The following is a 144,179-nucleotide window of genomic DNA, read 5'->3' as shown; positions in this document are numbered from 1 at the left end:
GAAAATAAGTTATGCCTGGACTTTATATTTTCCACATGACAGCTTGTAGACAAACTTAAAAATACATTCATCTGTTTCATCTGTCTCCAGCCACTAAAATGAATTGCAGGTGCTTGTGCCACTTTGTACATCTGGCTTTACATGGATACTTGGGAATCAAATCCGGGTGTTAGGCTTTATAGGAAAGTGCCTTAATGACTGATCCATCATATTTCTTTAATTTAATTTAACTTAATTTAATTTACTGGAAATGACAAATATTGTAAATGAATAATTTTCTCACTGCCAACATAATGCAGAATTATATATAATGTTATATTATTATTTAGATTTAAAAATATTTATTTTACATACAACTTTAGATTTTGTTATAAAAACTAAATGTTTCATCATTTCATATTTTCCATAAATAGCATTTATTTACCCATTGGCCTATACTTTATGATCCATCTGTACTTAAATTATAAAACTTTTTTCACTTAAAGGTTGTCAAGTTTTCCATTAAAGATAATTTCATTAGAGACTCTTGGTGAAATTTTAAATACTTTTTAATACAAGAAAATTATCCTTGATAAAACTGATAATGATTGACAAACAGATTGATTTTCTTTCTTAGTTATTTGAAAATGAAGATAGTTAGAGACATATATAAAAATTTGCATAAGAATATTTAAAATAAATTATGGATAGGGAGGTAATATGATGGAGAATGTAATTTCAAAGGGGAAAGTGGTGGGGGGAGGGAATTACCATGGGATATTTTTTATAATCATGGAAAATGCTAATAAAAATTTAAAAAAAGAAATTAAAAAAAGAAAAAAATATTTAAAAAAACATAAATCCATGAAAATAAATAAAATAAATTATGGTACTTATGGTACAATATAAATATAAATATTTCACTATATCATTAAATAAAGAAAATTGAAATATGATACAAACACAGTATTTTAAGTAACCTATCAAACAAAATTTTGTAGATATTATGCCATCAGATTTACTCTTAAGTCAGCAAAGTATGTGGCCCAATATTTATTGCTGTTTTGAAAGCAACCTCTGTTCTTTTGTGTGTGTGACTATGTGTGAGGTTTTTTTTTTGAGGTAAGGTCTCACACTACCCAGGCTGTCCTGGAATTCACTATGTGGTCTCAGGGTGGCCTCAAACTCATGGCAATTCTCCTACCACTGACTCCCAAGTGCTGAAATTAAAGGTGTGTAGCACCATTCCCTTCCTTGCCATTTAAAGTTAATATTCATCTCCTCCAAGATAAAACTTACTTAACTGAGTTTACAGTTATATATATGTATATTAGTGATGATGATATAATAATATTTATTATTTAATCAATACTATTTATTATTATGTTATTTTATATATTATAAATAATATATAATATATTATTTATATTTATATTTATTACATGTATTTATATTATATAAATAATATAAAAATTATATATATTATATATAATTGTATATAAATATAATTAAACTATTTATTTTCACATATTCACCTTACGATCTTCCATATGAGTTGAGTCCATTGTTTGAGCCACATGTTACATTAAATTCAAGACTTATTTCTTCAAAAATAAACAAGCATATCCAGAATTTTCAGCATCAATTAGAATTAATCTGAAGCAATTAAGAAACTTTATTAATAAATTTAGGGAAATACCTAAACATTGTTAGGAAAACATGAATTAATATTCAGTTGACACGGTTTGCTTTCTTGCTTCATTCAGTGCTCCTTTCACAGCCTCTCCTGAAAGATCCTGCCTGATACATATAATATCATTCTAGGGCTAGAGATATGGCTCAGCACTTAAGACACTTGCTGGCAAAATCTAGTGACCCTGGCTCAATTTCTGAGTTCCTATGTAAAAGCAAATGCACAAAATGGTACATGCATCTGTAGTTTGTTTGCAGCCACTGTAGGCCCTGACAGGCCCATTATCTCTATAAATTAATAAATAAAAATATTTTAAATATCACTTTATTCCCTGTCACTGTTTGGAATTATGTTCTCTACTTACTTACTGCTAGGTATGTTTTCTTCTTCTTTATGAGAATGTGTTCCCCAGGATATCAGGAGTTTGGATACTTTTAAAATTTATATGCATATATACATAATTCTCAGGCATATAAGCAAATGAATTACTTCAGAAAACAATGTATAGGTTTCCTCATAAAATCCTCTTCAGATGGCTTTACCAGTGGAAACTAAAGAGCTGATTGTTAGGTGTATAAGAATTTATTTTATAGAAAGGCATGTAGCTAATTGAATGTATAATTGTTTAAATGTATGAGTGTGAGTATAAATTGTGTAACCTATACTAGTTGAGTGCTAACGTAATAAAGAGGCTAATCAATTTGTTTAAAGTTTTGTTTTTTTTTTTTATGATTGTCAGTGTGATTATTCAAAGTAGAAGAAAATAGTGGACACTGGCCCATTGACTAATACTAACATGCACAATAAAATCAAAGAGAATGGGGAAATTGTGCCAGATGATTCACATCAGCTTGGAAACCTATGGTACTTCACTGGGAGGAAGCCAAAAATGTGAGGTTCCCAAACTGTTTCTACTGTCAAAGTCACAGTTCTTTTTCTCCTTTGAGAAGAAATCACAAAGGGAAGGAATCAGTTGTTTATGGACAGAAGGAGCAAACACTCTTTCAAGAAGTGATAATGGGACTGGAGAGCTCAGCAGTTAACACATTTGTTTGCAAAGCTGAAGGACCCATGCTTAATTTTCCAGGACCCATGTAAGCCAGATGCAAAAGGTGGTATATGCATTTGGAATTTGTTTTCAGTGGCTGGAGGCCCTAGTACAACTATTCATTCTCTCTCTCCCTCCCTCCCTCTCTCTCTCTCTCTCTCTCTCCTTTTCTTTCTCTCTCAAATAAATGAATAAATAAAATACTGTATGACAGGAAATATTTTCCATTTAATTTCTGTAGATCTGGCTCTATTTTGTCTACTTTATGTCTTTTTTCAGTTTTATCTTTATCAACTCACTCTTTACAAAGAGATTACTGGTACCTGTATTGCTTCCAGTCAGTCCTAAGTATGATAACTTCTTAATATCTAAACTTTTGCAGCAATTTATTTAATTATGCATTTGGGCTTTTAACACTTTATAAAATTTTTGAAGGATACAATACAAAGTATCTCTAAGTTCCTAGTTTTGACATTTACTACAATTTCTTGATTCTTCCTTTTTTTTGTTCTTGTACTTAGGAATTAATTAAGAATAAAATGTTCTTTTTCAATTTAATGTGCTTTATTATTGAATACAGAATGCACAAGTTTCCACACTCTTATGTTCCTACACCAAAATCTGTTAAAAAATGAGACTGTTTCAATTGTTAGATATTCTCTAATGTTTGTTGATAATGACTGGTGTCATGTTTTTTGATGGGCATTGTGTAAATCTGACAGTGAAGACGGAATTCATACCATCATCTGAGTACAGGGGCATTGCATAAATGTTTACCAGATCTTCAATGATTACTGTATTCTTTCAAACTGATGGCACAATTTCAGTATGGAAAGCATGTATATATTTTATAGCAAATTTGCCTTTCATATACCTAAATAAAAACATGGTATTTGTCAGGTTTCACTTTTCCCCATCTCCACTTTATCTGTCCCTTCAATCAGGAGTTTTCTGTTTATTTGATATAACTGAGCAGCAATATATAAATAGAAAAAAAAAAATGAAAGAGCAATATAAAAAAGAATGCCACTGTGTTCTTGATTGAATGGTCCCCAACTCCTGGATTCCCTGCTCCCCAGGGTGCATGCGGAGTGCATAGGCCAGATCTCCCTTTTCCCCACCAACCACATCCAGTTTCCTGGTCTGGGTTTCACTCCTGCTAGCTTAGGGCTGCCTGGACCCTGTGAGCTTGCTGTGGAAGCAGGGCCATGGATCTCCAATTTCCATATTCACTGTTCTAGAAGATATGCACACAGAGTGAGTTGGCCATAATTCCAGTTTCCTTCCTCACCTCCCTGTTTCCTAGGCCTAATGCCCCTGCTGCTAGCTTGGGGCTGACTGGATCCTGCAAGCTTGCTGCATATGCAGGTCCCTTCCTTTGCCATTCTGAATGTATGGACCCTGGATCTCCACTCTTAGATCCCCATCAGAGCTACCAGTTCAGTACCCACCTCCCAGTATCTTGGTCTCAGGACCCCTGCTGCTGCCTTGGGGTGGCCTGTTTCCTGTCTGTGGGCTGTGGGAGCAGGCCTTTTGCTCTGATTTTCTGATTGATCCCCACCCTCCCATACCCAAAAAAGTATTTCTTTGAGAGACAATGTGCATAGTCCACTATAGGGGCTGGCTTCTTGCCCCTGGCTCTACAGCTTACCTGCTCCTGGTTCACCAAACCCTGTTCCCCATGTGCTGAAGAGTGTATGGAAGTGAAGTGAAGTGAATAGACCAGAGCTCCCAGTTACCCATCTAGTAGCTCCCCAGGTACCTTTCCTGTACTTGCTATCTTCAAAACCTGTGCATCTATGTTTATAACCCCATAGTACACCAATTCAGTTCACATTTAAAACAGAACACTTACTGAAGTTCCTACAAGAACAAATACTTGCTTCTCTACCAATGAAATAAAACTTTCCCCCATGATGGCTAGACCACAACACATGCCATGCACACACACACAAGGAAACGACAGTCAGAAACCTGAGAGATCTCCACCAAGGATGCCTAGTTCCATAATGGAAGCCTCCAATGGAATTATAGAGAAATCATTAGAAATTGAATACCAAAATGAAAACACAACAAGCAAAATGACTTCAATCAAGAGAATTGCAGAACTGGAAGCAAGCTGTAAGAAACTAACAATTGTATAAATGAAATTGAGCAGAATTGTCTCTTAAAGCACTCAGCTTTTGACACCAAGTTTAACTTAATTGAAGAAAACCAGAAAATCCTCAAAAGAGATATAAATCAATTGAAAGTGATGAAACAAATATAAGATCTCAATAACCAGCAGATTAAGCTTAAAGAAAGCATGCTCAAATGCAAGAATGAATTTCAGGAAGTATCAAGAAAATCAAGCCTCAAACTGAAATAATATCTTGAAAAAGAGATAGACATGCTACAGTAATACCTCAAAAAACAGTGCCAGAAATGGTAGTGCACACCTTTAATCCTAGCACTTGGGAGGCAGAGGTAGGAGGATCGCTGAGAGTTAGAGGCCACCCTGAGACTACAGAGTGAATTCCAGGTCAGCCTGGGCTAGAGTGAGACCATATCTCTAAAACATGAAGAAGAAAAAAAAAGAGAGATAGGCACTATGCAAACTAACAGAACAGAAAACAAAAAAATCAAATAGAGATTTTAAAAGCCTCTCTAGAACCCCTCACTAACAGTCTTACTCAGGTAGAAGACAGATCTCTGAGCTGGAAGACAAGATAGAAGAAATTGATCAGGAGGTCACAACTTTGCTAAGTTCAAAAAGTCATAGGAAAATAGTACAAGGGAATTTCTGGATAAAAAATACAACAACAACAAAAACATAGGGATCATGAGTATACTAAAAGATGAGAAATTCTAGACCAGAGGCAAAGAGAACATATTCAACAAAAATATGAAAGAGCCTACAAGAAGAAGATCAAAATAACAAACTATAGCAGGCTCAAAGAAGCACAAAACACGAGAAAGCACCAAATCCCATAAAGCAACCCTAATGGTAAGGATTAAATCAGACCTCACAGATAAAATTGTAAATATTAATGGTTTTAACTCACCCATCAAAGTTCACTGAGTGGATCAGAAAAAAATGGACCCTTCAATGTGATGTCTTCAAGAAACCTACATCACCACTAAAGACAGTGCATCAGGGCAAAAGGATGAAAAATGATATTTCAAGCAAATGTAAAAAAGGAAACAAACAGGTGTCACAATATTAGTATCCGATAAAAGAGACTTCAAGCCCAAAGTAATCAAAACTGACAACGAAGGCTACTTCTTACTCATCAAGGGAAGGATCCAACATGAATACATCACAACCATAAATCTATATGTGTCAAATACATGTGCACCACAGTTTATAAAGCAAAACCAACCTGTCAACAAAACAGAAATAAATACCAACACCATCATAGTCAGGGATTCAATATTCCACTGTCATCAAAAGAAAGATCACCAAAGCAGAAAATCAACAAGGAAATAATAGAGCTCAACAACACTATACATCAATTAGACCTAACAAATAGCTACAGAACTTTCCACCACCCCAACTGTAGATAGATATTCATCTCATCAGCCCACAGAATGTTCTGCAGTTAGGTTATATATTAGAACATAAAGCATGACTGCATAGCTTCAGGAACATTGAAGTGACTTCTTGCATCTTATCAGATCACAATGTTTAAAGCTAGAAATGAACAACAGACACATCAGGAGCTCCACCAGTTCTTGGAGACTTGAACAACACATTTTTAAACAATAAATGTGTTATAGAAGAAATGAAAAATGAAATTGTAAAGGTCCTAAAATTGAATGATAATGAAAACACAAATTACCAAAAATAGGACACAATGAAGGCAGTTCTAAGGGGAAAGTTTATAGTGCTAAATGCCTTCATAACAAACACAGAGAGATACAAAATTAATAACCTAGCCAGGCATGGTGGTGCACGCCTTTAATCCCAGCACTCAGGAGGCAGAGGTAGGAGGATTGCCATGAGTTCAAGGCCACCCTGAGATGACAGAGTTAATTCCAGGTCAGCCTGGACCAGAGTGAGACCCTACCTCAAAAAACCAAAAAAAAAAAAAAAAAAAAAAATTAATAACCTAACTGTTCACCTCAAGGTGTTAGGAAAGCAAGAAAAATTTAACCCTCAGAGAGCTCCAGACAGAAAGAAATAATCAAGATCAGAGCAGAAATTAATGAATTCTAGCATACCTTCATTGAAGAACTCTACCTATTTTTCTCAAACTTTTTCACATAATCAAAGAGTAAGGAATCCTTTCCAAGTCCATTTCTGAAGCTAGTATTACCCTAATACCAAAACCAGACAGAGAAGCAACAAGAAAACTATTTTACGTGTCAAATGAATATGCTGTCTTCAGCAGTGGGGTCTTACCACTAGCCTTTGCATCAAGTACTCTAGCAGAAATCTGACTTTCTTTTAGGAAACCTTGTAGGTCTCTCTGATCAAAAGCTCATTGTGGATGAGAGCCACATGCTGGTACTGGGAGTTACAGGTCAGTGCCCTCTAAGAAAAGGAGGAAAAACATAACTAATATAAAAGAGTTAGAGAGAAGAGAGAGGGAGAGAGAGAAGCTGTAGAAGATTAAGGTCAGTCTTCACCGTATACTCTCCATTGTCTTGTGGCTCAGGTGTTCCCTTTAAGGGCCTGGTGAAGATTCAGCCATTTGGTCTGCCTTTTAGGATGTAGAATTTTATGGTACCATTGCCATTTGAGTCTAGATTTGTGGTTTCCCATCCCCTTCATTGCCCTCCCTTCCCTCCCCACCCATCCTATTGTCTAGCTTGATGACCCACCAAAGGTTAGTGGTAAAACCCTACTGCTGAAGACACCATATGTGGTTGACATGTAAAATGGAATGGCATGGCTGGAAGCTAGAAGAGAGTCAGTCCCCACAAAGTCATAACATCTAGTGCCAGAAGGTGCTACATTGGCAACTGGGGAAAAATGACCAATATCCAAGCACAGGTCTAGCCTACTTAGCAGCAAATAACCTGTTGTGATGCTCACACAAGTGCAATAGTGGTGCACAGCCATGGTGGGAACCCAACTGCTCTTGATTTGGCTAACTGATACCCTCAGTGGTATGGGACCCATAGCTGGAAGTGGAAACAAGTCAGAACCATATCTAAATATAAGCCTGCTCTCCATTAAAAAGCTGCCACTAATCATGGGCTACAAGAAGGCCTACAACTATTAAATTATCTATAAAAAAGTAAGGGCTATCTCATTTGTTGGGTGCTAACTTTACTGTAAGTTGGAGAATCTGCTTCTCTTTTTCAGATAGACATAGATCCTAAGGAGAGAGCCACCCCATCATACCTCAAAAGGACCCTGGCAGAAACTAAGAACAATTGGCAAAACAAGCAAGGGTGCTGTTTACTTGGTGAACCAGGTACCAGCACAAGGAGGAAGGAGATCAACACACAGAGAAAAATCAGCTCCTATCAAATCAGATTTCCAGAGACCCAGAGGCCCCAATACTTCATCATTGAAGCAGACCAAAAATGAAGCCAACATGACTCAGGGAAATTTTGCAGAAGAGGGGATGGAAAGAATGTCAGAGCCACACATTGGCTCATGATATAAAGAGATATTTATCCTACCCATAACTATGGGCTAACTCCACAATGCATGACCCATATACCTCAACATGGAGGGGCCAGAGGTAGGGGGTAGGACATGGATAAGCCTAACAATGGTACCAAACTGACTGTATTCATTGAGCCCAAAACTAATCAATATTAAAAAAAAAGAAAAGAAAACTAAAGGCTTATATCCCCAATGGATTTACATGCAAATATTCTCAATAAAATCCTCACAAACTGAATTCAACAACATACAAAAAGCATTGTCCACCTTTTGATCAAGTAGGCTTTATCCCAGGGATTCAGGGATGTTTCAGCATAAGGAAATCAGTGAACATAATGTACCACATAAATAAATTTATTCATAAGAACAACATTATCTTCTCAATTGATGCAGAGAAGGCCTTTGACAAAACACAACATCACTTCATGAGTGAAAAAAAAAAGTAAAAAAGAAAACTGGAGAGTATAGGCATGGAAGCTTTATATATCAACACAATGAAGGGTATATATAAAGCACCCAAAGCCCAAATAATATTTAATGAGGAAAGACTCAAGGATAAATCTGTAAATGGTGTCAAAATTTACATGGAATGTCAGCAGGCCTCAGATATCCAAATATATCCTCCAGAAAAAAAAATATTCCACTGGAAGTATCACCATAGCTGGTATAAAGCTCTATTACAAAGCCAGAGAAACAAAACTAGTATGCTAGTGGCATAAAAACAGAAGCTTAGACCAATGGAATGGAATTGAAGACCCAGTCGTTAGGTCAAATAATTACAGCTACTTGATCTTTGAAAAAGGTGCCAATAAAATAGATTGAAGAAAAGTCAGCATGGTCAACATATGGTGCTGGATAAATTGGATAAGCATGTGAAGAAAAATGAAACTAGACCCACTTATCTCCCAGGCAGACATCAAGGCCAAGTGCATTAAAGACTTCAAAATAAGACCTGAAACTCTTCTCCCACTGTAATGAAATATAGGAGGAACCCACCATGATGTAGGAGTGGGGAAAGACTTCCTGAACAAAACCCCAGTACCCCAGGAAATTAAAAAAAAAATCACTCAACCAATTGGATCTCATGAAGATAAAAAAATGTTTTGCACTAACCAATATACCATAAGCAGAGCCAATAGATTACTCATTGAATGGGCGATAATCTTTGCCAACTATATGACAGACAGAAGTTTAATATCTAGAATCTATAAAGAACTCAAAAAATTAAACAAATATAAAACAAACAACCCACTTGTAAAATGGGGCAGAGAGCTGTATAGGGAGTTCTCAGAGTAATAAATACAAATGGCTAGCACACACTTAAGAAAGTTTTCAATATCCTTAACCATTAGGGAAATGCAAATTAAAACTATGAGATTTCACCTTACTCCAGGAAGAATGACAATCATTTAAAAAATCAAACAGCACGAAGGAGGCAGAAGTAGAAGTATCACTGTGAGTTCAAGGCAACTGTGAGAGTCCAGAGTGAATTCCAAGTCAGACTGGGTAGAGCAAGACCCTATCTCAAAAAATTAAAAAAAAAAAAACAAACTAAACAAAAACAAATGCTGGTGAAGATATGTAAACTTGTACAAGAACTATGGAAATTAATGTGAATATTCCTGAAAAGAATGAATCTCGAGCTACCAAGCTACCAACAGATCCAGTTATTCCCTTACTGGGAATTTTTCCTAGGTACTCCATGGTTTACAACAGAGATATTTGCTCAACAATTTTTTATACCTATTCTATTCATTATAGCTAAGAACTTGAATCAACCCAGGTGCCCATCATTGCATAAATGGATAACTAAGTTGTGGTACCTTTACATAATGGAAATCTACTCAGCAATAAGAAAAAATGATGCAATGAAATTTATAGAAAATTGGACACACTTGAAACACATCATACTTAGCCAACTGACACAATCATAGAAAGACAAATACTGCATAGTCTCCCTAATCTGCAGTTCCTAACCTGGACCTTCTTTAGTTGCTAACATACCTGATAAGCAACTTGAGGCCCAGACAACAGGGATGGAATGGTTTGGTGGAACAGGGAGTAAAGACTAGAGAAAAACAGACACAAAACTAAATACAAAGTCCATAAAAACCTTTATCCTTGGAAATAGAATAAAAGAATAAAAGATATAACCTTCAACAGGAGTAAGGGGTTACCTCCTTTAAAGTAGGGCCCTGGAGAGGGTTTGGATGAAGCCTAAACTTATTTTTTTCTCTTGCCTGTAAATCCTAGTACCAGAAATCAGTTGCTACCCACAATGAGATGTTGATTGGAGAGACATACAAGGATGCCCAAATAAGACATATTTCTGTCAAAGCACTTGCTTATCCACCTAAAGCAAAAGGTAAATCTCTGTTGCTGAAGACACCATAATCTGACTACACTGAGCATGGAGAAACCTGACTGGAATCTAGAAGAGAGCAAGACTCCAGACATTTAGCCCATCTTAGGCTGAAAATTGCTACATGACCTAAAGGAAAAAAAGTAGCCAACAACAGTCTGAACAACTAGAGGGCTAAGCTACTCATAAGAAAACAGTCTGACAGGATACACATGCCAGGACAATAGTGGCACAGAACCCTGGTGAGTAGCCAATAGCTTTCTGAATGGCTCACAGATCTGCTCATTGTAAAGGATCCCATGTCTGAAATTCAGAAATACATCAGAATCATATAGAGACAAAGATTATGTTCTCCAGTGTCAAGCTCTTGCTAATCTTTGGCTGAAAGAGGAGTTGTATACAAGAAATTCTCCCTAAATTAATAATTCTTATCCCATTTAAACTGTGCTGATGTCACTCTCCAATAGAGAATCTATAGAGATTCTGTAATTCTCCTTGTTGAGGTACATGGATCATGCATAGTGGAGTTAGCCCACAGTTATTGGTATGAAAAATGTCTCTGCATATCTTGACCCAACATGTGGCTCTGTCATTCTTTCTGCCCTCTCTTCCACAAAATTTCCCTGAGACATGTTGGGTTCATTTTTTGGTCTGCTTCATTGATGAGGTCTTGGGGGACTCTGAGGCTCTGGGTCTCTGATATGGTAGGAGTTGATTTTTCTCTGTGTTGGTCTCCTTACCCTTTGTGCTGGTATCTGGTTCATCAGAAAAACAGCACCCTTGTTTGTTTTGCCACTTTTCTTTAGTTTCATTCGGGCCCCTTTTGAGGTATGTTGGGGCAGCTCTCTCCTTAGGATCTTCATCTATCTGAAAAAGAGAAGCAGATTCTCCAACAGAGAGTAAGTTAGCACCAGAACAAATGAGATAACCCTTACTTATTTTTTTAATAGAGAGTTTAATAGGTGTAGGCCCTCTTGTACCCCATGATTGATAGTAGCTTGATATTGGAGTGTGGGCTTATGTTTGGATATGGTTCTGACTCGTTTCCCAACTCCAGCTATGGGTCCTGTACCACTGAGGGGATCAGTTAGCCAAATCAAGAGCAGTTGGTTCCCCACCATGGCTGTGTTCCACTATTGAACTTCTGTGGGCATCACAACAGGTTATTTGTTGCTAAGTAGGTAGACCATGAGTTGCTTGGACAGATATTGGTCATTTCCCCCAGGCGCCTATGTAGCACCTTCTGGCACTACACATGCTGACTCTCTGGGGACTGACTCTCTCCTGGCTTCCAGCCATGCCATTCCATTTTACACGTCAGCTGCATATGTAGTCTTCAGAAATAGGGTCTTACCACTTACCTTTGGTGGGTCATCAAGTCCTCTGACAGAAATCTGTCATTCTTTTAGGAAAACCTATAGGTTTCTCTGATCAAAAGCTCATTGTGGATTATAGCCCCATGCTAGTACTGGGAGTTACAGGTCAGTGCCCACTAAGAAAATGAGGAAAAAGATAACTAATATACAACAGTTAGGGGGGAGGGAGGGAAGGAAGATGTAGAAGATTTAGGTTAGACTTGATCCTACCCTCTCCAGTGTCTTGTGGTTCAGGTGTTTCCTGTAAGGGCCTGGTGAAGGTTCAGCCATTTGGTCTGCCTTTTAGGAAGTAGAATTTTATGGTACTATTGCCGTTTGGGTCTAGATTAGTGTTTCCTACCCCTTCAAAGACATCCCTTCCCTCCCCATCCATTGTAGTATCTAGTCCATGAGGTGCTTGCTGGGTATGTAAGGTATCTGGTAGATTCAGGTTAGGTGCTGTAGATGAGTGAGACTATGTGGTGATTTTCTTTTCTGTGATTGCATAAGTTCGCTGAGAATGATCTGTTCTAGGCACAACCATTTTTCCTTAAATATCTTTGTGTCATTTTTTTCTTACTGCTGTATAGAATTCCATTGTGTAGATATACCACATCTTAGTTATCCATTCTTCTAGTGATGGACATCTGTATTGAATCCAGTTCTTAGCTATTACGAATTGAGCCATTACAAACATGGTTGAGCAAATCTCTCTGGCCTGTGGTTTGAAGGTTTTAGGGTAGATGCCCAGTAAGGGAATAACTGGGTCGTTTGGTATTTCTATAGTCAGCTTTTTCAGGAGTCTCCATATTGCTTTCCAATGTGGTTGTACCATCCTACATTCCCACCAACAGTGGATTAGTGTTCCTGCTTCTCCACATCCTGGTCAGCATTTATTTTCATTTGATTTTTTGATGTTTGCTATTCTTATTGGGGTAAGATGGAATCTCATAGTTGTTTTAGATTGCATTTCTCTGATGATTAGGGATGATGAACATTTTCTTAAGTGTGTGTTTTGCAATTTGTGTTTCTTCCTCTGTGAACTGCCTGTTCATCTCTTTGCCCCATTTTGTAAGTGGGGTGTTTGACTTCTTACTGTTTAGATTTTTGAGTTCTTTATAGATTCTAGAGATTAAGCCTCTATCAGTTGGATAACCTGCAAATATTTTCTCCCATTCTGTGGGTAATTTATTGGTTTTCCTTATTGTATGCTTGTCTGTAAAGAATCTCTTCAGCTTCATGTGATCCCATTGGTTGAGTGACGGTTTAACCAAATCTTATGGGACACAATGAAGGCAGTCCTCAGAAGAAAGTTCATTGTACAAATATCTTCATAACAAATACTGAGAGATCACAAATCAGTAACCTAACAATCCACCTAAAGGCATTGGAAAAACAAGAAGCATTCCATCTGCAAAGCTCCAGATGGAAAGAAATAATTAAGATCAGAGCATATTTGAAGAATTTATTTTAACTTCATCCATTTGGCGAGGGGTTTACCAATCTTGTTATTATTTTTTTTTCAAAGAAGCAGCTCTTTGTTTTATCAACTTTCTTAGTTGTTTCCTTAGTTTCCAATTCAAGGACAATATGAGACTACATAGTGAATTCCAGGTCAGCCTGAACTAGAGCAAGAACTTACTTCTGAAAAACAAAACAAAACAATACAAAACAAAAAATACTTAGGTTTAGAAATATTATTTTTTCATTTTTTTATATTAAAGAATATGAAATGTTTAAAGGATTACTTGTTTTGTCTCATATATGAAGAACTCAGAACAGGCATGACTGGAGTGAAAAATAGTGGCTATGAAATCTTCTTACTATTTATTATTCATGGATTTTTAACATTCATATAGCATAAGTTTTATGTGTAACACATGGTAAATGGGGCTTCTATGCTCTACTGATAGAGACACATATTTAACAACCTCTACACCATCTGTGAATATATAATGGAAAATATGGGTATCAATAATGTACTGCAATTAACATAATTTAGGAGTTAAGGGCTTCTTGACCAGTGTAATTAACATCTGCTTTGATCATAAAATGTGTATCACAATGATCCAGGTGACAATGGGGTGAGGTTAGAGAGGCTATGATATCATAGGAAAAAAAAATGAACATAAGAGAGAAAAAATTAGTGGACTCTAGGCAACACTGTGGAAACCACAATTTGGTGTGTTTTCATAGCAACAAAAGTAACAGTGGCACATACCATTTAGGTATACATGCAATTTGCAGTTTGGAAAAGTGGGAGCTATTTCTGGGAACCTATGGCTCTGTCATCTATAATCTATGGATTCATTTATTATTTATTTTTCTTTCTTATGCAATGACTCAATATCTTTGCATATGATAGGCAAGAGTTCTGTCACTGAGCTCCATCCTGAGGCCTATTTTTATTTTTATTTGCTTATTTAGCTTTCATACAGCATCTCTAAGTTGTCCAGGCTTGTCCTGACATAGTTATGAAGGTCAGGCTGACTTGTCAACTCTGATACCTCTGCCTTCCTCTCCTGACAGCTGGGTTGACTCACATGTGCCTCTCTTGTAATAAAAGCAGCACATGTAAATGTGCAGCAGAGAAATATGCAGTTGCTCCAGATCTGATACTTTCTGGGAGTGTTTGATTCATCTTCTCTACTGATTAAAAATTAAAAGGCAGGAAATGTATTAAAGAATGATGTTTAGTTCAAAGTAAGGTGTGGAGGGCAAAAAGAGCAGACTCATCTGGGATGAGATGTCCAGAGCTGCAAAAATGCATATTCCCAATGGGAATTGAACTTTTATTGAATGAGAGGAGCCTGTCCATCCTGGGTCCATGACTGTTGAGCATAAATAAAGGTGAAGGCAGTGTTTGGTCCGTGGTGCAACCAGTACTGTGCTTGTCACAGAAAGCTGGCCAAGCCTTCCCACAGGCAGGAAAACTCACCCAGGGCAGATAGAAGGAGGAAGTGGGGTAAGCCCCATTGATATCTTAGGTTATGTTTATGTACCAAGGACCCCTTTTCCCTACATACTGCCTTGCCAAAGACGCTGAGCACCTCCTGTAGTGTTTCTGATTAGGACTGTAAAAAACGGGCAGCGGTTTGCTCCAGGGCAGTAGGAAAGATTATTTTAGGCTGTCTTAAGTATTAGCACTATTCACAATAGGATCAAATCGTAAGAAAGCAACAAACTTCAAACTTTGTAGGATAAAGTCTTTTGAGAGGAAAACTTCAGAGTACCCCAGTTCCTCCATATGCCTCTGACAATTATCCTGCATGCAGTCTACTAGACTCCCAGACAGCTTTACAGGGATGGTGATCAGTGGATCCCAGCTGCAGCTCCTGTGCAGGCCAAACCTCTGCATGGGTGACCGCATGACGGTTCTGCAGAATGAATGCTAAGTCCGGTCAAGGAGGACCATGGCGGGCAGAATGTGAGAGTTATCCAGTTCTAAAGACTCCTGCTGAGATTTCCAAGGAAACCACAGCCTGTTAGTTGGTGTGTGTCAGGCTCATGCTTCAAGCAAGACGTCCCTGACAGGGCAATGCAAAGAGATGTGAGCATGGGGTAACAAGGTGACTCACATTGCTTTGGCTTGGTCTCTTTGTTCTAATTCTTCGTATATCTTTTTTTTTTTAAATTCTTATTAACGTTTTCCATGATTATACAATATATACCATGGTAATTCCCTCCCTCCCCATCCCCACACTTTCCCATTTGAAATTCCATTCTCCATCATATTACCTCCCCATTACAATCATTGAAATTACATATATACAATATCAACCTCTTAAGTATCCTCCTCCCTTACTTTCTCTACCCTTTATGTCTCCTTTTTAACTTACTGGCCTCTGCTACTAAGTATTTTCATTCTCACGCAGAAGCCCAATCATCTGTAGCTAGGAACCACATATGAGGGAGAACATGTGGTGCTTGGCTTTCTGGGCCTGGGTTACCTCACTTAGTATAATACTTTCCAAGTCCATCCATTTTCTGCAAATTTCATAACTTCATTTTTCTTTACTGCTGAGTAGAACTCCATTGTATAAATGTGCCACATCTTCATTATCCACTCATCAGTTGAGGGACATCAAGGCTGGTTCCATTTCCCAGCTATTATAAATTGAGCAGCAATAAACATGGTTGAGCATGTACTTCTAAGGAAATGAGATGAGTTCTTAGGATATATGCCTAGGAGTGCTACAGCTGGGTCATATGGTAGATCAATCTGTAGCTGTTTTAGGAACCTCCACACTGATTTCCACAATGGCTAGACCAGATTGCATTCCCACCAGCAGTACAGAAGGGTTCCTTTTTTTCCACATCCCCGCCAACATTTATGATCATTTGTTTTCATGATGGTGGCCAATCTGATAGGAGTGAGATAGAATCTCAATATAGTTGTAATCTGCATTACCCTGATGACTAGTGACATAGAACATTTTTTTAGATGCTTATATGACATTTGTATTTCTTCCTTTGAGAACTCTCTATTTAGCTCCATAGCCCATTTTTTGATTGGCTTGTTTGATTCCTTATTATTTAATTGTTTCAGTTCTTTGTATATCCTAGATATTAATCCTCTATCAGATATATATCTGGCGAAGATTTTTTCCCATTCTGTAGGTTGCCTCATTGCTTTTTTCACTGTGTCCTTTGCAGTGCAAAATCTTTGTAATTTCATGAGGTCCCAGTGATTAATCTGTGGTTTTATTGCCTGAGCAATTGGGGTTGTATTCAGAAAGTCTTTGCCAAGACCGATATGTTGAAAGGTTTCCCCTACTTTTTCCTCTAGCAGTTTCAGAGTTTTAGGTCTGATGTTAAGGTCTTTAATCCACTTGGACTTAATTCTTGTGCATGGCGAGAGAGAAGAACCAATTTTCATCCTTCTGCAGATATATATCCAGTTTTCAAAACACCATTTGCTGAAGAGGTTGTCTCTTCTCCAATGAGTATTTTTAGCATTTTTATCAAATATCAGGTGGCTATAGCTATTTGGGCTTACATCTGGTCCTCTATTCTGCTCCACTGATCCACATGTCTGCTTTTGTGCCAGTACCATGCTGTTTTTGTTAGTATGGCTCTGTAGTATAGGTTAAAATCAGGTATGGTGATACCACCCGCCTCATTTTTGTTGCTCAGTATTATTTTAGATATTCGAGGTTTTTTTGTGATTCCAAATGAATTTTTGGATTGTTTTTTCTATTTCCATGAAGAAAGCCTTTGGAATTTTGATAGGGATTGCATTAAATGTGTAGATTGCTTTAGGTAAGATTGCCATTAACACAATATTGATTCTTCCAATCCAGGACCAAGTGATGTTTCTCCACTTTCTAGTGTCTTCTGCAATTTCTCGCTTGAGTGTTTTAAAGTTCTCATTATAGAGATTATTTACTTCCTTGGTTAGGTTTATTCCAAGGTACTTAATTTTTTTTTTTTTTTGATGCAATTGTGAATGGGAGCGATTCTCTGATTTCATCCTCTGTGTGTTTGTTGTTAGCATATATGAAGGCTACTGATTTCTGTGTATTTATTTTGTATCCTGCTACATTGCTGTAGGTTTTGATCAGCTATAACAGTTTGCTAGTAGAGTCTTTAGGGTCCTTTATGTATAGAATCATGTCATCTGCAAATAATGATAACTTGATCTCTTCCTTTCCAATTTGTATCCCTTTTATGTGTGTCTCTTGCCTTATAGCTATGGCTAAGACTTCCAAAACTATATTAAATAAAAGTGGGGACAGTGGACACCCTTGTCTTGTTCCTGATTTTAGTGGAAAAGCTTCCAGTTTTTCCCCATTTAGTAATATGTTGGCTGTAGGCTTGTCATAAATAGCCTTTATTATATTGAGATATGTTCCTTCTATTCCCAGTCTCTATAGGACTTTTATCATGAAGGGATGTTGGATTTTGTCAAATGCTTTCTTTGCGTCCAATGAGATGATCATGTGATTTTTGTCCTTCAACCCGTTTATGTAATGTACTGCATTTATAGATTTGCGTATGTTGAACCAACCCTGCATCTCTGGGATAAAGCCTACTTGGTCAGGGTGAATGATATTTTTGATGTACTCTTGTATTCTGTTTGCCAATATTTTGTTGAGAATTTTTGCATCTATGTTCATGAGGGAGATTGATCTGTAATTTTCTTTTTTTGTTCTATCTTTGCCTGGTTTTGGTATCAGGGTGATGCTGGCTTCATAGAAGGAGTTTGGTAGAATTCCTTCTTTTTCTATTTCCTGGAAAAGCTTAAGAAGCAATGGTGTTAGCTCTTCCTTAAAAGTCTGGTAAAATTCAGCAGTGAATCCATCCGGGCCTGGGCTTTTTTTAGTTGGGAGATTATTGATAACTGTTTGGATCTCCATGCTTGTTATAGGTCTATTTAAGTGATTAATCTCATTTTGATTTAATTTAGGTAGGTCATATAGATCAAGAAAATCATCCATTTCTTTCAGATTTTCATACTTTTTGGAGTATATGCTTTTATAGTATGTCCCTATGATTTTTGGAATTTCTCTAGAATCTGTTGTGATGTTACCTTGTTCATCTCTGATTTTATTAATTTGTTTCTCTTCTCCCTTTCTTTTGTTCAGATTTGCTAAGGGTTCATCAATCTTGTTTATCCTTTCAAAGAACCAACTCTTTGTTTCATTAATTCTTTGGAGTGTTCTTTTTGTTTCTATTTCATTAATTTCTACCCTAAGCTTTATTATTTCTTCCCGTCTACTGATTTTTGGTTTGCCTTGTTCTTCTTTTTCCAAGGCTTTAAGGTGAAGCATTAGGTCTTTTACTTGTGACCGTTCTAATTTCTTAATATGGGCACTTAAGGCTATAAATTTACCTCTTAGAACTGCCTTCATTGTGTCCCAGAGATTTTGGTATGTTGTGTTCTCATTATCATTTGACTCTATAAATTTTTTGATTTCCTTCTTGATTTCTTCATTGACTCTTTCATCATTTAGTAGTGTATTGTTTAGTTTCCATGATTTTGTGTCTGCCTTTCTTGCTAGTGATTTGTAGTTTAATTCCATTGTGGTCAGATAGAATGCAAGGAATTATTTCAATTTTCCTGAATTTGTTAAGATTTGCTTTGTGTCCTAATATATGGTCTATTTTAGAGAATGTTCCATGTGCTGCTGAAAAGAATGTATATTCTGAAGCCTTTGGATTGAATGTCCTGTATATATCTGTTAAGTCCATTCCTTCTATGACCTCATTTAGTCCAGATGCCTCTCTGTTTATTTTTTCCCAGGATGACCTGTGAATTGATGAGAGTGGGGTGTTAAAGTCACCCACCACCACTGTGTTTGGTGTTATCTGTGACCTTAGTTCTAAAAGTGTTTGTTTGACGAATTTGGGAGCCCCCATGTTAGGTGCATATATGTTTAGGATTGTAATTTCCTCCTGTTGGAGTGTGCCCTTAATCAATATAAAGTGACCTTCCTTATCTTTCTTGACTAATGTTAGACTAATGTCTACCCTGTCTGATATTAGGATAGCAACCCCTGCTTGTTTTCTAGGCCCATTTGCTTGAAACACCGTCTTCCAACCTTTCACCCTAAGATAATGTCTATCCTTTGTAGAAAGGTGAGTTTGTTGGAGAAAACAAATTGTAGGATCCTGCTTTTTAACCCATCTGCAAATCAATGTCTTTTCGTTGGGGCATTGAGGCCATTGATATTAAGAGATATTATTGAAAGGTGTGTATTTATGTTTGCCATTTTTTTTTTTTTTTTTTTTTTTTGTGATTCTGGTTCTACCTGTGCTCTCTTCTGTTAACTAGTATTTGAGTATTGCTTGTTTTTTCTAGGTTCCTTATATGTGTCCTTTTCCTTTTCTTCAGCATGGAGGATTCTATCAAGTATTTTCTGTAGAGCTGGTTTTGTCTTCAAATACTCCTTTAACCTGCTTTTGTCATGGAATGTCCTTATTTCTCTGTCTATTTGAATGGATAACTTTGCAGGATAAAGTAACCTTGGTTGACAGTTGTTATCTTTCAGAACATGGAATATATCACTCCAAGCCTTTCTGGCTTTAAAAGTTTGTGTTGAAAAATCTGCTATAATCCTGATGGGCTTGCTTTTGTAGGTAACTTGATTTTTCTCTCTAACTGCTTTCAATATTTTTTCTTTGGTGTGTGTGTTTGGAAGTTTGATATAATATGGCAAGGAGAGGTTCTTTCTGTGTTTTGTCTGGCTGTGGTTCTAAAGGCTTCCTGTATCTGCATTGGCAGCTCTTTCCAAATTTGGGGGAAATTTTCCTCTATGATTTTGTTGAAGATGCCTACTATGCCTTTGGAGTGGAGTTCTTCTCCTTCTACTATGCCCTGAATTCTTATATTGGATCTTTTCATAGTGTCCCAAATATCTTGAAATTCCCACTCATACTTTTCTATAAGTTTGTCTTTCTCTTTGTTGGTCTGTATTAGGTCTGCCACCTGGTCTTCTAGCTTAGATATTCTGTCCTCTCCCTCATCCATCCTACTGGTGAGATTTTCTACAGAGTTTTTTATTTCATTAACTGTGTTCTTCATTGCTAGTAATTCTGACTGGTTTTTCTTTATTATTTCTATTTTCTTATTTATGCCTTGTATTGCCTTCTTTATTTCATTAAATTGGTGTCTTGCATCTTCTTTGATTCCTTTGATTTCCTCTTTGATTTCTTCTTTGATTATTTTGATGTATTCTTTGACCTCTTTGAACGTATTTATAATCATTCTTTTGAACCCTTTCTCAGGCATTTCCTCTAACTCTTTCTCACTGGAGGACATTTCTGATGCATTAATACTTTTAGGTGGATTTATATTGTCTTGCTTTTTAGTGTTTCTTGTGTTATAATGTATATATTTTTGCATCTTGGATTAAGTTAATGCTTGGATTTTCTAGCTAGCTGGGTATTCTTAGCTGTATCAATTGATTTGATGTAATATATTTTCAGGGTAGGAGCTTAAGGTGTTAGGTGTGGCTCTTAAGACTCACAGAGTATCTACAAAGATGTTCTTAGGGGTTGAGTTTCCCTTCTATAGGAGTATTCAAGCAGGCTGAGTGGAATAAAATACAGGTAGTTTCTTAAATTTAACTAAACACTGTACACATTCAGTCAAAAACAGCCCCGAGTATGTATGCAAGAGTAGTTATTATAACGACCAGATCCTCTATCAACAAAGAGGTTAAGGTTTCTGGTCTTTTGAGGGATCCAAGTCAGCTTGTGACCAAGTGAGACCCTTCCCTGGTGCCATCCCATTTACCTTGGATGATTTTGGTCTCAGTCAAGTTGCTGCCTGTGTCGTCGGGCTGCTGTTCTGATTTCTGGAGCTGGGCACTTGCTTTTCCTGTGGGGCAAACTGAGCCTGGCAAGTGTGGCCCTGCAGATCAGCACCCCTGCTGCTGGAACTGCTGCTACTCAAGCTGCCACTGCTGAGTCTGTAGCCGCTGCTGCTGAAGGTGCTGCTGCTGGACCCACCACTGCTGCTGCCTCTGTTGCTGCTGTAGCTGCCACTCCTGGAGCCACCACTGCTGCTGAAGCTGCTGCTGCTGTGTCCACTGCCGCTGCTCCCACTGAAGCTGCTGCTGCTGAGTCTGCCGCTGCTGCTGCTCCCGGGTCTGCTCTTGCTGGGTCTGCTGTTGCTGCTGTGACTGGAGCTGCTACTGCTGGGGCCGCTGTTACCGGTGCCGGAGCCACTGATGTTGCTTCTGAACTCTGCTCCTGCTTGGGTCCTGCTGTTGGCTCCAGTTGGCATGGCCGGGTCCCGGGACCGCTGCTCTGTTCACTGGAGCTGGGCTCAGGCAGTGGGGGAGGGGAGGGAGCCACAGCTGCTCTGGTTCTCTCACTGTTCCATGTGTTCTTCTACCTCGCCGTCTGCTCCTCCGTTGCTCACTGCTGCTCTCCCTTCATGTTTCCTGAGTTGCGGAGAGTGCCGGTGTGAGGGGAAGCTATCACTCCTGGCTTTTCCTGCAGCTGAAGCCGAGCTTGGCGGCTTTCTGGTGCACCGCCACTGCGGCGGTTGGCCAAGCTGCCGGAGCCACTTTTGCCGGTCTGTGTGGGCTCTGAATGCTCTGGATCTCTTCTACTTCTCCACTGCTGCTTCAATTTCCTATACACCTCACTTTTTTATAAAAGTTTGTATTTTGCTGAGTGTTTTTGGTCTTTCCCCCCCAGTCTGCTTTGCCATGGTACCTATGCCGCCATCTTCTCATTTATCATTTTTGAGATGGTAATGTTTACCCAGTGCTATTGCATTCTATCTTTCTAGTATGGAACTGGAACATGTGTTTTTGATATCTTTAAAGGAATCATAGCCAAGAATTTCCCTTAAGTCTTAGAGATTATTAGATTTTTGAAAACTGCATATAGACAAACTCATAATATTGTAAATCAATAAAATGAACCTAGAAAATATTCAGCTAAGTATAGTAAAACATGAAACTTAAAATGAAGTAGTAAAACTATATGCATAGGCCAGAAACTTCAATAAAACACATGAAATGTAAGTTTTCTTAATGCACTAATTAAAACTGAAAGTTTGGGACAGTGAATTTAGTCACACCTGACCAGCCCACTTCCCCAAATTTAAAATATTATAAATAAATTTGGTTGAAAATAAGATGATTGTAAAGATTTATTTCACAAATATTAACTTCAAGACATGTGTATCTAAAATACCATCATATAAAATGTCCATTAGGAAAGAGAAAATTGCCATCGATTTTATGGAATGCTCTATTATGGTATGAAAGGTAATTCTTCATGAAGACATAGCTATCTATCTATCTTAAGTGCATTTTTCAGAAAACAATAAATCTGTTAAATGCAAAACATTTTGATACAATTAGCTACTTTATATATGTATAGAAGCATATATAAATATATATTTAAAAGTGATTATTGCTTATATCATGAGTAGTCAAGTATTCATATACTTTTCATTATGCAGGCAGAGTGGAATAGTGTTATCTTCTTCTGGATCCTCAAATGTTTTTGTTTGTTTTTTGAGGTAGGGTCTCATTGTAGCCCAGGCTGACCTGGAATTCAATATGTAGCCTCACAGTTGCCTAAAACCACAGCAATCTTCCTACCTCTGCCTTTTGAGTGCTGAGATTAAAAGTGTGCACCACCATACCTGCTCCCCACCCCCTTTTTTTAGTACATACAAAAGCAAGGTAACATTTTCAAAGATCTCCACTGTTAAATTTTCACATAATTTACAGTAGTTGTAAAATCCTGGACAGTGAGAAAGCCTTTTCAGTAAAAGCATCAACTTCAGAGAATGAGGGGAACTAAGTGCTTTTAAGAGCTGAAAGCAGTGTCTGCTTGGAACAAAGAAACGCATGGCATTGGTTCTGTCTGATGTCCACATTGAAGTCGCATTCTTTTATAGCTCAGCAGATGACATGTGATGAGCCACTTGTTACACCACTTAAATGGAAGAATATGCAGCTTTCACTTTCACAAGTCAAAGAATCAAAATGCTCATTTTTTACAAGTACCTTAGGCCCTAAAGATGCTGGTCTTTTTAAGAAGGCTGTTTAGCAACATCCAATCTACTGCCATCAGTTATAAATTGTTCAGAATTAGTTTCCTAGGTAGAACAGACTTATTTCCAATCACCTTAAGTTGTAGCTATTTCAGTCAGACATTACAAATTCCAAAGGACAAAACTCCCTTAGGTAAAATGTGATTCAGAACATGTGAATTTTGCACATCAGTGTTCATTTTGAATTTATCAACAGTACGAGTAGAATTTGTCAAATTTCATTGCTGTTCCTGTGATACTGGTTGAACTAACCCTGACTTCAGATGTCAATTCTTAGGGTTCATGTACTCCATGTGTGATTATTTATGAACTGCGTAATGATATCACTACATATGGAACACAGTGATAAGATGCCAGCAAGGTCTGCATCCTCTACCACTCTGTCTCTCCCTCTCCTCTGAGTATTCTCAATGGTCTTCTTGCTGATCACTGAACTTAACAGTCTTTCTTCCTTTTATTGACTTGGCACAGGATTTCCATTTGCTAAAAATGCTGCCACCTAGAAAATCATGTGGCCACCTTCACTTCAATATTCTCTAAAATTACTTTCTTTTTAATAAAGTATTATTCTACTTCAGGAATCCCAGCTATAATTCTAAATTACACCTTCTCCAGTATTTTGGAACTTTTTTCATACTTCCTTTTGTTGTTGTTGTCTTTCAAAGTAGGGTCCTGCTCTAGCCTAGACTGACCTGGAAGTCAATATGTAGTCTCAGGATGGTCTCAACTTCACAGTGATCCATCTCTTTCTTTCAAATGATGGGACTAAAGGCATGCACAATGCTTCCTTTTTCCCAAGGCATGTCCATGCTCCCTCAGTATGATGAATGTATCTATTTCTCTCATGGATGATTAGTTACCTCTCCCTTCTAAAAGGTATTTTTCTCTGAGGGCAAAGTGTTGCTTTGTTTTTGTTCACTGATAGAATCCAAGTCCCTTCAACAATTACAGGCATATGTTGAGCATATAAAACATTTGTTAAGTATATGCTGATTTACATTTTTCATTGATGGAACAAAATAAAGGAAAGAGGCAACTTATGATCTGAGACAGCCAAGTTTCACATGGCAGGGAGTGTAAGAAGTGTTCAAGACAGCCTGAGCCTGTGGCCAGAGCTCCTCACATACTGGTACATCAAGAAGCACTGAAGTCAAGGGAGGCTATGTCACCTCAATGGCCCACCTCCTCCAACTATGCCCCACCTACTTAATATTGCAGAACTTCTGAAAACAGCACCACTATCTGAACACCAAGCGTTTAACAAATGAGTTCATGCAGGGATATTTCACATTCAAACTCTAACAAATACTGTGGGATAGCATAATACTTCTATGTATATATATTATAAGAAAATGTTTCCATTTGCACAATTATATCTATGTTTAATTTTCATGTATCAAACATCTTTTTACATAAAAGAATAATGTATCATTGCATTTTTGCTGTTTATGACTTAAAACCTTCAACAAAAAGAAATCTAACATTGTTTTCTCAAAAACAAATCATGTATGAACAGTGCCAGGGTGAAGGAGGCAGACGCTGAGGATACTCACCACTTACCAAAGCAGAAATCCAGTGGCTCCTGAGAACTTATAGAAGTAGACTTAAAATGCACCTATCATGGCTCAGGGAAAATTGCAGTAGAGGGGGCAGATTGGAAGAGTTACAAGTATTGCCTCCCCAATAACTGACTGCTGTTTTCACAAAACATAACCCACAGGCCCCTGGGAAATACCAGAAAACTCACTGAGGAGGTTCCCCCATGTATATGTAGAAAGGAGGGAAAAATGGTACTAACATATCATGTAACCATACAAAAAGTATGTTCTAAATAAATAAATAAATAAATCAAAGTCACAATCTCTATTGTATTTCAAAAAAATATTATGCTATAAAATATCCAGAGCTGGGCTGGAGAGATGGCTTAGCGGTTAAGCGCTTGCCTGTGAAGCCTAAGGACCCCGGTTTGAGGCTCGGTCCCCCAGGTCCCACGTTAGCCAGATGCACAAGGGGGCGCACGCGTCTGGAGTTCGTTTGCAGAGGCTGGAAGCCCTGGCGCGCCCATTCTCTCTCTCTCCCTCTATCTGTCTTTCTCTCTGTGTCTGTCGCTCTTAAATAAATAAATAAATAAAAATTTTTAAAAAAATTAAAAAAAAATATCCAGGGCTGGGGAGATGGCTTAGTAGTTATGGTGTTTACCTGCAAAGCTTAAGGACCCAGGTTTGATTCCCCAAACCCATATATCAGATGAATATGGTGGTGCATATGTCTGGAGTTCATTTGCAGTGGCTAGATACCACGGCATGCCTATTGTCCCCCTTTCTGACTCTCTATCTCTAATAAATAAAAACATGCATACATATGTATAGTTTGATTAATGTGTTTATTAAAATAACTATATATAAAACTGAATCACAGGATGAACTGTATATTCATCTAAGTAATAATTACCAACCACATACCTATTTAATGAAAATGTGTATATAGATAGTACCTAAAATGTCAGTATTGGGCTATAATATAGGGCTATGTAAGAATATAAGGGCTGGAGAGATGGTTTAGCGGTTAAGCGCTTGCCTGTGAAGCCTAAGGACCCCGGTTCGAGGCTCGGTTCCCCAGGTCCCACGTTAGCCAGATACACAAGGGGGCGCACGCGTCTGGAGTTCGTTTGCAGAGGCTGGAAGCCCTGGCGTGCCCATTCTCTCTCTCTCCCTCTATCTGTCTTTCTCTCTGTGTCTGTCACTCTCAAATAAATAAATTAAAAAAAAATTAAAAAAAAAAGAATATAAGACTTTCATATTACTAAACACATAGACCATTTACTTAAAGACATGCATTAATCAACATTTAAATATGGGATTTTTCCAATAAATAAAAATAAATTAATAATAAATTAGTATAAAATTTCCTTTCATGCTACAAACTAGGTTATCTTGTATTTTATATACAAGGAGAAATACTATTTATATAAAGTCCAAAATTCAATATAAATATGCAGACATATTTTGTTAAACAATAGTTTTCTTATGTTTGTACAAATATTCCTGCAGCTCTTCCTTCCCACTGTTGGAGTGTAAATCATTGGTCTGCTTACTGTTCAATGCTCATGATCTGTCAACACACAATATTTTTGAGTTTCATATTTGCTTATGCATGGAGGATTATTCTAGTCAAATACTTTATTATATACACAGAGGACACAGTAGATCTGTATTTTTTATATATTAAAATTTTGTGCACTGTTGTTATAGAATAAAAATAGCAGTATCAAGTAGATACGTGGAAACTGAAGTCATATAAAGTATGTAGTTGCATAGGAAGGTCTTCTGGGAAAGAAGACTCCAAGTAATGGAAATCCTTTGAAAATCTGCTGGAGGTTCATAAGAAAGCACTGGTGAAGGCATGAAATAGAACAGTAGCCAGAGGAGTGGAAAAAAATAAGGTGTTCAATATTGTAATATGGAAATGTAATATGATTTGTCATTTCCATTATTTTTCATCATTTCCAATGTATGAAATTATAGTGCCATTAAGATGCCTAAAGCAGGTACAGTGTTGTCACAAGATTGTTTATTTTAATCTAGATCATCATATTCTTAAACACAACTCAACACATTGATGGTTTAAATTCCTCTTGGGTGCCAAAACTTTTAAAAATGTTTCTCCTGTTCTGATACTATTCCATGAATCTATATATTGCAAGTTACTTTTACAGGCTAATTAGAAAAGTAAGATTTACAAAGGCCCAGAAGTCAGATCGATGTTGTAAGAACACTCTAATTTGTTTCACTGGGTCTTATGAATGAGTCATGATCAAGAGCAAGGAAATTATGGCTAGACCTATTTCCACTGACAGTCTATACCCAGAGGGGTGAAACTTTGGCTAAGCAACTTCACTGAAAGAACATGGAGCAGTTCAATGAATGGCAGACACATAATTAAGGGTAGAAACTGTAGGTATTGGCAAATGAAGACATGATCCTACTGCTTTATGAAAAATTATAGAGCTGTGTTTGTTCTGCCCTCCAGATAACATCATGGCACTAGAAATATAATTTAATATGCAATATGATGTTGCTAACCTCTTCTATACAAAAGCAGATAAGTGAGGGGCATACACTGTGAGAAAATAAAAATTCCTCACCTTTTCTAATTTGTCAGTCACTAACCAGATACTCATCAAACAAGTAGTAAGTCAGAATATATTTAGGTTCACTGAGAAGTTTTCTTTTCACTATTTACCAACCATCCCTATTCATAGTTATCTCTCCTACAAAGAAGGTATGTCTGTTAGATGCACAGACCCTTTCTAGCAATGTCAAAGCCTGGAAATTTAATTTTTTGGGGGGGGGAGTGATCTTTATTATTATTATTTTTTAATTTTAATGTTTTTTTTTATTTTTATTGACAAGTTCCATTATTGTAAACCATAGCCCATGATAATTCCCTCTCACTCCCTTACTTTCCTCTTTGAAACACACTCTCCATAATATCCCCTCCCCCCTCAGTCAGTCTCTATTATTACTATTATTATTATTATTATTATTATTATTATTATTATTAGGGGGAATTACAAGGCAGGGTCTCACTCTAAGCCCAGGCTGACCTGAAATTCACTATATAGTCTCCAGGTGGCCTCAACCTCTTGGTGATCCTTCTACCTCTGCCTCCCGAGTGCCGGGATTAAAGGCATGTGCCAGTATACCCAGCACAGTCTCTCTTTTATTTTGATGTCATCATTTCTTGATGGTGTGGCATGCTACAAGTGAATCCGTGATTGCAGGCTCATTTCTGTATATTATTAAATACAAATAGTTCTGTTGTATTTATGTATTTGTATATAGTGTATGTATATGTATTTAGTGAAATCTGAAGGCAATACATTAAAATTAAATCTTTCCTTCTATAAATTGTTCCTGGCAGGTATTCAATCATAGTAATAATGGAATTTATTACCTTGCCTACCCCATTTTCCCTTATTCATTAATGTACCTATGGATTTGAAGAAGATATATATATATATATATATATATATATATATATATATATATATATATATATATATATGTATGTATGTATGTATGTATTCTGCATTGTTTATTTGTTTGGATATGCTTTTGTTCAATTCTAAAGTGTGAGTTTATTCAGTATAATGGATTTAGCTGACACAGCTTTTCCTCCTCTCCAAAGTACTGTAAAATTATTGTGTCACTCTCTCCAGAAGTGGAAAGTCTATGCTGAGAAGTGTTCTGAATGGATTCAGGATACCTTTTTATGTTGTTTTGTTCTTTTCTTCTGCAGGGTTGAGTATATTCTTATCTTTTATCATTGAGAGAGACTTTCATGTGTCCTAGAGGAAACTTGGCTTCGTATGTGGATAGTAGTTTAATAGTGTTAATAAAAACAAAACAAAACAAAAACAATGAATTTTGTCAAATTCTTTTCGTTTTTATTTAGACTATCATTTGCTTTCCCCACTCATTTGCTTATCATGTGAGATTTTCTTATATTGAAACACATATGCTTCCTAGAGGAAGTTTCAATTTTTTCCTACTATATGATTCTTAAGATGTGATATTGGAGACTTCTTGCCAAGATGGCAACCACCTAACTGCCCTGCAAACCTCGGGGGTTTTCTGGGTCTTGTTGTCAGTGGGGGGCTCAGAAGGGGAGAAATCAAGGAATCTCACGGGCAAGTAGACCAACCATTTCACCAAATAGCTGTTACACCCTGCCGCTGTTTCGCATCCTATCCTCGGAGCTGTCACTGTCCCGCGACCCATCCCATGGCACCCCACCACCATCGCACACCCCTTCCCATGCTCCACCACCTTTGTCCTGTCCTGCACCCCGTCACCCTCCTGCACACAGTACTGTGCTCCATCCCACGTCCTGTGCACCGTCCTGTGCCCCACCACTGTCTCGCACCCTGTCCTGTGCCCCACCACCATCGTGCGCATGGTCCTGCACCCCTTATGGCACCCCCCCCCCCGCAGCCCCTTGCACCACTGCCATGCCCTGTCCTACACCCCACTGCCACTCCCCACTGCTGCACCTGGCCACGGGCTGCTGCCACTGTGGAAGCTTAAATTGCTCTGCACATTTGCCCACATTTCTGTTCCTGCCACTGCACATTCAATGAGTCCAGTCCCACAGCAACTTCCACAAAAACCCAGACTGTGTCTCTGGCTTATGACAGTTCAGGTGCCTTCCTGGCCAGCCCCCATTCTCCTGAGACAGGGGAGCACAGAATTTTTCCGGGTCCCAGTGTTCCCAAACAGAGTTTGAGCTGCTTCAGGCCTTGGTACCTCAGTCCCCCTCCAAAATCAAACACAGGTAGCTTTGGTGTATTACCACTTGAGAATTCAGGCAACTTTGGCACCCCTGTTAGGCAGTAGATAGGTGGCTTTGCAAGTGGGAGCCAAAGTCCAGGCTGCTTGGCAACTGCCCCAGGCTGCCTCAGATTCCCATTGCACTAGAGCACATGCTGGTCCACCCACCCACATGCCCATACACTGTCATGGGCAGAACACAGTGCAAAAGAAATAACATGAAAAATAAAATGCACGAAAATCCAGTTAGATCACCTAGACCTACAATGACTAATACATCTAACCAAAACACACAAGAACCATCAGGATCAGAACATCAAACTGAAGCTATGAGCAATACAACCCTAACCAACCTACTGATAGAACTTGAAGGAAAGCAACAAAGGATTGATAATCATGTGGATGCTACTATCACTAAGCTAGAAAAAATTGATAAGACATTGGAAGGTCTTCAAAGAGAATTAAGGGATTTGAGGGAGAGTAAAAAAAAAAAAAAAAGAGGACTTTAAAAATCAGCTGGCCATACTAAATGAAGACACAAAGTAATGTAAGGATGAATTCCAAGAATCATCAAGAAAATCAGAAAATGATATGAAAAGGGAGCTTGACAGAGCAATGGAAATAATATATAGAAAAGTAGTACAAAATGCAAACTTAATCAAACAAGTCAAAAACTCTCTAGAGGCTCTCAAGAATAGAGTCAATGAAGTGGAAGATAGAAACTCTGATCTGGAAGACAAGATGGAAGAAACAGTTCGAGAGTTCAAACACTTCAGTAAGTTCAAAAGTTCCTGTGAACAGAACATGAGGGAATTTTGGGATACACTTCAACATACTAATATCAGAATCATTGGCATACCAGAAGGAGAAGAATTTCAGACCAAAGTCATGGAGAACTTATTTAACAAAATAATTGAAGAAAGCATCCCCAGTCTCTTAAAAGAAAGGCCCATCAAGATACAAGAAGCCAACAGAACTCCAAACAGACTGGAGCAAAGAAGAATCTCTCCAAGACATATTATCATTAAGACTCTAAACACTGACACCAAAGAGAAAATCCTAAAAGCAGCTAGGAAAAAGCAGTGCACAACTTTCAAAGGTAACCTCATAAGAATTACTTCAGGTTTCTCAATGGAAACCCTGAAAGCTAGAAGGGCTTGGAGTGAAACTCTCTAAAGTCTAAGAACCTATGGATTCCAACCCAAACTACTCTACCTGGCAAAAGTATCCCTCATAATAGATGGTGAAAGAAAAATTTTCCATAACAAAACTCAGCTTGACAATTATATGAACACAAAACCAAACCTACAGAGAGTATCTCAGGAAATTCTCCACAAAGAAGAAACAAATAACCAAACTCAAATGCCTACAAGAAGCAAATCACAACATCCAAACTCAGAGTAGGCACAAAAAACTTCAAAGCCCATGAAAACACCAAAACACATCTACCACCATAACATAACAGGGATCAAATCAAATCTCACAGTCATCACCCTAAATATTAATTGCCTTAACTCACCCATCAAGAGACACAAGCTAACATGATGGATCAAAAAATTAGATCCTTTAATGTGTTGCCTTCAAGAAACCCACTTCACCATTAAAGACAGACACCTCCTCAGGGTAAAGGGGTGGAAGACAATATTCCAAGCAAATGGGAATAAGAAACAAGCAGGTGTAGCTATAATAATATCAGATAAAATAGACTTCAAACCAAAAATAATCAAAATAGACAAAGAGGGCCACTTCCTACTTATCAAGGATCGATCCATCAAAAGGAAAAAAAAAAAAAATCCTGGAATTGAATGACAATGAGAACACACCATACCAAAACTTATGGGACACAATGAAGGTGGTCCTCAGGGGAAAATTCATAGCACTCAATGCCTTCATAAAGAAGACAGAGAGGGTTGGAGAGATGGCTTAGCAGTTAAGCACTTGCCTGTGAAACCTAAGGACCCCGGTTCGAGGCTCGGTTCCCCAGGTCCCATGTTAGCCAGATGCACAAGGGGGAACACGCATCTGGAGTTTGTTTGCAGAGGCTGGAGGCCCTGGCATGCCCATTCTCTCTCTCTCCCTCTATCTGTCTTTCTCTCTGTGTCTGTCGCTCTCAAATAAATAATTTTTTTTTTAAAAAATCAATGCAGCATAATCTTGAAGCCTTTAAAAAAAAAAAAAAAAGAAGAAAAAGAAGACAGAGAGTTCCCAAATCAATAACCTAACCATCCACCTAAAGAAACTGGAAGAACAAGAAAAACCCAACCCAAAGAGCTCCAGAAAGAAAGTAATAATTAAAATCAGAGTAGAAATTAATGAATTGGAAAACAAGGAAACAATTAAGACAATTGACAAAACAAAGAGCTGGTTTTTTGAAGAAATAAACAAGATTGACAAACCCCTGGCCAATTTGATCAAGAAAAAAAAGGAGAGGCTTCAAATTAACAAAATTCAAAATGAAAGAAATCATGACAGACATAAGTGAAATCAGGAGAATCATCAGGACTTATTTCAAATACCTCTACTCCACAAAACTGGATAATATGGAAGAGATGAATATATTCCTGGACACATACCATCTATCAAAGCTAAACTAACAGCAGATTAATCACTTCAATGAACCCATCACACTCATGGAGATTGAAAAATTAATAAAAAACCTCCCAAAAAAGAAGAGTCCAGGAATAGATGGCTGCTCAGCTGAATTCTATCAAACCTTTGTGGAAGAACTCAAAGCAATCTTCCTAAAACTGCCACGCAATTGAAGAACAGGGAAAACTACCTGACTCCTTCTAAGAAGCTAGTATAACCCTAATTCCAAAACCAGGCAGAGATGCCACAAGAAAAGAAAACTACTGGCCTATTTCCCTAATGAACTTAGATGCAAAGATCCTGAACAAAATCCTCACAAACCGAACCCAACAACATATCAAAAGCATCATCCACCTGGACCAAGTGGGTTTCATCCCAGCAACATAAGGGTGGTTCAACATACAGAAATCAGTCATTGTAATACACTGCATAAACAAGTTTAAACATAAGACACACATAAGACACATGATCATTTCAATAGATGCAGAAAAGCCCTTTGACAAGATACAACATCACTTCATGATCAAAACATTGGAGAGAATTGGCATAGTTGGTACATATCGCAACATAATAAAGACAATATACAAATCTCTTAAGGCCCAAATAATACTTATGGAGAGAGACTGGAGGAATTCCCATTAATCAGGGATAACACAGGGTTGTTCTCTCTCACCTCTGCTTTTCAATATAGTAATGGAAGTCCTAGCTCAAGCAATTAGACCGGAGAGGGAAATAAAAGGGATACAATTTGGAAAGGAAGAAGTAAAGTTAGCTCTATATGCCAATGACATGATTGTGTATGTAAGAGACCCGAAAGACTCCATCCCAAAACTCCTGAAGCTGATTAACTCCTATAGCAAAATAGCAAGATACAAAATCAATGCACAAATATCAGTAGCATTTCTGTATGCAAATTATAAAGATACAGAGAAAGAAATAAAGGATATAGTTCCATTTTCAATAGCAACAAATAAAATAAAATAAAATAAAATACCTCACAATAATATTAACCAAAGAAGTGAAAGATCTATACAATGAAAACATAAACACACTCAAAAAAGATATTGAGGAGGATTGAGAAAATGGAAAGACCTCTCATGCTCCTGGATAGGTAGAATTAACATTGTGAAGATGACAATCCTACTAAAGGCAATATATAGATTTAATGCAATTCCAATTAAAATCGCTACAGACATAGAAAAATGATCTCAAATTTCATATGGAAAGGCAGAAGGCCTCACATATCCAAACATATCCTCAGCCAAACAAATACCTCTGGTGGGCTGGAGAGATGGCTTAGCGGTTAAGTGCTTGCCTATGAAGCCTAAGAATCCTGGTTCGAGGCTCGGTTCCCCAGGTCCCACGTTAGCCAGATGCACAAGGGGGCGCACGCGTCTGGAGTTCGTTTGCAGAGGCTGGAAGCCCTGGCACGCCCATTCTCTCTCTCCCTCTATCTGTCTTTCTCTCTGTGTCTGTCACTCTCAAATAAATAAAAATAAATTAAAAAAAAAAAAAAAAAAAAACCTCTGGTGGCATCACCATACCTGATTGAAAGCTAAATTGCAAAGCCATAGTAATAAAAACAGCATGGTACTGGCATAAAAACAGGAGTATAGACCAATAGAATAGACTTGAGGAACCGAACTTTGGGTCAAGCACCTATAGCTACTTGATATTCGACAAAGGCCTGAACAATATACGCTGGAAAAAAGATATCATCTTCAACAAATGGTGCTGGACAAACTGGATAACCACATGCAGGAAACTGAAACTTGATCCACACTTTTCACCATGTACTACACTCAAATCCAAATGGATCAAAGACCTCAATATAAGACCAGGAACTCGAATACTACTGGAAGAAAATTTAGGAAGTATTTTCCATGATACAGGAATGGAAAAAGACTTCCTGAACAAAAGCCCAGTAGCTCACGATCTTAAACAGTCATTCAACCACTGGGATCATATGAAACTGAAGAGTTTCTTTACAGACAAGCATACAATAAGCAAAGCCAATAGATTACCAATATAATGGGAGAAAATATTTGCAGGTAATCCAACTGATAGAGGCCTAATCTCTAGAATCTACAAAGAACTAAAAAATCTAAACAGTAAAAAGTCAAACACCCCACTCACAAAATGGGACAAATAGATGAACAGGCAGTTCACAGAGGAAGAAACACAAAAGGCAAACACACACTTTAGAAAATGTTCATCATCCCTAATAATCAGAGAAATGCAAATTAAAACAACTATGAGGTTCCACCTTACCCCAATAAGAATAGCAAACATCAAAGAATCAAATGAAAATAAATGCTGGCAAGGATGTGGAGAAGCAGGAACACTCATCCACTGTTGGTGGGAATGTAGGATGGTACAAACACTTTAGAAAGCAATATGGAGACTCCTGAAAAAGTTGACTATAGAGTTACCAACAGACCCAGTTATTCCCTTACTGGGAATCTACCCTAAAACCAGCAAACCACAGGCCAGAGCAACTTGCTCAACCATGTTTGTAGCGGCTCAATTCATAATAGCTAAGAGCTGGAATCAACCCAGATGTCCATCACTAGAAGAATGGATAACTAAGATGTGGTATATCTGCACAATGGAATCCTATACAGCAGTAAGAAAAAATGACACAAAGAAATTTGAGGAAAAATGGTTGAACCGGGAACAGATCATTCTCAGTGAACTTACCCAATCACAGAAAAAAAAAAAAAAAAAAAAAATCACCACATAGTCTCACTCATCTACAGCACCTAACCTGAATCTACCCAAGATACCTTACATACCCAGTAAGCATTCCATGGACTAGACACTAGGGAGGGATGAAGAGGGAGGAGAGGGCATCAAAGGGGTGGGAAACACTAATCTAGACCCAAACAGCAAGGGTACCATAAAATTCTACTTCCTAAAAGGTAGACCAAATGGCTTTATCTTCACCAGGCCCTTAGAGAGAACACCTGAACCACAAGACACTGGAGAGGGTAGGATCAAGTCTAACCTAAATCCTCTACATCTTCCCTCCCTCTCCCTCCGTCTCCCTCTCTCTCGCCTCTCTAACTCCTATATATTAGTTACGTTTTACCCTCATTTTCTTAAGGGGCACTGACCTGTAATTCCCAGTACCAGCATGGGGCTTTCACCCACAATGAGCTTTTGGTCAGAGAAACCTACAAGGTTTTCTAAAAGAATAACAGATTTCTGTCAGAGTACTTGATGACCCACCAAAGGTTAGTGGTAAGAATCAGTTGCAGCTTACATGTAAAATGGAACTGCATGGCTGGAAGCCAGGAGAGAGTCAGTCCCCAGACAGTCAGCGTGTCTTGTGCCAGAAGGTGCTACAAGGGCGACTAGGGGAAATGACCAATATCTGTCCAAGTATCTCATGGTCCAACCTACATAGTAGCAAATAACCTGATGTGATGCCCACACAAGTGCAATTGTGGCACACAGCCATGGTGGGGAACCAACTGCTCTTGATTAGGCTAACTGATCCCCTCAGTGGTACAAGACCCATAGCAGGAACCAGAAAACAAGTCAGAACCATATCCAAACATAAGCCCACTCTCCAATTATCAAGCTACCATCAATCATGGGGTACAAGAGGACTTACACCTATTAAACTCTCTCTATAAAAAATGTATGTGTTATCTCACTTGTCCTGGTACTAACTTACTCGCCGTTGGTAAATCTGCTTCTCTTTTTCAGATAGGTGTATATCCTAAGGAGAGAGCTACCCCATCATACGTCAAAAGGGCCCTGACTGAATCTAAGGAAAATTGGAGAAACAAGCAAGGGTGCTGTTTTCCTGATGAACCAGATACCAACACAAGGGGGAAGGAGACCAACACAGAGAAAAATCACCTCCTACCAAATCAGAGAGCCAGAGCCTCAGAGATCCCCAACACCTCAATACTGAAGCTGACCAAAAATGAACCCAACATGGCTCAGGGAAATTTTGCAGTATACGGGGTGGAAAGAATGTCAGAGACACATGTTGGGTCATGATATACAGAGACATTTATCATGCCAATAACTGTGTGCTAACCTCACAATGCACAACCCATATACCTCAACAAGGAGGGTCCAATGGGAGGGGGTAGGTCATGGATGAGCCTAATAATGGTACCAAACTGCCTGTACTTGCACAATAGAAAACTAATAAAAAAAAGATGTGATATTGATGTCTGACTGCCATGATCTTATTGTTGATTTTATATCTAACGTTATTACAACTATGACTGACCATATTCTTTTCTTTTCCTTTTTACCTTCACATTTCTTCTTTGTCTTTTTATTTCTTTTGCTCTACATATTACATACATTCTTTACACAATTCAAATTAGACAAGATGTCATTGGTCCACACCATCAAGACAAATTTTCTTTATTATTGTTAAAGAAATTGTTTATTATTTATTCATTTGCACAAAGATTTTTGTGTGTGCAAGCATGGGTGCATCAGACCCTCTTGGTGCTGCAAAGCAATGCCAAATATCCATGTCCATTTTTGTTCTATTGTGTATCTTGCTTAATTCAGTGCCTTGGGAATTGAACTCAGGCCAGCAGGCTTTTCAAGCATGCACCTTGAACCACTGAGCAATCTTCTCAGTAGTGCTATTGTAGGTGCTGTCTTATTGAAGGCACAACCACAAAACCAGAAGTAGCTTATTGGAGCAAAGGATTTGTTTCAATCTTACTGATTCCAGGGCAAGATTAATCATTACAGAAGAAGCTTGTTACTTCAACAGCAGAGAGCCAACAGCCAGCACCACCATCAAGCAGGAGCTGACCCTGAATAGACTCAACCACAGGTATCTGCCCTCAGTGAAGACACACACCAAAAGGAATAAACATCACACATTCTCTACTAGGTGGAGTCTAGGTAGGAAACTTAATGACAACCACTACAGGCTATGCAAACATAATACTCAATTACAATCAAAACCAACACCACAAGTACCAGTTTTCAACTTTGTTTATGCCTTTGTTTCAATAATTATGCCACAATAACTGCATATAAAAATGTGCTTTTTGTTGTTGCTTTTTAGAGGTCGTGTCTCACTCTAGCTCAGGCTGACCTGGAATTCACTATGTATTCTCAGACTGGCCTCGAGCTCATAGTGATCCACCTACCTCTGCCTCTCAAATGCTGGGATTGAAAATGTGCTTTTATCTGTGTTTGGTCAAGAATATGACATGTTACCATTATTTAACTGGAATAATTAATAATGAAGCATTTTCAGGAAGCTTTTGTCACTAATTCTAGTCCATTACGTGTAAACAATAAGTCTTGAATTTATATTTCTTCATTATTAAAAAATAATGTGTAGTGTGTGCAAATGCAATCCATCGTCTCATCTCTTGAAGGCAAATGAATGCTAGATGCTTCAATCTTGTGTGTGTGCCTGTGTGTGTGTGAGTGTGTGTGTCAGGATTTATATGGATGTCTTGGAAATTGAACCCAGACTGGCATACTTTGCAACCAAGCACCTATAAGCACTCATAAATCTCCCCAACCTCTACAACTTAATCTTAGTTTACACTTAATTCTAAGAATGTATCTATTTTTATAATTTGTAGAAAAAAATTTTCATAATATTTTATTATAATTTTGTGGCAATTGAATTCAAATATGTTATTTTGTTTCTTATCTTATTTAGAATCATCCTTTTCCACAGACTAGGATAATTGTCAATTTTGTTAAGATCAACATTATTTTGAAATTTATTCTGAATTTTTTGTTCTCACTTTGTTTTATCTATCTCCAATATTCATTATTTTATTCTTTCTGCTAAAAGTATTTTTACTGATTTCTTGATGTGTATTATAACATTATTTATTTGAGATCCTTCTTTTTCTGAAGGTAGGAACATTATATAACATTCCTTCTTTATATTGTCTTATCTTACTGAATCTTTGGAAAACAGTGGTTTAAAGTTCTTTTATCTATATTTATCCTTTGACATACTGATCATTCAAGAAAATACTCTTTAACTTTTAGTTATTTATAAACTGTCTGGTTTACGTTTTGTTGTTGAATTCTATTACAGTTCTATGATGGCTAGAACATCATAATAGAATAAAAGGTACTCAGCTTAATAAAGACATTTTATGCTTGTTACCACATGACTTTAGTCCATCATTTGACTGAACTGTCTGGAAACTTTTCCGTGTGAAAGGAGTATATAATTGCCGATCTTGGGTGGAATGCTTTTGAGGAATTTTTTCTGTCAACTTCATTGGTAGTGTTGTTCCAGAGCATAATTACATATTAACAATTATTAGTTATTCTGTTGTATGTGCTATGCTTTTTTGGGATTGTAATGTCGAAGTCTTTTATTTTTATACTATTGCTATTTATTCTTTTATCCCTTCAATATCTATATATTAGTTAAATGATGAGATTTTTCCATATATATATGAAACATTTATACCTTTAGGATAAATGACCCTTCTTAATAATGCAACACCAAAGAGGTGTTTCATTAAGAGATTTTGATTGAAATCTGGGTTGACTGATATTTGATCTTTGTTCTCTTATAGATATAGTACTCATTGACTTTTTATTAAATTTAATAATTCTATTCTTGTACTTTAAATTTTTTTTGTTTATTTATTTGAGAGCAACAGGGAGAAAAAGAGGGGGAGAGAGAAAGAGAATGGGTGCTCCAGGGCTTCCAGCCACTGCAAACAAACTCCAGACATGTGCGCTCCCTTGTGCATCTGGCTAACATGGATCCAGGGGAATCAATCTTGAACCGAGGTCCTTAGGCTTCACAGGCAAGCGCTTAACCACTAACCCATCTCGCCAGCACTATTCTTGTACTATAATTTATAATCTGTAAATCCTCATACATAAAAGACGAGATTTTTAACTCACTGAGATTATACACTTATTGTGATAAACACTGGAAAGATAGTAATATAAGATAGGCACAATATTTAGAGAGCAAAAGGAAAACAAAACTTGGTCAATTCAGATTACATTGGTAAAGCATAATAAAATACGTATACCTTATGTGAAATTTTATTCTGATGCTTAGTGTAGCATAAACAAGTAGAAAAATCCCTGTATGAATGGAATTACACATTTCTGTCTCTGTTGTCAGAATCCAAATACTGATCATAATAATGTTATGTGACCTTTTTACAGAATTTTCTTTTTCTTATGACCTTATTTGTTTCTGCCATTACATGTCTTTACTTTCAGACATTCCAAACTAAGCATACACTGAATAAATCTATTGTCTGAATAAAGAAAACATTTTTCTACATAAAGATAAAATTAACATTATTTAAGCTTTATTTTAACAACTATAAAACTTAGTAAATCTAGCTCTTTTCACCCATCCATGTCACCCTACATAATAATACCAACATGACATCTTCCTCAAGATTCATCATTCATCACCATAGTTTTTTTGAAGTTCCCACAGTGCCAAGTAAGAACTTTTAAGATAATGGCTTAAAAAGCAATACTGAAACTTTAGTCATAGGAAAATATTTGTCATGTAATTTTCCTAAATTTCCCAATACGTCATGCTTTTGGAATTCATATTTTCACAGTACATTGAAAATTGTTTAGTCTGAGCAAGGGAAACTACAGCCCAAACTTGAAGGAAATGAAATATTCATTTCATTTTTATAACAGCAATCTACTTGTCAGATAGATTTCTTTGTAGTTTTTAAGTGGATGAAACAACATACTCTTCCACATAATTTCCAAAACATATATGCAGCTCTTGCATCTCTCATTTATTATGTACTACCTCTCTTTCTACTGCTGGAATTGATATTTATTTTAATGAATAATTTAAGAGACAAAGAGATGAGCTATATCCCATTTAAGATGTATTTTTACCATATTTCTCTGAATAAAGGAGAGAATTATAAAAATAGTAGAGATAAGGTGAATATTTTAGTGTCTCTATGATCATTTTAGGAAAGAAATTGTTATGTTAAAATACTGAGTAGAGTTAAAGGAGCAGTAGTAATATCATATTATTTAGAGGAATATAAATGTTAATTTTAATTTCAGTCAAATTACATTACTCATTGTTATCATCAATAGCTAATTTACCTTTCTGCTGAATTAGAAAAAATTGTGACATTTTTGCAGAGTTTATAATTTGCCAAAAGCCAGTTTCTCACTAGATATCTTGTTTTATTATAGAATTTCAACTGAAAACACAAATATTAAGATATGCAAATCTCTCTAAAATAGAAAAGTCTCAAATGGGCTGGCTGGAGAGCAGAATATGAGCAAAATATGGTAATAATTTACAGAGTTGAAATGATGCATAATGGTTTCTAAAACATAACACCAAATTACTTCTAGTATTTTAAAATGTATTGAATAAGGGCCTGGAGAGATTGCTTAGTGGTTAAGGCATTTGCTTGTGAAGCCTAAGAACATAGATTTGATTCCCAAGTACCCACATAAGCCAGAGGTACATGGGGGCACATGCATCTGGATTTTGTTTGTAGTGGCTGGAAGCCCTGGCACACCCATTCTCTCTCCCTCTCCTATCTCCCTCAGATAAATAAAATAAAATGTTCATAAAATTATATATATATATATGGAGAGAGAGAGAATAATAAATAAAATCCAGAATAAAGCTTTTTTTAAAATTTAGTGATAACATATGCAAATAACATTTTAATATGTCATATATCCTTTTTGAACATTGAAGAATTTATATATATTTACATATGAGTGGTTATGCTTATCAATGAATTTATAAATACTGTGAATGTCAATAAACAAACATTCAAATTTTAAAATTCTAATTGTATGGTAGAGTTTTGAACTTATCTAGTTGGCAAAAATGTATCACTTTGGGTTCTTTGAGTAGTACAATCACTATCTTGACCATCAACTTGATAGCATTCAGTCTAGGATGCTTGTAATGCATAATTTCAGTGTCTGACACTGTTTTTACCAGATTAGATTGTGAACTCTGACCTTATCAATATAAAAATCCACTGATATAGTCATAACTTGATAATATTATTGGAATTTAATACAAACTTCAAAGGAAAGACATAGATACAGAAAACTGGTCACTGAGACTATATCTTTAATGGGCTTTATTTTGTCCTGGGTCATCTGTCTCTGTTATTATACTTTCTGGTCACTTTAAGATAAGAATTTTTGTTCCATCTTGTCCTTACACAATAATGTTCTCCTGTGACACAGGTTCAGGCACAATTTTTTATACAATTGTTTATCATCGCTGTAACTGAGCTAACATTTTCTTTTTAATTTTAAAGAGTTTCCTTGAAGTATTTCTAGCAGTCACCATCAACTTATATAAGCAGCATCTGGAAAAGTTTATAAAGTCATTAAAATAGGTTAGGTATTAATCCATTTTCTATTGTTACAAACTAATTTGTACTTTCTAAAAATATGAAATTGATTTGACTCATGTTTCTGGAAGAGGTTGCTGGCATTGTGACAAGAAGTTGTTGCACTATGGTTCCATTGTGATAGATGTTAGAAATAAAAAAAAAAAAAAAACACCCACAATCCTTGTCATTCTTTTTCTCCTAACCAAAGAAGAAATAATAATGCACTTCTATTTATTTAATGTTTTAATTGTTCATTAATTTATAGTTTTTAATCTATACTATTACTTGTCCCTTTTACCCATACATTTTACTTTCCTTCATATGTTGCTTCTACTTTTTAATTATTCAATTGACCACATTTTCTGGTTATTATTATATTCAGCTATGTTGATTTTATACTCATAGCTTCTCCTAGAAATAGTATATATCTTTCTTGTTTATGATTTTTGACATTCATTAATACTTCCAATGTAATTCTTATCACATTTGATTACCTGGATTTTAAATTGTTATCTTATCATATGTCTTTAAATTTTATATTTTCCTTAGTAGTAGTAGGGATCATGAAAAAAAAGAATGCTGCCCACAAAAAATCCCTTAGAAAAAAGCAAAAAGAACAAGTGATGTGTATCACAACAGATAAAGAAACCAAATGTAGAAAACCATGAAACTTATTTATTTATTTATTTATGAGATAAAACAAAACAGAGAGAATGGGTGTACCAGGGGCCCCAGCCACTTCAAACAAACTCCAGACACATGTTCCACCTTGTGTATCTGGCTTATGTAGATCCTGGGGAATTGAACCTGTGTCTTTTGGCTTTGTAGGCAAATGCCTTAACCACTAAGCCATATCTCCAGCCCCATAAAATATATTTAAAAACCAAGATGACATGACTCAATCAAATGTTCCAAACTCTGTAATACCCATTTCCAAAGATACTGACATGATAGAAATGCTGCAGATGTAATTCAAAATATAGTTTAAACTTGTCAATGACTTTCAGGTGGATTCAAGCACAGAGATGAATGAAGTAAAGGACTCTCAAATCAGTAACAGTGTAAGACATTCTACATGATATATGAGAATTTCAGCAAGGGAGTTTGAGATTTACAGATAGAAGAAACATTGGAAATGAAATTATTAAACCCAAAATGAAGCACAGAGGGAAGCATCACCTAACGACTAAATCAAGCTGTAGGAAGAGTGCCAGAGAGCTGTAAATTAAAAGATGAAGAAGAAAGCATGGACACAATGTGTAAGAACTGTGGAACATGATCAAGATATCAGCCGTAAGAATTCATGGCATATAAAATGAAGCATAGAAAATTTATCCAGTGAAATTATACTGCAAAATTTCCTAAACTTATAGCAATATTTTGTCATCGAAATATATGACTAGGACAGAAATTCTTCATATCAAATTTAGTTAAAACATTAAAATTACAGAGAAAATAGAAAAAAAAATGAACTTACCACAATGGTAAATTCATTAGAATAATGAAATATGAAAAACATTAAATGTAAGTAAAACATTAACTGACATAGTTGAAGTCCTAAAAGTAAATAGCTGACATTCAGGATCACTACAGCTTGTAAAGTTATCACTTTTTATAGGTTTTAAAATATATTTTTTAATTTTTATTTTATTTAATTATTTGAGACAGAGAGAGAGAGAGAAAGAGGGAGGGAGGGAAAGAAGAGACAGAGAGAATGGATACACAAGGGTCTCCAACCACTGCAAACAGACTCCACACATATGTGCCACATTGTGCGTCTGGCTTACTAGAGAATTGAACATGGGTCCTTAGGCTTCTCAATCAAGTGCCTTGACCACTAAGACATCACTCCAGTCCTAGCTTTGTTTTTTTTTAATGTCAAAAAATAAATAAATTTCAAGCAATTAAGACCACTAAGCCACCTTAGAAGAAATACCACAAGGTATTTAAGATATTAAATATTTTAAGTATTTTAGAGTATTTTAAAGTTTTTTTTTTAATTTCATGCAATCAGAAGTATTTATTGTCTACTTACTATGTCAACCATCATTTTAGAAGCTGCCTGCTAGATAATGATACAAGATGCAATTGCAAATCATGCTGAGGCAGAAAGAGTTCTGAACAAGTAAATTTGCTTTTAATTCTATGGATATTATGATATTTTCCGCCTCTGGTCTCTTTTTTATTAGTTTTGTACATAATGTATACAGTCATGTTGGTACCATCATTAGCCTTAGACTTACCCTACCCCTCTGAAGGGACCCTCCTCATTGAACATGGGTCATACATTGTGCGGTTATACATCAGCTTTGGGTAAGAGGCAATGTCTCTGTGCATAATGACACAAAGTGTGGCTCTAACATTCTTTGTGCCCCCTCTTACACACATTTCCCTGAGCCATGTTGGGTTCTTTTTAGGTCAGCTTCAGTGATGATGTCTTGGGAACCTCTGTGTCTCTGGATATCTGGTTTGGTAGGAGTGGAGTATATTCTGTGTCTATCTCCTTCATCCTTGTGCTGGTACCAGGTTCAACAAAGAAGCAGAACGCTTGCTCATTTCCCCAATTACACTTACTTTCAGCTGGAGCCCTTTTGAGTTGCAATGAGCAGGTTTTCTCCCTAGAATCTTAATTCATCCAGAAAAGAAAAGCAAGTTCTCCAACAGACAATGAAGTTAGTGCCAGATAAATGTCTTCTTCTCTGAACTGCCTGTCCAGTTCTTTGACACATTATGTGAGCAGGTGGTTTGAACTTTACTGTTTAGGTTTTTGAGTTATTTGTAGATTCTAGAAATTAGGCCTCTGTTAGTTGGATAGCCAACAAATATTTTCTCCCATTCTGTGGGTAAAATAATGTCTCTGTTTATTGTGTTTTTGTCTGTGAATAAACTTTTCAGCTTCCTGAGATACCAATGGTTGAATGATTGTTTAAGGTCTTGTGTTACTAGGGTTTTGTTCAGGAAGTCTTTTTTAATTCCTATAACATGGAAAGTTACTCCTATTTTTACTTCCAGTAGTAACTGACTTTCTGTTCTTATGTTGAGGTCATTGATACATTTGGACTTGGTTGTTGTGTGTGGTGAGATGTGGGGATCAAATTTCAATTTCCTACTTATGGATATCGAGTTTGTCCAGCATCATTTGTTGAAGATGCTGTCTTTTTTCGAGCCTATCTTATTAGGGCCTGTGTCAAATATCAATTAGCTGCAGTTAATTGACTTAAATCTGGGTCCTTAATTCTGTTCCATTGATCTATACTCCTGGTTTTGTGCCAATACCATGTAAAATGATTTGCTGTATTAAGACTTGAATCTTCTATTTAAAAATTCAAGGCCTAGTTCATTGGATTGCAAAACAGACATTAACTATTTATTCTTTATAGCAAATAAAATTTACTAACAAAGACATAGACTTAAAGAGCAGTAATGGAAAATGGCATATGAAGCACAATCTGAAAATTAGAAGAGATACCTATATTACACAAATATGTGTAATACAGTATGTAAGAAAGATAAGTGATAAACATGAATAGTACAAGGAAATCACATTTGACAAAATTTAGTTCTTTGTGACAAAAGCTCTAATCACAATGATATGATAGCCCCATGCTGGTACTGGGAGTTACAGGTCAGTGCCCACTAAGAGAATGAGGAAGAATATAACTAATATACAAGAGTTAGGGAGGAGAGAGAGAGAAAGAGAGAGAGAGAGAGAGAGAGAGAGAGAGAGAGAGAGAGAGAGAGAAGGAGAGGGAGAAGGAGGGAGGGAAGATGTACAAGGTTTAGGTTAGATTGATCCTACCCTCTCCAGTGTCTTGTAGTTCAGGCGTTTCTTATAAGGACCTGGTGAGGGTTTAACGATTTGGTCTGCCTTTTAGGAAGTAGAATTTTATGGTACCATTGCCATTTGGGACTAAATTAGTGTTTCCCACCCCTTATTTGCTCTGCCCTCTGTCCCCATCCATCCTAGTGTCTAGTCCATGAGATGCTTGCTGGGTATGTAAGGTATCCTGGGTAGATTCAGGTGAGGTGCTGTAGATGAATGAGACTATGTCAATTTTTTTTTTTTTTTTCTGTGATTGGAAAAGTTCAGTGAGGATGATCTGTTCCACATTCATCCATTTTTCCTCAAATTTCTCTGTCTCATTTTTTCTTACTGCTGTGTAGAATTCCATTGTGTAGATATACCACATCTTCGTTATCCATTCTTCTAGTGATGGACATCTGGATTGATTCCAGCTCTTAGCTATAACAAATTGAGCAGCTACAAACATGGATGAGAAAATCTCTCTGGCCTGTGGTTTGAAGGTTTTAGGGTAGATGCCCAGTAAGGGAATAACTGGGTCTGTTGGTAACTCTATAGTCAGCTTTTTCAGGAGTCTCCATATTGCTTTCTAAAGTGGTTGTACCATCCTACATTCCCACCAACAGTGGATGAGTGTTCCTGCTTCTCCACATCCTCGCCAGATATTATTTTCATTTGATTTTTTAATGTTTGCTATTCTTATTGGGGTAAGGTGGAATCTTGTAGTTGTTTTAATTTGCATTTCTGTGATGATTAGGGATGATGAACATTTTCTAAAGTGTGTGTTTGCCATTTGTGTTTCTTCCTCTGTGAACTGCCTGTTCAACTCTTTGCTCTATTTTGTTTGTGGGGTGTTTGACTTCTTACTGTTTAGATTTATGAGTTCTTTGCATATTCTAGAGATTAGGCCTCTATCAGTTGAACAACCCACAAATATTTTCTCCCATTCTGTGGGTAATCTATTGGCTTTGCTTATTGTATACTTGTTTGTAAAGAAACTCTTCAGCTTCATGTGATTCCTTTGGTTGAGTGACTGTTTAAGATTGTGAGCTACTGGGGTTTTGTTCAGGAAGTCTGTTTCCATTCATATATAATGAAAAGTACTTCTTAAATTTTCTTCCAGAAGAATTCAAGTTTCTGGTCTTATATTGAGGTCTTTGATCCATTTGGATTTGAGTGTAGTACGTGGTGAAATGTGTGGATCAAGTTTCAGTTTCCTGCATGTGGTTATCCAGATTGACATATTTCTGTCAGAGTACTCGATGACTCACCAAAAATTAGTGATAAGACCCTATTGCTGAACATACCATATGCAACTGACACAAAACATGGAACAGCATGGCTGGAGGCCAGGAGAGAGTCAGTACCCAGACAGTCAGCGTATCTAGTGCCAGAAGGTGCTACATAGGCAACTGGGGGAAATAACCAATATCTCTCTAAGCAACTCATGGACTGACATACTTAGCAACAAATAACCGGTTGTGATGCCCACACAAGTGCAATAGTGGCACTCAGCCATGGGGGGGGGGGACAAGTGCTCTTGATTTGGCTAACTGACCTCCTCAGTGGTATGGGACCCCTAGCTGGAGCTGCGAAACAAGTCATAATCATATCCAAACATAAACCCTCTCTCCAATATCAAACTACCATCAATCATGGGCTACAAGAGGGCCTATACCTATTAAACTCTTTATTAATAAGAAAAGTAAGGGTTATTTCATTTGTTCTGGAACTAACTTACTCTCTGTTGGAGAATCTGCTTCTCTTTTTCAGATAGATGCAGATCCTAAGGAGAGAGCCACCCCCATCATACCTCAAAAGGTCCCTGGCTTAAACTAAAGAAAATTAGTGGAACAAGCAAGGGTGCTGTTTTCCTGATGAACCAGAAGCCATCACAAGAGGGAAGGAGACCAATACAGAGAAAAATGAACTTCTACCAAATCAGAGAGCCAGAGCCTCAGAGGTCCCCAATACCTCGTCACTGAAGCAGACCAAAAATGAACCCAACATGGCTCTGGGAAATTTTGCAGAAGATGGGGTGGAAAGAATGTCAGAGCCACATGTTGGGTCAGGATATGCAGAGACATTTATCGTACCAATAACTGTGGGTTAACTCCACAAGGCATGACCCATATACCTCAGCAAGGAGGGGCCAATGGGGAGGGGTATGTCATGGATGAGCCTAATAATGCTACCAAACTGCCTATATTTGCTGAATAGAAAACTAATAAAAAAAAAAAAAAAGATGAAGAAGAAAGAAAAAAGCTCTGAAGCAACTAGAACTGGACAGATAATACCTCAAAATACCAGATCTTACATGTGTTAGCTTTTAGATGAAAGGGAAAATTATAGATAACATATCAGAAAGAATACAAGAATATTCACTCTTACCAATTGTACTTAACATACTTCTCTAAAACCTACTAATAATGTCAATAGAAATAAAGAAGTCTACACATGAGAAAAAAGGACCTCCTATTATTCTTAATAATAATTCCTCATTGTCCAGTAAATCAACCTGAAAGATTATTTCTTGAAACTATTTCACCTTACCAATACTTTAAGCAAAGCATGAGGATACTGTTGGGCCTTGAGAGGCCCACGCATGATGCCTTGTGGAACTTCCTGAGCCTAGCTAAAGTTTGATGATCTGCCTCTGGCCTGCTATGACTCAGCAAGATGCCTAATGGCTTCTGGCCTGCTACTTCCATGTAGGAGTTGGAATTTCTTCGTGTGAGCACTTCAGACCAATCATTTCAAAAGTTGTGGTTTGCTATTGGCCCTTACCTCTCCCCCTGTCCTAAAATCTCCACCCTCAGTTTCAACATTATATAAGTAACTGCTTGTAACAATGAAGCAAGTTCCTGCTTTGATGAGACTCCCAGCTTGGTGGTGTGTTCCTAGCCATCAACAGCCATCCTCCTCCTCAACCCCTTGGGAGGAAACAGTAGGCCTGGTCCTTCTTCAGCACTACCCTTCAGGGGAGCCCGGCATCTGGCAGCTAACATGGGGCAATGGGAACCTGGCAGAACTAGTGCCCCGTGAGAGGCATTCTTGATGAGAAGGTCAATGGGTGTGTGTGTGTGCAGGTGAGTATACCCTAATAAGTTATGAGGCAGTCTTCATATTTAATGTGCTACAACTTGCTTCTGTAACCTGTGCTTATTTGTCAACATCTTTTCGTTCCCTTTCTCTTTCCTTTCACTTTCAGTTCACTGACAAACTACATCTGCGTTTTTTTGTATTTCTGAAGGGGTCATATATCCCTAGTGGACACACTGTGTGGCTTTTGACTTTTAGGCTTGTGCTTCTCTTTCTTTCTCTCTGCTTGGGCCTGTGAAGGCAGGCCAGCTTTTTCTGCCATTATGGAACTTCCCCTGGACCTGTAAGCTTCAATAAATATCCTTTCCTTCATAACTGTACCTGGTCTGGAAGTTCATGTCAGTGAACCTCAAGCTGTCTGATACAGAAATTGGTACTGAGGAGTGGACTGAGATGAACCTAATGTGGATATTTATCTTTTGTAACCTTTGTTTTGGAGAAATGGGCATGGACCTGGTGCTTGCAACTGAAAGTGTCTTCTGGAGTGGTAAGCCAAATTTTATGGACCTTTCTGATGAGAGTCTCAGAATGCTAAGTACAGATACCATTAAACTTTGAGGCTTGGCTTATGAGCTTTGTAAGAGGAAGGAAAGACTGCAGAGGACTTTGTTGGAACTGGGATACTGGCATAAGGGCTGGCTGTGTCCTGCTGCCCAGGCCCAGAGAGTTTGATCAAGGTTAAATTTGTAATGGACTGATGTGCTCGGCTAGAGATATTGGATTGAGAGTTTTAAGATGTTAAGCTGGAAAACCTCAAGCAAGTTAAAATTACAGGCACAGAGACTGGCTTTAGATGATGTTGGAAGTGTTTAACTTGTTTGATTTTACAGGCTTTAATATCTTAAATTGGTCAAGATTGCAGGGATTTAGTTGTTTATTTGCTTATAGTTTACATTCTGCAGCCACCTGGCTGAAGGCAATGTAACTGGGTGGATGTTAAGGTGTGGTGGTGGGTTTCAGATTTCAATCTAAAGATATACAAAGTGTGCCTACCAGAAGTTTCTGAAGTGTGCTGTGGCTTTTGACTTTATCTTCAGTTGATACTTTCTCCTGGGCCTGTTGGGCATCTGCACATGCTGGGGAGAAATCTAAAAATCTAAAAATGCCATTAGTCATATGCTTCAATGTTTTGCCACTCTCTGGCTGCCTGATCAAATAAAAACAGATAATGGCCCCTGCTTTGTAAGTCAAAACTTTACAAGTTTCCTCCAGACATGGAAAATTACTCATGCCACAGGCATTCCATATAACCCTCAAGGCCAAGCTATCATTGAAAGATATAACCAAACACTTAAATCACAATTACAAAAACAAAAGGGTGAATCACTACTTTCCCATGATCAGCTAAAGAAAGCATTATTCACCTTAAATATTTTAATTTTTTTAAGAAATGAAAAAAAAATGTATCCATTCCAAAGACATTGGTCATCCTCTGTCACATACAGCTTGATTAAGATCAGATGGAGAGACTCATTGACTGGGGCCTGGAGAGGACCAGACCCACTCCTCACAGCAAGAAGAGGGTTTGGATGCATCTTCCCTCAAGATGAAAAAAAGACCCATTTGGATACCAGCAAGGTAAAATATTTATCCCAAGAAGGGGACATTGATAATCACCCCTCTAGGGAGTCTCCCACCCCTGAGGACTGTTCCTAAAATGGTTTTCACCCTGCTAAACCAAACAATTCCCTCCCTTGTGGAGGATTGCTGCTTTGCCTCTGATCTGGCCCTCCCTGGCTGCTTGCTGTAATCACCAATAATACAACTACAGTTGCCCATACAACCCTACTCATTGGGTTGGGAATAACCACAGTCATGGCCACCGGGACAGCCGGGATGGGTATGGCAGTCCATCTCCACAGAAAGCTCTCTCACCAGTTGATCAGTGATGTAAAAGCTGTATCCAACACTATCCTTGATCTCCAACAACAGCAAGATTCCCTGGCTGAGTTATTCCTACAGAACAGAAGGGGACTAGACCTATTAACAGCCGAAAAGGGCGGCATATGCTTGTTTTTACAGGAAAAATGCTGTTTCTACACCAATAGATTGGGAATCATTCAGGACAAGAAAAGGCTTCAAGAGGACGTGGAGAGGAGACAGTGGGACCTTCAGACAACCCACTGTGGACAGGTTTACATGGCTTCTTACCCTACTTCTTTCCTCTACTTGGGCCCCTCCTTTTCCTCCACCTTATCCTCACTGTTGGGCCTTGTGTAATTAACAAAATTACACAATTCATTTACCAGAGGCTAGAGGCAATAAAAATCCATCAAGTTGAGGTACATTATCACAGGCTGGCAACTCAGGAATTAAATTCCTCATATGTCCCACTGCCACCTCCTCTGCCCTCCATATGACCAATGACAGGTAAGATCTCAGACTGACTGAGACAACCTAGGACAGGCTATGGAGTGGGTACTCAGTGAGGTAAACACCTGGTACCCAGTTATAGGTAAGATCCCCAGAGGGGGACAACTTAAGAACATCCTGAGCCTATTAGTTTAGCGATCTGCCTCTGGCCAGCTACGACTCAGCAAGATGCCTAATAGCTTCTGGCCTGCTACTTCCATGTAGGAGTTGGAATTCCCATGCTTACGCTTGAGACCAATCATTTCAAAAGTCACAGTTTACTATTGGCCCTTACCTTTCCCCCATCCTAAAATCTCCACCCTCATTTTCAACATTATATAAGTAACTGCTTGTAAATATAAAGCAAGTTCCTGCATCGACGAGACTCCTGGCTTGGTGGTGTGTTCCTAGCTGTTGACACTCACCCTCCTCCTCAACCCTTTGGGAGGAACCAGAGGGCCTGGGCCTTCCTCAGCACTACCCACTGGGGGAGCCCGGCCGATACAAAGTCAACTGTCAGACATTGGTGTCCTTTCGATACACCAAAATTAATCCCACTGGAAAACAAATCAATCAAACACATTCCCAATAACTTAAAAGTAACTAAATACCTAGACATAAACTGAATGAGAAAGATTATGCATTTCCTTAAATTATTCTAGAAAATACATGGGAAATTGTAGGAAATAAGACAATTGAACCTCCCTCATGTTAATAGGTAGACAGAATAAATCCTGTGAAAGTGGCAATTGCCAATATATTTGTGTGTGTGTGTGTGTGTGTGTGTGTGTGTGTGTGTGTGTATCATGGTTTATATGGTAAGAGCTGAATCTGGAAAATATACTTGTATATTCATGCTTACAGTACCATTATTTATAGTAGCTATAATTTTGAAATAAAGCTATAAATCAATGAAGGCATGAAATGTGGTATATATGTATAATAAAATACTATTTGGCTACTAGCTGAAACATTTTTCCTGGATATATGCATGCACTTATATTTACCCCATGAGCACTCAGATGAAAGAATGAGTCCTATTTGAGCTATGAACAAAGGGTAAATGCTTGCATCGAAGCTCAATATTGATGAACAACTGAGTTTATTGGGGTTACTTACAGAGCAGGGTGAGGGGTTATTTATAGAAGAATTGATGACTCAACAGCAGTTGCAACATCTATAAGCCCATCAAAGAATAGGTGTAGACAGCCTCTGGAGCTCACTGCCCAGGACTTCCAGGCAGCTTAGGTATACAGTCTCTCTTCCAAAAGGTTTTCTTTTCTTTTCTTTTTTTTTAAAATTGCTTCTATAACCTTAGGGAGGAGTCTTATGACCTTTCAAGTTTCAGCTTTCCCAGTCTTTTTTACCACCTGAATCTCCTGGTCTCCCACCTCTCACTAGGAGGGAATGTTTAAATTAAATATTTCAATTAGGCAGAAAATGCTACACAACATCAACTTTGAAAAAAGAATGAAATCCACACAAATTCTGTACCATGAATTGGTCTATGTGTGCTGTCCCCGTGGATAATAATTTTGAATGATGCTGTTGAAGTAAATAGCCTTCATAAGTTATAAACTTTTAGCAGTAATTGGCTTATTAGGCTTACCACTCCCTCCAGATTTGCCACAATTTTACAGGTCCACTTACATGAGAAAGGTGGCTTGTTTTATATTTAAGTGAGTGTAATATCACACAATAATCACTCAGAGTGAGATACAGAAAAATGAATTTGTTTTGTAAAAGAAAAAAAAATGTCTAGCCTCTTTGTCTTAAATCTGACTTCACCTTGGAAAACAAAAAAAAAGTTCAAAATTTCTTTCATTTTTTTTATTGAAAACCCATCCTAATTTTTCACATATTCTCTGACATTGTAGAATAAAATATGTCACAAAGATTAATGGATTAATGAGGTTAATTAAGACTCATACTGTCTCTTTATCTTTTTTTTTTTTAAATATTTTTTGTTCATTTTTTATTTATTTATTTGAGAGTGACAGACACAGGGAGAAAGACAGATAAAGGGAGAGAGAGAGAATGGGCGCGCCAGGGCTTCCAGCCACTGCAAACAAACTCCAGAAGCGTGCGCCCCCTTGTGCATCTGGCTCACGTGGGACCTGGGGAACTGAGCCTCGAACCGGGGTCCTTAGGCTTCACAGGCAAGCGCTTAACCACTAAGCCATCTCTCCAGCCCCTGTCTCTTTATCTTATAGAAGAAAAGGTTAGCATATTAACTTAAATATTAACTTGAAAGTAAAAGAATAAACTTAGAGAGACATATCATAGTTAGAAATATATTGAGAAACTAAATCATGCTTCCTCCTTCTTTCCCTTCCCCATGGATTCTAATTCTAGCCTCAAGTAAATATACCTGTTTAATTGGTCATAAGAATTTTAAATGTTTCTATTTAATGTTGTATTCTGTTAGAATAAAATATTTTGTGATATTTTATTTCTATATTAGCAGAATATTCAATTGTTCAGTAGAGAGCTAAGAAGATTTGCTAGTCTTCCAATTTAAGCATTAATGAAAATAAGAGGATAATGTATTAAAGCTAATTTCTAAATATAATTCTTTGTAACTCATGGTTAAATAAAGGTTGATAATAGCTATTGCACACATACACTAAGTTCTTAAAATATTCTTTACTAACATGATATCTTTCTCAAATACCATGTTTGGAATTAATTTTACCTTCATATATTTTCTAATTATTTGTTTTACAATAGTATATCTTTTAAACAAATCTTTTATTTATGTATTTGAGAAAAATGGGAAAAAAATGGCAAATAGAAAGAGAATGGAATCCCCAGGACCTCTAGCCACTGTAAGCATACCCAAGAGGCATGCACCACTTTGTGCATCTAGGTTACATGGATACTGAAAAATCAAACCTGGGCACATAGGCTTTGCAGGCAAGGGCCTTACCCACTAAGCTAGCTCTCCAGCCCAGTAATTTATTTTTTTACTAGATATGGACATAATTACTATATAAACAACACATGTTGTCACCATTCTTTCTTCCCTGCCTCTTTTCTGAAGAGGCCTTCCTCATTGGGGATGCAGGTCAACCCCATGGGAATTGTGGGTCATGCATTATGGGGGCAGCAGTCAGTTACTGGGGAGAGGCAATATCTCTGCAATTGTTCCAAGTTGTGGCTCTAACAATATTTCTGCCCTCTCTACTGCAAAATTTTCTGAGTCATGCTGGGAGCATTTTAAGTCTACTTCAGTGATGGGCACTTAGGAGCCACTGGATCGCTACTTTGGTGGGTGTTGAGGTCCCTCAGTGTCTTTTTCACCCTTATGTTGATATCAGAGTCACATAAGAGAGCAGCACTCTTGCTCATTTCCTCAATTCCTCTGTGGTTTCAGCTGGGGCCAAGGTCAAGTGTGCTGAGTTGTTTATCTCCTCAGGTTCAGTGCCCATCTGAAAAAGAGAAGCAGATTCTCTGGAAAGTGAAGGTAGCACCAGTTAAATGAGATAACTCTTGTTGATTTACAGAGAATTTAAAGGGTGTAGACCCTCTTATAGCCCAAGATTAGTGGGAGCTTGACAATGGAAAACAGAATAATTACACTTGTTTCCCACCTCAAGATATGTTTTCCTTTCCACTGAGCTGATATGTTAGACAATCCAAGAGCAGTTGTTTACCCACCATGGCTGTGCGCCCCTATTGCACTTGTGTGAGCATCACATCAGGTAGTTTGCTTCTGAGTAGCTTAGAATTTGAGTATCTTGGACAGATATTGGCTACTTTCTCCCAGTAGCTCATGTAGCACCTTTCTGCACTAGATAGGCTAATTGTCTGGGGACTACTTCTCTTCGAGATTCCAACTAGTTCTCTCCATGCTCTGTACCCACAGTGTATAGTGTCTTCAGCAGTATGGTCTTACCATTTACCTCTAGGGGGTAATCAAGTGCTCTGAGAAGTCTATTTTGTTTGTTTTGGGAGATCTAGTGGGTTTCTCTGATCAACAGCTTATTGTGGATATAAATCACATCCAGGTACATGGAATTAAAGGCCAGCACCAAGGGAAAAGAAAAATACAGAGAAGAAAGATAAACAGTAAAAATTTAAGGACAGGTTTTCTCAACACCATCTCCAGGGCCCTTCCATTCAGGTGCTTCCCCTAAGGTCTTTTTGAGGATTCTACCTGGTAGGCTAACTGCCAAGATATAGAATTACATGGTACTAGTTCAATTTGGGTTCAGTTTTGTGTTCCACCACCAGCCTTCCCCTTCTTCCAAGCAATACCCACCTTATTTTCCAAGGCTTGAGCTGCTATTCAGGTATGTCAGCATCTCAGACTGATTCAGGTTAGGAACCACAGATGAATGAGACCATGTGACAGTTGTCTTTCTGTGATTGTGTGAGTTCACTTAGAATGATCTATTCCAAGTTCAACCATTTATCTACAAATTTCATTGGGTCATTTTCTTTTTTCTTCCTGCTGAGCAGAATTCCATTGTGTAGATATACCGCATCTTGGTTATCCATTAATCCAGTGATGGGCATTTGGTTGATTCCAGATTTTAGCTATTATGAATTGAGCCACTGTAAACATGGTTGGGGAAATATCTCTAAACTGAGATGTGGAGTTTTTAGGGTAAATGCCCTGTAAGGGAATAAAAGGGTGTCCTGGTAACTCTATATTCATCATTTTCAGGAGTCTCCATATTGATTTCCATAGTGGTTGTACCGGCTTACATTCCCATGAACAGTGGATGAAGGTTCCTATTTCTCTACAACCTTGCCAGCATTTATTTTCATTTGATTTTTTTAATGTTTACTATCCTTATTGGGGGAAGGTGGAATCTCATAGTTGTTTTAATTTGCATTTTCCTAATAGTTAGGGATGTTGAAAATGTTCATAAGATTTGTTAGCCATTTGTCATTCATCCTCTGAGAACTCCCTATTTAGTTCTCTGCCCCACTTTTGGAGTGTGTTATTTGACTAGTTTTTTTGTGTTTTTTTTTTTTCCTTTATAGATTCTATATATAAGGCTTCTGTCAGTGGTATAGCTGTCAAACTGTCAAGCATTTTCTCCCATTCACTGGGTAATCTATTGGCTCTGCCTATGATATGTTTGTCTGGTTGAGTGCTTGTTTAATTTCCTGGGCTATTGGTATTTCATATAGGAAGTCTTTTCCAAGTCCTGTATTGTGGAGAGTGCCTGCTATATTTTTTTTATTCTAATAGTTGAAGAGGATCAGGACTTATACTGAGATCTTTAATCCATTTGGGCTTGATTTTTGTATATGCAAAAATGAGTGGGTCTAATTTTTCTCCATATGGTTAACGATTTGTTGAAGATAGTCTTTTCTCCAGTCTACATTATTGGTGCCTTTGTCAAAGATCAAGCTGGTGTATTTAGCTGGCCTAAGATCTGAGACCTCAATTCTGTTCTATTGGTCTATGTTTCTGTTTTTATTCTATTACCATGCTGTTTTTGTGACTATGGCTTTGTAATATAGCTTTAGTTCAGTTATGGTGATATCACCAGAGGTGATTTATTTTTATTTACTTTTTGCTGAGGATAAGTTTGAATATCCAAAGCCTTCTGCCATTCAATATGAATTTTGTAACCACTTTTTTCAATCTGTGAAGAATGACACTGGTATTTTTATGGACATTGCATTAAATCTGTATATTGCTTTTGGTAGAATTGCTATTTTGACAACATTAATTTTAGCTGTCCAGGAGCATTAAAGGACTTTCCATCTAACCAAGTTCTCCCCTATTTCTTTCTTACATATTTTTACATTTTCATTATATAGGTCTTCCATATCCTTGCTATGATGGCTTGGTTTTTTGCCCACAAAAAAAGAAAAAGTGGTACCGAGGAGTGGTATTGCTGCTAGACACCTGACCATGTAAATTTGCCCTTTTGCAGCTGATTTTCAAAAGGAATGTGGAAGGATTTGAAATCTTGGCCTAAGAGATGCTTTGTGGTGCTATAAGTACAGCTTGATGGACTATTCTGGTCAGAGTTGAAAGACATGGATGCAGTAAGAACTATGGACTGTGAGGATTGGCTTAGGAGGATAAGAAAGAACTTTGCTTGGACTAGGCTACAAGTTTGTATGTGAAAGTTGCTGTTATGCACTTGTCCTGAGAAGTTGTGTGGGGTTGCTTGCATAGAAATAAACTGGTGTGAACAGAGATACAGCACAGAATGTAAAATCTTAGGGTGAACTGTTGTCTGTTCAGCTGCAGTTGAGGCGCTACAACCTTTTGAGATTGTGCTAGCTGACCTGCACTGGAGTGACAGGAAGAGTGTTGACTCTTTTGGATGGGACTGAGTGCTCAATATCAACTTTATTCTCCCCCTGGATTAACAAATTAGCACCCTACTGGTATTGTGGATTATAAGAAATGCAGGAAAGCGAGGGTCATTGAGTTTGCAACATAGTCTTGTGTTTTGGAAATGGCCATGGGCAGTGTGAAGCAGGTTTGCTGCATGCCTGCATGGAGACCCCATGGAGCTATGAGGATGAACCGTAAATTGCAGTGGAGACCCAGAGGAGATCCCAGATGGGACCATGAGATGCTACTAAGGAAAGCTGCTGTCCGCCATGAAGTTTTCCAGGACTGTGAGTAGGCTAGCTGGAGAGGAGTAAGTGGCAAGCCAGAGATTTGTTGCTGGTTAGAATTATCAGACTTGGAGATTTGTCACTGGCTAGAGTTGTTGGACTTGAAGCTACAGAGTTTGATGTTTGCCCTGGTGGTTTTGAAAGTTGTATGTATGGGTTGAGTATTTTTTATTTATTTATTTATTTATTTATTTATTTATTTATTTATTTATTTTATTTTTTTTTTTTGCTGTGCACAATGCCATGTTTTGCAGTGTGAATATTTATTCTGTGCTATTATGGGTTTTGTGGGGATTTTTTTTGGAATTATGGCTAAGTGAAAAGATATTAGACTATGGGGATGTATGAACATCATTGGGAATGATAAAACCTATGGGGACTTTTAAAGTTGTACTGAACACATTAGATTTTATATCATATATAGATAAAACTTTATGAGGGCTGGGGGTGGGATGTGGTGGCTTGATTCAGGTGTCCCTAATAAACCTAGGTGTTCTGAATGCTAGGTTCCCAGCTGATGGAGATTTGAGACTTAACACCTCATGGAGGGAATGTACTGTTGGAGATGGGTTTATGGGTATTATAGCCAGTTTCCCCTTATCAGTGTTTGACACACTTTCCTGTTGATATTGTCCACCTTATGTTGGCCAGGGAGTGATGTCCACTCTCTGCTCATGCCATCATTTTCCCTGCCATCATGGATCTTCGTCTTGAGCCTGTAAGCAAAAACAAACTTTTTTTTCCCTACAATATGCTCTTGGTTGGGTGATTTCTACCAACAATGCAAACCTGAATGCAACACTTGGTTAACATTATTCCAAGGCATTTAATTTTTTGTTGCCATTTAAAAAGGTACAGCCTCATTGATTTCTTTCTCTGTATATTTGTCCTTTGCATGTAAAAAAGCTACTGATTTTTCTGCACTTATTTTGTATTCTGCCACTTTACTGAAGGAATTTATCTCCTTTAGAATTTTTAAGACTTTTGGGTCATTTATATATAGAATCATGTCATCTGCAAATAAGGCCTATTTGACTTTTTCCATTCCAATTTGAATCCATTTCATTTTTTTCTCCTTATTGCTTGGTCTAGTAATCTAGTACTATGTTAAAGAACAGTAATGACAGGGGACACCCCTGTCTTGTTCCTAATCTCAGTGGAAATCCTTGAATTTTTCCCCATTAAGTAGTTTTTTGACTTTAGGAGCTTTATATATAGCCTTTATTATGTTGAGATATAAAACCTTCATGCCTATTATTTCCAGTGTTTTGATTATGAAGTGGTATTGTATTTTGTCAACAATTTCTCTGCATCAGTTGAGATGATCATATTGTTCTTATATTTAAGTTTATTAATGTGATATACTATGTTTACTGATTTTCATATATTAAATGATGCCTGCATCCCTGGGGTGAAGACTTCTTGATCAAGGTGGATAATGCTTTTGATGTGTTGTTGAATTCAGTTTGCAAGGATTTTGTTCAGGATCTTTGCATCTAAGTTCATTAGAGATATAGGCCTATAGTTTTCTTTTCTTGTTGAATCTCTGTCTGGTTTTGGAATTAAGGTGATGCTAGCTTCATAAGAAGAGTTAAGGAGGATTCCCTGTTCTCTGATTATACTGAACAGACAATTGGGTTCAGTTCTTCACTAAAGGTTTGATAGAATTCACTTGAGAAGGCATCGGTCCTGAACTTTTCTTTGTGGGGAGGTTTATGATTATATTTTCAACCTCCATGTACGTGATAATTTTTTTTAGGAGATTAATCTGATCTGAGTTTATTTTTGGTAGGAGGTATGTGTCTAGAAATTCATCCATTTCTTCTAGAGTATTTAATTTTGTAGAGTAGATGTTTTGGAAGTATTCCATGATGATTCTTCAAATTTTATTGATCTTTCCTTTTTGACTTCTATTTTGTTAATTTGAGACTCCTCTCCCTCCCTCTCTCTCTCTCTCTCTCTCTCTCTCTCTCTCTCTCTCTCTCTCTCTCTCTCTCTTTATTCCCAAAGTAACCTCAGGCTGACCTGGAATTCACTATGTAGTCTCAGGGTGGCCTCAAACGCACAGCAATCCTCCTACCTCTGCCTCTCGAGGGCTGGAACTAAAGTTGTGAGCCACCACCCCCAGATGGAGACTTCTTTCTCTCTCTTTTATTTTCTTGATTAATTTGGTTAGGGGTATGTCAAACTTGTTTATTAAAAATAAAAACAGTTATTTCTTGAAGACAGCAAATAGAAGAGTCCAGTTTTTTTTTTTAATTATTTATTTATTTATTTGAGAGCGACAGACACAGAGAGAAAGACAGATAGAGGGAGAGAGAGAGAACGGGCGCGCCAGGGCTTCCAGCCTCTGCAAATGAACTCCAGACGCGTGCGCCCCCTTGTGCATCTGGCTAACGTGGGACCTGGGGAACCGAGCCTCGAACCGGGGTCCTTAGGCTTCACAGGCAAGCGCTTAACCTCTAAGCCATCTCTCCAGCCCAAGAGTCCAGTTTTTTGATTCATACTAATAACCTGTATCTTTTGATTGGTGAGTTAAGACCACTGATATTCAAGGTTATTACTGTGAGGTTTGAATTACTCCCTGCCATGATGAGGTATTTAATGTGATTTGGTGCTTTCTTATGTTTTGTACTATTTTGAGTGTGGTCTATTTTAGTTATTGTGATATACTTATTGGCTGTTGAGATTGGTTGTTTGACTGTTCTGTGTGGTATATTCCTTCAAGTATTCTCTGTAGGTTTGCCTTCATATTCATATAACCATAGATTTGATTTTTTTCTTTTTTTTTGCACTTTATTTTTATTAGTTTTCTATACAGAAAATACAGGCAGTTTGGTACCATTATTTGGCTCATCCATGACCTACCCCCTCCCCATTGGCCCCTCTTTATTGAGGTATATGGGTCATGCATTGTGGAGTTAGCCCACAGTTATTGGTATGATAAATGTCTCTGCATATCTTGACCCAACATGTGTCTCTGACATTCTTTCCGCCCACTTTTCTGCAAAATTTCCCTGAGCCATGTTGGGTTCATTTTTGGTCAGCTTCAGTGCTGAGGTGTTGGGAGCCTGTGAGGCTCTGGCTCTCTGATTTGGTAGGAGGTGATTTTTCTCTGTTTTGGTCTCCTTCCCCCTTGTGCTGGTATCTGGTATCTGTTTCATCAGGAAAACAGCATCCTTGCTTCTTTCACCAATTTTCCTTAGTTTCAGCCAGGGTCCTTTTGAGGTATGATGGGGTGTCTCTCTCCTTAGGATCTGCATCTCTCTGAAAATGAGAAGTAGATTCTCCAATAGAGTAAGTTAGCTCCAGGACAAATGAAATAACCCTTACGTTTTGTTTTGTATTGTTTTTTCAGAGAGAGTTTAATAGGTGTAGGCCCTCTTGTAGCCCATGATTGATGGTAGCTAGATAGTGGAAAGAGGGCTTGTGTTTGGATATGATTCTGACTTGTTTCCCAGCTCCAGCTATGGGTCCCGTACCACTGAGGGGATCAGTTAGCCAAATCAAGAGCAGTTGGTACCCCACTGTGGCTGTGTGCCACTATTGTACTTGTGTGGGCATCACAACTGGTTATTTGTTGCTGAGTAGGTTAGACCATGTTGCAGTCCGGTTCGCATTGCTGGTAGAAATCACCCAACCAAGAGTAGCTTCTGGGAAAAAAAAGATTCATTTTGGCTTACAGGCTCAAGGGGAAGCTCCACGATGGCAGGGGAAAAGGATGGCATGAGCAGAGGGTGGACATCACCCCCTGGCCAACAGAAGGTGGGCCACAGAAACAGGAGGGTGTGCCAAACACTGGCATGGGGAAACTGGCTATAAAGCCCATAAGCCCGCCCCCAACAATACACTCCCTCCAGGAGGCATTAATTCCCAAATATCCATCAGCTGGGAACCTACCATTCAGAACACCTGTTTATGGGGGACACCTAAATCAAACCACCACAGACCATGAGTTGCTTGGACAGATATTGGTCATTTCCCCCAGTTGCCCATGTAGCACCTTCTGGCACAAGACATGCTGACTGTCTAGAGACTGACGCTCTCCTGGCTTCCAGCCATGCTGTTCCATTTTACATGTCAGCTGCATATGGTGTCTTCAGCAATAGGGTCTTACCACTAACCTTTGGTGGGTCATCAAATACTATAACAGAAATCTGTCTTTCTTTTAGGAAACCTTGTAGGTTTTTTCAGATCAAAAGCTCATTGTGTATGATAGCCCCATGCTGGTACTGGGAATTACAGGTCAGTGCCCACTGAGAAAATGGAGAAAAATATAACTAATATACAAGAGTTAGAGAGGAGGGGTGGAGAGGGAGGGAGGGTAGATGTAGAAGGTTTAGGTTAGACTTGATCCTACCATCTCCAGTGTTTTGTGGTTTAGGTGTTTTCTGTAAGGGCATGGTGAAGGTTCAGCCATTTGGTCTGCCTTTTAAAAGTAGATTTTTATGGTACCATTGACATTTGGGTGTAGATTGGTGTTTCACACCCCTTAGATGCCTCCCCTCCCACCACGGCCAACCTAGTGTCTAGTTCATGAGATGCTTGTTGGGTATATAAGGTATCTTGGGTAGACTCAGGTTAGGTGCTGTAGATGAGTGAGACTATGTGGCAATTTTTTTTTTTTTTCTTTGAGTAGATAAGTTTGCTGAGAATGATCTGTTCCGAGTTCACCATTTTTTTCTCAAATTTCTTTGTGTCATTATTTCTTACTGCTGTGTAGAATTCCATTGTATACATATACCACATCTTAGTTATCCATTCTTCTAGTGATGGGCAACTGGATTGATTCCAGCTCTTAGCTATTACAAATTGAGTCAGTACAAATGTGGTTGAACAAATCTCTCTGGCCTATGGTTTGAAGGTTTTAGGATAGATGCCCAGTAAGAGAATAACTGCGTCTGTTGGTATCTCTATATCAGCTTTTTCCAGAGTCTCCACATTGCTTTCCAAAGTGGTTGTACCATCCTGCATTCCCACCAACAGTAGATGAGTGTTCCTTCTCCACATCCTCACCAGCATTTATTTTTGTTTGATTTTTTGATGTTTGCTATCCTTATCAGGGTAAGGTGCAATCTCATAGGGCTTTTACTTTGCATTTCTCTGATGATTAGGGATGATGAACATTGTCTTAAGTGTGTGTTTGCCATTTTTGTTTCTTCCTCTGTGAACTGCCTGTTCATCTCTTTGCCCCATTTTGTGAGTGGGGTGTTTGACTTCTTACTGTTTAGATTTTTGAGTTCTTTATAGATTCTAGAGATTAGAATCTATCAGTTGGATAACCCACAAATATTTTCTCCCATTCTGTGGGTAATCTATTGGCTTTGCTTATTGTATGCTTGTCTGTAAAGAAACTTCAGCTTCATGTGATCCCATTAGTTGAGTGACTATTTAAGATCATGAGCTACTGGGCTTTTGTTCAGTAAGTCTTTTTCCATTCCTATATCATGGAAAGTACTTCCTAAATTTTCTTCCAGTAGTATTTGAATTTCTGGTCTTATATTGATTTCTTTGATCCATTTGGATTTGAGTGTAGTGCATGGTGAAATGTGTAGATCAAGTTTCAGTTTCCTGCATGTGGTTATCCAGTTTGTCCAGCACCATTTGTTGAAGATGCTGGAAAAAAGACAGTACTTTCTTGAATATCAAGTAGCTATAGTTTCTTGACCCAGAGTCTGGGTGCTCAAGTCTATTCCATTGGTCTATACTCCTGTTTTTATGCCAGTACCATGGTGTTTGTATTACTATGGCTCTGTAATATAGTTTTAGATCAGTTATGGTGATGCCTCCAGAGGTATTTCTTTTGCTGAGGATATGTTTGGATAAGTGAGGCCTTCTGCCTTTCCATATGAAATTTGAGATTATTTTCTCTATCTCTGTGAAGAACACCATAGGGATTTTAATTGGAATTGCATTAAATCTGTATATTGCCTTTGGTAGGATTGCCATCTTCACAATGTTAATTCTGCCTATTCAGGAATATGGGAGGTCTTTCCATTTTCTCAAGTCCTCCTCAATTCCTTTTTTGAGTGTTTTTATGTGTTTGTTGTATAGATCTTTCACTTCCTTGGTTAACATTATTCCAATGTATTTATCCTTTGGTCCAGTCTGTTTTGCGTTCTGTTGGCTTCTTGTATCTTGATGGGCCTTTCTTTTAAGAGACTGGGGATGCTTTCTTCAATTATTTTGTTAAATAAGTTCTCCATGACTTTGGTCTGAAATTCTTCTCCTTCTGGTATGCCAATGATTCTGATATTAGTATGTTGAAGTGTATCCCGCAATTCCCTCATGTTCTGTTCACAGGAACTTTTGAACTTACTGAAGTGTTTGAACTCTCGAACTGTTTCTTCCATCTTGTCTTCCAGATCAGAGTTTCTATCTTCCACTTCATTGACTCTATTCTTGAGAGCCTCTAGAGAGTTTTTGACTTGTTTGATTAAGTTTGCATTTTGTACTACTTTTCTATATATTATTTCCATTGCTCTGTCAAGCTCCCTTTTCATATCATTTTCTGATTTTCTTGATGATTCTTGGAATTCATCCTTGCATTTCTTTATGTCTTCATTTATTATGGCCAGCTGATTTTTAAGGTACTCCTTTTTTCACTTTCCCTCAAAGTCTTAACTCTCCTTGAACTCTATCCAATTTTTTGTCAAATTATTCTAGCTTAATGATGGTAGCATCCACACGATTATTGGTCCTTCGTTGCTTTCCTGCTAGTTCTACCAGTTGATCAGGGTTGCATTGCTTCTAGCTTCAATTTGATGTTCTGATCCTAATAACTCTTCCGTGTTTTGGTTCAATGCATTTAGTGTAAAGACTGGGTGGTCTAAATGGGTTTTCTTGCATTTGATTTTTCATGTCATTTCTTTTGCACTGTGTTCTGCCCATGACAGTGTATGGGCAGGTCGGTGGGTTTATCAGCCTGGGCTCTAGCATAATGGGAATCTAAGGCAGCCTGGGGCAGTTGCCAAGCAGCTTGGGTTTTTTCTCCCACTTGCCAAAGCTGCCTATCTACTACCTTACAGGGGTACCAAAGTTGCCTGAATTCTCAAGCAGTAATGCGCTAAATCTGCCTGCATTCAAGCTTGGAGGGGGACAGTCTGTGCTCCCCCACCACAGGGGAATGTAGGATGGGGTGCAGACAGGTAGGGGAGGGCACCTGAGCTGGCACCAGAGAGAGACACAGTCTGGGCTTGTGTGGCAGTTGCTGTGGGACTGGGCTCTCTGAACAGTAATGTGGGCAAGTGTGCAGAGCAGTTTAAGCTTCCACATACAGGGATCGGCATGTGACTCGAGTATGGAGGTGGGTGCAGCAGAGGTGGGGTGAGGGGCTGCATCGGCATGGCGTGGAGCCATGTGGGTGGGCATGGGGCTGCGGCTATGGGGCGCAGGGCTGTGGTGGTGGGCAGCCAGGGCTATTTGTTGTGAGGGTTGGTCTATCTGCCGTGAAGGTATCCACAATTCCCTGTTATCCTCCCTCCCTCCCCTCCATGCCCTCCCACTGATAGGAAGACCCAGAAAACCCTTAATGTCTTGCTTTTCTTTCCCTGGGATTTGCAGCACAGCTAGGCAGTCACCTTCTTGGCCAGGAGTCCCCATATTTGAATTTTTTCATGGACAGTTTTTCTTTCACCATCTATTTTGTGGGATACTTTTGTTGGGTAGAGTGTCTTGGGTTGGAAGCCACAGTTTTTCAAACTTTGAAATCTCTCATTCCAGATCTTGCTGGCTTTCAGGTTTTCCGTTGAGAAGTCTGATGTAATTCTGATAGAATTATCTTTGTATGTTCTGAGTTGTTTCTCTCTTGCTGCTTTTAACCCTCTCTCTTTGTTTATTTATTTTTAAGAGTTTTAACTATAATGTGTCTTGGGGAGTTTCTTCTTTGGTCCCATCTGTTTGCTGTTTTGCAGGTTTCTTGTATCTGGAATGGCCTCTCTTTCGAGAGATTGGGAAAATTTTCTTCAATAATTTTGTTGAATGTGGTGTATATGTCTGGCCTGGTATTCCTCTCCTTCTGGTATAGACATGATCCAGATATTTGTTCATTTTCTGGTATCCCACACTTCCATCACATGCTGTTCACTTGATTTTTTTTTTTTTTTAACTTAGCAAAGGTTTTGGCCTGCCAATCAATTTTTTCTGTCTTGTCTTCGAGGTCAGAGGTTCTGTCTTTCATATGAATAATTCTGTTGGTGAGGGGCTCTATAAAGGTTTTTTATAATTTCTATATGACTTTTTGTTTTGGGTTGTGTTATTTTGCATTGTGTCCATCTCTTTTTTGAGGTATGACTTCAATTAAAGTTCTTATTTTCTTGATGGTTTCTTGAATTCATTCTTGTATTCAATAAAGTCTTCATTAAGCTTAATTAACTGGTTGTTGTGGAGATCTTCCATTTATTGACTTACCTTCAATTTATTTATATCTCTTTGAAGGGTTCTAACATTTTCTGTAATCCAGATAAGCCTAGTCTCAAAAGTTTAAGGCTTTAGGAGATTATTCTGCTCAATTTTACTGATACTATTTTTTTATTTTTTGGATCAGGGATTCATTGGTTGTTGTGTTTTCATGTTGGAAATAAGTTTCTGTTGATTTCTCTATGATTTCATTGGAGGCTTTCATTGTAGGGCTACACATCCTTGATGGAGATCTCTGTTTTCTGACTTTCATTGGATTTTTTTCATTACTGTCTATCCATTTTAGGAAGACTATTTTATTGAGGAGGGTGAAAATTTTCTTTTGGCCCACGCACCCTCTGACTCAGGTTAACAGGGATGTTGGTAACCAGTAGCCAGTCAGGATACCAGAGCATAAGGCCTGATTCCACAGCTCACATCGTGATTACTCCTCCCCAAGCAAGTCACAGTGGGACCTACCAGGACTAGGAGACTTGGAGGAGCCAGAGAACAGGTATCTGCCCTACTTACTGTGTTTTGCACCATCAAACACACAGACTGGCCCAGGGAACTTGGACCAGGGAACTTGAAGGAGCCAGCAAGCAGGGGTCTACTCATTCCACACCACAGCATCTGCCCCACACACTGCCTGCACAGGGAACCCAGACTGGGAAACTTTTTTTTTTTTTTTTCTAATAAGGGTATTACTGGACATACTTAGAGAGATGGAGATAGATAATTTTCAGTAATATAACAAAGCTAAAACTATAGAAAAATTCATGTAATGATGTAGTAATATCCCATTTGTTACTTTTAATTACAGTTTTCTAGTTTTGCATAAAAATACTTCTTAGACTATTTTATTTGTAGTGGAAAGGAAAGTAGCAAAATTATTTTATTAAATTTATATTCACAAATATTTCCTTTATACCTCATCGATATAATCTTTGAATGTTGAATGTAGAAGTTTCAAATGTTGAGTTTGAAAATTTATTTCTCACTCTGTTGACAAGAAGCACCTGTATGCCTGTCCGTGACATGTGGGCCTCTGGCTCCAGAGGATGGGTTTGTGAGGGAGAAAAAAATTTTCAGAAAATTCATTCATTATATTCCATAACATTCCTAAGCATAAGTTGGTTGAGAAGAACAATTTTAGGCAGTATTTTTAATAAAATTATGATGAAATACACAGTCTTTAGTTTCATATTTGTCATTTTGGTGAATTTTATATTTTCAGTTTTAATTTTATTCTCATACATAGATTTTCTATTGTATATAGACATTTTATGTCATGAAAAATTAATATTTTTTGATTTTTATTTCAAAGTTATGATATTGAAATTAATTATACTAGAATGTAAAAGGTCTGTGATAATTTGTGAATTATTGATTGAGCTTATAGACATGGTCAAACAAACATGTATGATTATGTGAATATACATGCATATGTGTGGGCTGGAAGGATTACTTAGCAGTTAAGAGTTTGCCTGCAAAGCCAAATGACCTAGGTTCAGTTACCAAGGACTCACAATATCCAGATGCATAAAGGGGAACATGCATCTGGAGTTCGTTTGCAGTGGCTTGAGGCCACTCTCTCTCTCTCTCTCTTTCTCCCTTTTTGTCAAATAAATAAATAAATAAATAAAAATGTTTTTAAATATTTTAAATGCCTATTATGATATCTAATTATATAAGATTTAAATTCTTTGGATTATACAGTAATTCACTTATGTTACAATAAAAAAAAAAATCTGTCACAGGGGTTGGTCTAGAAGTGTAGACCACGTGAGTTGTGAGTAGCACACATGAGGACTTGGGTTTGCTACATAGCACTCCAAAAACAAAAACATTAAGGGAAAAAATTCTACTCCTTTTTCATTATTTACAAATTTACCAATCTCAGTAAATTGAAATTGTTTCTCCAGTTGCCTTGATGTGTTTAATTATATATATTTTTTCTTTGGAGACATTTCCTCCACCTCACTAACTGACTTTGATTGGAAAATTCTGCGTGTAAATTGTCTACACTAAAGTCAAAGGTGATAGCACTAGAGTTGCTGGATTACCTCTACCATTGCAAAGATTCAAGGAAATTTACAAGATGGAAAACTTAGATTATTTTTTTTTTTGATATGTGAATTTGTTTGTGGAAACTGCTTTGTTCAACTGAGTAAAAATAAGTTTTGTAAGTCCGTTTATTTTCATCAAGGAAAAGGATGAAAAAAATAGCCACAGAGAGAGTCTGAGAGAAAGCAAAAGGAACAGTGAGATACTAAATTACAGAGCAGATGGACATTAAAGAGGAAAACAGAGGGAAAATTTCACCATGTCACCTTGATGGCTTATCAATAAAATTGGGGAGGGGGTAGGTTACAGATGAGCCTAATAATGGTACCAAACTGACTGTATTTGCTGAATACAAAACTAATTAATAAAATAAAGAAATAAAAGGCACTATTAAAAAAATCAGTCTGTATCTTGAATATCTACTGGTTCTGATGTTAGTGAGGACTATGCTGAAAACTTCCTGCAACTCATAGGGAGTAAAAACAATATTTATACTCTGAGGTATTTAAGTAATTTATTTGAGATTGTTCTATATTACTAGAGAGAAAATTGGTGATAACATGGCAAGTGAAAGAAACCATTCTGGAACATGAGTTTGATACTTGTCATATGTTCCTTCAAACATTAAATATCAAATTCCTTATATGAAGCATAGACATGAAGAGAACATCAGTATTATTCAATTTATCAAATCAAAAAATATAATAACATTATGAGGTACTAGGAGTTGTAAATTCATATTTACAACTTTTAGTTGTTGGGGGCAAAATGTTTTTGAAAAGGACCATAAAATTTTGTTCCTTACAGATCAAAGTGTGTCCCAAACTAATGATTATATTAGAAACTCAGTTGTAGGAAGCTTGTCATAGATAGCTCCAGTAAAGGTCATTTACTGTGCTACAATGAAACATTACTTTAAAAGATAGGTGAAGGGCTGGATAAATACCTTAGCAGTTAAGGCACTTGCCTGCAAAGCCTAAGGACTTGTCAACTTTCCAGGTCCCACGTAAGCCAGATGCATAGTGATGCAAGCATGTAATGTCACACATGTGTGCACAAGGGAGAGCATGTATCTGGAGCTCAATTGTACTAGCTGGAGGCCTTTACATGCCAATTCATTATCCCCCTCCCTTCCCTCTCTCTCATACACACATTTTCAAAAAGTGGCCAATCTGTTGGGCTTGCCAAAAAAATAAAAATAAAAAAGACAGGTGATGGCTGGAGAGATTGCTGAGTGGTTAAGGTGCTTGCCTGTGAAGCCTAATGGCCCAGGTTCAACTCCCCAGTGCCCACATAAGCCAGATTTACAAGGTGGTGCATGAGTCCAGAGCTCAATTTGCACTGGCTAGAGGCCCTGGAGCATCCAGTCTCTCCCTCCCTCTCTATTTCTCTCTCTCTGTCTCTATCTCACTCAAATAAGTAAATAAAATTTAAAAAGAGATAGACGATAGGCCAGATGCAGCCTGTGCCTGTAAACAATTCCTCCCTTCAAATCTTCTCTCAGGTGTTAGGAAGAGGTACAGAAAGCTAACACAAATATGTTTATTTTAAAATTCATTTTAATTTTTATTTATTTATTGTATGAGAAAGATAGAATTGGCATACCAGGGGTTCTAGCCACTGCAAATCAACTCCAGGTGCATTTGTCATCATGTGCGTCTGGCTTTATATGGGTATTGGGCAATCAAACCTGGTTCCTTAGGATTTGTAGGCAAGCACCTTAACTGCTGAGCCATCTCTCCAGCCCCACAATTATAATTTTTTTAAATATAATTAACTTTGCATCATTTAAGATCATTTCAGTTTGAATTCATCTTTTATTAGTTTGCTTATAGTTATTTATGCATTTCAATCAGTTTGCTGATTATTTTGATACAATGATACTTGCTGAAAATTTTGATACATTTTGAGTATTTAAAACTTGCTTTTATGTTTCAACCTGCATCCAGTAGGGAGGCTCAGAGCACAGGTAAGTATTAAAACACATACACACACACACACACACAATAAATTCAGTAATATGGAAAAATAGAGTACAGTTTTAAGCAAGCAGTACAGTGATTCTATAAAATATAATTATTAACTAATACACAAAGTTATCTAGGTAAAAGAAAGAAACATTAAAAAATGGTCTCTCTCTCTCTCTCTCTCTCTCTCTCTCTCTCTCTAAGCTTAGGTGTTCTGGATGCTAAGTTCCCGAGATGATGGCAAATTGAAACTGAAACTTCCTGGAGGCAGTGCATTATTGGGGACAGGCCTATGGGTGTTATAGCCAGCTTCCCCATGCCAGTATTTGGCACACTCTCCTGTTGCTGTTGTCCACCTGATGTGGGTCATGGTGTGATGTCCACCGTCTGCTCATGCCATCATTTTCCCCTGCGATAATGGTGCCTTCTTTCAAGCCTGTAAACCAAAATAAACCTCTTTTTCCCACAAGCTGCTCTTGGTTGGGTAATTTCTAAAAGCAATGTGAACCTGATTGCAACATTTTATATATATATTATACAGGAGATGAATGTACATGTGTGAGTGTATGGGGGAGTGAAAAAGAATATGCATGTACAACATCACTGCCAAAATACTAAATTTTGTATTAACAATGAAAAGGATTAGAAGAACCACTATTAATATTACTTGAATTATCCTGAATTTGTCTGTAAGATATATTTGAGAAATCATCTCCATTATATCTTTTTTACAACTCAGTTTATGTCCATGTAGTAACAATACAACTTAATCAAAATGCAGGGTATATAAGTTTGATTTATATTAAATGTAAATAGATTTAATGTTCAATTTGTCAATAAGACCATTAATATTCAAATAATACCATTCAGTGAGAAATATTAACTAGCATTACATGTTTCAACTGCATATCATAAAATATGGCACGTACATAGACTCTTATATAATTTATATTTATATTAGTATTTTTATTTTATATTAGTATATTTCTGCTCATGCATAAAATAACATATGGATGCATTTCACACATTCTTACTTTTTACATGTGAACTTAAGATTGAAGGTGGTATCAGTACATGATTACTGTTACTTATAGCAGAGATATTATTTATGGGGTTAGGAACTAGAGTGTTAACTCAGAGAAAATAGAATTAACCAGAACAGAATCTCTGAAATCTCTCATGTAAATTATCTTAAGCAGAAAATATACTGTTGCAAATGACTTTCAAATACTTTGATATAAATCTTAATATTTTCTTAAGTAAGCAATGATATGTAGTTCTTAAATGAATAGTTTTATACTGATATCAAAACTAATTAACATAAGGTTTCAATCAAGTTTTGTAATTTGCAAGGAAAAGAGCAGTTAGGAGGATAGCTTAGTAAAGTAGATGCCAGCGAACATGGAGACCAGAGATTTTGTCGCTGGCATCATGTACAATGGTGGGTGGGCATGATGGTACATATCTGTAGACCTAGCATAAGGAGTTGTACAGGGAAGTGGCTCCAGGGCTTGATTGCTGGCTAGCTTATCTTGCAAAATTCATGATTTCCTGGTCCAATGAAAGGCCTTTTGTCATAAAAAAGTAAGATAGAGAAACAATAGAGGAAGATTCTTGTTGTACACCTCTGTCCTCCACACACCTTCTCACACATATGGACCCATACAGAATAAACATGCAAACATATTTATGCATGGGCACCACACACTATCATGTGCCAAAAGTTAAAAATAAAAATAAGTTTAAGAAATGTTTGAAATTCTTCTTAAAAGCTACAGACGTTTCCCCTTTAATACATAAATTGTTAATATGCTATTCAGAAGCAATATCTTTCTTTTCTAAAATTTAATTTAATATTTTTTATTAATTAGTTTGGTACTCAGTGAATACAGTCAAGTTGGTACCATTGTCAGCCCCTTCCATGTCTTCCCCCACCTCCTGGACCCTCCTTGTTCAGGTTTATGGGTCACACATTGTGGTGTTAGCCCACAGTTATGGGTAGGAGGAGATGTCTCTGTGTATCATGACCCAGTGTGTGGCTCTGACATTCTTTCTGCCTTCTCTTCTGCAAAATTTCCCTGAGCCATGTTGGGTTCATTTTGGTTCTGCTTCAGTGATGAGTTGTTCGGGCCCTCTGAGTCTCTGGATATCTGATTTGGTAGGAGTTGATTGTTCTTTGTGTTGATCTCCTTCACCCTTGTGCTGGTGCCAGGTTCACCAAGAAAACAGCACCTTTGCTTCTTTTGCCAATTATTCTTAGTTTCAGCTGGGGTCCTTTTGAGGTATGTTGGGGTGGTTATCTCCTTTGTATCTGTATCTATCTGAAAAAGAGATTCTCCCACAGAGAATAAAGTTAGCACTAGATAATTGGGATACCCCCTTTTTTATAGAGAATTTAATAGGTGTAGGCCCTCTTATACCTTACGATTTATGGTAGCTTGATAATGGAGAGCAGTCTCATGTTTGGTTATGGTTTGGACTTGTTTCCCAGCTCCAGATACAGGTCCCATACCACTGAGAAGATCAGTTAGCCAAATCAAGAGCAGTTGGTTTCCCACCATGGTTGTGCACCACTATTGCACTTGTGTGAGCATCACAACCTGTTTTTTGTTGTTAAGTAGGTTATTGCTTGGACAGATATTGACCATTTTTCTCCAGTCACTCATGTATCACCTTCCGGAACTAGACACACTGACTGTCTGGGGACCGACTCTCTTCCAGCTTCTAGCCATTTCTCTCCATGTTACGTGTCAACAGCATATGGTGTCTTCAGCATTAGGGTATTACCACTAAGCCTTGGTGGGTCATCAAGTACACTGACAGAAATCTGTCATTCTTTTAGGAAACCTTGTAGGTCTCTTGGATTAAAAGTTCATTGTGGATGACAGCCACTTGCTGGTACTAGGAGTTACAGGTCAGTGCCCACTAAGAGAAGGAAGAAAAAGATAACTAATATAAAAGAGTTAGAGAGAAGAGAGAAAGAAAGAGAAAAAGAGAGAAGTTGTAGAAGATTAAGATTAGTCTTTATTGTACCCTCTCCAGTACCTTGTGACTCAGGTGTTCCTCCTAAGGGCCTGGTGTATGTTCAACCATTTGGTCTGCCTTTTAGGATATAGAACTTTATACCATTTCCATACGGGTCAAGTTTGGTGTCCCTCACCCCCTGCCCTCCCCTCCCATCCCTTCCCACCCACCCTATTTTCTAGTCCTTGAGATGCTTGTTGGGTATGTCAGCATCTTGGGTAGAATCAGGTTAGGTGCTGCAGATGAGTAAGACTATGTGATGATTATCTTTCTGTTATGGGGTAACTTCACTGAAAATGATCTATTCCAGGTTCAACCATTATTCTTCAAATTTCATTATGTCATTTTTTTTCTTTTTGCTGTGTAAAATTCCATTATGTAGATATACCACATCTTCATTATCCATTCTTCTAGTGATGGACACCTGAGTTGATTCCAGCTCTTAGCTATTACGAATTGGGCCACTACAAACATGATTGAGCAAATCTCTGTAGACTGAGGCTTGAAGGTTTTAGGGTACATACCCAGTAAGGGAATAACTGGGTTTGTTGGTAACTCTGTAGTCAGATTTTTTTTATTTTTTTGTTTATTTTTATTTATTTATTTGAGAGCAGCAGGCAGAGAGAGAAAGAGGCAGAGAGAGAGAGGGAGAGAGAGAGAGAGAGAGAGAGAGAGAGAGAGAGAGAGAGGGAGAGGGAGGGAGAATGGGCTAGTCAGAGTCTCCAGCCACTGCAAAGGAACTCCAGACATGTATGCCCCCTAGTGCATCTGGATAACATGGGTTCTGTGGAATGGAGCCTTGAATCGGGGTCTCCAGCCCTGTAGTCATATTTTTTAGGAGTCTCCATATTGGTTTCCAAAGTGATTGTCCCATCTTACATTCTCATCAACAGTGGATGAGGGTTTCTATTTCTCTACATCCTCACCAGCATTTATTTCCATTTGATTTCTTGATTTTTGATTTTGCTATTCTTATGGGGGTAAGGTGGAATCTCATAGTTGTTTTAGTTTGCATTTCTCTGTTGATTAGGGGTGATGAACATTTTTTTAAGTCTGTTTGCCATTTGTATTTTTCTGTCTGTGAACTGCCTGTCCAGCTCTAAGTGGGTTGTTTGACTTTTTATTGTATAGGTTTTTGAGTTCTTTGTAGATTCTAGAAATTAGATCTCTGTCAGTTGGATATTCAGCAAGTACTTTTTCCCCATTCTGTGGGTAATCTATTGGCTTTGCTTATTGTAAGCTTATCTGTGAAGAAACTCTTCAGTTTCATATGATCCCATTGTTTGAGTGACTGTTTAAGATCCTGTGCTACTGGGGTTTTGATCAGGAAGTCTTTTTCTATTCCTATATCATGGAAAGTTCCTCCTATATTGTCTTCTAATAGTAGGTGAGTTTCCAGTCTTATATTGATATCTTTGATCCATTTGGAATTGAGTGTTGTGTATGGCGAGATGGGTGAATCAAGTTTGAATTTCCTGCATATGGTTATCCAGTTTGTCCAGCACCAATCATTGAAAATACTGTCTTTTTTTTTTTTTTTCCAGGCTGTATTGTTAGGGCCTTTGTCAAATATCAAATAGCTGTAGTTGTTTGATCCAAAGTCAGGGTCCTCACTTTTATTCCATTGCTCTAAACTCCTTTTTTTTTTCTTTTTTTTTTTTAATATTATGGCTTTGTAGTATAGCTTTAGATCAGGTATGGTGATGCCTCCAGAGGTATTTATTTTGCTGAAGATATGCTTGGATATCCAAGACCTCTGTCTTTCCATATGAACTTTGAGATCACTTTTATATCTCTGTGAAAAGCAATGTTGGGATTTTAATAAGAATAGCATTAAATCTGTATGTTTTTTTTTGTAGGATTGCTCCACATCTCCTTCTATGAAGATAGTATCACCCTAATTCCAAAACCAGGTACAGATGCCACAAGAAAAGAAAACTACAGGCCTGTTTCCCTGAGGAACTTAGGTGCAAAGATCCTGAACAAAATCCTCACAAACATAATCCAACAAAACATCAAGACATTATCCACCTTAATCAAGTGGGATTAATACCAGGAACACATGGGTGGTTCACCATAAGGAAGTCAATGTAATACAGCACATAAACAAAGTTAAACACAAAAATCACATGATAATTTTGATAGATGAAGAAAAATCCTTTGACAAAGTACAACATCACTTTGTGATCAAAGCATTAGAGAGAATTGGCATGGTTGGATCATATCTTAACATAATAAAGGCTATATACAAAGCTCCTAATGCCCAAATAGTACTTAATGGATCAAGACTGGAGGAATTCCCATTAAGGTAAGGAACAAGACAGGGCTGTCCACTCTCACCTCTGCTCTTCAATACAGTACTAGAAGTCCTAGCTTAAGCAATAAGACAGGAAAAGGAAATAAAAGAGATAAAATTTGGAAAGGAAGAAGTTAAGTTAGCTCTATATGCTGATGCCATAATTCTATACATAAGAGACCTGAGAGAATTCATTCCAAAACTCTTGAAGGTGATTAACTCCTATAGTAAAGTAGCAGGTTACAAAATTAATGCACAAAATCAGTAGCCTTTCTATATGCAAATGACAAAGATACAGAGAAAGAAATAAAGGACATGGTCCCATTTTCAATAGCAACAATGACAGAAAAATAAAATACCTAGGAATAACTTTAACCAAGGAAGTGTAAGATCTATACAATAAAAACATAAAAACACTCAAAAAAGAAATTGAGGAGTACTTGAGAAAATGAAGAGATCTCTCATGCTCCTAGATAGGCAGAATTAACATTCAGAAGCAATATTTCATTAATTACAGACATAAAACAATTAGTTTAAAATGCAAACCTATAGACACTGAATATGGATTGTGAAGAATAACCAAATAGAATTTCAAATTCTAGAGCCCATAAAATTGAGAAGCCAGTTATATGACTGTTAATTCATGTCAGTTATTGTGTCTGTCCCAAATAAGTTATCCAACTTTGTTCTTCCAATATCATTCCTTTCATGAGAGTAATTTTGTCTATGCCATAAGAAATATCAGTAATGATTATAAAAAGTTACCTGCATTTTTAAATGAATTAGAACTAAAGTGATATAGTGAATATCTGCCTACCATCAAGCAATAATCAAGTATAATTAATAGCAAGAATATAGCATATTGTAATGCTATTCACCTCACTCTATCATCTTCCCATGTATCTATTTGTGGCAGCTACCTCCAATATGTTTGTGACCTTAGCAGCTTACTTCAATTCTTTTGCCGTTAACTTCTTTACATTGCTTTTATTTTAAATAAATTACTATTTTAAAGATATTGAAAATATGTCTTGTTTTCAAAAATCTTTAGTAAAGGTTGGTCACTGTGATAGAAAGGATTATTATCTCAAGTTTCCTGGGTAGACCACTATAACCATAGGGAACTGAAAAACAAGAGGGAAAGCAAGAAGAAAATTAGTTAGTTTATTCAACATTAAGTAGTCAATCCAGAGTTTTCCAAGCATTGTTAATAACCTGTGACATTGGACACTCTGGGAAATTATGATTCAATATAGTATCTGGCACAGTTGAATTCTGAACACAGGTTATTAAGTTGGAATGTAAAATAATCAATTTTGTAGTTTTCTAAGATAGCTAGAGAAGGTGCTTCTGTTATAAACATAATGAGGGAATGAGTGACATGGAAAATATGTAAGCAAAATATATGACAGTTAAATCATACTCGTCTCTTACAAGAGGACATATCATTGACTATCACCAATCTAAGAGTCAGCATCTGAAAGAAATTATCAGAAAAAAATTTAATCAAAGCAAGACTTTCATACATTTTTAAAGTATAGTTCTTCCTTCAGAATTATTAAAGCTACCAATCTCCTGGAGAATTCTGCACAAAATGAATTTAGTTCAGTGAGATAGAGTGATAGGGAGGATAAACATACTACATTTAGACATCTCTCATTTGAATATTTCAAATGAAAAGGAAAGTTTAAATGAAATATATTGTTACCTGAAAAGGAATTTCAGAAACATAAAAGATTGTAATACATTCACAAAGGAAAGAAAAGATGCACCTAGCAATCAAGTACAGAGAAGCCCTCTCTGCCTTACCCTTTCTTTGGTGTGCATAAAATTACACCCCCATGTATACATGTAACACAAGAGTTACAAAAATTTTTATATACTGAAGAATTATGTTGCTTAGAGACTGTGTTTGCCAGTCAAAGTGGTATGCAATTTGATCATGACATATTCACTTTAAGTAAGCACTTGGAATGCTGGACAAAGAGCTGCACATGTCCACCTGGGCTTTAGTCTTTTCTGGAGTTTCATGGATGTGACATGAAGTGAAGCAAGTGAATTCTGAAGCAAGGCTGTGAAAGGCGAATCTTGTGTCCCAGCATGCAGCCTAGCATTCCGGCCTGGAGCAAAGCACTTATCATGGATGAACCTCAGCTTTCTTCATCACTGCAGTTGAAGTCATAGTGAGACTTTAATATAAAACACACATAAGTGGTTTTAAATATTTAGTGTTTGCCACGGTTGCTTCTATTAGTGTAATTATTACTATAAATATTTTACAATGCTACTTAGAAGCCAGAGATATGGGACTCCACAGGCAATCTTCACCTCTCCCTGACTGTCTTTCCTTCTTAAAGTCACATAACCATTAATGAATGTTCCTTTATCCGTAAGTGTGCAGAAAGAACTCAACATTTAAATTTTTTCTGCCAGATTCTGAAATGATTAACAAATAAAATATGGAATCTCTACTTTCATTCATGTAGAAGGAACTTAAAAGAAAGCTGTAATGCTCGCTGAAGTAGCCAAATCTTCTGGGACCTGACTTTCAGCTCAAACTAAATTCTGATGCCCTGGCTATTTGTGACATGTTATTCATCTGCTGATGGATGAACCAGTGTGTAAGTGGTAAGGTCGTTACATACAAAAGCACACCACACACACACGTGAATGCACACATACACTCAACAGTGAGAGGCACAATTGTTTTGTTTTATTGAGCTGGGGTATTCTGAGGTGTACTTTATAATGAAGCTGTGATATTAAAACTGAAAAGTTAAAGGTAAAATGTAACACTTTGTCACAATTATGTTTCATATTGGCAGGTGTTCTGAACTTTCTGTTTGATAACTAGACATATAAATTTCAGTTCTTAAAGCTTTGCAGCCAATTTAAGGGCTCATTTATTTCACTGACAGCAAGATGTATGTGCAGCCTGGCATACTGGATGTCTGGGGCCAAATCTGGCACTTTGTTGCTTGCTTGTCTCACAGGGAGTAAATAGTAGCAATTTTTCAGCATAGGCATACTCACACAAGGTGTTTAGCAAATAAATGAGCATAAGATGACCTGTGGTGTCCTGAAATTACTAAAACTCATGAATAATAAAATGATCTATAGATTGTTAGCAGAGGGTTGCAGCATAGGCTAATTTGCAGCCACTGAAGCTTTACAGGATAATTTATAACTTTTGAAAATTTAATGACTTCATCAATTTTTACCTATTTTTTACCAATATAATCTTCCGAATAACACTATCAAAACATGATTTCCTCATAAGACAATAGCTAACTCACCTACAGGTTTATGTTATTGAAATTGAGGTGATTTATTTAGCAACTCCTTGATTATTTTACATAATACAGAAGACAAAAGAGGAGAAAGCTTTAACAACTGTATATTTTATTTTATTAAGATAATTTGTACAGGAAAATCTCTACTGACATAGTAAAAATAACTTTAGTATGGTAAACATATTGATGTAGTTCATTCCTGTTACCTCAAGGGCATATACTTTTGCTTTTCATTATTAGGTTTTTCATGTAAACTTAGTATAAACACCAACTTATAATTTCTTTGCTTGCCGAGGAATGCTATAACTAACTCATAAGGTAGATCTATTTTTAGGTTATTGAGAAACATTCATACTGATTTCTGTAGAAGCTGTACCATTTTATACACCGATCACAAGTGAATGAGAGTCTTCCTTCCCTGAGGCAACTTAGGCCCAGAAAGTAAAACACTGCTAGTTCTCTCTTATATGTTGATCCTGGTTGGTAATACTTAGATTTATCTGCATGCTGTATTTAGTGTCAGTACTGCTTATCAGGAAGATACAATGAAGTTCAGATAGAGGAGAAATAATTAGGGGAAAAGAGAGTAGACAGGCAAGTGGTAGGCCAGAATATAGGAAATGGAAAGGACTAAAGGGAAAAAGGGAAAGGGGTAATGGAAGATTACACAAAGCTAACGTCAGCATGAGTAAGTGCCATAGAAACCTACTTCATTCGAGAAGCAAACGACACATGGAAATCTTATTTCTGGTAATTTTATATCTATGTTTTTATGACTAATCTTCAATAAATCATAATTATTACATACTTGTCATCAGTTTGAAGAAAAGCAAAAATAAATATTTTATTCTTATTAAACATAAAAAAAACTAATTGAAACATCTGTAGTATTTTGATAGACATTTTCTTCCATACAAGAGAATCAGTGGCATTCTGCAGTGCAAAATAAAATATAACAACTGTATCTTTTGCCTATTGTGTATTATCACCATTAATAATCACTTAGAAAAATGTGATTTTTCACTTATGAATAATTAATTTAAGAACTATTTTGTGTAGTTTAAATAATATTCAAATAGCTCACATGACCTTGAAGATACAAATTAACATTGTAATGCTTATATTAGAAATCTGAATCTATTAGTTGAAAACTGTTGAAGGATTCCAGATATGACAAGTGAAAATTGTATATTCTAAGTTGTGTGTTCTTTCCATTCTGTCATATTTTCTCTAAAAATTAATTTGAATGACATATGCAATAATTTCTAATAGCATCTTTAGGATATCTTCTGAAAAATCACAAACCTTTGGTGCCTAGAGAGATGCATCAGTATGTAGGAGTACTTGCAACCCAAGCATGAGTGTCCAGATTTGATATCTAGCACCCATGGAAAATTCTGGTTGTGATCATACACACCTGAACTTTCAGCAATGAGTGGAAGAACAGAAACAAGAAGATTACATGGTGCTCAGTAGTAAGCCACTGGGGTCAGGGGGAATTCAATCTTCTTTTTGATTTTACAGTTATAATTTGCAACACAAAATAATGAATTCATGATGACAATCATGGAATTTGCGAGCATCTGCTAAAGAGCTAGAGTGCTCTAAGTATAACTTCCATGAAGATGGAGACTATCACTGACTAATAAGAATAGCATTGACTACTAATTACATTGTAAATAATATTATATTTGCACTTAAACAGAAAACAGACAAGGAAGTGGGCGAGACAGAAAAACAAGCTGTTTAGCCTACATAGAAATAGAAAGATAAATATCAAATTGAATTAGCTTATGTTATTTATAACTTAATTTCCATTTGCAAAATGTTATGCCCTACAAATAAGGCTTGCTATAAAAGAATTTTATAGTCAAAAAGTTTAAGGTGAATCATGGACTGTCAATAATATAATTTGAATATTTGATTCTTATTGTTCACTTTCCAAACTGAAAAAAAAAAATGTTCAGAAGAAAAAAAGAAAAATAAATTAAGAGTGTAAGTAATTGAAACATTTAGAAATGTATTTTCCATAGGAACCAGCATGTCTTAGGAAAGAGGGAATGTTTTGTAGAAAGGAATACTGCCTAAAGTTGTATGACCCTTATGTTATGAAGTATCAGGAAATAGCTTTTTTTAAAAAAATGGTTTTATTTATTTTTGTGCAGAAAGGAAGAAAGAGGGAGGAGAGATGGAGAGAGTGGGCATGTCAGGGACACCAGTCCCTGTAAATGAATGCCCAATGCATGCACCACTTTATACATCTGGCTTTATGTGGGTTCTGAGGAATCAAACCCACCTTTTCAGGCTTTGTAGGCAAGTACCGTAACTGCTGAGCCATCTCTCTCAGCCAAAAACATACTTTTGTAAAGAGAAACACTTTCTTAAATTTTCATACCTCTTTTTCTCTACTGTTTTCATTATTATGTTTATTGGCTCAATAATATAATTTTGTAAACTTTCTATTATTTCTATTTACACATATGTATACACAGACTTACATTGCTTAAACGTGCATATGTGTATTGAGAAGGGTTTTAGAGAGTTGTGATGTGAAAACATCAGAGATTATCATTACAGAATCCTAGATCACAGCTTACTTCACAATTAGACTTTGTGGCATGTGCCTGGAGAATCTGTAGTCCCTTACTGACTAAAATGCCTTGCAGGGCATCAACTCATATACACATGTGCATAAATAGATAATAATCTATCCTTTGGAAATTTTTTATTTGAGTTAGGTAATTATACCTACACTTAGGAAAGTGTGCATCATTACTATTACTGTTTAAAATTGTTACTTATACTTTTTTTAATATACAAACCTGTTGTTACATTCTCAAATTTTGAAACTCCTTCATATTCAGCCTTGAGGTCAAACATGTATATTATGACTCTATAAATATGGTCACAGCTCCAAAAGGCTGTGAAAAGATAATCCTTTCTAAACTTATGTTAATGTAAAATCCCAAAATTTATCTATTACATTTATCACTGTAATGTTTTCAATTATCAATTCCTATTTGGTACTTAATCTTTGTGAAAAGGCTGAAAAACAATCAATTTCAATTTCTATTCTGATTATTTTTGTCTTGGAATTTAAAAACCATAACAAGAGATATGTTAGCAAAAGTAATGGAAAAAGAGAACATTACTGTTATGTCTGTGGAAAATTGGGAATAGGAATTTAAATGACTGCAGACCTCTCCCTATCATCTTCTGAAAGAGTTCAGGGTCAACTTAAAAGTTTGCTACTCTAAGATGGCTTAATGGTTAAGGCATTTGCCTGAAAAACTAAAGGACCCAGGTTCAATTCCCCAGGACCTACATAAGCCAGATGCACAAGGTGGTGCATGCATCTGGAGTTCATTTGCAGCAGATGAAGGTCTTGGTATACCCATTCTCTCTGCCTCTCTCACCCAAATAAATAAAACTAAAAATAAATAATAAAAATGTAATGGTTCATGAATAAAAAAAAAAGTTTGCTACTCTAACAGACAGATCATTGTCTGGGTTTCAATCTGGAAATTCTCTCAACTCGGACTTTGTTTGAATTGTGATTTACCTTCTTACATATCTGTGGCTTTGTAGAGATATTCTCCAATACAAAAGCTCTTTTTTAAAGTCTAAAAGTGTCATGCCTTAAAATCAATGTTTATTGATTAATGAGTGTTACTTCTCCTATCAGATAGCACTAAATTAACATTGCAACTAGAGGTTAAGGATGTAATATGTATGCAAGGATTCCAAAGATGTGCTAGTTTCACAATGAGACAGAAGAAGAACCCTGATGGCTGTGTCTTACATTCTTTTATACTTGTACTTTTAAAATATATTTTGTTTATTTATTTAAGAGAGAGAGAGAGAGAGAGAGAGAGAGAGAGAGAGAGAGAGAGAGAGAGATGGAAGGAGAGATAAACATAGGGAGAGAATGGGCATGCTAGGGCCTCCAGCCATGGCAAACAAATAGCTAAGTCATCTCTCCAGCCCTGCATTTATCCTTTAGATAGAGGAATCTGTCTTTTATGCACGTTGAATTCTTTTTAAGGTTTCTTTTTTTTTTCTAAGAACAAAATATTAATACTAGATATGTGTAAAACTTGTATTTTTAGATTTTGCTGTTACTTGGTACTTGAGATCCACATGCTAAGCAAATGCTCTCATTCAATAATTTAAAATATTTTATTTATTTATTTACTTAAGAGAGAGGAAGAAGCAGAGAGATAAGGCAGAATGGGCATTCTAGAGCCTCCATCCACTGAAAATGAACTCCAGATGCATACACCACCTTGTGCATTTGCTTTTTGTGGGTTCTATGGAAAATTGAACATGGGTCCTTAGGCTTTGCAGACAAGCTGCTTAACCACTCAGCTATCTCTTCAGCCCCCATGTTCAAATATTTTGAATGTTTACTGAAGTACTTCTATCTCTAGTAGTTTCTACTAGTTCACATTTAAATTATCCTAATTTATACAAATTGATGAAAGAGGTAGGCCTAAGTGTTTTTGTGAAATTACTATATATACATATATATATATATATATATATATATATATATATATATATACATATATATATATATATACACATATATATATACATATATATAATGAAGTATTAGTTTCCATTACCAATGATGAATAACAGTGAATTTTATGAGTGAAATTTTTTTTCACCAAATTATTTTATATCAAAATAATATTTGTAGGAGAAAAATACTTTAAGTAGACCTTTAGTTTCTCACTTGGAACAATTCAAAATAAAATCATTTCTTTAAGCACTTGATATAAATTAGTTAAGGTTTTGTTTTGTTATATACAGAATTATCTACTGTTCTTCATTTCCTCTCAGAAATTTTAGTTAATTTAAATATCATCCTCTGGAGTTTGCCATCTTGTACTCACTTTAAATCGGTTACTTGTCTACCGTTCTTTATCATCTCTGTAAGCCCTGCCCAAGGAAAAAGTTATTCCAACCTTTCAAACCTGCAATGGAAAGTTATTTTCTAAGGGCTGGAGAGATTGCTCAATAGTTAAAGGGCCTTTCTTGAAAAGATTGATGGCATGGGTTCAATTTCCCAGTAACTATGTAAAACTAGATGAACAAAGTGGTGCATGCCTCTGGAGTTAGTCTATAGTGGCAGGAACACTACACACTCTCACTGTATACATACCATGTGCACCCATATCCTCTCGCCCTCTCTGTCTGTCCTTTCTCTCTGTCTCAAATAAATAAAAATAATTAAAACATTAAAAATATTTTTTAAAGTATGAACAGCTTTCTGTGCTCCTTGAGCCATACACACAAAAAGTACTGAAGATGCCTTCTTAGCATGTCTGAAATGAGTGGCCCTGAATGGGATTTATACTATGTGAGCAAACATGTAATATCAACATAAGAAGACCGATCACTCTGTCACACATTATAGTGTCTTTTTTTGTATCTATGATCCTCTGTGAGAGAAGATAGGAGCAAATGCAAAGTTATAAAAGCTTAAGTTAAAAGGAATAATGGAGTGTGCACATTCACTACTGACAAGTATCTAAATAATATTCCTTTTCACATCATATACAACTACTTTTGTTTGGTGAGAAATTGATTGCTGGGTAAGATCTTGGTACAATGCTACGCAGAGGAATGGAGTTTACCACCATATGTAAGACCATGCAATTGTCTCCTCTAGAAGTTAAGAGAAGAAAGTAAAAAATACTCAACAGTGTAAATCCAGTATTTACAACATTCTGCTATGCTAAGAAGTGAGCCTGGATAATTGCTGTTGTTGGTTTGATGTTGTTTTTTAATTTTTATTTTTTTACTTCAAAACCTGTTGGCTTGTACTGGGATTGTAGCTCAGTGAAAGAGCACTTTCCTAGCATAAGAAACATTGTGGAACTGATCCCTGGTGAACCAAGACATTTAATCTTTTGCTGTATTTTAAATTTAAAGATTTTTCTTCAACTTTTTCATAGCTATTTTTTATTTATTTGAGAGAGTGAGAGAGGGTAAAAGGCAGGCAGAGGGAGGGGGGGGATGGGTGTACCAGGGCCTTCAACAACTGCAAACAAACTCCAGACCCTGGCGCCACCTTGCGCATATGGCTTACGTGGGTCTTGTGGAATTGAATTGAGGTCCTTTGGCTTTGCAGGCAAATGCCTTAACTGCAATGCCATCTCTCCAGCCCAACTTTTTCATAGAACTTTTGGTAAACCCATTGACAATTACTATAATTACTTACCTTTGACAATTTAAGGTTAGGTACTTTAGCTAAGAATAAGTAACTCTTCAGTTAAGGCAGCTATATGAATAAACATATATTAATTTATCCTACCTGAAAAATTTAGCATCGTCATTTGAAATTTTATTAGGAATATTCAGTGATTTTCATGATCAAAACACATATTGATAGAAATCAAGAGCTGACAGAATATTTTAAAGGTTTAATCATACTTTAAAGGCAGTAAGTTATAGTTCTTCAAAGTGAGGGTACATGATCCACTGTCTCAAATGCCATCTAAAAATCTATGTAACACTGCATGGAACTCTATTGTCCTTCATATATTTCTGCTAATTGCTAATTGGAGGATATTTATGTAGGTACATACATAGACTCCTTATATTACAGTTTTCATGTGTTGCCTGAGAAGCCTGGGATATCGTCCTAATTTTGAATGGATATGATTTACATGCAACTACCTCCTGTTTTTCTTGTGCTGACCCAAGGCTCCAAATGTTAACTTTCATTTGACTATCGTAACGGAGTATTAGTTACAGTATTAATAAATTTGTTTTGTAACTTTTTTTATTGACAACTTCCATAGTTGTAGACAATAACCCATGGTAATTCCCTCCCTCCCCCCATTTTCTCCCTTGCAACTTCACTCTCCATCATATGTTTTTTCCACTCAATCAGTCTCTCTGTTATTTTGATGTCATGATCTTTTCCTCCTATTATGATGGGCTTGTGTAGGTGGTGTCAGGCACTGCGAGTTCATGGATATTGAGGTCATTTTGCGTCTAGAGGAGTGTGTTATAAGGTGTCCTAGCCTTCCTTTGGTTCTTACATTTGTTCTGTCACCTCTTCCACAATGGGCTCTGAAGGTGTGATAGAGATATTTCAGTGTTCAGCACTCATTTGTCTTCTCAGCACCATAGTGTTTTCTGAGACATGCAAAGGTCACACCATCTAAAAAGAAAAGATTCTATAAGGAAAACTGAGAGTAGCATTAATATATGGATATAAACATTAAGAGAAGTGCTTACTGGGCAGTTTGGTGAGCATAGTATATATATTTAGCCAGACACCAGCAGATATTTCACTTCTAGTGCTCATGACTGCCTCTGTCATTTGTTTTCAATATCAAGCATGTATTCCTTCCCCATGGAGCAGGTCTACATTCCAATAAGAGATCAGTTGGCTTCTCCCACGTGGTGGTTTGATTCAAGTGTCCCCACAAACTTAGGTGTTCTGAATACTAGGATCCCAGGTAATGGAGATTTGGGAATTAATGCCTCCTGGAGGCTGTGGGGGTGGGCTTAAGGGTAGCCAGTTTCCCCTTGCCAGTGTTTTCCACACTCTCCTGTTGCTATGGTCCACCTTATGTTGGCCAGGGTGTGATGTTCACCCTCTGCTCATGCCATTGTTTCCCCTGCCATCATGGAGCTTCTCCCTAAAGCCTGAAAGCAAAATTAAGCCTCTTCTTCCCCACAAGCTGCTCTTGGCTGGGTGATTTCTACCAGTAATGTGAACCTGACTGCAATAATAAAGTGATATCAGGAGTGGGGTTGCTGCTATACACTTCACTGTGTGACTTTGGCCTTTTGTAGCTGGTTTTCAAGAGGAATGCGGAAGGATTTGAAACCTTGGCCTAAGAAACACCTTGCAGTGCTGTAAGTATAGCTTGATGGACTATTCTGGTCAGAGTTGAAAGACCTGAATGCAGTAAGAACTATGGACTATGAGGTTTGGCTTATGAGAGTAAGTAAAGCTTTGTTTGGACTAGGCTAGCAGTTTGTGTGCAAAGCTTGTTGTTATGCCCATGCAGTGAGAAGTTGTGCAGGTTTCTTTGAGTAGAAATGAAATGGTATGAGCAGAGGGCTATGGCATAGAAAGAAAAAAAAAAATCTCTGGGTGAACGGCTGCTCATTTAGGTGCAATTGAGAGATTATAACCTTTGAGAATGGGCCAGCTGGCCTGTACTGGAGCAACAGGAAGAATGTAGACTCCTTCAAAGAGGTCTGAGTGCTTAAGCAGTGCCCTGTTCTTCAAAGTCTGCATTATTCCCCCCTTAATAACAAATTGGCAACCTACCTGGTATTGTGGAATATAAGGAACACAGGAAAAAAAGGGTCATTGAGTTTGCAACGTGTTCTTGCGTTTTGAAAATGGCCATTGGCAGTGTGAAGCAGGTTTGCTGCATGCCTGCATAGAGACCCGATAAAACCATGAGGATGAAAAATGGATTGCAGTGGAAACCCAGTGAAGATTTCAGCCAGTACCATGAGATGGCTGCTAAGGAAAGCTGCTGGCCCTGATGAAGTTTTCCAGGACTGTGAGTAGCCTAGCTGGAGGGGTAGAATTGGAACACCAGAGACTTGTTGCTGGTTACAATGATTGGACTTGGAGATTTGTCATTGACTAGAGTTGGTGGACTTGGAGCTATAGAAGTTGATGTTTGCCCTGGTTGTTTTAAATCTTGTATTGGTTGAATTTTTTTTTTTTTTTTTTTTTGCTATGCCCGATGCCATCGTCTGCAATATGAATGTTTATTCTGTGCCACTGTGGAATTTTTGGTATTATGGCTCACTTACAAAATCTTGGACTATGGGGATGTATGAACATCATGGGAATTGATAAGAATTATGGGGAATTTTAAAGTTGGATGAATGCATTGTACTTTATATCATATATATATCAGTTTATAAGGACTGGGGTTGGAATGTGGTGGCTTGATTTAGGTATCCCCCATAAACTTAGTTGTTCTGAATACTAGGTTCCCAGCTGATAGAGATTTGGGAAATAATGCCTCCTGGAGGAGGTGTGTTGTTAGTGATGGACTTATAGGTGTTATAACCAGTTTTACCTTGCCAATGTTTGGCATACTTTCCTGTTGCCATGGCCCACCTTATATTGGCCAGGGGGTGATGTCCACCCTCTGCTTATGCCATTGTATGCCCTCATTCATGGAGGTTCCCCCTCAAGCCTACAAGGCAAAATAAACCTCTCTCATTTTTTTTTTTTTCTCCTCACAAGCTGCTCTTGGTTGAGTGATTTCTACCAGCAATGGGAATCTGACTGCAGCACCCCGTAACACTCATGCCAGTATGGTACCCTCTGGCTCCTTTGGCTTGGCTGGCCAAATTGAAGGCTTGTAGTACCCACTGTTAAGAATCTTCACTGGCTGTTTCTCTGTCTTCTATGGAACTGCTTGCAGAATAGCTTTTTCCAGGTTTCTGTCAGCTGATTTACATGGAGAAAGTTTTCAACTCAGCTCCAGAAAGAATTCTCAATGACCTTGTAGCTTAAGGTTGTGGATTCTTCAGCACCAGGGTGTTACAATCTATTCCTCGTGGGAAACCAAGGGCTTTTGCAATAGCCTGTAATGTTTTGGGACCATCAGGGACCTCCCTGGCTAACAACTAACTGGAAGGTATCTCATGCCTGGCATTATTTTTTTTCCTAATAATAATCTATGGCTTCTGGTTGTTCCATTGTCCAGAAAAGTAGGTTTCCATATGACTGATTCATACACTCTGTGGTGGTATGATTCAGGTGTCTCCAATAGACTTAGGCGTTCTGAATGCTAGGTTCCCAGTTAATGGAGATTAGGAAATTAACATCTCCAGAAGGCTGTGCATTTTCAGGGGCTGGCTTATGGGGAATTATAGCCAGTTTCTCCTTGCCATTGTTGGGCATGCTCTCCAGTTGCTACTGTCTACCTTATGTTGGCCAGGGGGTGATGCCCACTCTCTGCTCATGCCTGGCCATTGTGGGGCATCCCCTTTAGTCTGTAGTATAAAATAAAACATTTTGTCCCAAAAGCTGTTCTTAGTTGGGTGATTTCTGCCAGCACTATGAACCTGACTGCAGTAATGTTGGTACTGAGGAATGGTAAAACTGATGTGTGGCTTTGGCCTTTTGCAACTGATTTTCAAGAGGAATGTGGAAGGATTTGAAACCTTGGACTAAGAGATGTCTTACAGTACTGTAAGTACAGTTTGATGGACTATTCTGATCAGATTTGAAAGACATGAATGCAGTAAGAACTATGAACTGTGAGGTTTGGTTTATGAGAGTGAGAAAGGACTTTGCTTGAACTGGGGCTAGTTTCAGTTTGTGTGAAAGGCTTGCTGTTTTGTCCCTGTCCTGAAAATCTGTGCAAGGTTGCTTGGCATAGACATGGTCTGGTGTGAGAAGAGTGATTTGCCACATAAATTAAATCTTTGGGCTGAAAATTCTGCCTGTTCAGCTGCAATTACATGAAATTACAACCTTTGAGATTGGGCCAGCTGACCTCTACTGGGACAACAGGAAGAATGAAAGGGCCTGAGTGATCAAGGAGTGTCTTGTTCTTCAATGTCTGATTTCTTCCCTCCTAGATTAACAAATTATCAGCCTACTGGTGTTATGGAGTATAAGAAATGTAAGAAAGAGAGGGTCATTGAATTTGCAACATAGTCTTGTGTTTTGGAAATGACCATGGGCAATGTGAAGCAGGTTTGCTGGTTGCCTCCATGTAGACATGATAGAGTCATGAGGATTGGCTATGGGTTGCAGTGGACACCCAGTGGAGATGCCAGGACCACAAGATGGCTGCTAAGGATTGCTGCCAGCCTCAGACGAAATTTTCTAGGAGTATGAGTAGCCTAGCTGGAGGGGTGGAATTGAAACTCTAGAGACATGATGCTGGTTAGAATTATTGGACTTGGAGACTTGCCATTGACTAGAGCTGTTGGACTTGGAGATACAACTTTATGTTCATGCTGGTTGTTTTAAATCTTGTATTGGTTAAGTGTTATGCTCAATGCTATCTTTTGTATTGTGAGGGTTTATTCTGTGCCATTATGGTTTTTTGTGGGGTGGGGATTTTTCAGTATTATGGTTCAGTTAAAAGATCTTGGACTATGCAAATGTTTTCACATCATTGGGATTGATAAAAATTATGAATGCATTGCATTTTCTAACATAGATGGTTGCAAAATGCAATGCATTCATAATACAAGATTTAAAACAACCAGCAAGAACATCAAATTTATTTTGCCTTAAAGACTCGATGGGAAGCTTCATGATGGCAGGGCAAAACAATGGCATGAGCAGAGGGTGGACATCACCCTCTGACTAACATAAGGACAATAGTAACAGGAGACTGTTCCCAACATTGGCAAGGGGAAACTGGCTATAACCCCATAAGCCTGCCCCAATAATGCACTGCTTCCAAAGACGTAAATTCTTAAATCTCCATCATCTGGGAACCCAGCATTCCCAATAATTAAGTCCATAGAGGACACCTGAATCAAACCACCACATTCTGCTCCCAGCCCCCATAAGCTTTTTGAAAAGAATTTTCTAAAATTTTTAAAATTTCTAAAAGCTGTTCTTGGTCAGATGATTTTTTTTTTTCCAGCAATGGGAATCCGACTGCAACACCCTCTTAGATTTTGATTAGCCCACCCCCTGCAGTTCCATTACTCAATTTATTCCCCTGACCTCACTTAGCCCTTTCCACTCCCATTGATCTGTTCTTCTTACATATATACAATATACTTATATACTTACTTATATACAATGCCATCCTACTAAATCCCCCTCCCTCCCTTTCTATTTCTTTTATATCCCCTGTATTTATAAATTCTTATATTCTCATTGCTGAACTCTCCAGGTGATGGCATGTTCTTTCCCATTAGGCTAGTAATGAATACAAAACATCATCTTGTAGTCCATTGAAGGGCAGTTAATAGGATATTCATGCTAAACTAGAGGACTTTTCTCAGGCTTTAAAGGGTCATCTTTATTTAGTCAGAGAGAAGAGAGGGGTAATCACGAGGTGAAGTCATCCTACTATAGTGTCAAAATGACATTACTTTCCTTTGAAATCTGGTAGACCTTGTTATGTATATTTCTCGTAATACTTCACACTTATTAAACATAAATTTAAATTATATTTGCATGTATAAAGTAATAAATGTTAACATGTGTGATAATATGTTATCACTATCATAAATTCATTTTAATGAATTCTGTGTACTTTAAAGATAGCTTTTTTCTCATTTTATCCTTTCTCAAATTTGTCATTTTTTTCAAATGCTCCTGTTTAGCTGTGATCATTATTTTACTACATGCTATAAAAATGGTAGATGCTTTTACAATGTAATCAAAAGTATTTCTTGGTGATCTGACCATGACTACTTGATTCTGGGAATGAGAACCTGGCATAATTGTTAATTCTAAAAGGCCACCTCAGCTGCAAAACATGCTCATTTAAGGGTGTTTGAGGTCCTTTTTATACTCCAATGTGTATATCTTGACTTTCTCTAGATATTGTAAGAAAAATACCATAAGAAACTCTGTGTAAAGAAAAAATATATATACCTCCTTTATCTCAGAGACAGTTTCTTGGAAAAGTCAGACAGCAGTGTGCAGTAACTATTCACAAACCACAAAAATTGAGCATACTTGTAGGTTAGCTTAAAGAAAAGCTGTGAATGACTTGTAAGGGGATCTCTGAAGCTACTTAGGAAAAAAAGAACTGAAATCACTATACACATTTATATTAAACTTTTAAAATGCTGTCTTTAAAAAGCAGACTAAAGAAAAACATGAGTAACCTAATAAACATAATGTTATTAGATATTTTATAACCCAGTTTTCCATCAGTTATTTTAATGCAAAATATGCCAGAATAAATTCCCTGTCATGAAAATGTTTAACTTAGCATCCTTCACAGTTTTGGAACATACACTCACAAAACATTTATATTACAATTAGAAGCATTGTGGTTTAAGATGATGACAGATGTATCAAAGTAAGGTGACTTCAGAGAAAATATCACTACTGTTTACTCACTTTTTCTTGCTTGAAAAATGTTCCCATAGATTGTGTGTGTGTGTGTGTGTGTGTGTGTGTGTGTGTGTGTGTGTGTGTGTACATATCTGGTTTGGGGTACACATATGTATGCAAGTGCATGTAGAAGGCAAAGGACAACTCTCAATAGAGCTCCTGTAATGATTTATGTTGACTGTTTACTTCACAAGCCCCAGAATCACCTAGGAAACTAGCTTCTTGGCATGCCTCAGAGGGATTATCAGGATTAGATTTGTCTCTGAGCACACTTATGAGGGTTTAATATGATTAGGTTAATTGAAGTAGGAAAGTCCATCTTAACTGTGAACTGTGCTATGCCATGGGCTAGGCAGGGGGGGACTGTATTAAAAAAAGAAAAGAAAAGAAAAGAAAAGAAAAGAAAAGAAAAGAAAAGAAAAGAAAAGAAAAGAAAAGAAAAGAAAAGAAAAGAAAAGAAAAGAAAAGAAGAGAAAAGAAAAGAAAAGAAAAGAAAGAGAGAAAAAAGGCAGTAGTGCAACAGTATTCATCTTCTGCACTTTCTGACAGATGAAATGTGACCAGCCAATGCCTTTTCCTATAGACATGCCTTCCTTCACTTCTATTATGGACTCTAACCTTGAACTGGAAACTGAAATAAGTACTTTTCTTCTTCACAATGAAAAACGTAACTAAGTTCTTCAGGAACACTGTTAGCCTATTTTCTCTGTCTTTATTTATTTATTTATTTTTTCAGACAAAGTCTCTCATTGGCCTGGAGCTTGCTGACTAGGCTCGAATGATTGGCCAGTGTGTCCTAGGATTCTGCCTGCCTCCACTTTCACAAACCTGGGTGTCTGGTGCTTGCCTCCATTCTAGGCATTTCTACATAGGTGCTGGGAATGAAACTCAGACCATCATGTTCACAAGGCCAACAGTTTGTGAACTGAGCTAACTCTACAGGCCCCAGAATTTCAATGCATATCCATATTCACATAGTTTCTAAAGTGTAGTCAACAAGACAGTAAAGTCTTTAGAAATAAAAATAAGCATTTCTTTTTTGAAAATCATAATACATAGAAAGTGTAAAGTGTATACATTTACAACCACTGTACTATTTTAATGCTCAGTTGGTAATCAAGCTTAAGCACCTATGGTATCCATTTTAGACTTAATAAAATTCATTAACAGAAAAGATAAAATACAGCCAGGTCTATTTCCTACCTCGTATTTTCTCATTCATGTCTTCAAAAGAGTAACTTCTGAAGAAAGCTAATTTATCAAGTGAGTTTACAAGATCACATGAAGAAGTTAGGCTCTATGTTCACACACACAATTTAAACACAAATAATGTAAAATAAAAATGAAACAAGTTTGGCCCATATAAACATTTTACAATAACTACTAAACAAAGAAAGTGCCAATATGCATCAGTAATTTACATAAGCACACTGACAGTAGACTTCTCATGTAAGAACAACCTTTACTGCAAAAGGGTTAGATCTGACTGTGGTCTACACTCACGGATGTGCTCATCACATCTGTGGTTTCTAGACTGTTCACATCTTACTTTCTCAGAAAGCTTAGTCCTTATCTCAGAAAAAAAAAAAAAAAAAAAAAAAAAGCTGAATTCTGCCAAGGGGTCATGAATATTTGAGCTACTTTTTTTTTTTTTTTTTTTTTTTTTTCTTGAGGTAGGGTCTCACTCTAGCTCAGGCTGACCTGGACTTCACGGTGGAGTCTCAGGGTGACCTCAAACTCACAGCGATCTTCTTACTTCTACCTCCCGAGTGCTGGGATTAAAGGTGTGAGCCACTACACCAGGCTGAGCTACTAATTTTTAATCTTTTGAGTCATCTAAATTTGAAGAATTTGAACCTTGCATTCACATAGTCACTCTGGAATTCCAAAGGAAATGCTTAGGAAAAAAATCAGAAAAGCCAGCTGGCCATAAATTACTGTAATTACCTTAAGCATTAGCTTCTAATAAAAGCAATGTTCATGTTACTGATCAATCAAAAAAATGAACAGTGGGCTAGAGAGGTGGTTTAGCGGTTAAGCGCTTGGCTGTGAAGCCTAAGGACCCTGGTTCAAGGCTCAATTCCCCAGGACCCACGTTAGCCAGATGCACAAGGGGGCACATGTGTCTGGAGTTCATTTGCAGTGGCTGGAGGCCCTGGCGTGCCCATTCTCTCTCTTTCTCTCTGTCTCTCTGCCTCTTTCTCTGTCTGTCACTTTCAAATAAATAAATAAACAGAAAAAAGTTTTAAAAAATGAACAGTTTTCTAGACTTGCACAGTAACTGAATGTTTAAAGTACCGCCCCCAAAATGGTTCATTTTGTAAGACCCCCAAAATGAGGACCCCACACTCTGCCCGGATATGGCGACACCCCAAATCACTCACGAGAAGTGGTCTTGATGCAAACTGCAAGAGAATTTTATTCCAAGCACGCTGGGGCCCACAGTCGTACACCGCACAGGGGTAGAGGACTGCAGAGCCCCGAATGCAGGAATGGGACAGTTTTTATAGGGTTTCTTACAAAGCCTGTGCTTTAGACCTATCATTTTTTTAACATCAGGAGCCCGCGGGGTGTGAGCCAGTCAGTTTGTGCCACTCCATAGTTTCTAAGCCAATTAGTTTAATTTGTTCAAGCCCCTCGTGGACCAATCAGTCTCTTATGACCTTGGTGGTCAGCATGTGTGCAGGTCCTTGGGTGGGTGTAGCAGAGTGTGGTATCAGTCTCCTATGACCTTGGTGGTCTGAGGCAGGCTGCTACAGCTTATGGTGCAGGCTACTAAGGCTTACAGTGTGGGCTATTAAGGCTTATGGTGCAGGCTATTTACAGAAACCAAATAAGTGGTTCACTTCATTACTCATTTCCCATCCTTGAGGACTATCTCATGCCCTTTTTACCTAGTTTTATATTAGGAGCAGGCTCTGATATAATGAGAAGAGGGATTCTTTACTTGCTTTCAACAGAGAGTAAAGCCTGGAGTTTGAAGTATGCAGGGGCCCGCTTAAGCTCCCTTTGGAGCGTGATAGTATTTCTAGGCTTCTGAATTCTTGGGCCTTTCAATTTGAGCACAAAAAAAATTAAATTGTATAATGTAATATCCTTATAATTTCTGTACTTCATAGGAATACTTTGATAATGAAGTAATATTTTATGGCCAAATGTGTGGTAATTTATTTACAATCTTAGTATGTTTCATGATTGTTAATGCTCAGAATACTTCAACATACCTGAGAGGAAGTTGTGGAAATGCTTTTTGCACCTTAGCATGGTTATGGATTATTCTGTTGCAATTTAGTGGCAATTTTTGTCTCATAAATGATTGGAGTTTGGCAATCTTTAATTTCTTCTCTTTCTCAACTCATGTTTTGTGGTAGTCATTGTTCTTTTTGCTATGTGTAGCTATTTTGATGAAGACATGGTCTGCATAAATCAGATTTATGTGACCACTTATTTTCTCAGATTACTGGGAAACAAAATCATTCTACATTTTTATTTTTATACATTCATCTTTTTGCTTTTCAAGAACTCCTATTTGTTCTTAGTGATCTTCATGTTTATTGCATGTTGATAATATTCAGCCCACATTACACTCTCTTGTGTCCCCCTCCAACAATTCTACTATAATCCTTCTTTGTCATGTACTGCCAGTAGCTATACCAAGGAAGATAGTGACTCTCCCTCTCTTAAGGAACATTAACCATCAGAGAAATGGCTTCACAAGCTCTTCACTATCGATAACAGAATGGCCCATCTAGTGTACATCTTCTGCAGGCAGCCACAACTGCTGTGAGTTCATGAATTCAATGGCCTTGTCATGTCACACCAACAGAGTTCTACACGGTTCATCTGTATCCCGGACCTCTTACCTCCTTTCTTCCCATTTTCCAAGATGCACCCTGAACTGGGAATCAGATAGGTTCTAAGGTTTGAAGTTAGGATCCACATACACGAGAGAAAATATGTCTGTTCTGAACCCATATTATCTCACTCAATATATTTAAAAAAAAAAAATGAAATTGGGCCTGAGAGATTGTTCAGTCGTTAAGTACTTGCCTGGGAAGCCTAAGGACCAGGGCTCAATTACCCAGTACCCACAAAAAGCCAAATGAACAAAGTGGCACATGTGTCTGGAGTTCTTTTGCAGTGGCTAGACACCCTGGCAACCCCATTCTAATTTTCTTGTTCATTCTTCTTCTCTCTCTGTCAAATAAATAAACAAAATATTTTTAAAATGAAAAATTAAAAGTACCATAAAGACAAAGATGGCAAAGTACAATATTTTAGTTTTGATAAGTGTAAGTATTAGGAGTATATTTTTAAATAATCACAATTTGATTGCATAAGTATATGTTTAATTTTAAAGAAATTAGGAAGAATTGATTTTTTTTTAATATTCTTCAGAATCCACCAAATTAATATACTGACTGCATGGGTATTGTTGCTATGTTTTAGAGAATTAGATAATGCTTTGAAACAAATTCATTTTATTTAAGAAATGTAGTTTCTCATAACCAGAATAGTTTGTAACTTCTGTAATTTTATTATAGATTTTTATTAAACATACTATACTTTCCATAATTTAATATGAGGTTTATCTTTGCATTATAACATTAATTGTCAATTTCAGGGTCATTTTTAATAACTAAAATAAAGTTAACTCTTCAAACTTCTTCCCAGTCTTGAAAAACAAAATCTTTCATGTGTGAAACTGTCCCCATTTGTTGCCTTTTTCCTGATATTTCAGTGTTTTGCACATAAAATATTTATTTTTATTGGTCACATTTGCCCATTTTTATGTTTCCATGTTCCATTTCACTAAATTTAGAAAATATGTTAGATGGAGTTATTCATAAAACACTATTTTCTTAGTTTCTATTTGTTCTATTTTAACTACTTATTTCACAATGGGATGAACTAGGTCTTTAAGTACTTTCTCAATCAGTATTCTGCCAAATCAAAACAGCATGAATGAAATACATATGAAGAGTCTGTATGCTTTAAAATTTTAATTCATTCTCCATTTTTTCTTAAAATTTAATTTGTGTTCTATTATATCACAAAGAAAATTTATGTTTTAAAAATAAATGACTAAATAATTTGAGTATTGTTCATACTTGTTACACTAGATATTCTTTGAAATTCATCTCACGTATTTAAATTTTACAGTATATATTTTATTAGCAATAAAAGACCAACTTTTTCTGATGTAAGTAAATCAAAGATAGTTTACATATGATTTTTAATGTGTGAATAAGTAAAAGTTCTAATCCTTTTTTATTCTGCTCGTCAGAAAATGAGTAGTACACAGAAGACACTTGGGAGACAATATGGATACAGTAATGCTCTTATACATTTCTTTATTTTTAAAGATTTATAAGGTTTCCTATACCAATGTTCTAATTATTGAAATATTATAGCTAGTTATTTAAAGCAAGATGTTCTTGACAAGTAATATTAGTATGATTGGATAGCCACATATAATAAAGAAGTTAAAAAATAATAATTCCCAATAAATATTAACTGTAAACAAGCAAATGAACGAAATATAAAAACTAAACTCTAAAACTCTCATAAGGAAATTAATAATGTGATCCTGGATCATGAAATGATTTCTGTGATAAACAGTACTATTTCTTTGTTAAGCTTAAACATTTTTCTGCTTCAGAAAAGGAAAAACAAAAGCTCATGTTCATAATTTTGAAAAATATTCTTACAATTCATCAATGAAAAGAAACTTATACAACTTTAAAAGTTAGACAACAGAATAGAAAATGTCTATGGAAGAATGGTATGTGTGCATGAGAACTGTCATAGGGATCACATGAATGTTTCATGTTGTTTCTCAACACTGCCTTGCATAACTGGTAAAATCAGCCAGTTGGAAGGAGAGATGAATGGTAAGTGTATGGTAATGGGCAAAATGTTTAAATGTTCTGAGCTAGACATTGGTGATGTTTTAATACCTTGATACTGAAATTACCCATATCCCCTGAATTCTATACATACAATTGTGAATTTTTAAAGACATGAGTTATGGCTCAAATTATATTGTGCAAATGGGCATCATCAGTTCCTTCTACATATATGTGCTATTATGTCTACTATGATGATTTGAAGTAACCTGGGAATGTCATGATTAAGGTTTAAAATTCACTTGTGAAAAACAGAGATTGCAAAATTGAGTATATAGAAAAATGTAGGGGCTAAAGGAATGACCTACAAAGATTTGTTTTTCAAAGGGAAAATCAAGGAAAGTCGTGGCTTAAAGAAAGAGGCAGAACATGACCCTTCAACCCTGTGTGTGTGTGTGTGTGTGTGTGTGTGTGTGTGCGTGGTAGCTACTCTTTTGTGTAAACTTATATCACAGAAGAGTCACCCATTCATCACTTAAGTCTCTAAATTTGTTAACCTTGAATAATTGAGTCCATTCTAAACTTCATTTGTTAAATATCACCTAACATTGTATGTACTAGAAATCAAAAACAGTTTTAATATATTTTTATGGAATTTATATTTAAATTAAGGTGTACAAACAATTAGTTAAGCATAGAAAAGCTATCTAATGCTTAAGATACTAAGATTTTTGGGAAAAGGAAAAATGGATCATGATAGTAGGGTCATCATGGGGTAGTCTAGATATTTCTTTTACATTTAATTTTAAAATAAGAATGAATTTTTTATTATTTATTTGAAATTTAAGGACAATTAAACTAGAAAGATACATATAAAGGGGAATTAAGCTCACTATTTCTTTAATAGTTAGCCTAATTGAAACATGTACTTTTCATAGGTTCTATTGTTCAGACCTTTCTCTCCTTGCTTTCTCTCTCAGTGGGAAGAATTTATGGTAAGTCATACATATGTCCAATTTAAACTCATAATAGATAGCTTGCAATTTTCTTTGTCAGAAAGTCACAGAATTATTAAATATGGTTAAAATGTATGTAACAGAAATGTCTAGTGAAATATACATAATTCATACAATATTCCTTAAGTGTATTACTGTCATGTTTCTATTATTTTAAGTAACATACTACTTGTCCTTTACATTGGTCGTGATTCAATATAATTTGAAATAGACTTTAATAGCATAAGGATAATGCTCTTTTCACCCATTATTTGTGCTCTGGTGTTCAATACGAGAACCCTTAAATACCCTCACTTATGAAAGTTGTAAAAGGATATGACTAGCTTATCTTCACCAAACTGCAAAGGTAAAAATTGAGAAAGTAATTTGCTTCTGCATAATTTTCCCTAAGTCATTTGTTTTTATACATAAAATTAATTGAACAAGCGAGATTGAAAGTTGATTCACTGAAGATTTTTTTTTCCTTTTGCCTAATGTACCATATTATTTCTATCTTAAAATATTGTTATAATTTTCCTTTATTTTGCCTCTTAAAATATCTGAAAGTTTAGTTAATGATATCTAGCATAATGTAAAATTGTCCTTAGCCCCATCCGTTTGTTTTCTATACAGGTAGTATACTTCCTCATGTCATTTAAAACTTATTCTGTTAAAAGTAATCAAGAAAGATATTTGTGTGACAAAGCATGCTATATTCATTGATATGCACATGAGAGAGACAATATAAAGGAAGCTACTTGAAAGACAGAAGTATCTTTGTGAAGGACCCAGAAGGGGCTACTGTTGTAAAAGAGGAAAAACACTATCCCAAGGCTTCTGGAAAAATAAAATAATTTATTTATTATTTTTATCATAGTTCATGATGATAAATAATTACACTGAAATGTAACTGCAATTAAATCAAATTGGATTTAATGTTCTACTTTTATCATTGTAAAAGTTGAATTACTTGAGTGGTACTATTTAGAATATACTGGTCTTTAAGAAATGAAATTAGGGGGGCTGGAGAGATGGCTTAGCAGTTGAGCGCTTGCCTGTGAAGCTTAAGGATCCCGGTTCAAAGCTCGGTTTCCCAGGACGCACGTTAGCCAGATGCACAAGGGGAGCATATGTCTGGAGTTTGTTTGCAGTGGCTGGAAGCCCTGGCATGCCCATTCTCTCTCTGTCTGTTGCTCTCAAATAAATAAATAAAATTGAACAAAAAAAAAATTTAAAAAGAAATGAAATTAGTTGTTAAAAACACTTGAGACTGATTAACAATAGTATCTTATAGGCCTCCATAAACTATTTTAGTAGTTCAAAATGAAGATTGTTTTCTACATAAGTTATATTGTTTTCCTACATCCATCAGGTTTTAAAACTTTATAAAGAACCTATGTCTATTTATCCAGTGCTCAGTAGCTGAATGGGTGGCATATATACTAGTATTAAGATATATATAATTTTTTTTTTTGTCCGCTCTCTATGGCTCACACAATTGTTTTAAAATAAAACATTTTTAAGAAAAAAATATAATTTTTAGAAATTCAAAATCTACTTTTATGTGCTTTTATATATAGAAGTTTGTACTTTCAACATGGCATGTAAACCTTTATGTTAAAGTTATGTAAATAAGCTTTGAAAGTCTTTATAAAAAGCATTTGAACATTGTCTTAGTGTTAATTCAATTTTTTTTTTTTTATCTCATTGCCACTAGGTGGAACCAGGAAACTTTGTCATTTCAATTTCATTTTTGTCCAATGTGTAATTCTCATAAACTCTTCAACAAAAAGTCCTGGAACTATTTCAACATACAAATATATTAAGTATAAAACTGAAGTTCAAAAGTAATTAATACTGGGTACATATAATGGTTCAAAAACAAAGCCATCAACAAAAAAAGAAATGTAATTAAAATACAACAGTAGAATAAATCTCTTTGTGAAAAATGAGGATGGTTGATAAATCAGAAATAGAAATGATACTAATATTTTGATAATTATTGAGTTTTGTCTGGGGAAAAGTATTAAATTCACAATGGATATGTATACACTATTTTTAGGCTACTGGTATTAATAAGGAGCCATTAAACTGTAAATTAAAACTATTTTAAATAATCCTATGAAAAAGTTGCTTTCAACAACCAATTATTAGCTTATTTTCAATTTATATTCTAGTGAGCATTTTTTTCCTCAAATTTTATCATTTTTGTTCAAATCTTATGAAGATCAACATGTAGACACAAACATATCAGAAACACACAATTGCAAACTTGTTGCACAGTTTCTGGTTTTCTCTTGAGGGCTTTATGAAATAAATTCATTCAACTCCAATTAAAGAGTCTTCAATTGATAATTTAGGTTTTCAAAGAAGTAAGTTAGAAAAGTAATAGGATTAGTAAAGAACTTTCGTATATCGTGTTAACATCAACTAATCAGTTTCAAACTGTGACAAAATATTTAGTGGATTTCCTAAACACAACTCAATAATAAAGTTCCTGTTGATCTAGAACATAACACTCTGTGTCTCTGTGTAAAAGAATAGTGTGAGAAGAAAGAGGCACAGAGAGGGAAGCGCCAACAGGCAAAACAGCTTAGATCAGCAAAGGCTTTGATTGGAAATGTGAAGGCACTCCTGTAACCTCTGTAATTGACAGTGTTGTCCAGGGTGATGGCGATTAAGAGGAGGAAAAAGGCAAAGACATGATCCAAACCTGAGCATCTGTATAGATGCTCAGAAAGTATTTACATAACACCTGTGGACTACAAAGACAGAAATGTATGTCACACTAGTTGTAGTCCAAACTTAAAATAAAGCAGGTTGCTGCTCCCTTCCGGAACTCTGTCTTTTCATAATTCCTGGTCATGTATACAGACATTGTGGCTTTCCTTAACTTGCAGATGCAGTGATCCAGTCTCTATGACCATTCTCACATGGACATTTTCGATGTGCTAGGCTGCTTACACATTTCCGAATAAAATCATGCTCACCATCACCAGAAGCTATGAAATCCATATGTTTTGGGAGAAATATAATTCACATCACAAAGTCTGACCTTAATCCATTGATGGTAACCAACCTGATGGAATTAGAGCAGGTCTTCATCAAATATTACCAATGTCAATAAAAAGGGAGTTTGGTCACAGCCTAGTACATTATAACACTGGATCAGTGGAGGTAGAAAATCAAAATTCCATTGATGGTATTATAAACAAATATGTTATACTGTGTAGGTTATGAGGAATATGGATTTATATTCTAATGAGTCTGGAATCTGGTGAATCCAAGACCATAGCTGTAATAGGCTGAGTGTCTCGGAAGGTCAGTGTTTCAAGTGTTCTTGCATGGCAAAAACATAAAATAAAAAAAGGCAACATTGTGAATACATGTAGTTGGAGAGGGAATGAAAGGGACCAAGAAAAGGAAGAAGGAATTCTCACTTGGGACCCTACTGCTTGCTCTTCCTTCCTGCCTGCTCTTAAGATCTACACAAAGCTTTGCTCTGATTAGCTTTCCAAAAATAAGCAGCAGCAACAACAACAAAACTATAAGACTGCTTCTTTACCTTTTTATTACCAGAGTGCTGATTTGATTCATGAGTTTTCCACCTTTATGACAAACTCTTCTAGTATTGGATTTGTCTCAGCATATGAATTTTGTTGATACACCAAATTAGTGATTCCATAATAATTTTTTTTTAAACAGAAAGTCTCATGTAGCCCAGACTAGCCTCTAGTTTACTGTTTACCTGAGGATGACCTCCACTGATCCACTGTTATAATAAGAGACATGCTATGTGGTGATTAGATTCAAACTTAGAATATTGTGCATCCTAAGCAAGTATTCTACCCAACAGAGCTATATCCCCATCCCTATAACAATCACCTTCAAGCAAAGAAATAGAGGAACATATTTTCTGTTCTATCTAATGGTACTTGAGTCTACTTAGACTGGGAGATTTGATATGATTTTTTAATTGATCTAATATTATAGTAACAATAGGCTTGATAACTTCCTGCTGAATTAGTAAAGAGTATGTTGGCCATCTAAGCAAGGACTTGCTTTAGGGAATAGTGGAGATCTAGAGTGAATTATGGAGGGTAGGTTATTAAATGGACTATTTTCTCAATAATTTTGCTTTTGCATGGAAGTGGGTATTTCCATTGATTAATTTGAGAAAATTCAAACTGACAGAATTGATATGCTAGGTATGAAAGGGAAGTAAGAACTGAGTGAATATGCTGATATAGCATGACAGAATTTGAAAGAAAACAATTGGATTGGTTTTATTCATTTTTATACAGTCTATATAGAACCTGATAAGGATTTTGGCTAGCTCTGGTGTTTCAAAAGGATATTGAGATTCAATATAATACTTAACAATTGTTTCTGGTGAAAACAAATGCAAGTGAGTCTTGGGAAGGAGATAATTTAGGAAGTGTTAAATTATCATTGTCTTGAATAAGTTAATAGAATATAGTATGATTGACTTAAGTGTCCAACACTATGCATTCAGTTAGTTATAAAGATTATAATTGCATTCAGTAACACAAGTATGGATTGGATCAGTCACACAACCAAATGAAAACAGTTTGTTCTTAATTATAATTGCAGAATAGGCAACTGTATTGTGTTAAGGACACAGAAATAAGTAGTAAAAATTCTAGATATTGATAGGCATACATGAGAAGAGGAATACAAAGAGCTAGAAAACATGGGCTTTCTAGCCTAATAAGATTATCTCATGGTACTTTTGGATCATCTCAGAAACTCACTGAAAACGAAGTATGTGTTTAGCAGTTTTAAACATAAAAAATCAAATACAATAATAAATTTTAATTTCATTGCAAATTATCCAAATAATACATATTTCCTTAAGCATTTTGATTTGTATAGAAACTATTTATTCTGAGTTAGAAATAAAAGGCATTTAAGACTGCAGCTTTCTTAAAAATGTGAATAAAGGGCTGGAGGGATGGCTTAGCAATTAAGGTGTTTTTCTCCAAAGCCAAAGGATCCAGGTTCAATTTCCCAGGACCCATATTAGCCCACTGCACAAGGGGGTGCACACATCTGGAGTTCGTTTGCAGTGGCTTGAGGTCCTGGCATGCCCATTCTCCCTCTCTCCTCCTCCTCTTTCTCTGTTAAATAAATAAATAAATAATGTGAATAAAAAGAAAACTCGTTTGAAACATAATACATGATAAAAATATATTCAGAAACCTTATTGCAAAACTTTGTTTAAAGTAGTACTTATATTCATTTGTCTAGTAAATAGAAGATAGGTAGAAAGTTGAGAACTAGTTGATACATAAAAGACAGATAATAGAAATAAAGATAGATGATTGACAAATAATATATGAATAAGATGATAGATTATAAATAGATAGATGTATCTATGTGGAGTGTGAATGTGGATAATGTTTTACTAACACTCTCAGAATATGGAAAAATGTCATGCCTCACTCACTGTGGAAGAAGTAAGTGGTGCCCTGGGCTAAAACAGGAAAATAAGTTTTTGATGCAGACTGCTGTGGAAGAGTCACTGGGTTTCCACTTGAGCTGAGAGCTTTTTTTTTTTTCTTTCTTTCTTTTTAATGAAAATGTCAGCAAGCTAGAAGTTGACCTCAGCACTAAAACCTTATCACTTCATGTGAAACTTCAACTCTTTTAGTTAAATTTGTAATTATGTCTAAGCACCAAGAGACAAGAACACAAGGAAAAGGGCTGAAATCACCATTATCACTTATGACCTACCATGGTACCAAGGAGCCACAGAATTAATTATGAAATCAAGATATCATTGTCAAAGCGAACTATTCATAGGACAAGGAAAAATGGACAGCAATTGGCTAAGAATGGCTGAAAGAAAGGTGGGAAATAAAGGTAGCAGAATTGGCTTCACTATCTACATAACCTAGATATAGTAAAGGCAATGTTTACAAGGAAGATGTCATCCTTAACACTTTAGTATCAACTGCAATTTTTGTTTTTGATTTTGTTTTTTGAGGTAGGGTCTCACTTTAGCTCAGGCTGACCTGGAATTCTCTATGTAGTCTCAGAGTGGCCTAGACCACACGGTGATCCTCCTACCTTTGCCACCTTGACAGGCTCAACTGCAAAATTTAAAAGACAGAAGCTTCAAATAAAATGTTTCCAAGTGATTTCCTTTACAAAAAAAATTGCATTGCCTTGTCTAAATTCCCAATTCATAATATATAGAAACTTAGAGATTTAAATTAATCCATTTAAAACATAATCAATATAACTATACACAACCATTGTGTATCAATTAAAAATAAAACAAAAAACTAAAAAAAAAAAAAAAAAAAAAAAAAAGGTAAAAATGTTGGATGGAGGTAGGCCAAAGAGATGGCTTAGCAGTTCAGGCACTTGCCTGTGAAACCTAAGGACCCAGGTTTGATTCCCCAGTACCTACATAAGCCAGATGCACATGTGTCTGGAGTTCACTGGCAGTAGCTTGAAGCCCTAGTGCACCCATTCTCTCTCTCAATCTTTCTTTGTCTCTCTCTCATATAAAAAATGTAAAATAGATTTAAATGAGTCTTAAAATGTTAAAATGTTGGATATGTGCAATTAAGGCAAAGTTTTTATCTTAGTTTTAACTCAGTTTAATAAATAACACTAAACTAAACTCAGTTTAAAGTAAAAATGAGTTGTGATCTAGACTGAAAATGCAGAGGTGAGCCTTATCAAAGATGGTTGTGTTTTGGATCCAACTTGTTTAGTTCTTTTGACTAACGGGAACAAAATTGTTATTGATGTTATGACCTCAAATGTATCAGTCAGGTTCACTTTGCTGGCAGAAATCTCCTGACCAAGAAGAGCTTGTGGGGAAAAGAGTTTATTTTGGCTTATAGGCTCGAGGAGATGCTCCATGATGGCAGGGGAAAATGATAACATGCATAGAGGGTGGTCATCACCTCCTAGCCAACATCAGATAGACAATAGGAAAAGGAGAGTATATCAAACACTGGCAAGGGAACACTGGCTATAATTCCCATAATCCAACCCCTAACAACATTCTGCCTGTAGGAGGTGTTAATTCTCAAATCTCCATCAGCTGGGAGCCTATCATTTAGAACACCTAAGTTTATGGAGGACACCTGAATTAACCCACCACATCATAACTCAGAGCACACTGTCCTAAACAGGTATATGGAAAACAGTCTTTCCAGCACAGATCTACATTTAATTAACTATTTAAAGATATGCACAAAAAGAGTAGTTTAGTAAGGGAGGTCGCATAGGAAGATTTATCTGAGGAGAAGGACATAAGAATGACATTCTTAGCCAGATGCACAAGAGGGTGCATGCATCGAGAGTTCATTTGCAGTGGCTGGAGGCCCTGGCACACCCATTCTCTCTCTCTCTCTATCTGCCTTTCTCTGTCTGTCTGTCACTCTCAAATAAATAAATAAAAATAAACAAAAAAATTAAAAAAGAATGATATTCTTATAAAATAATAACCAGTAAACTAAATAATTTACTGCTCAGTATAACTATACTTTAGCTATACTAATCACTTCCCTTTAAAAATGCCTATTCCTCACAATTATGTTGATCTGTGTAAATTTTACTCTATCCTATCCAAGAATACAGCATGACATGACAGTATTCAAGAATAAACTGCAACATAACCTTAACTCAATACACAGTGGGAAATGACCATATCCAATTTACATGGTGATATTTCAGTACCAAACTTCCTCATTGGCATATCAACCAGACCTATAAGCTCTGAAAGTGCCACTGTACCTGAATTCCGTTCCTGGTATATTGTGATTTATCATACAGTTCTTCATCTTCATGTGAATGGAATACAGAGTGTGTATGTTTCTGTTTCTGTTTCGTTTCTGGTTTCTTGGGCTGGATATACTGTTGTTCAGTACCAGCATTGTTCCAATGATTCCTGAATGCCTCAAGGCCTGAGTAAGATATGCATTCATCTATTTTATATCTTTGGAGAAAGGCATTTCCCCCAGGCTTTTGTAACTAAAGCTACTATAAACATTCTTTTCTGAACATTTTTATGACATAATTCCATCTCTTTTAATTACACATAGTGTAGTTACTTATATGATAGCTTTATTTATAATTTATATAAATGGCAATTAGTTCAAAAAGGTATTTGTTCTATATTCAGGACCCTTAAATATGGTAAGAGTTCCAGTTGATATATCCTCCTCATGTATATAGCTACTTTACTGTGTTTCAAGGTACACATTTATCTAATGATAGTGATTATAAGCAAACATCTGGATCACATATTTGGATAGTCTCCCTTATTTAGTACATTTTCCATTTTGCAACTTCTTTAATCCTAAATCTCATATTTGTATAATAATATGTAAATACATGAGTATTATTATAATTTTATCATTTTCTGTCTTTCATCATGGTCTGCTACAGTGATCCACTAAGTGTGAAATGTCATTAATTAATTAATTATTAAGTAGTGAAGAAACTCAGCTCATGTTTACTAAAGGTAACAGATGTATTCATAGCTGATTACATGCTTCTTCAGTCTTGTTTTCTTCCCAAGTTGTCAGTAACTTTTATGCTTTTTAGAAGTGCATTATGATACCATGAGGCCTCAACCCTTATGGTTATACCCTGGGGTCTTTTTTTAAAAAAAGTTTTATTTTTAGTATTAAGGATTGAATGGCACACATGCTAGGCAAGGGCTCTACCATGGAGTTACTCTACCTCTTAAGCTCTCCCTCAGGTAGAAGTTGTTATAAAAGTCTTTGATATTTATGCTGGACCAATAAAAATACTATAATACATAATTTATTTTAAAATTGTGCTACTTTCTAGTTGCTATAGACTGAGTTTTAGCAGTAGTCCCTTAATTTCATACATTGAACTGGTAACCAACAATTAATTGTTTTTAGGAATGAAGCCTATGAGGTAACTTAAGGTACATGAGTTGGTAAGAGTAGGCTGCTAATGACATAGGCATTTGTGTAAGAAGATGAGACACACAGAAATGGAGCCCTTTCTCTATGAGCACTCAGAACAAAGACCAGGTGAGGACAAGGCTAGAAAACAGCCATCTACAAGTCACAAATAGAATACTCACTAGGTACTAACCATAATAATTATTTACCAAGGAGCCAGCTTTCAGAATAGTAAGAAAATAAAGAGCTGTTGCTTAAGCCACTGTCTGGTATTTTGTTAAGTTTGCTCTGGCAGATAAATATGCCCACTCCTGTCCTGCTATCTGTCAGGCAGATGGAGTTCTCCATTAAAATGTAAAGAATTTTCAAATTGCTTTCTTACTCAAAGAATTCCCACAGAGACCAGTTGTCTCACTTGGGTTATGCAAAGCTCAGCCTCCCCTTCGACTCAGGAGAGACAAACACTGGAATGTATAAGTGAAGGCAAAATGAATTGTGGCAACTTAAATAGTATCTTTTGTCCAGAGCCTCATGTCCTAAGGTAGAACTGCCATATAAGGGAAAAATGCTTTACAAATATGATTTATGATACATTAAAAAAATAAATAATGAAATTCCTTCTAAAGCTAAGTCTGTTAAGAGATCTGTGTCTGGTATTTTGAGAAAAATATTTCATTTACTGTCATTATACTCCTATCTAAATTATACTTTAAAAAGTACTCTTATTGACTATATATGCTTAACCATGTCTGTAACTTCTAACAGTTACCATTCATCTTTTAGCTTAACTGAAATTTTATTAAATTGGGTACAATCTTTGCAGAGAGCTTCATGTTCTCTAGGGAAGTGCTCTACCACTGAGCAGCACTGCCAGACCTGCAAGTGATGTTAACTCACATACAAATGGTCAATAAAGGGAAAATGCCTTAAAGAAAATCTAAAAACAGGCAATCTCTGGATAGCTACACCTTATACAGCAAGCTGTTTTCTGATGCTGCTGCAAGTCCTATGTGCATAGGATGAAACCTGAATACTTTTACTAACCCAATTGTATGATTATCCAGCAAAGAAATACTTTATACAGTTTTCCTTAACAAAGTTATAATTTGATTTAATTCACAGTATGTTTTATAAACTTAAAATAGTTTTTGTATTTTATTATTGTACCATGACAGCATTATTCTACTTTTATAGCAAATTGATAAGTTCAAAGGAAAATCTTTTGAATTTAGCAAACTATTGTAATTAGCTTAATAGTCATTTTCATTATTTTATAATTTAAGTTTTTATAGTCCATTTGCTTGATTTTTTGGTATATGATTGTTTGTCTATTTTTGATTTTTACCTTAGAGGTTGAATTTGAAATTATAATTTCCAAATAAGGTAGCAATAATACCAGTATTGACTAATAGCCTTAAATAGTAGAGACATTGATTTAATATTGCTTGTTATTTTTAGGTATTTATAAAACTCTTACTTGTACTCATAAAAAGGAACTGTTTTGAAGTTCTAATGTTTTAGAAAGTAATCTCTAAATGTTATATAAAGGCTGGATCAACATTTATAAAGATTTTATGATAATTAGATATAAGAATATATTTCCATAATGAAATAATTTTAACTTGAATTATATTACACATTATTTTCAATATAAATGTATCTTTAATTCCTTACTTTAAATGTTTATTAGAGAGCAGTTGACCCAGGACAATCTCAACATATATTACAACATTATTTCCTACTGGTGCTCTTATAAAGCTATATCCAGAAATGTTGATATCTCAGTATAAACGCATTTTTAAATTTCTATTTTAAATCTCTTTTATTTATTTTGCTTTGTTTTTGTTTTTGTTTTTTCATTCTCTCTCGCCCTTCTTCTGTCTCCCTGTGTGCACATGTGTGTGTCTGTGTGTGTGTGTGTGTGTGTGTGTGTGTGTTGTGGCTAATTACATCAAAGTCCAGAACACATATCTAACCTTTGAAAATAGATTCAATGTATTTTCATAAGATTAAAAGTACATTTTTTTTTTTTTTAATTTTCAAGGTAGGGTCTCTAGGACAGGCTGATCTGGAATTCACTATTTAGTCTCAGGCTGGCCTTGAACTGCAGTGAGTCTCTTACCTCTGCCTCCTGAATGCTGGGATTAAATGTGTGTACCACCATGACCAGTTCAAAATATCTTTTATAAAATGTCTTAAAATATTTTGTTATTATTATTATTATTATTATTATTATTATTATTATTATTATGTACACAGTGTGTGTACAGCCATGTTGGTACCATCATTAGCCTCCTTCTTGGCCCCCTCCATAGGAACCATCTTCATTGGGGAATGTGGGTCATACACTGTGTGGTTAATCATCAGTTATGGGGAAGAAGCAATGTGTCTGTGCATAATGTCCCAACATGTGGCTCTAACAATCTTTCTTCCTTATCTTCCATGAATTTCCCTGAGCCATGTTAGATTCATTTTTAGGTCTACTTGAGTGATGAGGTCTTAGGAGGCTCTGTGTCTCTGGATATCTGGTTTGGTAGGAGTTGAGTGTTCTCTGTGTCTCTCTCCTTCACCCTTGTGCTGGTACCAGATTCACCAAGAAAACTGAACTCTTGATCATTTCCCCAACTGGACCTTTGGGTCCAGTTTTATTTAGCTCCACCCTTGCCTTCCACTCCCATCTCATCTTCCCTATTTCTGGTCCTTGAAATGCTTATTTTAAGGATTATAAAAATGTAAGTACTAGTAAGGGGAATGAATGTGACAAAAATACAATATATTCATATAAAATTGTCAATAAATACATTTGGCAAAATTTTACTATGGTAGGAGGTGATAATTATTAATTACTATTAATTACGATAATTAATTGTGACATGTGCCTATTGATAGAGGGATGTCCCATACAAAACCAAATCCAAATATAGTTTATAGAGAACAAGACCAGAGAAATGGAGACATACAGTGAGTGAAGGTGTGAAGTGATTAAACATTGTAAAACAAACATGGATACACTAAGAACATGAGCTTATGGTATCACATGTCAATCTCAGAATTCAGGAGGTAAAGGTAGGAGGGTTGCTGTGAGCTCAAGGCCAGCCTGGAACTACATAGAAAATTTCAAGTCAGCCTGAGCTAGAGTAGGACCCCACCTCAAAAAAAATAAATAGTTCTCTATAGGAAGCTATATTTTATTTTATTTATTTTTGTGTAAATCAAACAAACTAGCAGCAATAGCTAGGAAAATCTAAGGAAAATAAAATTTTAAGTAAATATGCATTGAAGGTTTAAAAATTACAGTCAAGTAGGCAGAGATGAAGAAATGATGAGATCGTCTTTAGGCAGTTCTACAACATTAAATGTCAGAGGACAAGGGCTCATTATCTGAATTATGTAAAAAATGGTTGTGCCCTCTGTAACAAAAATCTGTCAGACTTCCTCTCTCTGAGAAGACAGAGAAGGGCATTCACTGGCACACACAAAGTCAGGCATAAGCATGACGTTCCTCCTTCTATCATCTCTTTGAGAGAAATAAGGAAAACACAGAATACTAATTGGCCGCAATGTGTAAAATTTATAAAGAATATCAATGACTATAGAAAGAATAATAGTGTTAAAATGATTAGGACATAAGATAATTAGAAACTTAAAATATAATGTACTAAGTATTGTAATGTAATTTGAGAAAAATACCTGTTCAATTTAAAGATATTTTTCAAAATAACTTGGTACTATATAAGAATATAATAATATGAATGAATGAGAGCTACTATATCAATAATAATCTTGGACTGAGTGGTTTTAATTCTGGTCTGCTTTAAAGACTCTGTCTTTTGGGACAGATTTTCAGCATATAAAACTGGTAAGATATTTTCTAGCCTGGTTAAAGTCAAAATCATGTTTTTAACCACAATTGATCACTAAGGTAAAAAATAATTTTTAAAGGGAAGAAGAACTAGAATTAGTATATTTCAGAGTAGTATACACAATATATATATACACAATATATAACATATATGTGTGTGTGTGTATACAATAATATAACATACATATATATATGTATGTTATATTATTGTGTATATATATATATATATATATATATATATATATATATATACACACACACACACGCATACACACAATATTGTTCTTGAAGGATAATATGATAGAAAACAACAAAAGAAAAATCAAAGGAGTATAAAGAAAAGCAAAAGAATAAGAAGGAAATCTGAGAATTAATATAAATGTGTGAATTTATGAAGCAAGGCACTTTTTGCTCAGTAATCACTAATCAATTTCAGAGTATCCATGCAAACTTTTAGAGATAAGTATGGAGTTTCAATTTCCACTGTGAAAAGCAGAGGATACAAAGTCACACATTATCACTACAAAATACTAACATATTTTACCAACAGCAAGGTTTCGTTTCTGGTTTCTTTGGATCAATATGTGTGTATGTGTGTGTGTGTATATATATATATATATATATATATATATATATATATATATATATATATATATATATATGCGTGTGTGTGTGTGTGTGTGTGTGTGTGTGGTAGAAGAACAATAGAATGTAGCATTATAGTGAATTCAGAGGCATCAAGAGTTATTGGCCAGAAATGTCTGAAAATTTGACAACTGTGTTCATTTTCCCACAGTATGAAATGAAGAATTTAGATTAATAGTGTTAGAAAATTAAAGTGGCAGATAAAATTGAACATAATAATCAAACAATATTTTTATTGAAATATTTTAGTATTCATAATTATGGGCAAAAGTAATTTTATTGAAAAGGAGGAGATACTTATATAACGTGAACAATATGTAAGTTAGCATAACATTTAACACTTTATATTAGGAATATTTACCATTATGTAAGATTTTCTCCTAACTAGATTAAGCAAAAATAAATAAATAATGAGATAATTAAATAAATAAAATATTACTAATACTACAGTATGTTATGAACAAAGAGTTTCAAAAATATATAGGAAATCTTGGTAACCACAGTAGTCAAAAATTTTCTTATCATAAATATAAATCTCAAATTTATCCAAATTAGTTTAATTGTAAAACATACTTGATTAACTGCCCACATTAAAATGTTCCATGTAATCATATTTTTTTAAGAAAATAAAATAAAAGGTTCTATAATAAAATTAGTCCATAGTAAAATTAGTCATTTAGATACATAAAAGTCATCCATGTTTCTTTGGAAAGATTTAAAAACTTAAAAGAAACATTTCTGGATAAACCTTACATGCTATGTTTTAAACAAAGATAAACAGATGAAAGTATAAAATATCACCCAATTTCTTCAAATGTATGTATTATTGGTGTCACTATTTTCATCCAAATACTGTGTGTGTGTGTGTGTGTGTGTGTGTGTGTGTGTATAATTGTGCTATGTTTAGTTAGGTAAGTTTTAGTTTAAGGCAAATAAATATTTAAAATGCATTTAATTCAATTTAAGTCTAATGGAAGAATATAAATCATGTGACATTGAAAATAACTTTCCTTGGGGCTGGAGAGATGGCTTAGCGGTTAAGTGCTTGCCGGTGAAGCCCAGGGACCCTGGTTCGAGGCTCAATTCCCCAGGACCCACGTTAGCAAGATGCACAAGTGGGCACACGCATCTGGAATTCGTCTGCAGTGGCTGGAAGCCCTGGCGCATCCATTCTTTCTCTCTCTCTGCCTCTTTCTCTGTCTGTCACTCACAAATAAATAAAAATAAACCAAAAATTTTTTAAAAAGAAAATAACTATCTTTGAGATTAGGAGGAAGAAAAGGGTTAAGATTCCAGATGTGGCAAAGAAAGAAGGGAGACATTCACAGGAAAGAGCTACACAGCAAATCCAGGTTAAAACATCTTCTGGATAAGCCACTAATCATCAAAGAGCCATGTTGCCAATATAAATTCATTGAAAGCAGAGAGCATGAGAAAGAAGATACACAGATTCATACTTCAGTCTTCAGAGCCACTATGTCCTTGGGTTTTGCTGTATAACTTCCTCTTGCAAACTTCAGCTATGATATATGGACAGACAATTGAAGAGTCTGTATCCTTGACATTTCCCTATGGGGTACATCCCTATAGCATTTTAATTGACTATCAAAAGTCACAGCCATCACATTCAAGAGGCATTACTGATTAAATGTGCAAAAAGTGAAGTCTTGCATTACACCCTGTGACTAATACCACAGCCAGTAGCCTTAAAAGTTTCTTTTATAAGGCATAATATCATATATATATGCACACACACACATATATATAATATATATATTATATATATAATATATATTATATATATATCATATATATGTTATAAATACATAAACATTTTATTATCATAATACATATAACATATATAATATGTGTGCTATTCACTTTCATATGCAGGTAGTAAACAATTCTATTGAATGGTACCTCTTGAATTCTTTAGTGTACAATTATTCACAATCCTTGTCACTTTGTGCTTAGTTCTTTCTAAATGTTCATTTGAACATAGATAAATAAAACATAAAAACATAAATATCAAATGAAACACATATATACACCTAAGTCAAAATGAAGGGTACCAATTCACTACATCTGTCTTATACATTTGACTGAAGTAATGTTTCCAGTTTCTGACAAAAATAACAATGTGGACTGCTGGCTGCCTTCCTTGAACTATAAAGTAAAGATATCTTAAATGCGTAAAGGTTATGGAAGCACCTGTAAAGCTTTTGTAAAACTTTGAAGTATTCCTGAGGAAAAATATGGTTGTTTTCAGAGCAAGATGAGCAGTGATCTAAGGAAATGGTCTGCAATTAGAATGTTAGAGTCTTTGTTCCATGGTTGCCTAGACAATAATGCTATGAATGATTTAAAATCACAACATTTAAAATAAATACTATTCCTAATAAAATCCAACTGAATGTAACGGATAAAATATACAATCAATAACATAGGCAGACAAATAACTGGTAGTAATTTTGTTAACATAAATGTCTTTTGAAGATAGTGGGTGAGAGCCAGAAAGAGTATGAGAGCAAGGCTCAGGGGAAATGTTCTTCAAGTTTGTAGGAAGCTTCTCTTTCAAAAAAAAAAAAAAATAATAACAATAATTATTTAGCCAGGTGTGGTGGCAAATACCTTTAATCCCAAAAATTGGGAGGCAGAAGTAGGTGGATCACCAGGAATTCGAGGCCACCTTGAAATTACATAGTCAATTCCAGGTCAGCCTAGGCTATAGTGAGACCCTACCTGAAAACAAATAAACAAAAAAAAGTTATTTAGTTGCTTGATTTTCTATTTCTGCCAACATTTTTCACAATTGTGACCATTCATACTCATATAAAACTTCTCACACTGATATTCTCCTTTGTCTGTATAAACGTACTCTATCAATACTCAATCTATTGTCTGTCTACACTCTAAAAATTTATCAAAATATATTCATAGAATACAATGAATTCCTCCTGGCATGGAGTTATCAAGAAAAATAACTTAAGAGAAATACACTGATTCTAGAAAATGACAAATAAGGAAAATAAGATTTTTTTATTGTTGTCTAATAGCCATGTGGTTTTACAGAAGGGAAGATCCCAATTACATAACATAGTCGTACAAAATAAGGAGATAATCTGAGCGTGGTGGTGCACCTCTTTAATCTCAGCACTCTGGAGACAGAAGTAGGAGGATATCCATGAGTTTGAGCCAACCCTGAGACTACATAGTGAATTCCAGGTCTCAGCCTGGGCTAGAGTGAGAACCTGCCTGAAAAACTAAAAATAAATAAATAAATAAATAAATAAATAAATAAATAAATAGGAGAGAATGCTTTTATCTCTTGAGTCTATAATAAAACCTGAGAAAACTGACAAAGCTGTCAGATGTACTCATCTAACCTGCAGTGGATGGGGATCAGGGAGGGTTTTATGCAATTGCCTTGTTTAGTATCTCAGGAAGAGCACATAAAAGTCTCAGTTACTATATTAGCTTTCTGTAAAGTTTTTCAATACAGGATAGAGACATATCTCAAAAGAGACTAAACATAGAGCCTAATAAGCAAGCTTAATTTTGTGTTTATGAGCATTCCATCACTGTGTAAAAAAAAAAAAAAAAAAAACCTGACATGATCTACTCAACAGAGAAAAGAGTTGATTCCAGCTCACAGTTTCAAACATTTTTGTCACTTAGTTCTATTATTTGTAAGCCCCTAGTGAGGCATAATGTCAAAGCAAGAATGATGAGATGGAATAATGCCACTTATTTCATAGTAGTCAGAAATCAAAATGATAAAAAGGAGGTAGATTCCCAGTGAACTTTTCAGTAGTGTTGTCCCAATGACCTTTCTCTGATTCCCAAAGTTTTAGCACTTGCCAATGTGCCCTAAAATGGGAACCAACACTTCAATATATGAGGACTGGGGAAGGTTAAGAAATGCTAAGGATGTAAGGAAATCTTCAACATGGAAAGCTAATTAAAAGAAGGGAATTTTAATTAACTAAAATATTATTGCATGAACATATTGCATATTTGTCATGCCCCTACAGGTTATACTCTTATTCCTTCTCCCCTGGCCCAATTCCACTGAGTCCTCTCTTCAGTGGGGTACTAAGGGTGCTCATGTGGAGACATGAGTGCACCAGTCAGCATTGGTAAATGGTACAGTACCTCAGAGGACACCTTCTCACCTGATGACTCTTATATTCTTTCAGCCTTTTCAGCAGTGCACCCTGAACCTCAGAGAGCATAGGTATCCTTTAATGTTGAGCTCTCAGCAGCCTCTGATTTTCTCCTTTGATATGGTGTAAGTCAAACGGTCTTCTAAATGTCCCCTTTTATTCATGCTCCTCTCACTGTTCACTAGAGACACTGCTTTTCCATATGGTTACAAATACAAGTATGTGACAAAAAAAGAAAACCGACTGCCTATCATGAGACAAGTCACCCCTATCACATCTGACTGGTCCCAAGAAATATTACAAAGGAAGTGGCAGATTAAATATGCATCCTATTCACTGCTGGTCTGAGGACCTCCTCCCAGGAGATGGAGGATGCAACTATTTTTAGGAACTGGAGAGATGACCAGTAGTTAAAGGTACTTGTTTGCAAAAGTTGATGACATGAGTTTGATTCCCATTATCCATGTAAAGCCACATGCACAAAGAGACAAATCCATTTGGAGTTTATAGGTAGTGGAAAGAGGTCTTGGCATACCCATATTCTCTCCTTCTGTCTGGCTATCTCTCTCTCTCTCTCTTTCCACCTCTTTCTAAATATATTAATTTTTTTTCAAAGCAAACACATTTCATGAGACTGACACTCTATCGCCTTTACTAAGGAGGCACCCTGAAAATATGCTTTAAAAAGTTTGAATGGGGCTTAGTGGTTTAGACACTTAACCTGTGAAGCATAAGGACCCAGGTTTGATTCCCCAGTACCAACATAAGGCAGATGCATAAAGTGGCTTATGCACCTGGAGATTGTAGTTGCTAGAGTCCCTGGCACACCCATCTCTCTCTCTCTCTCAAATAACTAATTTAAAAAAAAATGTTAAAAATTTTAATGGAGCAAGCAAGATTTCTTAATGGTTAAGGTGCTTGCCTTCAAAGCCAAAGTCCTAGGTTTGATTCCCCAGGACCTGTGTAAGCCATATATACAAGGTGGTGCATATGTCTGAAGTTCATTTGCAGCAGCTGGAGGCCCTCGTGTCCCCATATTCATATTGCCTCTCTCTCTTTCTCTCTCTCTCTCACCCCTACACACACACATACAAACAAATAAATAAAATAAAATATTTTTAAAAAGTTAGAATGGAAGCATCTTTCATGGGTCATAATGTTCCCATAAGCCATTGGTTATTACTGAAATCCTAATGCCTGGTATGGGGTACTTCCTTATGAGCTGTTGGTCAGGGAGGCTGGTGAGTCCTCCAAAACAATACAGATTAAAACCATTGTTTTGGTTACCCACCAAAACTGTATAAAATATATGGTAAAACCCTATTGCTAAAGACACTATACACTTGAGTTGCAACACAGAAAAGTCAAGCTGGTACAGACCTGGTTTGCTCTCACTGTGCTAAAGTGTTCTATGCAATCTGCTATGGGAAAGAAGTCGTCCACAGTCATACTCAACTGTTGACCAAGTGTGCTATACTACTTACCTTAGAGATAACTGTGTGTCCACTGGTTCAATAGTGTCACAAATGTTATGGGTATGACCAACTTCTTTCTGACTGTAGCCCACTCCACATGAAGGATCTCATGCCTGGTATTATAAGCCTGGACAAAACCCCATGGCTGGGAAAGTTTCAGGCACTGGGATGGGATATATTGCTGCAGTTTCTTTCTTTTTTTTTCCTGAATATGTATATTAAAGCCCTAGGGTGGAACATACGACTTTTATGCAAGTAAGTGGGCATGTTGGTAAACTTTTAAATATTTTTAAACCTATATATTAGTGCTGCTCTAGCCTCAATCACAGAAGTTTCTTTTTGCACTGGACAGTGGTTAATGATGCTTTTCTGGTTAGAGCATAGAAAATAATAGACTAATGAGTCTTCAGCTAAAGATTAGATGTTTATACAACACTACCTTCAATAGTCAGCAAACATTACAGAAGATGGAGCAGAAAAAAAAACAAAAAAACGAATGAGTCAGAGGGTGAAGAGTCTTTAAAATACCATCTTTGAGAAATGCCATGGCATTCAATTTATGAATTCATAGCAGCTGTGGTTACTGGCATAATACCTGTACCAAATTGGGCCTGTCAACATTCAATTGTGGATGGGAAGAAACTTAATCCTCATCCTTCCAAGAGGACCATTAGTGCTAGCTGGGGAAAATGGAGTCAGTATTTTTCTGTGGTGTAGCTGCTGGTAACTTGCTATGCTGTAGTAAATAACCTCACACCCATGTTTAGGCAAGCCACCCTAAGTAAACTCAGTGCATCACAAATCAAAAATGTGAAAGGAGAGTTGCTATGGAAAATAAGGGATTTATCAGGAGTGAATGGAATAAAAGGGGTCATGGTGTGATATATATAAAGTTGTAAAAAATGAACTTTAAAAATAAAGAAGGAAAAATATGTCCAAGCATGAATTAATGTGAAAACATAATTTCTGATCCTGTGGTGATAGTTTTAGTAGAAGTTGAACAGCGAAACTTGAAAAACATTCTTTGGTTAAAATTATTTATTTTATACCAAGCTAGAAATGCATAGAATGTAGAAATATTTTTGTTTTTGTATTCTCAAATTATATATTATTGAAATCTATGTTCTGGTTTTGCAAATCACACTAAATTAAAGTCTATGAAATTGTTTATGTCGACCTCTATAGAACTACAATGCAGAGTCACTAAATTCCTCTCTCTTCACAAAATATGATTCAGATCCACCAAAAACATCTATCTCACAGAGTTCTTTAAATAGTTCATATAATAGATTATTATTGCCCTCCTTATTACCAGTAAAAGTGCTCTCCTTATTACCATTAGAACACTCTCCTTGTTATCAGTAGAGCCTTTAGTGGCATTGAAGTTGGAGACCCAACTCCAGAGAACACCAAGGCCACTAGGGAAATTCATCCTTACAAGTCTGTTTCTCTAGAACCCCTACTGGTACCACAATTTGTATTAGTCAGGGTTCTCTAGAAGCACAGAACAGATAGAATGAATTGTATTAGAAGGGAATTTATTGGATTAGTTTACAGCAGTCCAATATTAGCAGTTTGCAGGCCTAAGCGTCAAGGAACCTGGTAGGTGCTCAGTCCATATTCCTCAGCAGTCCCAATTTAACACTGAAGGCCTGGAGGCTTCTAGAGTCCTACTACTCTTCAGTCTACTCTAGTCTTCAGTCCATACTAGAAAGCAGCAAGAAGCATCAGCATTCCAATGGGAGGAGGGGACATTTTCCTTCCCAGAGTTTCCTTGGAGAAAGTCCTCCCCTCAGAGAGGGGCTACCCACTCTGGGGGAAGGGGTTGCCCTGGAAGAAGGATTCTTTCTTTAGTTAATCCTCCCTTGAAGAAACCTCAGAGACCCTCTTATGAAGAACATCTGTAGATTCCTAATCAGAACAAGTTGACACAAAACTTAACCATCTCAAACTCTAACTCATATCGGATTCCAGGAATACAGCGACAACACCCTATGTATATCAGAGTGAACTGAAAGAAGACTAAAATGACACATTAGGACATAACTCTTGTCATACTTTGAGAAGATTTTGGAGGTATCATGGTTTCCACAAGTTATATATCTAATGTCATCATCTGACCTATGTACAATGCAGGTTGTTTAAATAGACATAGTATAGTTTAGAGAATTTGGGCAAATCATTTCTGCTGACATTCTTAGTGGAAGACAAAATGATTAAACTCCCAGAAAAGTACAATTTATTAAGGATAATTGAGTATTGTAATACATATAGGTAACATATCCATGCATATACTTGCAGAATAAACTGTAACTACACTTAAGTGAACTCACCCTTGGTAGTTTCTCTGAATTGTACGAAGAACTAAACTTATAAGAATGCTGTTATACTGTTATATAATGCTGTTATAGAAAAACAATGCTTTTCATTCAGAGTAAGGATTCCAATAGAGAGAAACTTAGTATAAAACCTTAATTGTAAAGAATTGTCTCTTTGGAAATTAACATACATAATGTTAAAATAAACACTGGCCTGGTGGACAAAGAAAAGTCCTTGTCATTTCGGAAAATAAACTTGGATGGTGGATGTAAGCCAAATGGTCTTCCTTAAGATGGAAAATATGCATAATCTGAAGAAAAGAAAACTGGCAAGAGATAGCAACCCATTGTGAGAAATAATGAAGTGATTTGCAATATGGACACATTTTTGATGAGAGTAAACATTTTGTGTATTAGCAAGAGAGGAAGGAATAATAAAATGTTAACCATGAAGAGCATTCTGCATTTGTTTATCAAAACAAAATTCAGTAATGAAAATGAGTAGTTCAAGAGATGAGAAGCCCCATCAAGGAACACAGCACTTGATGCAATGCTATGAGTAACATGACTGTAAGTGTTCATGTAGGTAAAGTATAAACTTTATTGTGGATTTTTTTTCTAAAAAAAACCCTACAGATATTTAAAAATCATTGAAATTCATAGAGATTAAATTATATATTAAATTATACATATGGCAAGAACCAAACCAAAGAGGACAAATGACAAACATCAAATTCTTCAGCTCTATTTCTTGTATCAGGGACATATTGGGGGACTCACTATACTCCCAAAGGCTTGAAATTACTGCCTCCAATAACTCTTCTGCCTATACCACTATACCACACATTGTTTCACTTCAAGCAGTTTCACCCAATCCTATCACTTACTTTGGCCAACATCCCATGGTCCTGATAGTATAGACATCTAAATATCTTCACTACAATTTAGGTTTAAATTTCACAGCTCAAAACTAGGGCCTTTTATATTCTCCTTACAGGGAATCTTATTCTGCCTCACCTGCATTGGCTGTCTAAGACCATGGAGCTAGATACCAATACCTCTTCAATTTCAAACATCATTTGCCTACATAGAAGGGATTGGTAATTTCTCCTGCCATCTTGGGATGGAGACTGGTTACCTTAGATACAAATTTTAGTGATGTCTGTGTGAATTGGTTGCTTAATTTTGAAGAACCCTTTGTATGACAGTTGCCTTTGACCAGGAAACCTCTTCTCTGAGTTTCTTCCTTCATGCCTTCTTATTTCAAAGAAATTTACACTATCACAAGTAAGAACCTTCAGCTGGTGAGATTTTTTCCCCTTTTAATATCATCTTTCTTAATGTTTTAGTGAAGAACAGTGTCATAGACAACTCCATGCTGTTGGGATGAACTTCCAAGCAAGACATAGTTCCTGAGAAGAAGGGATTTATTTGAAGCTTACAGATCCAGAGGAAGTTCTATTGATGGCAGAAGGGAAGCTGGCCCCCTTTCAGAGATCTAAGCAGAGAGAAAAACTCAGCAGCAGCCAGAACTACAGAAACAAGGACCAGCAACAAAAAGCAGGGCTCAGGCAGAACACACTTTGCATACCTTATACCTATATTAGATCAGCCCCCAGTGACATCTCACCTCTGTAGCAGGAATCTTATTGCTACAGGCAGAAGCTACAAACTCAATTTTAATAACATCTGAGTCTATTGTGGTATATAAATTAAACTACTACAATCAGTAGGTATCTGTTTGGTGGTGCTAATCTCTTTAACAGTTATAATAGCTTTCTCAGAAGGTCCCTTGTTAAAAATTCCATAGTTGCTTCTCTCCTCAACAAATGACACATCTTTTATATCTTTTTCTCTTTCATTTTAGGCCTGGATTACAGCAGAGAGAGAGACTAAATACTATGCTGCCTTGACATTCCCTCTGACAAAAGTTCATCCATTATTTTAAAATTGAGTCTTATTCAAATTTTCATGATATTGGAAGAATGCAACAAAATTCTTTGCCAGAATAAACTGCTTCTAGTCCAGTTGTTATTAGATTCTTTGGTTCTCCTAGTAAGCCTCATGAACCAGGCCTCCATTGTCTATGTTTCTCTTACCATTCTGTGCATTCAAATTTCCATAAAAATGGAGACTCCTAGACAAGATGAAAACAGCTACTAATTAATCCAGCTATTCCTCTACTGGGCATCTATCCTGAAGGCTACTCTCTTCACTGCAGATAAATTTGTTGAACTTCGTTCATTGCTATTTTAATTCACAATAGCTAAGAACTTGAATAAACCCAAATACCCATTGTTTGATGAATGTGTAATGAAGATGTGGTATGTATACACAATGAAATTCTAATCAGTAATAAGAAAAGAAAGACAATGAAATTTATAGGAATATGGACAGACTTAGAACATATTATAATAAGAAACTCACATAAGCACACAGAAAGAAACACAGATCCTTCATATAGTGGTTCCTAACCTGGAATACTTTGAATTTCAGACATAGAAGACAGGCAACTTGAGGGACAGATAATAGGTATGGAAGAGTTTGGAGGGAGGTGAATGGGAAGGTGATATATTCACATAAAACTAAATACAAAATGAATTGGTCCTCTAGAAACTTTCCTCCTGGATAGCAGAATAATAGATATAATCCTTAATAGGAATATATGGGGACTGTTTGGTAAGAAGAGCCTGGAGAGGATTGGATGAAACCAAACACTAAAATATCTGGCTCTGACTTGACTCCCAGTACCAAAAATAAACTACAACCCACATTAAGCTGCTTATCAAGGAGATCTACAAGGTCACCAGAATAGGGCCGGCTTTTGTCAAAGCCCTTGGTTACCTACCTGAAGTAAAAGATAAGACCCTATTGCTAAATATACCAAATGCTGCCACCACACAGCATCAAGAGATCCAACTGTAATCTGGAAGACAGCTAGATCTGAGTTGGTTAACCCATATACTGCTGCAAAGCACTCCATGAGATGCTGTGAGAAAATGGCCAACAACATTCTGAGCAAGCAAGAGCAACCAGCCTAACAAGAAGTGTATATCTGTGCAATAGTGGCACCCAATCTAAATGGGTAACAAGCTGCTTACTGATTAGCTGAGAAATCCAATCAGTGGAAAGGAACCTATTCTGGGAACTGGGAACCAAGTCTGAAACCTATGGAGACCAAGATTATGGACTCCATCTGGAAGCTCCTACTAGTCTTTGGCCAAAAGAGAGACTAAACCCATAAAAATGTCTTGAAATTAACAATGATTATCCCCTTTAACCTATGCTGATCTCACTCTGCACTGGATCAGTTTTTCAGTAGGCAGTGAGTACCATGGACAACCAAATTTTACCAACAGGATGAAAAAATGCAGTTGACTTTGTGGCAGGACATGAACCAAACTCCTATATCAGCTAGGGTCCAGATGAAACCACAGAAGAATTGGTGAGATAAATAATGGTGTTGCTTCCATGGCTAGCCTGACAATCTGTACCAGGGTGATGGAAACAGACACTGATAACAGTTAAAATGTATCAAAGCAGAAATCCAGAACCTGCTGAGAGCACAACAGTAACCCACCCAGAATAGCTGATGCAATTTTTTGAAAGAGGAGGCAGAAAGATTAAAATAGCCACAGAGTGAAAGGGAATACCCATAGTCATTGCCTTACCCTCCCCTGAATCAATGACTGACTGCTGTTCTCACAACTCGTAACTCACAACCCCATGGTGAATAACAGCAATCCCACTGAGGAAGGCACTCATTGGAAGACATGCAAGGAAGAGAGAAATGATAGTACTAACACATAATGTGTCTGTACAAGGATTATACTTAATATAAAAAACAATCTTAAAATTATTTTAAAATCTAAGCTTTTACTGTTGGTCCTTGGATCCTCTGGGCCATGGTTCTACAAAGACATGCAGGCAACCATGGAGAGCAGAGTATTGAGTGGCTGTGAGCACAATGAAAGCACCACTTCCAGGAGGCAGTCTCAGTGAATAGCTTGCATATTTGTCAGGTAGCCATTTATAAATAGTTGAGAACATGGGGAAGGGCCTAAGGGTATTGGTGGGTTCAAAGGTTCCTAGTCTATACCTAGGGACATTCATTCCAGCATGTAGGGAGAGACTAAGGTGATCTACAAGTGGCAGGAGGAGGGTTTCAGGGGTTGGGCTGTGTGAAGGCTGCTGGCTGATAAGGAGTTTCCTAGGCAACTAGCCAATGGTCACAGAGCTATGGGTAAAGCCTAACTTCAGGTATGCTAGAAATGGGGAGAAAATGGTCTCTTATAGCCTGTGGGTCCTTAGCCATTCCTGTCAAATCAGACCTGTCTCCTAAAAGATCCAGCCTATACCTGGAAGTGCCCAACATTTTTAAAAGTTAAGCATTTTTTAACATTAACAGATTGCATTAAAAGCACTTACAAATTGGGAAAAAAAAAAGAGTATCATGTTGAGCTCTACTTACAATTTTCTAGGACTTTTCAATTCCAAAGTCTCAAACTCTTTCATTTTTGTTCATTCCAGTTTTAAAGGCCTATGAATCCACATAGTCAGAAAATCAATCCACTCTCAGTACTACTGTTAGCTATGTTTGTAATTGCTTTAACCAAATGCTGCAACAATATGAGAGAGAGAAAGTGCATGTATGTATGTATGTCTGAATGTATGTATGTATGTATGTTTGTTTGTTTGTTGGCTTTTGTCCAATCTGCATGGGGTATCAGAGTGGCAGTCTCATGGAAAATTTTACCAGACATCAACAATGGATAAAGATAACAAGATACTATAAATATTTAATTCTTTTGTTTGAGAAAGAGAAAGAGGCAGAGTGTGAGAGAGAGAATGTGCATGTCAAGGCCTGTAGCCGCTGCAAATGAACTCCAGACCCATGTGTCACCCTGTGCATCTGGGTTATGTGGGTACTGGGGAATCAAATCTGGTCCTTTATGTTTTGTAGGCAAACTAACAGATATTTTGTTTTCACTCTTGCTGTAACAGTCAGCTTGTTACTGGGAAGAACATCTATCCTAAAGCAGCTTATGGAGGGAAAAAAAGGTTTATCTCAGGCTGAGAGACCAGAGGAAACAGCAGTAGTGGCAGAAAAATCTGGTTCATTTCCATAGATCCAAGCAGACATACATCATCACACAGGCAATCATCACAAAACCACCAGAGGTCCAACTGCTTTCCATACATCTTAAGGGAGAACTCTAATCTACCCAGAAATACAGCTTAGGGCCGGGCATCAAGATTTTCCCCAGTGACATAACTCTTTGCCAGTCAGGATTCAGTGACTGGAAACTAAAGTTTCAAACCTCAGTTTATGGAGCCATTCATTCAAACTACCACAGTCCATCCCTGGCTCCCATAAACTCAAGACCATCTCACAATGCAAACTGTATTCAGTCCAAGTTAAAGAGTCACATGTTGGGTCATGATTTGCAGAGACATTTATCATACCAGTAACTGGGGGCTAACTCCACTATGCACAACCCATTTTCATCAACAAGGAGGGTCCAATGGGAGGGTGTAGATCACAGATGAGCCTAAACAATGGTACCAAACTGCCTGTATTTACTGAAAAGAAAACTAATAAATTAAATTAAAAAAAAAATCATTATAAGCTTTACTAACTTTAAGACTGTCTCAAAGTCCCAAGTCTCTTCTGAGATTTACGGCTGTCTCTTACCTGTGAGTCTGATAAAAATTAAAACAAGTTATATAATTCCAATAAATAATAGCACAAAGTAAACATTTCTATTGCAATAAAGTTTAACAAGGAGAGACTGGACCAATACAAAAATCAATAACCATCAGATAAACATCTGTAGTTCAAGTGTGACATCCATAACCAGTGATGACAGTCTCTAGAATTTCTAGTCTGCTCTGATGAGCTGAATAGCATGGAGGAGGTGGGGGCTGGGGAACTTCCCCCAGAGACATCAGCAATTCAACATAACAGTTGCACATTCCTGGTGTATCCAAAACATAAAGTCTACACTGCAAAGTACATTCCATCCTTTTACCTCAAAACAACTGATATTTTGGACTTCAGTACAAGGACCTCACCCAATCTCCCAATGTTGTATCTGTGCAGCCTGTTCTTTGAATTGATTATCTTCCAATAATGGCCTTATGGGTCCTGTACACAGTACTTCAACCCTATTTAACATGCCCCATCTCATCAGTGTTGCCTGGCACTGTATGCACTTCATGACCTGCTTCCCTATATTTTTTATGCTTTCAAAACCAGCACCAGGTGGGTGGCATAACCAAATTTGTTAATGCAGTGTGGAAATAAACCTTGACTTTGAAGAGCAGAATAAGCCTTTAGAATAGTTCCTGTAAGTCGCTTCCTTGTAAATGAATTTTCATTTCAACTCATTGAGCCCTTTCTGGATGGATCTCACCCTCAGGCATCTTTTCTTTTGTGCCAAAACATCAAAGTAGTTTGCCCACACTTAATGGTGGGATTCTCTTTAAGAGTTTCAAGATAATTTGCAAAAGTTCCAGTAACCTTAAACCAGTCTCTGTACCTATAACTTTAAACTTGTTTGAACTTTGTCTATGATAAAACACAGATTCTTCATATCTGTCTTTTCGATATATTTTGACAACCACACCATACCACTACTTTTAAATTCAACCTTGGTCAAACTCTTGGGGAATGAGCAAAAGAATACAGCTAATCTTTATGCCATTAACCCAGTTCCAACAAAATTCTCAAAATTCCTTCCTTCCTTCCTTCCTTCCTTCCTTCCTTCCTTCCTTCCTTCCTTCCTTCCTTCCTTCCTTCCTTCTTTCCTTCTTTCCTTCCTCCCTCCCTCTTTCCCTTCCTTCCTTCCTTCCCTTTTGAAAGCTCATAAGCCAAGTATTTTCAGGCCACAATCCTCTCTGCATTTGGCATTTTTGATTGCGTGCCAGAAGAGACATACAATTTGGCTTAATGTAATGTGAGGCTTCTCAATTTCCAAGTACTAAGTCCTTCCACATTCCTCAGCACATAAGCTCCAAAAGACTAAAGTTCCTATGGTCATATTCATTACAGCAATGACTCCAATGCTGGTACCAATTTATTGTTGAAGTCATCCTCTAGTTGGTAGGACAACCATGTGACCAAAAGCACCTTTTGGAATGAAATAGTTTGTTTCAGGCTTACAGATCCAGGGGAAAGAAAATCAATGTCATAAGAAGCTGGATGATTTCCACAGATTATAGCACTTAAGGTACTTGACAACACTTAATAAAAATCCTTACTGCAGTACTTTTCTTTGTGAGGAAGACTCCAGTGCTTACCAGAGGAGATGCCTCTCATTAATATCTTTGCCACATCTCCTTCCCTTGTGTTTTCTTTGTATCTTTCTTCTCTTACAGGAATTAATGGACATATTTCCTGAACCTACATATGACTTACTAGAAAAGGAGCCTGAAATTCTAATGAGAAAAAGTAAACATCTTTCAAATTATCGGGTTGAGCCACACAAGGAAATAAAACAGAATGTATAACTTTCTGAATTAACAATAGGTGGCCTCCTAAAGGAAAGATATCAATGAAAAACACTGATTGGATAGATTGGGGCATACATTAATGGATTAAGGATGGTCTGGAAAGATGGGAAAAGAGTTAAACATCAAAATCTTCCTTTTATGGATAAACTTTCAAAGTCAAGATGAAACTGTAAAATAGAGCAACAAATAAAGTTCATAGAGAGACAATTAAATCAGCCCTGAATTAGAAATAGAGGAATTCACAGTTATTCCGGCCACATGAAAATATTATGTTGAGAGTGGCTAACATAGCCCTTTCTGAAGTCGAACAATGTCTACCACCTTATAACCCACAAGAGCTACCTGCCAGGGCACTTGGCTAGTTTCCATGAGCCTGAGCAAGATATTAACCAAGTTGCAATCCTTGACTTTCTTGGCTAAGATGTTATCAGAATGTCTATGGGGCAAGAGATTCATGAGTTAAGTGGCAACAGGGGAAAATAAGGAGAATACTGTGCAAGATTTCTTAGAGAATAGAAGCCACATGAATAAGTTGCTAGGTCTTGCTTACAAAAATTTAATGTATTATAAAAATATAAAAAAGCAGAGCTTTGCTCTGCATCCACTATGTTTCACTTGAACCACTGATCCAAATCATTTCCTCACAAAGCCCACTCCACACATCCCCTTCAAGTTCTACAACCCCACTGAGGGTGGACCTTAGCAGGATATACTATGTGAATATGTTCAAGTCTGAAATTCACTTTTATTACTGACACATAAACATAAGATTGTTTAAAGTGTTGCTATATCTACGATAGTTGATATGTTTCTACATTTAGTAAATTTTTGGAATTATCAATCATTGGTAAATTGTGTTTCTGGGAAAAACAAACACAATCTATAGCTTGATGTAAATATATTTCATCAAAGAATATTCTTTTCTCATAAAATTCTTTATGAATACCCTAGATTATTTGTTCAGTACTTATGACATATTTGCATAGCTCATGATACTGAAGACTAGCTTCTTTATTCTGTCATTATCTACTTTCCAGGTTATAGATTGAATAGCTAGACTATTTGGAATAGTCTAAAGACAAAAAAAAAAAAATGTAACAGACCCAGCAAATAAAGTACAAATATAAGGAACACCCTTGGTTTCAGCTTGCTGATGACATTGAAACATCTGTCTTCAGTTCTCTATAAGATTAAAAATGAGCAGTCCACTCTACAACTGGGATTTAGCTTGGTCATGATTTCATAAATGGGTAGAAGCTGTTAACTTAGAAAAAAAAAATCATTGACTTGAGCCAGTATATTGCTTTTGAGACTTAGAGCAGTGGGGCAAATTTTACACAAAGAGGCATTTACCATTTTTCCATTAAAGTGAAGGAACCATGGAGACAAGAGCAACTCTATCATTTTTTCTTTGTTGTTGTTTCGTTTCAAGGCAAGATCTCACTCTAGCCTGAGCTGACCGGGAACTCAGTAGCTCCAGGCTGGCCTAGAATTCATAGCCATCCTCTGACCTCAGCTTCCATACTGCTGCAACTACTGGCAATCACCATCATGCCTAACAGTTTTATCATTTCTCATTTGACATTTCCATTTGGCACCTGAAGAAGCCAAAGATCTCACCACCTTTGTAGTACCTGTCTGATAAAACCATACTGCATCATAGAAGCATGTGTTTGTTGAGTACGAAGTTAAAAGCCTGGTTCACTTGTTTAACTTAGATATTAATCTAAGTCTGTTACTTCTTGTCTAAAGGTTTATACTTTTTCCAAGTATAAGGGAAGCAAAAGGCTTCAAATTCAAAGGGGTTGTTTCAGTCAGATAATCTCTCACTATGCAAACACTTGTTTTAGAAAAACAGCATCCAGAGCTTGTAGTTCAACTGTGTCATTTGGGTTTTAGGGCCAGAGGAACATTTTAATTATACGGCATGCTCATCTGAGCACTAAAAATTATGATATTCATCTGTAGACCGGTGTAAATGTTTAGGCATAACACTTAATCACATGAAGCTATGTATAATCCTATTTCATGTTATGGAAATACAAGTGTACCTTAAGAACACATAGAGTGCCCTATGTTGATATTTCTCCTCCTTTAAACAAATGTAGAAATATATTTATAAAGAAAAACTTAAAAAAATAGTTTGCATCCTCTCAATTGCAATTATGTTTGTCTCATTTCCAACCTATAATATGGAGCTCAAAGGGAAGACAAAATGTGCAGTTTCCTCAGATGATGGTGGATCTTTATATGGTGGAACAAAGTCACATTGGATCAAATAATGTTTGAATATTATTTCGTGGAAATTTGGAGAATTTACCCAAGTATTATAAGCATGAACATTCTACATGTTAAAGACATGCTATCCTAGATGGTTCTTCAATACTCTATAAAAGTTCTCACATGGTCAGTTTAGAAGGAAAGGTTGCTAATAACTTGTGGACTATACTCTTCTAGGTGTAGTCTCAGATGGTAGAAACATGGTGAGAAAACCCTGTCTACTCTTGTTATAAAGGTGTGAGCCACAGCTGGAGAGATGCTGTAGTGGTTAAGACACTTGTCTGAAAATTCAACAGACCAAGGTTTGACCCCCCAGGACCTAAGTAAGCCAGGTGCACATGGTGGTATATGCACCTGGAGTTCGTTTACGGTGTCTGGGAGGCCTGGCATACACATTCTCTCCCTCTCTCTCTCTCTCTCTCTGTGTGTTTATATTTCTCTTCCTCTTTATCTCTCAAATAAATATTTAATAAAAAAAGATGTGAGCCAACTTCTAAAAGTCCCATTTTTATGACCAAACTAATCTCCAAGCCCTCAGTTACTAATACCTACAATTTGGTATTTCAATACCCAAATTTTGAGGTTTTAAAAATATCAGTCCTGTATGCACATCCAGCATTTTTCCTGGAATAAAATGGGATCTCAACAAAAGATTATAGAATTTAATTTTTACAAAGAGGAGTATAAGAACTAAGCAGATATTTTTGCATTATTTATCTGTTTTCCTATTTATAAAATGTATCATAACAAGTGTTACCAAAAGACTTAACCCGTTATCATTCTTCTACAAAGAAATGAATCAAGGGAATAATGAATGTAGCTCCCAGTTTGAATATGAAAAATGGAAAACGAGACTAAACTGCAAAATATCCCATCTGTTGTATTTTCTTCCACTACCAAGGGCAACTAACTAGAGTAGCAACACATTATATTGTTTCAAAAGAAGCAGACTTCACCCCAAAAGATTTTCAAATAGTCTACATCCATAGCACACTGAACACAAACATGTCTAATCTCAGAAGCTAAGCAGGTTCTTGTCTAGACAGTATTTGGAGATAATATTTGCAAATAGGTCAGAATCAATAACAAGTGATAATCACTTAAAGCCTAGTCTAGTATGTCAGTCATGGGGATATTGAGTCCATGAGAATTATTTCACTGGAAAGTGGAGATGTACTACCAAATACTAAAAATGCATTGCCTTATTTGTTGATAATTTTTAGTGTATTTTAACTAGAATATTGCTATTTTGAGCCTTAGCTTGACTAATGTCTAAAGGGGAAGCTTCATGATGGCAGGGAAATGATGGTAGAACAGAGGCTGGACATAACCTTCTGGCTAGCAACAGGTGGACAACAGCAGCAGGAGAGTGAGCTGAGCTCTGGGAAAAGGAAGCTGACTAAAACAGTTACTAAGCCAACCCCCCCGCCAAAAAAAAAAAAAAAGCACCACATCTCCAGCAAGTCCCCACCTCTGAAACTGCCATCACCTGGAGAACAAGCATTCAGAACACATGAGTTTATGGAGCACATTTCATTCAAACCACTATATACCACTTGTCATTGAATAAGCTTTCTCTGTATTCCATATATGTCACATGTTTATAATACCTAAAATAAAGTATAAATTTTAAATAAAACAGTATGAGTGGCAATTATTTTCACCACATTCAAAATTATAATTCAGAGCTGAAGTGATTGCTCAGTGGTTAAGGTGCTTGCCTACAAAACCTAATGACCTTGGTTATATTTCCCAGTACCCATATAAAGCCAAGTGCACCAAGTGGCACATGCATCCTGGAGTTTGTGTGTAGCAACTAGAGGCCCTGACACACCCATTTTCTCTATCTGTCTTCTACCTCTCTATTCATGCAAACAAATAAAATTATTTTCTATAAAAAGTTAAAAAATAGAATTCGTAGGTAACTGAGCTACATCAATTATATTCCTTACATTGATTTGTAAGTTAAAGATTTTGAGGTCATCATTAACTAATTATAATAATTTAATATCATATCTTTATGTTATTAAATGTATGATAATTAAATCACATAACATTGAATTTCATAACAATCTATCAATTTTCTATCCCAAATAAGTATGTATACACACCACAGAAATCCATTTCTTTTCTTATATTATTGTGGCAAAATAAAAAATGTTATTACCTTAAATGTTCAGCACACACCATAAGTAACTGATGGTGTTGTGTTAATTACCCAATGACCAATTCTTATGCAATATTATTTGTTGTTTTCAATTTTATTTCTTTTTAAATATCACAATCTATTATTCATTTTAATGGTCTATTACTAATATAATTTTTAAATATTTTATTTATTTATTTGAGATAGAAAGAGAAGCAGTAAGTAAAGAGAATGACAGAGAGAGAATGGGAATGCCAGGTCCTCCAGCCAGCGCAAACAAACTCCAGATGCATGCCTCACCTTGCGCATATGGTTTACATGGGTCCTGAGGAATTAAACCTAGGTGCTTTGGCTTTGCAGGCGAGTGCCTTAACTGCTAAGCCATCTCCCCAGCTTTTCCATTTGAATTATTTTTACTTTGTTCACCATTTTTAGGTAAATTAAAATGCTTCATGAACACAGTTATGATGAACAAATAAAAAACCTTTTATTGGGCTGGAGAAATGGCTTAGCAGTTAAGCGCTTGCCTGTGAAGCCTAAGGACCCCGGTTCAAGGCTCGGTTCCCCAGGTCCCACGTTAGCCAGATGCACAAGGGGGCGCACGCGTCTGGAGTTCGTTTGCAGAGGCTGGAAGCCCTGGCGCACCCATTCTCTCTCTCTCCCTCTATCTGTCTTTCTCTCTGTGTCTGTCGCTCTCAAATAAATAAATAAATAATTTAAAAAAAAACCCTCTTATTACTAAATGGAACATCAATACTATAACTTTCCCACATTTAAACCTATATGGATGAGTACAACCTTTAGGTTTACTTAATAGGAAGAACAAACATTTATCAGACCTTCTCTATACATTGGGCTGGGGATTAGTTTTTGAAATAAAATAAATCTTACCTGTGTGAGATATTCACTCCAGTATGGAAAACCAGACACAAGTAAGTGAAATATTTTATAGGTGCAAAAATATCTGGGAAACGGTAAGATGAGATAATAACCATAGTACTTAGCATACTACATTACATTAAAATATCACTTCAATTATTTGTACAATTTCTGAAATGAAATTTCCTAATAGTCACCTGCTTAAATGTGTCTGTTTCTTAGTTATAAAACTTACCACTAATGCCGTATTATAAAGCAGCATACTTATTATGATATGATTCTGAAAGTTGACTTTAAACTGGATAGGCAGAGCAGTTATGGTCTTATTGGTGGGACAAAATACCTGATAAAAAGACTCCAGGAAGGAAGGGTTTCTTTCAGTGTATACATCTAGATTAGAGTCTATCATTGTGGGAAAGACATAGTGGCAGAAGCTTGATCCCATGCAGTTAGCAGTGAGGAAGCAGAGAGCGATGAATGCTGGTGCTCAACTTTCTTTCATGTTGTCTAGGAATCCCAGCCAATGGAATGGTACTGCCCAGCACCACTCAGCTATGGTGGATCTTCCCCATCTCAGTTCACCCAATCTGGAAACTTCCTGATAGACAAGCATAGAATTTTGTTTTTATGTTGATTTTAAATCCTGTCACATTCACAACAGAGATTAAGCATCACAGGCTTTCTCTTTCTCATTCTTGTGCAGAATGTCTTCCTTCATATTTCAAAAATCTTGATGTTGACTGTATTCATTGATTCAAAAACCACTATTCTGTCTTTAAGCTCTAAAGTATAACTTCTTAAACTCTGTCAGCTTCTTTTATAGCTCAACTACTAAAAAAAAAAAAAAAAAAAAAAAAAAGATCTTATTATAGAGAATTCCAAAGATTAAAAGAAGGAAAGAAGACAGAGCTCCTGACAATACAATGGTCCTGAGTAGTAATATTCCTAGTGACTCTGATTGGAGAAGAATTCTAATAGGGAGGAAAGGATTGAGGAAGGGAGTCAGGTTTAAGGAAAAAGTGATCCGGGGATTGAACTCCTTTAGGGAAAAAAACACAAGAGAAAGCCAGATTCTTCCTTACAAGGTCAGGGTCATTTCTTGCCTTTAGCAACTTTTAGCTTACTTTAGGGGTACTTGTTGTTCCTAACCTTCCTCACCCCCTTCACTGAAGAAGTAACCATTATTTTAACTATTTTCTTGTAAAGTTTATATTGATTGGAATCTAACCTTTGGTTCTTTATGACCCCTCTGAACAAAGAAACAGGTGACATACCAGATCTGTAGAATCCTAGAGATCTTCCAGACCTGCTGGACTGGGGAGCAAGAACCAAAACATTAGGTGTCCATTTAGCCTCAAACAGTTTCATCAGTCTTGAAGAAAACTGCATAGAGAGCATAGTTGATAGCAAAACCAGTATAGTTAGAGGATGAAATAACTGCTAGTTTAAGTTGCCTGGTGACAGGTACATTTTATCTTTTCATACCTTACATTTGTAAGTGTAGGCAAAACATTTTAAAAGTTCTGAAGATGGTTTTTAACCACTGAATTTAAGTTATTGGATAAAGATTTAATAGACACCAGAAATTGTTCTTGAAACAAAAATATGTAGAGTAAAATCCTGATATCACCACTTTAAGACTTTTTCATTGATTACCCACAAATAAGATCAATTTTGCCTTTATTGTTTGGAGACACCTTGTTGATTATAAGACTTTGTCTCTGTGAAAGGACACATTACTTCTTTTCTTGGAAATATTGCGGACACAACTAAGATTGAATCCATTAGCAATGAGAGAAGGGGGCTCATTACACAGCCTTGGAAACCATGTCAGCCAACTGTTTCCCTCTGAGTTTTCATCCAGCCCCCTTGGATGTCCTTTTCAGTGCACTGGGAGAAAGAATGCAGAATATACCATTTTTATTTTATTTTATTTTATTTATTTATTTGTTTTTTCAAGGTAGGGTCTCATTCTAGCTCAGGGTGAGCTGGAATTTACTATGTAATCTCAGGTTGGCCTCGAACTCACAGTGATCCTTCTACCTCTGCCTCCCAAGTGCTGGGAATAAAGGCATGCACCACCATGCCTGGCCAATTTTAAATAGTGGAATGAGCATGGAGAACCAGGAAATATGTTATAATCAATTTGAATAGTGACCCTCTGATCTGTGCTCATATCTCCTGCCCTGTTGAAATCTGTCAACTATCCTACCTGAGCATTACTGCCTGGACGGAAGGTTGTACTTTCATTTGTGTCATTGGAAGTGACTATTCCAAAGACAGATCTGTGGATTCCTGTTGCTTATAGGGAGTTCTATCTGTTATAAGAGTCTGCTCTGGGATGTTTTAAGGTTGTCTCTTTAAGATCTTCTTGGGTCATCTGACTCTGAAAGGATAGTTCGTTACAGCTATCTTCTGGGCTTCCTTCTTCTGGGAGGAGGTTAGCCAGATTTTGGGAGGAAGATGTTTGTTCTCTCTGAATAGCAGTTCCTTCCAGGAGGGCAGCCTGATATCTTAGGAGGTGATTATCAGTTAGTCAGAAATTTCCCTTAGAGGATAACAGGCCCAGTGAGGAATATCCCCACAATTACTTCGTAGCCTCAGGAATTAAGAGAACTATTGACATTGTCCATGGGTAAACTGGCCTTGAACTCCTGATCATTCTACCTCTAACAATTCAGCAATTCCCTACCACCATGAGCCACCACAACTGGCAGAATCTGGTGAAAGCTAATAGTCCCCTAAGTTGCTTGAGGGTTCTTCTGAAGCAGGTTGGAGACAATGAGTTTTTATGAAGTTTCTTTCTTTCTTTCTTTTTATTCTAATGCCCTAGTTTCCTGGTTGACAAAATTGACTCTAAATATTTTGCTGTGTCTTGGCATGGTTGAATCTTACACTGAAATTCATAGCCTCTATGTGGCAGGGGGTTGAGAAGTGTCTTATTAATTTACTGCCCATTTGTGAGGCCTCTTCTATAGGGCACAAGGAAAAATACCATTGACATAAAACATGAAATTTTGAACTTAAATTGAATCTCTAAGGCAAGGATTGAAGTTTGGTGTTTTGTTCACTTTTGAGAGCATCCATCCACAGCCAGCATGAATAAGCATTTCCTTTTCAAGGTAAAAGCATAGAGATGGAATTTTTTATATCCATTGTAAACCCATTGTCAAACTATCAACTTAGCATCATGTTAAAATACATTTATATACTTGGGCAAATTTTGGTGGTTTTAACCCAGAAGCTATTTGTTGTTCTTCTTTTCCCAGTCACAGAGCCAACAGATCATCCTGTCTCAGAACAAGAATCCTGTAGGACATATGAGATAAATGCTTTTGGGTCTGACACAGGGTACTTTACCCTGTTTCTGAGCCAGTTCTCAACAAATTGATTTATGATAATTTATTAATACAACATTCATCACAGCACTCAAGACCACACAAGGGAAAACATACAGAGAGCCAAAATTTTCTATGTTAACCTTGATTTAAAGTCTTAATAGTTGGGCTGGAGAGGTGGCTTAGCAGTTAAGGAGTTTGCCTGCAAAGCCAAAGGACCTTGGTTCTATTCCCCAGGATCCACATAAGCCAGATGCACAAGGTGTTGCATGCATCTGGAGTTTGTTTGCAGTGGCTAGAAGCCCTGGTGTTTCCATTTTCTGTCTCTTTCTCTCTCTCTCTGCTTCTTTCATGCTCTTAAATAAATTACTAAATGAATAAATATAAAGTCTTAATAGCTTTGTTTGACATTTTTATTTAGTTATTAAAACTAGCACCTTGGGACTTTGGGATCATGCCCATAGCTGGAGGTCAGCTCATTTGGTCCCATGGCAGCCAAGAGTGCTAAGATGCTACAGAATTCCCTATATAAGTGTGGATCATCTCTTATAATAAAGAAAGCCTGTGTATAAGGCAAACTTCAGACCATTTGTCTTTATTCTTACAATGTAAGCTGTGAAATTCCACTAAAATTAATTCCTCTCTCTAGAGGCCATTTTTCTGTGTCCTTTCATTTAAATTTATGGCAGGCTGAAGTGCAGAAAAATATCAGACATTTCTTTTTTAAGGTCATTGGATCAAAGATTCCGAATGGGTAAGGGCTCAGTCTAGGGAGCATATAATGTGGACATATTTCAACCCATCTATTAAGTGAAATACAACACATTGGTATGTCTTCCATTTAGTTTTAGCTTTCTTCTCCACAGCATCCCTGGAAACCCAATTTTCCTCTCCAGTGCATGACCACAAAGAAAATCAAGACCTATGGACTACTTGCTCTTTTACTATTATAGTCTGCAATCTGTCCCGTCTTAATACTCTTAATAGTGACAATGAGAAGGGCAGAGCCTACAGACAAGCTGCTCTTACCACTGTAAATCCATATACCTCTTCATACCCTATGACTTATATGGCCTCTTTCTGCATTTTGCCTGGTTAATCTTAGTCCACCTATGTAGGACTCACTACTTCAATTCTCATAGTAATCTCGGGACTGATCCCTTTCAAATTTCTTCACTACCACCCCACATCAGAGGGTTCTTACACAGGCCTTTGGATTCATGACTATGGCACAGGGTAGTCCTATACAGCTTCCAAAAATGTCTTAACCACCAAGACAGTACTGGAAAAGAAATAAACAAACTATAAAATAAACATGGAACTTGTGTGTGTGTGTGTGTGTGTGTGTGTGTGTGTGTGTGTGTGTGTATGTATGTGTATATAAAATATATTATAATTATATTCACATGTTTATATTGTTGACTTTTTTAATGTTAGAAAAAAGAAGAGCATACGACTTGTATTCAAAAGGCCTTGATTCAAAAACATAAAGTGTATTACTTTACCAAATGTTTTATTTCCATTCTAAATACCTATTTAAAAACTTTGCTGTGGCTGAAGGGATGGTTCAACTGTTAAATGTGATTGCTTGAAAGACTGACAGCCTGGGTTCAATCATCCCATCATTCAACTTGATGGCCTGGGATCGATTTCCCAGTACCCATGGAAAACCTGATGAACAGAGTGGGTGCATGCACATGGAGTTTGTTTGCAGGGACAAGAGGCCCTGGAACTTTTGCTCTTATTCTCTCTGTGTCTGTCCTTGAAGATCAATACATCAAATATTAAAAACTTTGTTTTTAAGATAAATAAGTCAATGCATATTAAAATGCATTTTATATGCTTAAATATATTGTTCTCTACTATCCAAAATCTCAGGAAGGGTTCCATCTTCTTTTCTGTACAATTGTAGCTACACTAAAAGTAGTCAGAAGGCATTATCATAATTGAAATCTTTCAGACACAAAATAGGCCTTGGATAGTACTAACCATTTTTATTATGGAGACTGAAAAACGCTTTCATTATAGACTCAGACAAAAATGGTTACCTATCCCAGATCCACTTTTATTTTAGTTGTTATGAATTTTATTGAGATTTTTTTCACCAGAAATTGTTCCATAATTTTCTTTATTTATCTGTGTTACCAAGAAAATTGTCTTCTGCTTTTCAATATGCATTTATTCAGTGTTTTGTCTCATTGTAATGATGACTTTTAAGATATATTGAGTAGTTTTACTTCCCTGTGCATTTGATGGTAGAGTTAGAGGATCATTGGTTTTAGCTCTTATGTATCTGGTAGAATTCATCAGTGAATTTAACCTTTCTTGTATTTATATATTTTTTTAATTTTATTTTATATATAAGTGTATATATACTTTATCCTGCCATACTTGCTACCACTACCACATTTGCCAAGGTCCAGGAGAAATTGCAGAGGAAGTGGCATAATCATACTGCTAGCCTGATAACCAGCCCCAGTGTGATGATGACAGACATGAAGGTTAATCAAAACCTATGAAAGCAGAAATTCAGAATCTACAAAGGACTCAACACTAAATCCAACTCTCAAAGGCCTGCCATGGCTCAGGGAACATTGCAGAAGAGGGGGCAGAAAGATTGTAAGACACAGAGGATCATTAAGAGTAACCTGAGGCGTCCATTGCAGAAGAGGTAGTGGAAAGAATGTAAGAGCCAAAGGAAGGGCACCACTCCTTACAATGCAACTGTCCAGACAGAAATTGGCCTTGATACCCATGACCTTGAAGTGCCTAGCAATACCTACACAAGACTCTCAACATAGGAGAAAAAGATGATGACATCAAATTAAAAGAGAGACTAATGGAGAGAGTGGGAGGGGCTGTGATAGAGAGCAGAGATGTGAAGTGGAAAGGAGGGAACTATGGTTTATTGTCTGAAATATAGAAGTTGTCAATAAAAAATAAAAATTAAAAATAAAATGATACTCTGAGGCATGATTCCCTAGTTTCCTATAGGGACTGAGTGAAGCTTTCATGACCACACAATGATTTCTACTTGTTTTAATATACAAACTTGAATTCAACAATTGAATGTCTTATATGCCAAATTCATTTTTCTCTTCTTTTGGTTATGGCCTTTATTTCTTTTTCTCTAACATTCAGTGAATGCAATAAAAATCTATAATACTTTTACTAGGTGTACTTTTAAATTCAAACAGGACAAAATTACCACATTGTTGGGAACCTAAAGTATAGAATATATAGAAAATATAGAATCAAGAAAAATATAAATTCTACAAATATAAGAAATCATGAATTTGAAAAATCATTATCTCTTTCTCTGTCTCTTGACATTTTTGTCATATATTTCACTGTTTGTCTATCTTTATCTTGTAGAATGAACATATCTATAGCTGTTGTACTAATGACAGACTGCTAGAACTTTCAAAGCTTGGACATGCTTCAGACTTATAATGATGTCTATTTTATACCTAATAACTTGGGAATTTGTTATTTTATTATTTAGTTATCTAAGCCCTATCAGGGGTTAGATCTTGAGCTTATTGGTTTATTTTGCTCTAGCTTTCCAATGTTAGCTTGGCTCACTCTCCTGCTTTTCTTTTGCACCTGTTGTGGAAAATAGGTGAAGTTTAGTCCCTGCCCATACCATGTTTTTCCCTGCTGCTTGGAAACATCACCTACTGACTTTAAGCCAAAATAAATATTTTCCTCTCATTACTGGCTTTTATTTTTATTAGTTATAGACATACTCAGTATATAAACAGTACATGTTGGTGCCATCTTTCCTCTCATCTCTGCTCCCCTTCTAATGGGACCCTCCTCATTGGGGATATAGGTCATCCCTATGGTGATTGTGTATCATGGGGACCACAGTCAATTATGGGGAAGAGGCAATGTCTCTGTGCATAATGTTCCAACTTGTGGCTCTAACAATCTTTCCACCCTCTTTTCTGTGAATTTCCCTGAGCTATGTTGGGTGTGTTTTAAGTTTAATTCATTGATGGTCTCTTAGGAGCCTCTGGATCTCTTGTTTGGTAGGTGTTGATTGTCCTTCATGTCTATCTCCTTCACGCTTGTGGTGATAGCATGTTCACTGACAAAGCAGCACTCTTGCTCATTTCCCCATGTATAATAGGTTGTTTCTCTCCTTAGGTCCCAATTGTGATTTAAAAAGGGAATCAGATTCTCCAATAGAGAAAGACTTGAGCAAAGGTTAAATGGGATTACTGTTATTATGTGAGAGAGAATTTAATGGGTATAGACATTCTTGTAGCCCAAAGTTAGTGGGAACTTGATATTGAAAAGCAAACTCATCATCTGGAAATGATTTTGACTTGTTTCTCAATTCAAGATATGGATTCCTTTCCACTGAGTCGATCTGTTAGCAAATCCAAAAGCAGTTAGTCATCCACCATTGTTTTGTACCATTATTGCACTTGTGTGATCATCACATCAGTTTGTTTTGCTTCTGATTTGTCTATTATGCTCAGACAGATGTTGGCTACTTTCCCCCAGTAGCTCATGTAGCACCTTCTAGCACTACATGAGCTGTCTGGGGAATGGCTCTTTTTTGGATTCTATCTAGGGCTATTGATGTTCCATACCAACAGCATAAGGTGTCTTTAGCAGAAGGATTTTACCATTAACCTCTGGTGGGTAATCAACTGCTTTGAAGGAAGTTTGTCTTATTTTTGGAAACCTTGTAGGTATTTCTGATTAACCGCTCATTGTGGGAGTTAACCACATCTTGGTACTAGGAGTTACAGGCCAGCTCCAAGAAAAAAGATTTAAAAAAAAAGAGAAAGGGGAAAAAAAGTAAGAAAATAGAAGAAGGAAAGAAGGAAAAGAGAAACAGCATAAATTTAAGGTTATGTTACATCTTACCTTCTTCAGGTCCCTTTGATTCAGGTGCTTCCCCTAAGGTCTTGATGTCTCGACCTTTAATCTGTCTTCCCTGATAAAGGATTCTATGCTACCAGTTCCAGTTGGCTTCAGTTGTGTTTTTCCCTTCTATCCTTACTCTCCCATCAAGCTCTGCATTCCCTATAGTCCAGGCCTCAAGATGCTTATTACGTATGCCAGCATCTCATGCCGATCCAGATTAGGAGCTTCAACTGACCAAGGCTATGTGCCAATTGTCTTTCTATGACTGTGTGAGTTTGCTGGGTATGATCTGTTCCAAGTCGCACCATTTCTCTACAAGTTTTATTGTGCATTTTTTTTTTTGTTGTTGTTGTTATTGCTGACTAGAATTCCACCATGTAGTTATACCACATCTTGGTTATCCATTTGTCCAGTCATGGGTGCCTGAGTTCATGAGTTCTTGGCTATTATGAATTAAGCAATGATAAACATGGTTGAGCAAATATCTCTGAACTGAGGCATGGAGCTTTTCAGGTAAATGCCCAGTAAGGGAATAAAAGGCTCTGTTTGTAACTCTATAGCAAACCTTTCTATGAGTCACCATACCTATTTCCATAGTGGTTGTACTATCTTATATTCCTACCAACAGTGAATAAGGGTTCGTATTTCTCCAACACTTGTTTAAATTTGAATGTTTAATGTTTGCTATCCTTACTAGGGTAAAGGTGGAATACCATAGCTGTTTTAATTTAAATTTCCGTTATGCTTAGGGATGTTGAACATTATCTTAAGTGTGTGCTTCTTCTTCTGAGAATGACATATTCAGTTCTCCGCCACACTTTAAGAGTGGGTTGTTTGATTTTATATTGTTTATGTTTTTGTGTTCTTTGTAACTTCTTGAAATTATGTGTCTGTCAATTATACAGCCACAAAAATTTTCCTCATTCTGTGGATAATCTATTGGCATTTAAGGAACATGTCCCTGTGAAAAAGCATTTTAGCTTATTGAGATCACAATGGCTGAGAGATGGTTAAAGTTCCTGAGCTACTGAGGTTTTCTTCAGGAAGTTTTTCCCCACTATGTCATTGAGAGTTCCTCCTATTTTTTTCTTCCAGTAGTAGAAAAGTTTCATTGCTTATATTGAGGTCTTTGATCCATTGCACTTGATTTTTGTACATAGTGAGATGTGTGGGTCTAGTTTCATTCTTTGCATATGGTTATTCAGTTTGTCTAGCACCATTGGTTGAAGATGCTGCCTTTTCTCCACTCTACATTATTAGGGCCATTTTCAAGGTTCAAGTAGTGGTAGTTATTTGATCTAAAGTTCAGATCCTCAATTCTATTCCATTGGTATATATCCTTGTTTTTGTATCAATACCATGCTGTTTTTGTTACTAAGACTTTGTAATGCAGATTTAGATCAGGGACAGTGATGCCTCCAGATGGGTTTCTTTTGCTGAAGATATGTTTGGATATCAAACTCTGCTGCCTTTTCATATGAACTTTGAGATCATGTTTTCTATCTTGATAAAGAATGATGCTGGGATTTTTATCTGTATTGTATTAAATCTGCGTATTGCTTTTGGCAGGATTGCAATTTTCACAAGGCTAATTCTGCCTATACAGAAACATGGTAGGTCTTTCCTTCTTCTGAATTTCTATCTTGAGTGTTATTATGGTTTCATTACATAAGTATTTCATATCCTTGATTAGTGTTATTCCAAAGTATTTTTGTTTTGTTGTTACTATTGAAAATGAGACGGTATCACTAATTTCTTTCATTGTATCTTTGTCCTTTGCATATAGAGAGGTTACTGATTTTGGTGTATTAATTTTTGTATCCTGTTACTTTGCTAAAGGAATTAATCACCTTTAAGAGTTTTGAGATGGAAAATCTCATGTCAGCTATATATAGGATCATGCTATCTGCAAATAGGGATAACTTTGCATCTTCTTTTCCAATATGTATCCATTCCATTTCTTTCTCCTGCCTTATTGCTTGAGATAAGACTTCTAGTACTATGTTGAAGAGCAAAGATGAGAGTGGGCATACCTGTCTTGTTTCTGATCTCAGTGGGAATTCCTTCAGTCTTTCTCCATTAAGTATTATAGCCTGTATGATGAGCTATAAACCATCCATGCATATCCTCTCCAACATTTTGATCATGAAGTGAATCTTTTGAAATGATCATATGGTTTTTCTGATCAAGCATTTTTATGTGTTATATTATATTGACAAATTTCCATAAGTTGAACCAGCCAGGTGGATAATGTATTTCATATGTTGTTGAATTTATTCTGTGAAGTTTTTTTATTCAAGACTTGGAATCTAAGTTTATCAAGGGTATAGGCCTGTAGTTTTCCTTTTTTGTTGCATCTCTGTCTGATTTTAGTATTAGGGTGATACTGGCTTTATAGATGGAGTTAGGGAGATTTCCCTGTTCTTAAATTATGTGGAACAGTTTGAGAAAAATTAGTTTCAGTTCTTCCATGAAGGTTTGATAGAATTCAGCTGAGAATCCATCTGGTCTTGGACTCTTCTTTTTTGGGGAGATTTTTGATTACCTTTTCAATCTTAATGGGTGTGATAGGTTTGTTTAGGAGATTAATCTTCTCTGAGTTTAGCTTTGGTAGGTGGCATTTGTCCAGAAATTCATCCATTTCCTCCATATTATCCAGTTTTGTGGAGTACAGGTTTTTGAAATAAGTCCTGGTGAATCTTTCAATCTCACTTATAGCTATTGTGATCTTTCCTGTTTCATTTCTAAATTTGTTAATTTCAAGCATCACTTCTTTTGTTTGATCAAATTGGCCAGGGCTTCATCAATCTTATTTACTTAAAAAAAAATTGGGGTTCATTTTTATTTATTTATTTGAGAGTGAGACAGAGAGAAAGAGGCAGATAGATGGAGAGAGAGAGAGAGAGAATGGGCATGCCAGGGCTTCCAGCCACTGCAAACAAACTCCATATGTGTGCGCCCCCTTGTCCATCTGGCTAGCATGGGTCCTGGAGAATCAAGCCTCTAACCGGAGTCCTTAGGCTTCACAGGCAAGCACTTCACCACTAAGCCATCTCTCCAGCCCAATCTTATTTACTTTTTGAAAGAACCTGGTCTTTTATTCATA

The sequence above is a fragment of the Jaculus jaculus genome, chromosome 3, assembly GCF_020740685.1.
Source record: "Jaculus jaculus isolate mJacJac1 chromosome 3, mJacJac1.mat.Y.cur, whole genome shotgun sequence".
NCBI classification, from domain to species: Eukaryota; Metazoa; Chordata; class Mammalia; order Rodentia; family Dipodidae; genus Jaculus; species Jaculus jaculus.
Note: the sequence above shows the minus strand (reverse complement) of the source record.